General features: G+C 34.1%; 9 protein-coding genes, 1 non-coding gene and 1 pseudogene across 13 annotated transcripts; 3 read left to right on the top strand and 8 right to left on the bottom strand.

Annotated features, from left to right (window-relative positions):
* Nucleotides 1–1,827: 1,827 nt before the first annotated feature.
* Nucleotides 1,828–5,498, bottom strand: LOC142629668 (rhamnogalacturonan I rhamnosyltransferase 1-like). Its single transcript, XM_075803696.1, has 9 exons — nucleotides 5,319–5,498; nucleotides 4,796–5,201; nucleotides 4,275–4,342; nucleotides 4,029–4,117; nucleotides 3,555–3,720; nucleotides 3,155–3,444; nucleotides 2,818–3,022; nucleotides 2,333–2,490; nucleotides 1,828–2,209 (listed from the first exon to the last, which is right to left on the bottom strand). The coding sequence occupies exons 1-9, from the start codon at nucleotides 5,340–5,342 to the stop codon at nucleotides 1,963–1,965; spliced, it is 1,653 nt and encodes a 550-aa protein (XP_075659811.1). The 5' UTR covers nucleotides 5,343–5,498; the 3' UTR covers nucleotides 1,828–1,962.
* Nucleotides 5,499–10,488: 4,990 nt separating this feature from the next.
* On the bottom strand, nucleotides 10,489–14,620 carry LOC142627663 (rhamnogalacturonan I rhamnosyltransferase 1-like). Its single transcript, XM_075801537.1, has 8 exons — nucleotides 14,202–14,620; nucleotides 13,231–13,298; nucleotides 13,049–13,137; nucleotides 12,762–12,927; nucleotides 12,177–12,466; nucleotides 11,856–12,060; nucleotides 11,180–11,337; nucleotides 10,489–11,015 (listed from the first exon to the last, which is right to left on the bottom strand). The coding sequence occupies exons 1-8, from the start codon at nucleotides 14,563–14,565 to the stop codon at nucleotides 10,781–10,783; spliced, it is 1,575 nt and encodes a 524-aa protein (XP_075657652.1). The 5' UTR covers nucleotides 14,566–14,620; the 3' UTR covers nucleotides 10,489–10,780.
* A 2,818-nt stretch (nucleotides 14,621–17,438) lies between these two features.
* LOC142627168 (uncharacterized) lies at nucleotides 17,439–24,959 on the bottom strand. Its single transcript, XM_075800969.1, has 12 exons — nucleotides 24,483–24,959; nucleotides 23,885–24,048; nucleotides 23,157–23,379; nucleotides 22,935–23,077; nucleotides 22,629–22,837; nucleotides 22,041–22,175; nucleotides 21,247–21,375; nucleotides 19,950–20,350; nucleotides 19,209–19,425; nucleotides 18,693–18,886; nucleotides 18,187–18,563; nucleotides 17,439–17,942 (listed from the first exon to the last, which is right to left on the bottom strand). The coding sequence occupies exons 1-11, from the start codon at nucleotides 24,857–24,859 to the stop codon at nucleotides 18,365–18,367; spliced, it is 2,391 nt and encodes a 796-aa protein (XP_075657084.1). The 5' UTR covers nucleotides 24,860–24,959; the 3' UTR covers nucleotides 17,439–17,942; nucleotides 18,187–18,364.
* A 7,970-nt stretch (nucleotides 24,960–32,929) lies between these two features.
* On the bottom strand, nucleotides 32,930–34,569 carry LOC142630014 (uncharacterized; annotated as a pseudogene).
* Nucleotides 34,570–44,751: 10,182 nt separating this feature from the next.
* LOC142626872 (uncharacterized) lies at nucleotides 44,752–47,180 on the bottom strand. The gene is made up of 4 exons (XM_075800577.1): nucleotides 46,898–47,180; nucleotides 46,742–46,809; nucleotides 46,581–46,635; nucleotides 44,752–45,512 (listed from the first exon to the last, which is right to left on the bottom strand). Exons 1-4 carry the CDS (start codon nucleotides 46,995–46,997, stop codon nucleotides 45,334–45,336), a joined length of 402 nt encoding a protein of 133 aa, XP_075656692.1. The 5' UTR covers nucleotides 46,998–47,180; the 3' UTR covers nucleotides 44,752–45,333.
* Nucleotides 47,181–55,774: 8,594 nt separating this feature from the next.
* Nucleotides 55,775–61,243, bottom strand: LOC142629501 (uncharacterized). Of its 3 annotated transcripts, none has more exons than XM_075803500.1 (6): nucleotides 61,183–61,243; nucleotides 60,541–60,619; nucleotides 59,075–59,184; nucleotides 57,326–58,128; nucleotides 56,188–56,855; nucleotides 55,775–56,096 (listed from the first exon to the last, which is right to left on the bottom strand). In XM_075803500.1, exons 3-6 carry the CDS (start codon nucleotides 59,082–59,084, stop codon nucleotides 55,988–55,990), a joined length of 1,590 nt encoding a protein of 529 aa, XP_075659615.1. In that variant the 5' UTR covers nucleotides 59,085–59,184; nucleotides 60,541–60,619; nucleotides 61,183–61,243; the 3' UTR covers nucleotides 55,775–55,987. The 3 variants fall into 3 exon arrangements, with proteins under 3 accessions (XP_075659615.1, XP_075659616.1, XP_075659614.1); XM_075803501.1 differs by lacking the exon at nucleotides 61,183–61,243 and having other exon boundaries at nucleotides 56,188–56,473; nucleotides 56,561–56,855; nucleotides 60,541–61,004; XM_075803499.1 differs by lacking the exon at nucleotides 61,183–61,243 and having other exon boundaries at nucleotides 60,541–61,090.
* A 19,250-nt stretch (nucleotides 61,244–80,493) lies between these two features.
* Nucleotides 80,494–85,166, bottom strand: LOC142627678 (D-aminoacyl-tRNA deacylase). Its single transcript, XM_075801544.1, has 9 exons — nucleotides 84,800–85,166; nucleotides 84,532–84,721; nucleotides 84,270–84,412; nucleotides 84,099–84,162; nucleotides 82,961–83,013; nucleotides 82,578–82,633; nucleotides 82,072–82,146; nucleotides 81,611–81,799; nucleotides 80,494–80,923 (listed from the first exon to the last, which is right to left on the bottom strand). Exons 1-9 carry the CDS (start codon nucleotides 84,899–84,901, stop codon nucleotides 80,836–80,838), a joined length of 960 nt encoding a protein of 319 aa, XP_075657659.1. The 5' UTR covers nucleotides 84,902–85,166; the 3' UTR covers nucleotides 80,494–80,835.
* An 11-nt stretch (nucleotides 85,167–85,177) lies between these two features.
* TRNAV-UAC (transfer RNA valine (anticodon UAC)) lies at nucleotides 85,178–85,250 on the bottom strand. The gene has a single exon. It is a non-coding gene; the product is annotated as a tRNA-Val (tRNA).
* Nucleotides 85,251–85,335: 85 nt separating this feature from the next.
* On the top strand, nucleotides 85,336–94,270 carry LOC142627679 (uncharacterized). Of its 2 annotated transcripts, none has more exons than XM_075801546.1 (8): nucleotides 85,336–85,491; nucleotides 85,581–85,690; nucleotides 91,253–91,332; nucleotides 91,733–91,874; nucleotides 91,952–92,101; nucleotides 92,401–92,602; nucleotides 93,520–93,621; nucleotides 93,748–94,270. In XM_075801546.1, the coding sequence occupies exons 1-7, from the start codon at nucleotides 85,410–85,412 to the stop codon at nucleotides 93,618–93,620; spliced, it is 867 nt and encodes a 288-aa protein (XP_075657661.1). In that variant the 5' UTR covers nucleotides 85,336–85,409; the 3' UTR covers nucleotide 93,621; nucleotides 93,748–94,270. The 2 variants fall into 2 exon arrangements, with proteins under 2 accessions (XP_075657661.1, XP_075657660.1); XM_075801545.1 differs by having other exon boundaries at nucleotides 93,708–94,270.
* Nucleotides 94,271–105,448: 11,178 nt separating this feature from the next.
* LOC142627677 (cytosolic sulfotransferase 5-like) lies at nucleotides 105,449–106,655 on the top strand. The gene has a single exon (XM_075801543.1). It carries the CDS (start codon nucleotides 105,527–105,529, stop codon nucleotides 106,529–106,531), a length of 1,005 nt encoding a protein of 334 aa, XP_075657658.1. The 5' UTR covers nucleotides 105,449–105,526; the 3' UTR covers nucleotides 106,532–106,655.
* A 4,623-nt stretch (nucleotides 106,656–111,278) lies between these two features.
* LOC142629268 (L10-interacting MYB domain-containing protein-like) lies at nucleotides 111,279–111,743 on the top strand. The gene is made up of 2 exons (XM_075803219.1): nucleotides 111,279–111,533; nucleotides 111,624–111,743. The coding sequence occupies exons 1-2, from the start codon at nucleotides 111,279–111,281 to the stop codon at nucleotides 111,741–111,743; spliced, it is 375 nt and encodes a 124-aa protein (XP_075659334.1).
* Nucleotides 111,744–121,896: the final 10,153 nt, after the last annotated feature.

Below are 121,896 nucleotides of genomic sequence, written 5' to 3'. Positions count from 1 at the left end.
TTTTCTAAAAGAAAATTGAATCTGATCACATAAACAAGGAAAATATGCTCAGATGTAAATTTCTACTAAAGAAATTCAAATGCGATTGTTCGTAATTGAAGTTGAAAGATCGGAATTCTGATGATGATTACCAGAAGAAGCGAGTCTTGCTCAGTGATTTCAGCTTCTTTCACTTTCTGTGCTACAACCTGAGGAAAACGATTATGTTACAGTGAGATTCTAAAGCGAATGATCAAGAGCAACTATCTGAGAAATGTGAATTACAGTGAGATTCTATAGGGAAATCAATGATGAGCTCCGTTTTCTGAGAAATGTGAAACGAAATCATGGGGAAATCGATGAAAAAGTGTGGGTAAACCAAAAAAACAAAAAAATCAAAGACGAAATTAGGGTTTGTGATTCGTACCTAATCGGAGCTGAGAAACGGTGATCGTCTAAATCGGCAGAGAGATGAAGAGTCACAAAACCGAGATGAACTCGTACCTAATCGGAGCTATGCAATTACGTACCAAATCGATGATCGTTGAGCTCTATGAGATCTCCATGATCGACGAGCTATGAGATTTCCATGCTCTATGAGATTTCTATGCTCTGAGAGTGATAAGAGCTCTGTGTATTTGTTAGTTACGTTGGGCTATAGTTTTAAATTTCGTCGTGGGCTTTTTGCAAGGGATGAAAATTTTGTCGTGGGCTTTTTTCAAGGGCTGAAAAATTTGCAATATTTTACCAAGGGTTGTTGGCTGAAAAAACTGGCGGTTTTTTTTTTTCACATTTATTTCATGGGTGCTTTAACTTATTTTGAGGGACCAAATAACATTTGAAATAAAGTTTAGTAATAAAGCCCTCCGCATTTTTATTTATAGGTTGTATACAAATTTTAGTAAACCCTTGATAAAAAAGGGTTGAAATAACTACACTTTGTTGTAGTGAGATGACCAGCCAAAAGAGAGAAAAGAGATAGGAAGGAGAGAGTAGCCGTGAGAATGAAAAGAGAGGGGGGAGGGGGGTTTCACGTGTGGTGATAGATGGGGGAGATTATGGACCACACATAACCAATATCTTGTTGAAAATTTTACAAAAATGCCCTCACTAAAAATATAAACATATAGTTAAAGAAAAACTTGGGGTGTTACATCCATCCTCTCAAATGGAATGTGTGGTTTTTGTTGGACATCATGTTGAATTTTCCCATTATCAGTATTAAATATTTCAATTGCAAAACCTATATCAATCATGAAAATGAATAGGAAAATTGAATACATTAATGAGTGCATCACATTTATTCTCATTGGAGACACAACACTTTTGAGTTTGAGTCTAATTATATTATATTAAAATTTAAATTCCTTATTATTATTATCATCATTATTATTATTATTATTATTATTTGTGTATGTGGAACTTCCATGGCCCCAAGTGCGTCATTTGTGCTTGTGATGCACATTGTCCATAACTCAAAGAGCACGCATCTCATCCTTGCCTAAGTGAAAGGGATCACAATCACCCCCTTAAAGATCTTGCCATCATCATTATTCAAATTAAGGTTTTTTTTAGAAAAATAATAATTCGATAGTTGAAAAAAGGAAATTCAAACATTAAATGTCTCTTTTGATTGAAAATGCCAAAAGGTACTAATTGAGCTACTATAACTCGACACTTGAATTTAAATTTTATATAACATATAGAGATGTTATTTAACCTAAAATTTTAAATTTATAGATTTAAGCTCAATTATGTTATATTAAAAAAAATTTCCAGAAGGGGCCCGCCGTGAATGTATGTTCATCACATTTCCAAGGTATTGCACAATGATTAGAAATCAAAATCGCTTATGAAAAGAAAAAAAAATTAGTTCAATTTTGTTACAGGATGTACATTTTTGGAGTCCTGGAACGTGAGCTGCATGTGGGGGACAGTACTAGACCCTGCTAGTTTAATCCAAAAGAACATCGCTATTCCCTATCATGCACTCTTTGATTTTTTAACAAATGGTGGCAAACATTCCTGTGGATTAGTATAGAAATAATCTTCTTCCTTGGGCTTCCCAAGAATCTCCATTCTTCTTGTTGGGCCACCCATGCGATCAGCATGACCTGTCTTGACTGCTTGGGAGAATTCGTCCCAGCTCATTGTTTTATTCTTGTACTCATCTATCAAATTTACTATAAGTCCTCTGTCTAAAATAACTGTCGTCTTGAACCCCAAATATCTGCAAAAGAATTATTGAATCACACAAATTTTGAGTTAATTAGATGGATTAATGTCACTCTTTGCCATAATATATCTAACAAGTCAGCGGTAATGGCTAAATCATCTGTTCGTAAATAATTACCGTCGATGGCCTTCCACAACTCTTGCCATGTTTCCTCCAAATGTAGGCACAAAAATGTCACTTTCTATTGCTACTATATAATCCAACGCTGCCATCATGTTTGAATGTTTCCGAAAGGGTTCAAGGTCTGAGGGTGGCAGCAAAGTTTCCTTTTTGATCTGTTTCACACATCAAAACACATTAATAGATGTAACTATATATATATATAAAAGCAAAGCCTGCCATACTGCATGCATGCATGCAAACCCTACCCTAACAATTTACCACCAACCATAAATTTAGGTACAATTTTTTTTTTCTTTTTTGAAATTAATTGTTGATGTGAAATATATATTGTGATTAGTATTAATTAATAGAAATAATGTCAATACTGACTCATGCAAAAATGATGTACATTCTAATCACAATTTTTTAGGTTCATAGTTCTGAAAAAAAATATTATGAAATATCAACTCTACTCCTAAAACTAGGTTCAATCAACTTACCAAATTTGGAAAAATTGATCTCACAGCTGCCATTCTCTTCTCTCCCCCGTATATATCTCCAGCAGCAATATAAACCTGGATACTAGGATCAATATCCAATGCCCTCAATGTGAGTGCAGTTTCCTCGGGGGTTAAAGGACAACCACCAAATTTTCTTTTCTTCTCCGAGTCTATTTCCTTTTCTTTCCACCATGGGTAGGCATATCTGATAACATGCATGTACAAAATTTTATTTATTGGAAAATTAGGAAAACAATGTTGTTAAATGGATTCTTCAAAAAAAGAAAAGAAAAGAGTTATTTACTTTTGGGGCCATTAAGAAATGAAAATCACTCACCTCATTTTTGTCAATTCATTAATTTCTGTGTCATTGCAACCTTCATTACAGCCAGAGAACGCTAACATGTCCATTTCATACCTGAGATGAAGAGCTAAGAAAGGGCCTTTTTGCCTCAGAAGCTTGACAATCTTCTTGCCCATTTCTTCTATTGGTGTAGTGAATCTCAGAGCTTCATAGTTCACTCGGCAGCGCAGCTTTTGGACCTCCTCAGCAATCCCATTATTTGCAAGCCTAGAATCAGACTTGATGAAATGCATGATTCCACGCCTTTTTATCACTGGAAGAATCTGCTTGAAAATAATAGGAATTTAGACCTAAGAACTTGTAGGAAAAAGAAAAAAAGAAAAAAGAAGAAGTTACCCAGCTAGCAATGATATATTAGAAGTTGGGAACCAACCGTTTGATAGTAATAGGACATATTGGACCAACTAGCGGGTGCCATGGAAAAGAAGCAAGGTAAATGTTCCATTATCTTCAGCTCTTTAGGCAGATCTTTCAATATCCGAACTTCGTCTTTCAAAGATGTAATGAAGTAATCCACATCAAATAAATCTTGGAATTTACTGCCATATTGAATAAAGAGATTTATTTTTATTAGATTCTAATGATATAACATAAGGTTAAAAACTTAGGCATGTAGATATAATATGTAATTATTTTGATGTGTTAACATTTAAATCACTAGAATAAAATAGTAATTAAGAAGTTAATTTATTATGTTGTTGATGTAACATCAATCATATTCATTATTATGTTAATTTGTAGACATTTTGTAATAAAAGTTCCTACTTTTAACATTTTTTCAATTCAAAATTAACTAAGGGATTAATTAAATTAAATCAAAGAATCTAGTTAATATGTTTTGACCTACCTGCTATCATTCCAAAAGGAGGTTTTATCCAACTCAGGAACTATTAGTGTGACGTTCAGATATCTTGCAATGGCGACCATGTCACAAATCTGTATATGTACACCATAAAAAGAATCATGGTAATTCATCATCAGATACATTTGTGCGAATATTTAAGATACCTAGCTAGCTAGCTAGTTCATCCCCAAGGAAAGTGAACTTTGAATGCAATAAGAATAGGCTGCAAACGCAGAGCAAAGTACTTACACCAGCTCGCATTTGATTCAGTCCTCCATTAGTCGAAACCATCAGATATCCATTGCTCTCATAAACTCCTGAAGATAATGGCTGAAAGATTTCAGATTAATAAGAACAAAGATAAAATGTTTTAAAAAATAGTCATTCAATTCTAAAAAAGCAATAGCAGATTGTGCTTAATTGTGCCATATATTTAATTATTTATATATATTGTTACTACATGCACCATGCAGGCGTCCAGATATATATAATATCTTTTCTATGAATGAGAGGTAATACCATAAGCCATAAGATCTTCTTTTAAGTTAAAATTGTTGAAACATAGCTTTGATATCATGTTAAAGTACAGGAAGAAGAAAATAAAATGATGTTCTCTACAATATCATTCAATTACATATATATTAGTAATATATAACAGAATACCTTGTTTAATCTATCTAGCTATGTAACATGACTAACATATTACGCGTTTCTCTATTATCTGATTTTGAACAATTAATCATAATATGTGAAACAAGAATTGCACTCACTTTCCGGTGGAACATCAACTTGATGAGAAGAAAGGGACGTGAACAGCCTCGGCGTCATAGTCTTGCTAAGTGTTCTCAGCTGCACTACACAGGTGCCCAACAGCATCAATATTGTTGCAACTCCAATTATCCACAAGTTTAATCGAGCTATAGACAGAGCTGCAGTCCAGGTCTTAAGCTTTTCAGCTTTGATCCTTTCTATAATCAAGCTCTTCAGCTTCTCACCCGTAATCAAACCCTTCAAATTCTCAGCTTTGAGTTCTCCAATGCGCCGCACCTCCATGTTACGGGGTTTTTCCTTCACCTCTCCGACTTTGGATTCTTCAAAATCAACTTTGGTGTGATCCATCTCCTCAAGTCCTTTCTTTCTTGCTACTTCTAATCTTCTCTTTATTACAGATTGGTACTATATGCAACAAAACACATAATAAGAATGTCACGTAAAACATGCAGTAACAAGGTATGTATGCTATATTAGACAATGCATATAGAGAAGAATGACATATCAGAAGAGAAATCTTACAACAATAAAGAGAAGGAAAAACATGCAATCAATGGTAGGTGTGGAAATCCTTATAGGTTTGGCAAGCGAGCATGCAGTGCAAAGACTTCTATGCAGTTTTGGAAATCCTTATAGTCGTCCCATAAGGTCTTTGTATCTCTCAATTTAAAAAGTGTTATTCATCATACACACAAATGTAGCTAGTTTTTAGCCACGTTTCTGCTTTTCATCAGGTTGAGAGTGAATGCATACAATTGAGTTTATTTCATTACCCTACGTAAATGAAAATTTCAGAAAATTATAGTTATGAATTATTTGAATGGTATAAAGAGTTGGACAATAGTGAAGATGGTCGGTTTGGGATAAAGTTAATTACTACTTGATATGTCCAGTTTTTTAAAGCAGATGTAATATATTTATGATAGAATAGCAATATATATTTAATGAGATATTATGTATAAAAAAAATGTCTAATCATTAATTTAATATAATACGATTTTTAGGAGATAGAATAGCTACGTATGAAATGTGGACTTGTTGAATGATGTGTCTCAAGTCTCAATCCTCTTCACCCTAAAAAAAAAAAAAAGTCTCAATCCTCTTACTTAAAAGCTAACATTGCGCAATTAGAATAGAATTATATAGAAAAGAAAAAGAAAAAGAAAATAGAAATGGACTATAGTGAAGATGGTCGGTTTGGGATAAAGTTAATTACGTACTACTTGATATGTCCAGTTTTTTAAAGCAGATGTAATATATTTATGATAGAATAGCAATGTATATTTAATTAGATATTATGTATAAAAAAAATGTCAAATCATTAATTTAATACGATTTTTAGGAGATATAAAATTTCATCAGCTACGTATGAAATGTGGACTTGTTGAATGATATGTCTCAAGTCTCAATCCTCTTCACCCTAAAAAAAAAAAGTCTCAATCCTCTTACTTAAAAGCTAACATTAATTGAGCAATTAGAATAGAATTATATAGAAAAAAAAAAAAAAGAATTGAAAGATATCAGCCGAGAGAGATTGAAGTTAAGAAGCCAATTATGGGTTCCAACTAGGGGTGGCAATTCGTGTTCGCGTGTCGGGTTCGTGTCGTGTCAAGTCATGAGTATTCGACTAAATAGGCCAACACTAACCCGACCTGTTTATTAAACGGGTCAAGATTTCTCAACCCTAACACGACCCATTTATTAAACGGGTCAGTCGTGTCGACCTGTTTATCAGATTTTATCAAAATGAAAAATAAAAATTAATGAAAAAACAAACAAATAAATATTTTTAATATAAAATTCAAAACTAACGAGTAACTGCATCACAAATAATCATTCAAAATTAAAGCATATCTCAATATCACAAATAATCAATCACAATATGTCAAAGAAAATAAATCACAATAACTAATAAGTTTATATACCTAGAGTTTGAAGGGTATATTGGTAAAATATCATTTAATTAAACGGGTCAGACGGGTCAAACAGGTTCTATGTGTTCAACACTAACCCAACCCATTTATTAAACGGGTTAGTCGTGTCAACCTGAATATGACACGAACCCGTTAAGCCTCAACCCATAACCTGCTAATTTCGTGTCGTGTCGTGTCGGGTTCGCGGGTCGTGTCAAATTTTGCCACCCCTAGTTCCAACTAGCTCAACTGGTAAAATTTCTGATAATTGAATAAAAGATTTAGGATTTAATCTCCGTTTATACCAAAAACTGATTAGTGTCAGTTTGGTCTAATAATAAAGAGTTATCATTAAGAGCGGACATCATAAGTTAAAACCCTCTTTCAAAAAAAGTTAAGAAGCCAATTAATTACATTTAATAGTAATACAGTAAATGCACGGCCTGCCCTATATATCAATGGATACAGAGATATGGGACCACGTAACCATCAATATTTATTTGCTTCAATAATTTCAAAATTAATAACAAGAAAATAATAGTAATTAATAAAGGTTGCTTTATTGCATTTAAGAAAATTGTGAGTTTTTATCAAAATTTTAAACAAAATTGCGACTCTTATTATCACGTGATAATGTGACTGTCCTTATATTATTCGGATTCATGTTCTCATCAGTTCATTATTCTACATTTTAAAGTAACGAAGAACTTAATGGTGACTAGCTATAGTATTCTATGATAATCTCTTTTGGATCTCTACAAACATTCAGTTTATTAGCCTTAATTAGCAGTAGATGTCCTGCATTTATATGTTTATATTATTTGAACAGTTGAATCAGATAGATAAAATATGAATGCATACATCAAAAGATTAATTATTGCTCACTTCAAATTGGATTTATGAGTTTGTGAAAACCCAATTTATTCATAAATAAGAATTTGATATATTCATTGAATTGATAAAATCATGTTTTATGAAATAAAAGTCATTCATTTTTGTCAAATTACCGATTATCCTAAAAGCTTAAACTATTAGGAAATATTGAATTTATTCACTTAATCATAAGTCTAACACTCTCCCTCACTTGTGGGCCTAAACTTCCTCTTAATAAGTTAGGGCCTAACAAGTGAGAATTTAACATTTTAAATGAAATGGTAGAGTAAAGCCAGGAATCGAACTTAGGATTTCCTGTTCTTGTACCATGTCAAATTACAGATTGTCCTAAAAGTTTAAGCTATTAGGAAATTGTAAATTTATTCACTTAACCATAAGTCTAACAATTTCAATCTCCAAATTCTCTTTTTCCAAAGATTAAACATTTCTCAATCAAAAAACTAAATGTACGTTCAAGGCTCTTGTTTAGCTGATTAGTGATTACACATCAGACATTGAAACCTTAGTAAGTGGATAATTAGCAAGACCAAGCCATAGGTCTTATTTTTATTTCTTCTTTATGGGTGAAAGACTCTTCTCTTCTCTTCTCTGGCTGATTACACGTCAAACCTTAAAGTCTATGCTAGTGGATGAATAATACTAGACCCCTTGGGCCACAGGCCACTGGTCTCATTTTTCTTCTTTATAGTCGAAATAACTGTTCTCTGTCTCATTACACATCAGACCATGAAGCCCAAGTTAGCGGACGAGCAAGATCAAGCCCCTAATTAATTAGATCGAGAGAGCTCTGTTTTGGCTAATTATACATTGACCCTTGAGGCCAATTCAATGGATGAACAGGACCCAACCCCTTTATCCCATATCTTGTTGCTCTAACGCCCTATTTGGCCACTGGGGCACACAGGACAAAAATCATGCCGCGCGTTGAGACCCCCTATAACCATATGCAAATCAATCTAATTAACCATGACCCAAACCTATTATTATCTCAATGCATTAGATATATACACCCTCCATCTTATAACATGTGGATTCCATAATGGAATGAAACTCACACACTGAAATTTTGACGGCTCATTATTACCAATAATAATCTCTTGTACCATATGTATGCATCATCTCTCTTACAAATTACAATATGTGGATTCTTAAAAAAAAAAAAAAAATTACAATATGTGAATTTTATAGAATTCTATAGTTATGTAAAACTCATACACTATGAAAGAAAGATGATACATATATTTAATTTATATGATTCATTATATAATGAAAAAGAATAATCATATTACAATAATATTGATATGAAATAACTTTTCTATTATATCAATATTATTTTATTATATGATTTTTTTTTTCAAATATCTACTAAAAATTTACAAAACCGAGGTTAGAGCATTAGCATTGAATTGAAAATTTATAGCATCAAAGCATAAAAAGTGTGCATTATCCGGAGGGCTAATTCTAAAAAAAATTTACAATCTAGCTACAATAACATATTATAAGTAAGATTTAATATTCACATCTACTATTTTTAAATTATTCTATTTTACCATCTCAAAAGCTACTTTATCAATTATACCATACTGTTTTATAACACACCCAACATTTTAACTTTTATTTTCTTATACAACACATTAAAATAATATATTTACACAAATATACAACACAACTTTTATTTTCCCAGAGAGTGAAAGAGATGCAAAGAGTGAAAGAGATAGAAGTGGGAATAAAATATATTAAAAACTTATACCATTTTGCTACAGTACCATCACAAATTTATGATGGTACTGTAGCATTATTGTAATAATTTTTGCAATTAAAAGATCGGGTGATGTGTTTGTTTTGTGCTTTAATGCTAAAATTCATCAACATATACCATTTGCAAGATCCAATGCCAATGCTCCCTAGGATTGTATTTTTAAAAATTGTTTTTCTTATTGTCTCTCTCCCTTTTTTATTAATATTTGTGATGAAAAGAGATAAAGAGAGAGAAGTGAGATATATTTTTATATTATTTTAATGTATTCTATGTAAAAATAAAGATAAGGTTGTTGGTTTATTGTAAAATGGGATGGTATAATAAATAAAATAACTTTTTAGATAATAAAATAGAACTTTTTTGCAATCCCCAATACTAATGCTCTAATATATCTATGTAATGTTCCATAATATGATAATCGTTAGATTGTACCAAACCAACACCAAAAATTTACGCTCTTAGGTTTATAAGGACCGAAGAAGGGTTAATTATAAATAAATAAATAAATAAATAAAATATGGGCATAAGAATGCTTTCCTCCCCAATCATATCAAGTCACTCACGTAACATTCCAATAAGTTAATTCCATACAATATATCGGTGGGCCCAACTTTGATAGAAGAATAAAATGACTCGCATATATATGGCCCATTTGGTAATGTTGTTCTAGTACCGTTAGTTGTATTTTTTAGAAATACGTATGGGTAAAAAAGTATATAAAAATACATGTAATGTTGTTTAAATACTGAAAACTGTTATTTAAACTATAATAACCATAGCATTCATTCATTGGATTGTTATGAATGACTTGATACCCCTGTTAAAAAAGATTCATCTTCCTTCTCTCGTGCAGGGTATTGAATTTTGATTCCAAAGTTGAAAAGCAGGTATTCCATATGATGAGTAATTAAAGTCACAAGATAGCCATTAATTTTTACTAGGTTGTCTTGGGCTGATTGCAAAAATGTTTATTAAAAAGGATGATAGAATTGGATCTTGGACTGGCCAATGAACCCTTTCCGGTTTCTTGCAACATCCACATTCATGATCTTGTGCATAAAACCATTTTTAAATTTTTAAATACCGAAACAATATTTCACAACATTAGAAGGAATAAGGACCAATATTCAAAAATAACTTGTTCGATTAAATTGAATGTTCTTACATATATAATTTATGTATAAGCATTTGCAGGGTACTCTACACATTAGATTTGACAACCGTATTTTCAAATCTCACCAGCCAACACCATGAAAAACAAAAAAGAAACATTTTCTTTTCCAATCTTGTAAGAAAGAGCACTTTTTTGGGGCTAAATTTCAAAGAGAGCTCTTTATTAAACTAGAAAGAAGAACCGGAAGCAGACCATGATAATTGATAATGATCCACAAATCGCCACGAGTATCATCATGCACACTTCATGGTTCATCAATTGTTGACAAACATTCCTGTGGATTTGTATAGAAGTAATCCTCTTCCTTGGGTTTACCCGGAACCTCGGATCTTCTAATTGGATTCCCCATGCGATCGGCATGAGCTGCCTTCACTGATACAGAGAATTCATCCCAGCTCAGTGTTCCATTGTTGTACTGATCTATCAGTTCCACAAGAACCTTTCTATCTAGAAGGATCGTTTTCTTGAATCCTAAGTATCTGAAGAAAAGAAAAAAAGAAAAAGAATTAGCACATATAAATGTGTAGTATGAGATGAATTATGTCAAATATATGTAGTTGAAATAACGTAGATTTGATTGATTCAAATGGGAAACAAAGAAATGACGTATTGAGATGAGTAAATAATAGGTGGATATATATACCTTCTGTGGCCTTCAACAACTTTCGCCATGTTTCCTCCATATGTTGGGACAAATATGTCACTTTCTATTGCAACACGGTAATCTATTGCTGCCATCTGGTTTGAATGGTTTTGGAAGGGCCTAAGGTCCGATGGATCCAGTAATGTCTCCTTCCTCACCTGTTCCACATGAAGAAAAAAAAAAGAAAGAAAAAAAAAAAGAAAAAAAGACGTATGTAAACTTATCATGCCATATATGGAGAACAAATTATGCATTGGAATTAGTTTATTTGTTGAAAATGGATAACAAGTTTTAAAAGACCATATGTAATCTAATAGGTTAAATAAACCTAAAGATAAAGGAAAGGAAAAAAAAAACCTAAAATTTGCATTCGTTTTTCATTGCTGTAGAAAGTATAACTTTAATGATAATGCTTTTGCTATAAAATTAAAAAGCTTTTTTATAGTTTTTTTAAGCGTTCAATAAATTATAGTGAATAATATATTGAATTTCTGAACTTATAAAGTATGAATAGTGAATTCTAAGGCTTTTTTTTTTTAATCTCCAAATGACAACTTTAAAATGTTTTTTTTTAGTAGGTTGTTAAACACTAATTTTTGGCTTAAAGTTGTTCAAAACCCTAAACCATACGCACTATAACTATAAAGTTTTTTTTTTCAAGGTTCAAGATACTAACAATATTTGGAAAAGCTTCTCTGAGGGTTGCCAATCTCCTTTCTCCCTTGTATATTTGTCCAGCAGCAATGTACACTTGGATATTACGATCAATATCCAAAGCCCTCAATGCCAGTGTAGTTTCCTCAGGAGTCAGAGGGCATAGACCAGCTTGCCTTTTCTTTATAGAATCAATTTCTTTTTCTTTCCACCAAGGGTAAGCATATCTATTTCACACACAAAATTTATCCCTTTAGTAAATGAATGATACATAGATATCAAAAAGTGCTATCATATAGGCCAGCTAGAACTAGAAGATTGAAGATAGATTGGTGACTCTCACCTCATTTTGGTGGTCTCTTCAATCTCTTCTTCATTGCAACCTTCTATACAACCTGAGAAGGCTACCATATCCATTTCATATCTGAGATGAAGAACTAAGAAAGGCCCTCTTTCCCTCAGAATACTAACAATCTTCCTGGCCACTTCCTCAATTTTGGGAGCAAACTTTAAAGCCTCATAATTTACTCGACAGCGTAGTTTTTGAACCTCTTCAGGAACCCCATTGTTAGCAAGCCTAGCATCAGTTTTTTGGAAATGCACCACTTCGTACGTTTTTATGCGTTGAAGGATCTGTATACAAACAAACACACATATATAATAAATTAGTCTTTACAGCATATATGAATCCCAACCTTGGATATAAAAATGATGTTAAGAAACTACAAATTTTATTATATAAGATTTATAAAATAAGGTGTTAGCTTTTAAATACAACATAAAAAAAGGTATTTATTTATGATGATATTGATGTGTCGCAAATCGAATTTATTTCCAAGTTATTTAAAAAAATTGATAGTAATTTTGGCAATTTCCTTGATATGAAGGTGTTCAATCATAAGACGGAGATGACAAATAAGGAACCAACCGTAGTATAATAATATGTCATGTTAGACCAACTAATGGGTGGCATGGAAAAGAGGGAGTCTTCTTCCACTTTCTTCTTTTGAGCAGGAGGCAGCTCTCTCAATATCCGAACCTCATCTCTCAAAGATGTGATGAAATAATCCACATCAAATATATCTGGGAATTGACTGCATGCCATATCAAGTAATCAAATTTAGTTAAGAACCAAACTAATGGAAAGAATAACTCCATTATTTCATGGATCCAAAATTCAAAGCTTGATAAGAGACCAAAATTTGTTTCACGTACCTGTAGTCATTCCAAAAGGAGGTGTTATCCAATTCTGGAACTATAAGCGTGACATTCATGTATCTTGCAATGGCAACCATGTCACAAATCTGTGAAGAACAACAGTAAGCATGAGTAGCTTTATATGGGGCAACATGTAATAGATGGATCAGTGCCAAAAGAAATTAATAATAATTACTTACTCCAGCTCGCATCTGATTCAATCCTCCATTGCATGAAACCATCAGATACCCATTGTTATCATAAACTCCTGACAATAGATGAAACCGTTTAAGATGTATTGCCGCTACGTTTGAATAAAGACGTAACAATAAAATGAAAGGATGTAACTACAAATTAATAGGCCTAGCTAGAGGTGTGTAATATCTAAACATGAGCATGATTCACCTATAACACCATATATAAGAGGTCCAAAAAAAAGATGATGTATATATAATTCATTCTGAAAACCATGTAGCTAATTGTGCTTTCCATGCATGCAAAAACCGTATGACATCCTACCAATAACAATAGTCTTTTGTATGCAAGGGAAAAAAAAATTCATTAATTTCATAATTAAAATTAAAATATCACTTTAATTTCATGTCATTTAAATTAATCTAATATCACATAAATTATTAGATATACGAAATAAAATACTAATCGTGAAATTTCAAATGAAATTGAGAGGTAGGATTATTTTATGTTGGCATGGGTTCCACTTGAGTATTTGAAACACCACTCATGCTTAGACGGATTGAAATAGGTGAAATAAATCCATGTCAAAACTAAAAACTACGTAAAAGTACTATTGAAGTCTTCTATATGTAATTCTTGCATGGAAACTCCCATGGTAAAAAAAACCCTAGTATTTTTTTAAAAATTTATAGTATTCTTTTTTAGGACCTTTAAAATCTAGAAATTAATCACATTTAAAGAAAAATTAAAGCAATCACTCATATTTTTTGCAATGTTTTCTGAATATGTGTGTGTATATATACTAGATACTCAAACAAATTGAAAGTAAAATAATTTAAGGAAAAAAAAAATAAAGAGGCTTTAAAGTTGAAAAAAAGAACGTCCAAACAAAAACTACTTGATAATGATAGTTAGGTCCCTAATGTTGGTAATTGCAAATTAATCACAGGTCAAATGAAGCAGAGAAATTACGTACTTTCTGGTGGAAGAGAGTATGCAAGCCGAGTGTTGAACATCCTTGGGCTCAACGTTCCAGCTATAGCTCTCAACTGCATTGCAATAGCCCACAGCAACATCACGGTCATGGCTCGAACTGCCCACAGTTTCAACCATGCCAATCTAGACCTAGCGACCATCATAGTACCCTTCAACTTTTCAGCTTTCATACCCGCTTTGATCAAACTCTTCAACTTTTCAGCTTTGATCCCTCGAATGATCATACCCTTCAGTATTTCAGCTTTGACCACATCCATATACCTCAACTTTATTTTACCATAATATGGCTTCTCCTTCTCCTTCTCCTTCTCGGAATCCTCAAAACCATTCTTGTTGTAATCCATCTCTAATTAATACACTTGGTTCCTTCTTTTCTTCTCTATTATATATATATATATATATATATATATATAAGCTAATGGAAAATTCTATATGAAGTACTAAAGCCTTCTAAAAATTATTTAAAAGAGTGCAATAATATTGGTTTCAAGAATTTTGAGATATAAAATAAATAAAAAAATGTTTAAGTTGGACTGTTTGACCAGGTTTCCGGGATATAGGAGGAAAGCTGGTTTTTAGGGCTACAAGGGCATGCAAGAAGAATGCGAGAATGTTTGGGTTTTAAAGAAGGAAAGATGGGATTCTATTCATCCACTTTTTAGCCACGTTGTTTTGGTTTCTTTTTCTTGTGGAATTAATATTTAATATGCATGCTTCATTGTTTTTCTTATTTAATTGATTGAGACCTCCTCTCTTTTCTTTTTTACTTTCTTTTTTTTTTTTCCATATATGGTACCAGAGTCTCAAACTCTCTCAAGCTTTTAGCCCAGCTATTTCATTCCTTACTCGTGACATATCAAAAATCCTATAAACTGGGCGGAACTAGTAATTTTTGCTTGAGGGACCAACCCCTATTTTTTATAAGTTGTTTTTAAAAATGTTTAATAGTTACAATTAATATAAATGATTTTTAAAAAAAAATTTGGGGGTATGGCCCCCACCCTTGGCTATAGTACCGCCCTTGACCAATAATATGGTAAATAAAATTTGAAACTTCAAAGTTTATAGCACATCTTTTAAGTTCATTGAACCCACTACTTGGGTGTCTTTGAAATAATATATGCTTATGAATAACTACAAAATGAATTTATTCAAAAAATACTAGTATATAAAATTTGGCCATCAGCTTAGTTAAATTTGATTGAAATATTGTCTTCTAGATTACCTTTAAAAGAAAAATGAACCTTAACTGTTAATTGGAATCAAACCTACAATATACATATACTATTTTTTTCCTAGACAAATAGAGGAGGTTGGTGGTATTCGAACCTTAGTGCCCAAGCACCATCCCTGAAACCTTCATGACAATTAATTAAGTACTATAGGATTTGAACTTATAGCACTAATGAGTCATTATTTTTTAAGCCAAAATTCGATCTCAAGTCCCTTATATTATATGATAAGAAATTTTACAAATCAAAATAAGTTGAATATTTTGTTTGATCCATAAAATGGGGATTGTGTACACTATATTTGAATGTAACAGAGAAAAGGGAATTAAATATATGGTCCAATCACTTTTGGTTTTTACCCTTGGGTTTGGTCCAATTAGTCTATAATACTGAATGAAGCACGAAACTGCACCAAGAAAATATGTTCTTTGTTGTGACTTTTGCAATTGCTTACACCAATTAATAAATAAATAAATGATTGATTAAAAAAAAAAAGAAATGTATAAAATAATGGTCAAGATCATCAATTCAAATTTTCAATATGATTGTCAAAAATTATTATTGACTGGCTAGCAATTTCATCAACGATTTGTCTCAACCGACTAATAAAAACTGCTTTTTTAATTTATAGTAACAGCAAATAGATGGGTTGACTCAATTATTACTTGAATTCGTGTAACTATCCATATTTATGTACCACAATTTAAGATTGAAATCAATATGGTAGTAAACATTAATAAGGTTGTTATAGTGCATTGAACAAAACTTGCGACCGGTACCACAAGTTTGATGAACCATTGATTACGTGAAGTACACTGCATGTGATGGATGCTCTTTAAATCAAAGTCTCTCTCTCACATTGTTGCATGGTGAAAATCCAAACAAGAAGGTCCATGACTGAATGCATCTTTTTTATGGTGCATTGTTCATCACCAAAAAGTAAAATAAAGAGTCAAATAGTCTGATATAGTATTCAATATGTAAATGAACCGATTGTCTTACGAGAATCCATAACCAACCCCGTAAGTTTTGAGATTATGATCTTATTGTTGTGGTAACACTCGTTGTTTTTCAATAAATTCAAAATTCTTACCCTTAAAGAGCCGGGTTGAAGTTTTACGTATTATCGTCCTTGCATATATAGTTTTTGCTTGTTAACTTCATGCAATAGGCATGTAAAAGGAGCACTTGGCGAAGTCCAAAGATCATAATCAATTTCTTCCACGGCACCCTTCACGTGAGAGAACAAGAGAATTGGTCCCTTTCACATTTTTGTGTGGTTGCCGCTGGTTCCTTGGTGGCATAGTCTTCTTTGGCAACAATAATGTTTACACAAAGGACATTGAGTGATCGATTGAGACGTACTTATAAATCATCTAATTACTTATAGTATTTGCGAATCCCACATGAATTATTTACTCATTTTGTTTAACTTTTACTTATTTTTCTTATTATTTGCAGATTCTACGTGTATCACTTACATATTTTATTTAAATTTTACCTTTTATCCATAGTATTTTTTACAAAAAGCTAGATAATTGTTCTCAAACGAGTCCTCATCTATCTGTCATCTTTGTTGCAAGAGTGACTAGTTCCAATCAAATTATTCCATAATCTCAGTATTAGGTTTGATGAAAGCACAGTCTGGCATTGTATTTTAATTCGTTGCAGTCAAATCATGTCATGAATCCAATTATTATGTTTGATAGTAAGAGCGCTGTGATTGCATTTTAAACTATTTCATTCAAACTACTCTATGAATCCTTTCTTCTTATTTTCAAATCCTCCCATGGTTTATGCCATAAGGTTATGCATTGCAACTCTGATCATATTTCAAGGAGCAATTACAGCCCCAGTAATTTTGAAGGGAATGCGAGGTTACATGATGCATCTTTTATTTATAGGTACTAGGAAAATTCAGAAAACAAAGTATACATTACTGCCAAGAGAATAAGGAAAATTATGCCTATCATAACCACTGCAACGGCCACCAACAACTCCGACTTTATTGTAATAAATATGGAAAAATAACAGAACTCAAAATCCAAACAATGTTTATGGCAGGGAAAGGAGTGAAAATGGACTCAAACATGTATTAGTCAAGATGTCAAACCTAACATAACATTACATACATCTCAGGCCATAAATGCCACAATTGAATCACTTACAGGTTAGCAATATCCTAGTAACTAAATTAACTGAATATTAGCATGATGATTAGTATTTATCACCATTCTGTTTATGAGAAGAAACTGGACCGTAAGAAATCCACCACTTAGGAATCTCTCTGTTGTCCTTGAAATTGTGAGTTTGAAGCCATCTGGACCATAAAAGAAGAAATGATTGGCCACAGTTGGTTAAGAAGACTCTTACATCTTTATTAGGAGAAGCTTGTGAATCTCTCAAACCAGAAGTTCCAAAATTCATAGAACTCTGTTATTGCAAACAAAGAGTATGTGGATCTCTCGCCTACTTGGCTACTTCCCATTCTGTACAGAGAAAATTAGATCCATGCATAATACAAATAGAGACATTTCAGGAGACAGCCTTTAAATAAAAAATGCTGTTAACATGTATAGTGTTGTGGGCTTTAGGCCCAACTAGTTTACTTGTATAACACATTCTTGTACTATGCACTCATATTTACTTGTACTGCACTCATATGCCTCCTGTATAAAGATACTCATATTTCTAACCAATGCAAATTAAGAATTATGCCAAAAAAACATTTACCTTAGTCTTTCATTTTGCCTGCAGGCTCTGTGGTTCAGCATACTTATAGGAAGCCTTTGCAAAACATAAAAGAGTAGATCCTGGCGAATATTGAGCCAAGAAAAGTCTGTCTTTACTTGGACTCATAAAAATTCTTCCATTGATTTGAGATAGCTTTTCCAAAGCAAGCTTATTTTATTTATTTGTTGTTCCTCATCCCTAAAACTTTCATCAGAAAAGCATAATCATAAGCCATTTCCTCACATTGACCATAGCGGCCACCTTCACCAAAATGTCCTCCAGTCATATTTGCCTTCAGAATGACCGCACGAGAACATTCAAAACATGTACTATCTCGCACTTTCGCCACCCATTTTGCAGCTTCCCAAACTCCAACCCTGACAATGAAAATTAAGGCTACCCATATAAGTTTATGACTATAACCTATGTATGTATTTCTAAATACTAAAACAACAAAATTCAATGTATGTAAATATGACAATGAAAAGCAGAAGATATAAATTTGCCTTGAGTCGTTAAAAGATGCTGTAACAAGCATTGACGGATAACAGGCATCACAAGTAATGTTATCATAAGGAGAATAACTCAAGATAGACTCGAATTGGGAGTGTATCTGAGGATTCCCAAATTCTTCATAATCTAGTATGGTAAGAGGCAAACTAGGATCCAACAATGTGTTGCATACATCCAGAAATGGAACCTGATACAAAAATTACACAAACATCAGTGCCAAAAATTTAACAATAATAAAAACTAATAATTTACATTCACATTAAGTAATAAAAAAGCACAAAGTATATCATTATAAGCTTCAAAGTATGTATATATACTAGTTCAACTAAAACATGGTTTATCAAACACAAATTATTTCTAAACTTTGGAATTCTATCTTTGTTTCCATCTCCTTATCAATCCTAGAGCATGAGAATCTTGATAGTAAAATCTACATATAACAACAATCTACTTCACTGGATCAAAACATTGACAACTGGATGGTAAAACATTTTGCTTTAAGGGCGAACCTTCAAAATGGCAGCACGAAATAGATCTGGGTACATATTGATAGCTGCCCCCACAACTAGACATCCAGCACTAAATCCAATTGCACCAACTCGATCTCTATGAATGTAGCCCTCATTAACCAGGTAGTCTGCACATGCTACAAAGTCATATACAGAATTCTGTTTGTACAGCCCACTGCCAGACTTATGCCATGAAGAATCACCGCCGCCACCACCCCTGCCCACACATAACTTCATGTGTCATATAAAACATCTAAAGCATCAGCAGCAATGCAACAGACATCTTACTTCAGCCAAGACGGTAACTATCATGTGGCATCTTAAGTGTAATTTCAAGTTTACACTTGAGCTCAGTATTGGTAGTAAATATAAATATATGCTTATTCTCAAAAATATGAACAATAAAAAACAATGGCGAAGACAACTCAACATATCAGATCGACTAGAGCTTGTAATAACTTATATCATATAATGACATTTTTTTTGAACATATATGCATGACAAGTTTACATAATATCACGTGCAAGCAGGCAAAAACTTCTTCAATATGCAAGTTCAAAATTATCAACCAGCTCTCTTCTAGCCTTTGAGATTGAGAATTCATAACAAATTCCAAAAGTAGTTATGAGCAACTTTTGAAAAACAATGCATGCATAGAGTTAATGTTGGTTAATGCACACTTAAAAATCAGTGCCACAGTGATCAAAGAAAATAGAAATAAACGTAATGTGGTGAACCAACCTCACATCAGCAAACGCCACCACCCAACCACGATCAAGTAAACTCAAGCGGTTTGAACACCAGCTTTTTTCTAAAACTTCACCGTATGCCCCATAGCCATGTAAAACTCCAGGAGATTGACCTTTCTGCCAGGATTTTTGGGCATACAAAATGGTCAAGGGAATCCTGACACCATCATAGGATATGACTTCCTTCTTTTCACAACAATACGCACTCGAAAAGTCCTTCCATCTCTCTGATTCAAAATCCAGGACATTTTCTTTCTCATTTTGCAAGTGAACTGTATCTGCCTCATATGCTGGTAAGCTTGTTCTATTACCAGAAACACCCCTCACTTCCTCTTGCTGCACAATCGAGTATTTCTGTCTCGACATGTCGTAGTCAACAATCACATCAGGCATCTGTGCATTCAAATATAAAGGATAAGAATTTTAGATCAAAATCAAGGAGTGTACCTAATTCAAAAGTATCTGACTATAGTAGAATTAACATAACAAATTCAATTGGATTCCTATGAAGTCGACAAAATTCATTTCGAGTTAACATGAGAATATGTCAGGACTATCGAACTTTGATAGTTTCACTAATCAAAATCCACTTCTTTTCTTTTTTCAAAAATTTAAACTGCAATTTAAATGCAATTATAAATAGTAAAGGGGGATTTCTAACCATTCCAAAACAGCTGAAGATTATTTTTAGCTCTCTTTCAGTCAAATTTTTCAAAACATAACTTGAAAGAGTATTTTTACATATGAGAATGTTGATCAAGAATAAAACCTAGACTGGAATAAGTTTGGTTTAAGTCTCTTGAACACAGAAGTCCCAATGTAGCAGAGATATTTGCCTGATTGCCAAAACAAATACTCTAAACAGGCTAAGAACAGATAAGAAAGGAAAACTGAAGGAGACGACTATGTCGACTAGTGAGACCAGAATAGTGGTGATAACAAAAAGATCTTCAATTGCTAGTATTCAAATCTAGAAAATAGAAAAATGTGACTAGATAGACAATTAGACAGAAAGAAAATGATGTAGTACGGAGCTAGATGAATAACTATAACTAAATCCAGATAAAACACAAGTTTAGAGAAGTTGCGCAGGGGATTGTTAAATATGTCATCTTAATGGCAAGACACCACATCAAAGAGCCACAGAAATTCTTCTAAATTTCCATATGATAGATTACTAGAAAGAGGGAGAGCAAGAAAAAGCACGCATGTGCGCTCGCGCGCGCGCGAGAGAGAGAGAGAGAGAGAGAGAGAGAGACCTAATGTATTATGCTGATTAGAAGTCATACCACTGGTGATGAAAGCACCACACGGTATACTGAGCTCATGAAATCATGGTTTGAACCTGGAACAACAGTACATAGATTTGAAGGCAGAGGAAAATACCATGGATTAAGATCGTCAACCTCCACTTGATGCTGCAAAACAACTCAAGATGAATAGAACATTAATTAAAAATACATTTGCACACGTAAGGAGCATTTGATTTTTTTTTTTCTTCCATGAGTAGATCATATGTATAAATATAATCAACCATAACATAATCTGAAATGGACTTAAAAATATCTCAGAAAGATGAAAGTCAAGCATTTGTAAACCTGATGTTTAATGATCCAGAGTCCCTTATATGACTAAATAAATTGACTTATCCAAAGAAAAATGACTAAATAAATTATATCTGACCATATTTGCACATAAACACACTTTTTTTTATAAGTAGAAAGAGTAGTCAAAAGCACATATATACATCCATATGTTGCACTTGTTTTCATTCATTGCATATTCTTCGATGGTTTCCTTTTTATATATCTACATGAACATAAAATCCATCATTTGCATGTGCAGTTCTGCTCCACAAATCGGCTGTTTATAGAAGAATAGGCTAAACCATTCATTGTAACATAATAACCTTCAACATTGAAAAGTATAAAAGGCAAAACATAGACTATTATTACTCTGTTATTTTCATATTTTTATTAGTAAAGTGTAACTTTTTTTGATAAGTAAATTAAATAAATAAAACGTTATGCTTTACCAATGAAAATATGAGAAGAACAGAGTAATGAAGCAGAAATAGTAATACCTTATACTTAAAGTTAATAGGCAAATTGACAGAACACAACATAGGAAACCCCTTCTTATTGACAGAAAGCACCAGATGTCCATTATAAATGTCCATATCTTGTAAGCTCATATCTCCACCTGGAAGCATGACATTCTAAAAGGAAATGGATGTATGTGAAAGATGACAAAATGGATAGATGATAAATAAACATTCAAACTAAACCCCAAACTTTTAGAAGTTTCAAATAACCTTAAAACTTTCAAAATGCTTCAATTCAAACCATAAACTTATTTACAATGGTGTTAATGGAAATGCTTAAACAAAGGAATGTCATGTAGTTATTTCAAAACATGCACCTATTATATATGAATATTATTTTACTCTAAGACACATGGGGTCATTTTGTTTAAGCATTTTCCTTTGATGGCTTCACACGTAATGTGTTTGAATTGAAATGCTTTTAAAAGTGTATTTGGAAGTGTACGGTTTAATTTAAAATCACTTTGAAAACTATGTGGTTTCTTTTTTTCCCTACAAGTAACTAGGAGTTTTAAAATTTAATTTAGCCATTAGAAAATATACATAGGGTGGTCACCAAAACTTCACCTGCCAATTAGCTGACTGTATATCTTCAACTGGGCATTTAGCCAGGTAATAGTTTCCACCAGAACACTCCTTATTCTCACTCAAAGGAGCATTTGTAAGTATATAGAAGAAACCACAGTGATGTTCCAAAAAATACTGTATGCCACAAACACGCTCATGAACTTGGAGCAAGCCACCTAATGGATTGGCAGCATCAATTACATAAACCTGTCATAAACACAACAAAAGATAAGTCTCACTGTATGAGAATAGACTCAATATAAATGCTCGAAAGTGGAAAACATTTATATATGTAAGTTCCTTCCTCGGATGAAGTCCTTGAATTTGAATTCACAGTTATGAACTTGCCATCTTTTGTGCTTGTTATGTCCACACAAAAGCCGGAATCACTTTCGGTAAACACTGGGACATCATCCATTTTGGGACATCCTAATTTTGTACAGAGTACCCTGCCAAAAAAAAAAAAAAAACATGGGTGAGAAAGTATATTGACCCCCAGGAAAAAAAGATTCAGAATAGTCACCTTGCCTGTAAGGTCGTTGGTTATCATCTGCTATTGTATAAAACAGAGTATTGCCATCTTGAGCCCATGCCAAGCTAACAACCCCATCAACTTCTAAGTTTGAAACAACGCATCCACTTCTAAGGTCCTTAATTTGAAGCATGAATCGTTCACTGCCAGTAATATCAAGCGTGTATGCAAGAAAATTGTGGTCTGGTGAAATTCGACATGTACCCACGTGCACATAACCTGCAATGTTGAAAACCAATATAACAATGTTAGCTTAACAAAAGAAAAAGGAAAGGAAAAACCAAACACAATGTATACTTGAATCTTCTTTGCTTTTTTAGGTATATACTTGAATCAATATTGAAAAAACATGTGTGCCATAAAAGCAGAGCTAATGATCCAAGGTATGACTTTCACGATTCAATTCCATGAGGTATATTAACATGGAGTAATGGATGTATTAGAATTTAAAGATGCATTTTTCTTCATTCTTTGCTTTAAAATCTAAGAATTTGGAAACAAAAAGCAATTACATCTTCTTGCTCAGCATGAATACTAAATAGATAAAATGAACTAGGCTGTGTAGCACTAACCAATGGAAAGACATATCTAAGTTTTAAAATAGCTTTCTAGTTAGGTTACAAAAAAAAAGTATATGTGAAAAGGAAGCCACTTTGCCAAATATTTATGAGAAAAAAAATATTAATCTTATGCTCACATAAAGAACAAAGAAAAAAAAACTTGCCATATTGTTCTGCAATTTTATTCCAGTCTAGCAAAGGTTCCTCCCTTCCAAATCCTCCTCTTGCGTAATGAAGGAAAGTATTCAGCCAACCACTCTTCTCAGTATCTAACCTCCTACACAGAACTGGGTATTCCTTACCCTCTGGAATGTATTGGTAATACAACCTGCTCAAGAGGTTATAAAACAAAATTATAAATTTAAAAGAATTGGCACTCGATCAAAGCAGAACCAATAAATGAACAAGCACAATATCAAAGTTGGTATGAGTCTAAGACATTAACATCCTCGTCCCTCACTGCATTCCCCTTGTGGTACTTACATGGAATCCAAGTCCAAACATATTAGACAATGCTCTCATTTTTTACACCTAGAAGCACTAATACAAAATAATCAAGTTCACACCATAGCACAGAAAAACCAAATAGCATCCCTACCAATCACAAGAATACTTGTCTATAACCATCAATGGGAACTAAAAGCGATTATGGGCAAAAGTTTAAAGTTTAGGGAGCAAGAATGTATTTTGACCAATTAAAAATTCATAAAGGTAAAAACTTTGGTGAAAGGAGGAAATGGGGTTGGTGAGAAATGAACAAACCAGGGTCCCCAGCGCTCAGGAGGAGTGGAAATGGAAGTGGGCATTCGGCTTTTCATCTCCGAAAAGAGTGTGCGTTGGAGGTGGTGGGTGTCAGCCATGAAAGCTTCAGCGTATGAGTTCTCTTGGGTGAGGTAGTGAGAGAGATCAGGGTCGTTGGTGTTGGACATCCAATGGTAAGGATCTTGCCACTTCCTTCCATGGGCGGAGACAGTGAATGGGACTTTCTTTGGGATTGGAGGGATTTGTTGGGGTGGCGAGAAGTGTGGATGCTCTCTATCTCTGCAGAGGGAGGAGAATAGGGAGGAAGATATATGGGGTATTATGAAAACAGAGAGCTTGATTGAGCACTTGGGATTTAGGAGGGAGGCAAGAGCCATAGAGCTTGGAGGTTGGAGATTATGGAGTATGGAGTATCGACTGGAGGGACTAGGAACTGGGCAAGAGCCAGTGTGTTTCTTCTGACTTCACTTTGAGAAGGAAAAAGGGAGAAAATGGGCAATTAGCTATAATGGCTAAAGAATATAGTTAGTAGGTTTCGATGCGAAAGTAAACGGAATACTAACATCTCGACTCTTAAAAAGTCGATTTTAAGGCTATAAATCGACTCTTAGATAGTCGATTTTCATGGGCTGTTCAGATCTGATGTGGCGATTTTTTACGTGGAAATCGAGTTTCTAAGAGTCAATTTATATATCGACTCTTAAATACTCGGTTTATATGTGACGTGTACGACACGTGGAAGCTAGTTGATCCACCTGAAAACCGAGTCTTTGAGACTCGATTTCTAATAGGAGTTTTTCAAAATTAAGCCAAGTCTACCCTCTTGCCCAGACCTCTCGCGCCTCTCTCCACTCTCTGTCGCTCACCCCCTCACTCTCGCCCAGACCTCTCGCGCCTCTCTCCACTCTCTGTTGCTCACCCTCTCACGCTCTCGCCCTCTCCACCCTCTCACTCTTGCCCAGACCTATCTCCACTCCCTGTCAGTCACCCTCTCACGCTCGCTCCTCTCTCACTCGCCCCCTGAGCTGTCACTCACTCACTCACTCAGTCTCCACTCTCAAGCACCCTCTCCACTCTCCACTCTCACTCAGTTCTCAGGTATGTTTTTCTTAATTGTGTGATTTTTTTCATGTGGGTTTGTGGTTTTTGTTCAAAAATTATGATTGATTTGATTGTTTCGTGTGGTACTCTGTTTCGAAAATTATGATTGATTTTATTTAGTGTCACGTTTGATAGAGAAAGGTTTGATGGTAGGCATGTAAATAAGTTGTGTTTATTTATTGAAGAGAAAATAAAAGATGCTTCTTTGATTGGTTTAATAAAGAGGTTGTTTGAGTGATCCGGTGGTGGAATGGTACAACAGCTCCAGTTGCCGCCGTCAAAGTATCCTTGATACTATATGTCCCACGAATCACTAAGATAAAACATTTCATGTTGTGGTCCACTAGAATTGTAAACGCTGGCTTTAAAATCTGCAGAAGAAAAGAAAACAGAGAAAATTCAGGTCACAGTCTGTAAGCAACATAAATTGTGCTTCAAAATTAAGTATGCCCCAGCCAATAGCTGTTGATCTTCCATGTAAGAAATACTAATCAATCCCAAAAATCACCCTATGTATACCATTGTAAAGTGTTGATGACACAGGAAATAAATAGCTGTTAACTATGCCCCAGCCAATAGCTGTTGATCTACTAGTCACTGTGATCTCTCCACCCCACCCCCAACCAAAAAAATAAATCGTTTGCATATAGTTAAAAACACAGGAAACCAGTCTGCAGAATAACCAGTCTCCTTTAAAAACACAGGAAATGGCTTTTTTGAAAAATGCCAACATAGTGTCAACAACTTTAAGTGGCATCTGAGTTCAGCAGTTATATCTGGACCTCCTTCAAGCCGTAAACTGTCTTTACCACCATATACACTGCCAACATGTAATTGTCCCTGAAAAGTACGTTAAAGCAATCAAAAGCTAGGCCTGATAAACTGCGAGTGTCAGTGAAAACATTTTATTCACAGCCACTTTGCCATAAAAATAAAAATAAAAAAATAAAAAGGTTATTGTTCCTTAAACTGACATGAACTCAACAACAACAACAACAACAACAACAACAAAAACTGATAATGTAAAAGAGAAAATCTGTTACATTAAATATTCAGTGCATAATTTTGCTAAAGGGACCCATACTTTTGACTCAAAGCACAAATGAAACACTAAAAGCTTTTCCTCACCAAAACCTCCCTTAGCCTAATGACAACTATCAATGCTTACTAACCCAAAGAGTATTACAATGTTTCCCCACAATGAACACTCTGGTTTTTGCCTCAAACATAACCTTACATGTTGTCGACACCCCCAACAACATATGTTTATTATGTGCAGGAAATAACTGTCCCTTGACTTGCTACCAAATCACAGGAGCAGTCTTCGAGACAAACAACCCTGTTGTCTTGGAGCCTTTACCCTGCTATTAGCACATTAAAAAAGTTCACATAGCATGCCATTGCTTAATAACTGCCACAACATGCTACTGCCACCTGTTAAACACATGCACAACCTATGCACATGTTCAACCCAGTACAGACCTTGCTCTTCCATGGCAGCCCCAAAACTTTGCCAACATGCATCCTTAGTCTATGCACCACCATGTGCCAGTGCCATGTTCTAGTCTAACCACACATCACCACCCATATGCAAATTCAACCTTTCTTGGCCATGCAAACCACAACCCAATTTCATGTACACTAAACCATCATGCTACACTCAGGCAGCAGTCACACAGCCTACACGCTGCATGACAACCTACCTAATACTAAATCCACACAAGGCTACCATGGTGCATCCATTGTAGTGCATCCATCGTCTAAGGCTGTAAATTGCAACGATGTAGTTGTTTGTTGCAACGCCTCGACATCAACTTCTACGAGCGGCTCGGAACTTACGTACAACTCAGCAGCATTTACTTGGGACATTTTATGGATCCTATTAAACATGACCTTTACATGTTTATCTTCTTTGATCGTCATGTACTTGTAATTTATCCGTTCATGAAGGACTTCTTATGGGTAACGATAAATAATATTTATGTCATAACAAGTAGGGCTCAAACTCAATTCTTTCATTATTTTCATCTTCAAATCATTCAATGTCTTCAACTTACGACGTATCATCATGTAATAGTATTCGATACTCGGCCCTTGAAATGTGAATCCATCAATCTGTTCAGGATTGAAAAGGGGTCCACCGTAGTATACATTTATGTCAATATTCTTCAGAGATTGTGAACCTATTAGAGTCAAGGGTATGTTAGTGACATATTTTAACACAATTACAAAACATTTTTATGTACTCAAAGTACAAAAATTACAACTTCTTACATCAAACACACCCCACATTTGCATATACTCACTCCACATCACATACAAACACACTCAATCATTATCATTTCATACTCAAACAAATAAAAAAACTAAAGCCAACACTTACCCCCACTACAAAATTTCAAATCATTCTAACAAAAAAATAATGAAAAATATTAAACCAAACAACAACAAAAATAGCCATGATAAAAGCCTAACAATACAAATATATCTTAAATATTTTTTACTTCTTATAAAATAAAATTAAAAAAAAAAAAAAAACCTAGCATATATACACTAACTTGTTACATCATATGCATGTACAAACCCCACATTAGCATATATACTTAATCATTACCATTTGTTTCTAAAAAAAAAAAAATCATTAATCATACTCAAATAAAAAAAATAAAAAAACTAAACACACAAATCTTCAAATCATTCTATCAAAAATATAAAGAAAAATAACAAACCAAACAAAAAAACTCATGATACATACCCATAAAAAACCTAACATTACATATATGTAACTAACAACTACCCATAAAAAAACCCTAACATTACATATATGTAACTAACAACTATTCAAAAAAAAAAAAAAAAACTAACAACTAGAGAGAGTGTATAAAAACCTTACTTGACATGAGAATGTGTAAATGGAGGGTGAGTTTGATTTGAAGTTTTGTATGGGAGTGAGAGAGAGAGAGTGAGAGAGGAAGAGAGAGCTGCTGGATTTTTTGGTGTGGCAAACGGCAGACCCCAGAAAATAGGTATTGTGTGATAAAAAGCAGCTGCCCTAGCCACGTGGATTAAAGTGGACCAAACATTACAAATCGAGTCTCTGAGACTCGATTTCCTTTTTCAAAAACCGACTCTAAAAGACTTGATATCTACCTGGAGTCCCCCTTGGTCCAACTAGAGTATTTAATTTTTCACAAGTAAATCGAGTCTCTAAGACTCGATTTCCAGGTGGCCACCACGTGGAAAACGGCCACATCAGATTTGATCAGAACATGGAAATCGAGTCTTTAAGACTCGATTTATAGGTTGAAAATCGACTCTCTAAGAGTCGAGATGTTAGTATTTTATATACTTTCCTTCCGGGGCCTACTAACTATATTCTTCAGCATCTATGCCTAATGGCCCATTTTCCCCAGGAAAAAGTGTTTTATTGTGTTAAAAAAATAGGAGTGTTCTATTGAAAATGAAATAAATAATAACATTGGGAGTTTCTAAAAGAAAAGGAAATATCAAAAAATTATTATAAGGAACCTTGTAAACTATTTTAAATTTTTTACTTTTTTATCTTTTTAATTTTTTATTCAAGTACTAAGATTAAAAGTCAATTTTTTTTTGTAAGTCAATTTTTATATAGTATTGCAACCAAGTAAGAATGATGATAGGGCGGGTATGGGGCGGTTTCCTATTCCCCGCCCCTACCCCACTTCCCTTATAGGGCGGGTTTTGTGCCCGCCCCATTCTAGCGAATCCTATGAGTACTCGTCCTGTCACACTCAGATTTTTTATATATATAATTTATTAAAAGTTTATTTTGAATGCATTAAATCAAAACTCATAAAACATTAAAAAAAAACAAGTTCTAATATTACAAAACAATAATTCAAGTAATAAGAAGTACAAAAACAATTCAAACAGAGCAAGACAACAATTAAAAATATAAACAACGTAAATATTAAAACATAAAAGTATAAATTCAAAAATACAGTATAAAAAAATAACATTACTATAGGAGGTGTTTGTGGAGGATTTTCATACCCAAAAAAAATAATTAATATTATACTTTAGGTTTCTCAATTAAATTTAAATACATTATTGAATTAATTTTTTTTTATTGGATGACAATTGTTATTGAAAAAGATAACACTGTTTGTATTGCATTGGTCAATGTAACTATATGTTTAGATTTGATTAGAAAACTTGAAGAATCATACCTAAGTTTTGCCATTTTCTTAATAAGAGTTTGATTTGTTACATGTGTCATTAAGGTAACATGAGCCAATCTTGAATATCATTGCACATCTTCAGCATTATAGTAACTTATCCATAATTAATGGGCAACCAAAAGCATTTCTTATAAGCATTTCTTGGGGTTCATCTAATTGTTGCGTTGCCACAATGCCAATAACTTAGCTTATCAATCACCCAAATCACAACAATCCCTTGGCAACAACCCAATATGTGATTTAACATTTATGGTGATTGAGTATTATTTTATTATTATTATTATTATTATTACAAAAAGTGGTAGAGAAGAATTGAACCAATAATTGTGTATTCGATCGAACTTAGATCTTTGTGATCTACAATTTGGAGAGGTACGGTAGAGGCTAACTTGCTGTTTGCGTGATGTACGATGTTTTTGCGCTCGGATAAAATTACAAATGGCTAACCTAATGTAAATGCTTTCATCTAGATCAAGTTCCAGGTGACTTGTCAATCCACTCAGTGAATTTCGAGATTTTGTCTTGATCTTTCATTGGAGCTTTTCAAGTTTTTTAGTCCTATTTTACAAAATGATCAAGGGTTAAAACTTAAAAGTACGTATTAATAACAGCTAAAAAGCGTACCTGCCGCACAAATGGCCTATGTCACCTCTAGTGAGATATGATTGTGGATATTCAATCACTTATGTCATCTTCTTCGTGTGAGACTACGACGCTCTCTCTCTCTCCCACAGACACACAGCGCAAAACAGAAAGCTTCTGTCTACCCCAATGAATGAGACAGTGAAAGATAGAGAGGAGCTATAGAAACTCATTTTAGCTTCAAGCAGCACAAACGAACGCCACTTCAGGCTTGTATAAGTGGGCTTCGACTCCCCTAAAATATAATTAAACTCATACACTAACCTCTGGTCCTCTACCGCACATGAGTATACTCCTAAAGCTTCATTTTTGGTTATGCATATTGTCGCAAATTTTTATGCAATCCATATGTCAAGCTAGCATAAATCAGTATGCACTAGTACGTTTTCTAGCATTAAAAGAACCATGTAATATAAGAATAAACACAATAAAGTCATCTATACAAGGCATGTAAAAGTCCAGCTTCCCCAAATTCGTTCACTAACAACCTAACAGGCATCATAGCTTGCCACTATTTATAGCACTAAAACAAATAAATGAACACAGATGATATCTAATTCAGTTTTGCCAACCAAAGTCACTGCACCTCCTAAGAAATCACAATATTAAGTTTGAGATGTAGCATCTACTGATCCTGTTTTCCCTTCAGTGGTCATTAATATTAGTTACAGATGCAAGTCTTTGCCTTTACTTCACATTTCCCTCGAATTGGCAGTCTTCTAACCTCTTGCAGCTGCTGCTTTCTTCATTTGTGCTTCATCTTCAACATCCTGTAATTGCCAATAAGATTTCAAAGAATTTTCAAGGTAACAATCATTTTATGCAGACTTCTAGTTCCATGGTTATTAGTTAAAAGTCATTTATCTATTAAGATGGATGTTTTTTCCTCAATATGCAAAAGAAGTGAAATCAAGGTGAAGCATAAGTCAATGATTTTAAAAATGTGACGAAAGAAAAGTGAATCAAGAGATAAGTAAAGCTTACTGAATTGCCAATCTTGTCAAAATCATCATCAAAGCTTTCCTCACCATCATCTGAAAGACCATGTAAGATAATCAACCAACTGAACAGAAAAGTCATAAGATTCTTAACTCAATAATTCACCACATTTTTATTTCATCAGAGATGTTTTACTTAACCTGCACCAAATTATTCATAAGTTACATGACACTACATTGCAAATCTTGTACACAAATTGTCCATAACTTCACTGAGAAAATATTGACTATTGATCAAAAGAGCCGGCCATACTTTAACACCTTAGTACTTTTTTCCCTTATTAATTTGATAAATTACATAGAGGTAAGACATTGGTGCGATGGCAAGTGCCCTCCGTCCAAGCAATGTGTCACAGGTTTGAGTCCAGGAATTAGGCTCTCCTAGACCCCACAAAAGCAGGAGCCCTGTGCACTGGTACCCCCTTTTGTCTATTGATCAATTACACATACACCCAATGGGTCTTTAAGCATGACCCCACCCTCCACCCAATTCTTATAGGTGAAAGAAGTGTCAATTGAATCAGACCTCATTGGGAGGCCAAACACCTTAAAATTGTAAGCGATATGTAATATGTAAGTGCCTACTACCTGGAGTCCATAAAAATAGAATAATAAAATAAGCTTAATATTTTTTATTAAATTTTATATGTATCCATCTATTTTATTAAGCATTTGAAATTTTAAGGGTATTTATCCTGTTATTATACTGCCACATTGTTTCTCTATATGACATATGCAAAACAATGGACTGAAAGACATTCATATTCCACAATTATAATTCTGTATTGGACAATCAACACCACTTTCAAAAGATCACTTCCATAAAAAAAATAAGGGCAATTGATCAAATGGGAGACCATAAATATTTTGATATTAGTAAACTCTATGGGAATGCAGTGTGCTAAGCTGTGGAAAATTAGGAGACATGCAAAACCTGCTAGCGTGTACATCTAGATTTAATGCAAAATTATGCTGTAGTTTATACTAAGACTAGAATGTAAGTAATGCACCACTAAAACATGTCACAAACAGATGAAGGGAAATTCTAAATTGCCATTGAGGCTGTTGAACATGACCACATGTCAACAAGGAAGTTTACCTGCACCCCCATCACTGTCTTCAAGGTCTCCCAAAAGAAATTTATCCAAGTCCTGCTCAGCTGAAGCATTGGAAGTTTGACCCTTCAAGCTCTTCTCCATCCCTTCTGCTTTCTCATTTTCTCCAGAAGCTTGTTTCACTTTATCATCTTTTAATTCCTCTGCTTCTTTGAGCTTAAGCTCCTCCATGTATTGCTTCTCAAACCTAAGAGTCAGTTTATAACCATTGTAAGAAACAAGGTTAGTTCTAAATAGTCCAAGTTAAATCAAAATACAAAGAGAGAACAATCCATGCCTCCTTTGATTCCAATAATGCATCCAAAATAAATTTAAAATCTTGTGGGAATCCATCAATAAAGCAAAAATGCTTCTCTGAAATAAACTGCTACTTACGGAGCCACATGGCTGTTCACAAGTGTGAAATATATTTTCCAGAATCTTCTTTCTTTCATAACACGTGGGCATAATTCATATCTTAATCTTGAAATTTCCTGTGAAAAAAGAAAAAAGAAAAAAATTATTGAATTTTCTGCTTCTATAGTAAATAGCATCTCCTTATTAACACATAATCCAGTAAATTCCATGAAAATACAAAATTTATTAGTTAAAACTCATTCAAAATAACACAAGATTTGTCTCAATATCATTTTGCATTTACTCGGAGAAGTAAAAATTTATAGTGAATTTAAAACAAAAAGAACAGAATTAATGAAGTATCAACAAATCAACAATTTTAACTTCAACTTTGACCAACATTTTTGTGAACTCAAGTTTTTTCCCTAACCACTGATATAACACAAAACTTCCAGCCACAAAATCAGAACAATAGGTACCTCTCAGGTGTCAACCCCACCTATTCGATACAAGGACACAAAAAAGACAAGTTTGCGGATTTCTCTCCTTCCAATTCCAAACATAGGCATAAAGTTTTAACACAGAACAACAAAATTCATGATACCAACACCACTAAACATGAAATCACATAATCCCATAACATTAAAAGATATAAATATTTTAGATTTTGGTCCCTCAATTTGAAATCGAAAGCAATGGCGTTTAGTCCCTTAGATGATGTGGCCAAACTAAAAACCAATCTGCTATCACTTGATTAAACAAATTAAGACTAAAAGAAACCATTTTAAGTTTGCAAGAAACTAAAAGCAATCAATTTTAAGTTGTTAAGGACTAAAAAAACTGACTAATTTAAACTTCAGGAACTGAAATCGATCATGGCCTAGAGTTTAGAGACAAAAAAAAGAATATGAATTGAATTTTATGCAAAATTGAGAGATTGAAGAGCACGGAAAAAGAAAAAGCATAGAAATGAACCAAACTTTAACAGTAGTGAGAACAATTGTAGCGTGCTTCTCCTGCCACTCCGTCAGATCTTTACACACATTCGACACCGTCGTTGTCACGTCAGACGCCTCTGCTTCCTCTGCAAATTTCAAAACCGTTCCATCAAATTACAAAAAAAATTCAGAAAACAACGGCAATTAAGTTGAATTAGTATATACCTTGGATTGGAAAGCTCTGGAATGTAGTAGAAGTGAGGCCCTTGACGAAGTCTCTCAGATCGTCAGTGACACCAAAAGCGCGGAGCTCCGATTCGAAGTAGGAAGCGGAGGCGGAGGAGGAAGGAGGAGAATTGGCGAGCGATGAGAGATGAGCGGGGATAATGTCGGAGAGAGAGAGAGACTTGATCTACTGAATCTGAATCTGATCGAGCGCCGCGGATTTGATCTTATCGGCCTTCTTAGAAGCCTCGGCAGCGAGCTCCAACGATTTCTTGGTGGTCTCGGTGACCAAATCGGAAATGTTAACGGAACTCGTCAGAGTCTGAGATCTCCTCGCCGCTTCTTCTGCCAACCCTTTCGCTCTCTTCCAAATGTCCTCCATTGTTGATTTTTTCTGAATCTCAAAATCTCAAATCTCTCTGAAATTCTTTCTTTCTTTCTTTTTGTTAGAGATAATGAAGAAGATTGATTTTGATTGTTGAGTTGTTTGTTTGTTTGTTTCGCTTTTTTCTGTTTCTGTTTCACTTCATCACGCAAAAACGCGCCGTTTTAGCTCTGGAGTCTCACCTCTCACCCCCCAGTCTAAATTAAGTCAACTCTAACGGGACTAGCGGGCTCCAGCTTTGGGCCTTGTGGGGCTTTGGAGAGTTTTGCTTGTTTCTAACCCAGTTTAATTCAATCTGATACTCTTTTCAATTATTTATTCTTCAAAATTGAATGCCAATAAAACCTTTCTTTTCACTTTTCTATCATTGTAGTTAAACCTCTTTTCAATTTCATCCTTAATGATATGAAAATGAAGAGAGTATTCTTATGGTTGGAATTAATTGATTAGGAATATGATTAACAATTTAGGACAATTAGAAGTCATTTATTCCATGTTGGATACATTTGGCAAAAGATGACACTTGTAATGGTAGTTATTTTCTATAAATTACCACTCATACCTTGATTTACTACCACCTATTGCCTACAAGTGGAAGATTGGATTTTACAAGAACTCACTTCATCATTTGCTAACAATGTAGTCCTTTATCAAGAGAGATCAATCCATGCTTGTAGCAGTGGCAGAGTCAGGAATTTGTATTTAGGGGGCTAAATAAAAAAGAAAATGATCAACATTTTTTCTCAGTATATGTTATAGGGTTCAATTAATGATGCTTTAATGCATTGGTTAAGGTTAATGTTAAGTACTTTATAAGTTATAACTTATAACTCAATAGAGTTTACCTTGTCCATAAACCTTGATTTTAAGATTGAATTATAAACCATTAAATATAAAAATTAAGATTAAAAATTACTAATAAGTTAAAAATTTTCAAAAACTAAAATAGCAATCAATGAAAGCATAAAAAAATCAAATAACAAATAAGATATTACATTGATATATTACATATTTTTATGAAGGTAATAGCCATAAACAATTTTTATGTTAGATAATATATATATATAAAATTTAGGGTAAATTTCACTAACTACTCCTAAGATTTGGGACTTTGGGCTAATGTTAATCAAGTCCAAAACAATTCAAAACTAACCATTTTAGTCCTTAAACTTAAACCGTTTTAACATCGTTATTTATTTTACTCTCTCTCTCTCTCTCTCATACATTTCTTCTCTCTTGTTCCTCAATTTTCAGTCTTCACTCTTTGACTCTCTAATCCCTCTCACTCTCAAAACTCTCTTACTCTTTCATCCCACTCTCTTCTCTCTTACTCTCTCTCGTCCCTCTCTTCTCTTTCTAGTGGTCTTTGATGTGGCAAGGTAGTGTGGGTAAGCTGTGGTTTGTGGTTTTTGGTGTGGATCAGTGTTGGAGTCTCTCCCTTCTCTCTCTCATGGTCTTTGCAACAGCACCGTGGTGTGGGTAAGTGGTGATTTGTGGGTTTTGGTGTGGATTAGCATTAGAGGGTTTGGGTTTTCTCTCTTGTGGTGTTTGTGGCAATGTCGTGGTGTAGGTTAAAAATGATTAGGTTTTGATCGATGGTGGTGGGTTTTTTGGGGGGGTGGTTAGTGGTGGATGGTCACAAAACCATGTAGAGGAGCAAATTTGTTTTTCTTGTTGAGGCCTATGAATTTAGGGGTTTTCTTAAGAGGATGTTTTGATTGATTGGATTTTGGTTTTGGATTAGGATTTTGAGTTGAGAGGCTGATTTTTTGTCACGGTTCTTGATTCTTGATTGCATGTTCTGTGGTTTGGGTTTAAATTTTTGTTTTCCTCCTTATTCAATGAAAGTGTGTTTTGATTGTTGGTTTCATTCAAGCATTTCAAGCATTTTCCTCCTCATTTAAGCATTTTTTTTTCCTCCTCATTCAATGAAAGTGAGTTAATAGTGTTATAGTCCATTTGGACTTAAGGACTGAAATAGTTAGTTTTGAATTGTTTTGAACCTAGTTGGCATTAACCCAAATCTCAGGGGTAGTTAATGAAATTTATCCTATAATTTAATAAAAGAATAAGAATATATAATAAAAGAAGGGTTTGTTAACCACACGTGTTCCTCTTGAAATTGGAGAGTAAAAGCCTTTACCACTTAGCACTAAAAACCCAAACAAAACAAACTAAAGTAAAGAACTATGAGCATTTTCAGCAGATTAGCCAAATTTTTGTAATGTTTAGAGCATTTGCAGCAGTGGAGCTAAATAGCTATATAGCTATTTTAGCTCCACCAAAACACCAAAAAGAAGCATGCAGCAGTGGAGCTAAATCTATATTTTTTTAGCTTATTGTTACAGTGCACATCTATAAATAGATGTGCACTGTTCATGAGAGGTAAAACAAAATTAATTTTTTATTTTGTGTTCACATTACTTTTTTATTGTGGTGTTTTTATTGTAGTGAGATGTATTATTTTATTGTGGTAGATATATTATTTTATTGTGATGTTTATATTATTTTATTATGTTGAAAGCTAAAATAGATCCACTGCTGCAGCATGTGTGTAGGTAAAATAGATAAAGTAACTTTTGATGGAGCTAAATTGCTAAATTTTTAGCTCCATTGCTGTGGATGCTCTTAGACAATGAACAGTAAAATTTAGTTTTTACCTACTTATTTTTTTAAATACACTTTTCAACAAATTCTCTATCATTTTCTCCATCTCATTTAAATATTATTTTTTCATTCATTCTTTATTCATTATTTATTCTTTTTTTAACAACTACACATCTTCCAATATTTTTTTATTCAATACCTGATTATTATAATAGAAAAAAAAAACATTTAAAGTATGACTAGTAAAAGCTACCGTGTTCTCTATTTGTAGAGAAACACTGTAGCAAATCTAATCTAAAAAATAGAGATGAAGAATCTGTTGGAGTGTGAACAGTGGTGTTTTTGTTCCAAAAAATAGATATAGAGAATCTATTGGAGATGCTCTAAAGAAGAAATCAAAAACACAGCAATGGTGGTGCAGTTTTTTGAGGATCAAGAAGAAGTATGCACAGCAATACAATCTTCTTTCATGATTAAAGCAAAAGTAAGCCAGAGAAGTTATTTTTGATTGAGGAAGAGGGAAATTTGAAACCCCTTTTTGTCTCCTTTTTCTGTGAGATAATTGTTAAAATTCTATTATGTGTATGTTTTAGATTTTCTTATAAAATTACTACATTTTTTTGAAAAGATAATACTATTTAGGGATATATAACAAATTTAAGAGGCAGATTGGGGGCAGGGGGAAGAGCTTATTTACTTTGATTTTGTTTTTAAATTTTTTTGAACTCATATATAGGATCATATACTTTAAGTTTTTTCAAAAAATTTGGGGGGCAGTGGGGGGCCTTCGGCCCCAACATGGCTCCGCCATTGGCTCGTAGGGATGTCAATGCCCCTAGCATGACTATGTGCCCGTTTGGTTCAACGTTTTGAGCCCAAAACGCCACTTTTTCAAAAAGTCAGCCCTTTATGTGTGTTTGGTTCAGCACAAAACGCAACTTTTTTCAAAAGTTGCGTTTTAAACCAAGGCATAAAACGTGCAATCCCTTATGGAGCTCTGGAGGTCCATTTTGCCAAAACCCAGTGCGCGTTCTAATGTATCCGTTGAACAATCTTGGGCAATTACCAAATTCTCCTTTCTTCGTCTTCTTCAACACCTCTCATCAAGCTCACTCACGCCTCTATCTCTTCCTCTGTTTTTTTTTTTTTTAATTTATTTCTCTAATCTGATCAACACAAAATAACTTAAAATCAACTCAAATCCCATTAGAAAACCCATCCCAAACCCAACTCAAAATCAAACCCAAAATCCACAACAACAACAAAAAAAAAAAAAAATCAACTCAAAATCCAAAATCAAACCCAAAATCAACTAAAAAAAAAATCAACTCAAAATCAAACCCAAAATCCCAAAATCCTTAAGTTTCAATCATCTTCATCTTCTTCATCATCATCTTCTATGGAGTGTGAAAAAAAAAAGAATAAAGGAGGAAATACGAAATAAGGAAATAAAGATAAAAGATGAAAAAAGAGATGTAGTACCTCTGTGGACGGATGAGTTCTTGCAGAAGAAGAAGAAGAAAAAAAAAAGAAAAAAAAGAGGAAGTAGCACGAGTAGGAGAGCTCTGTGGAATGCTCTAGAGAATGGGAGAAGTGGCTGGGAAAAGTGAGGAAAGAAGGAAATAAAGGAAAGGAGCTATACGTGGGTGGAGGAGAAAAAAAGAGTGGGAAAAAAAAGGAAAAAAAAAAGGGGGGGGGGGAAAAGTAGGAAATGCAGTGACGTGTGGAGGAGATAAAAAGATGCAAAGAAAAAGGAAAGAAAAAGACAATACTATTACAATATTTTCACAATAAATTTTAAGTGATAAATTATTATTAGTAAATATTTGTGAGAAAAAAATAATTTTTATAGAAAGAGAAAAAAATAATTTTAGTAGTACGTTCAAATTTTAATCAGTATTACTTTTTATCACAATAAATCTTAAGTGGTAAGTTATTTTTAGATAATATTGGTGAGAAAAAAATAATTTTTATAGAAAGAGAAAAAAATAATTTTAATAGTTAATTCAAATTTTAATCGGTATTAATTTTTATCACAATATTTTCACAATAAATTTTAAGTGATAAGTTATTATTAGCTAATATTGGTGAGAAAAAAATAATTTTTATAGAAATTTTTTTTTTAATAGTATGTTCAAATTAAAATCAGTATCAATTTTTATCACAATATTTTCACAATAAATCTTAAGTGGTAGGTTATTATTAGCTAATATTGATGAGAAAAAAAATAATTTTTTTAGAAAGAGAAAAATTGATTTAAGTATATGAAGTAGTTGATTTAAGTATGAAATAAACTCCCTTATATATACATTGTCCTTTTTGGTAATTTACCTCTTAAACTGCAACTTTTATAAATGCTTGCCAAACACTCAGCTTTTTTAAAAAGCAATTTTTAACAGTTTTTACCAAACACTCAGCTTTTTAAAAAATCACTTTTTCATTATACACTTTTTAAAAACTCAACTTTTTCATTATGCACTTTTCCAAAAAGCCCAACCAAACTCACCCTATCTAAGAGTGGGCAAGTAATGATTAGGCTCTTGTAATTTATTTATTAGTCTTGGATATGCCAATTAAAACATGGTACCAAAAGTACCTTGTTATGGTGTTGGGGTAAACACAACCACAAATTATAAAGGGGATGATAATCTAGTGAATGTTTCATTTGGTGACAACCATCATAGACCAAGATACCATACTTAATAGATGGGATCAGAGTATAAAGAAAAAAGAGATGGAACAACTGGTACACTTAATAGATGATAATTTAGGATAGCACGCGTCAAGTTCTTATTGCGCCTTTTTCATTAACTTTGGCTAGAAATTTTCTTGCAACTGTCTTGAAGTAACTACTATCTTTCACATGCTTCTTACTGCTCTCACTTAAGTAAAACCGCTCGAAGTAACTGCTATACTTTAGTATCCAATAGATTAATGTCATCTCAATCTTCTTTGGGCTTTAGTCTAATGTTAATTTACTAATGACATGACAGTCTTGTTGGCATTTCTTTTCCACACGGCTAGCTCTTTCTTATCATGCCATATGTTCAATTTATAAATTAATTATTTGTCCAAACAGGTAAGGAACATATATAGGAAATTTGTTGAGAAGTGTTAGTTGGGTGAAAAGTGGAAGAAGATGAAGGAGAAGAAGAGTTGGAAGCCAGAAGAATGATAGGCTCTAATACCAAATTCAACTGCACTAGATTTGATAAATTTGTCACTCACATAATCTGCTGAGTGTTGTGTGTGTGTGTGTATATATATATAGTGTATAGGAATAGGAGATAGGGGTAGGTTAATAGGGAGAAGCTTCTCTTAAAGTTTTGAACTCCTCATGGGTGAGAAATTTATAATTGGAATCTATATTCTAACATCGTATATACAAAGAATAGTTTCTTTCCTCACAAATATTTGAACCCAATGCCTTATTCATGTTCAAGAAAAAGAGATATACCACTTGATTTTTTTTTTTTTTTGGTTGAAAAAAGGTAACATCGCAGGCTAATCAATCTAAATTCACATTGTGAGTCGTCGATACTTATGTCAAACATAAAAAATTATAACCTGAAATTTTCTTCGAGAACTCTTATAGCTTTGATTTGTAATCTTTATTGGGGTTGCACTAGCAAATTTAGTGAATCTTAAAGTTATGAATGGATTTAAGTTTATGAAATAAACAAGTCACCTAGCATGACCACATATATAGTTGCAGCATGAGTCATGATATAGCTGGGTGAAGGTTTCAGTCCCAATATTCTTCTTCAAGTAATTCTTATAGTATTAGAGTTAGTGAATAGTGAGTGAGGTGGACTCGTAAATTGGGTTAGAGCAATCTCACTAGTCAATGTAAAATACAAAAAGCAGTGAGTTTTACACATTTTTGTTAAAAAATTACCCACATTAGTGGATCTATAATACTGTTCATATGCAAAAATGCTACGGTAACGGTATTGTATATATTTACAAGGTTACTGTAACTTTGCATTTTAATATTTTATTAGTTTTTTCTCTCACCATCAAACCTCCACACTCTCTCTCTTCACTCTTCTGCTACATCTCTTATTTTCCATCTCACTCTCTCTCTACAACCAATTAATCTGTCCACTCCCTAACACAACCCAGCACCACCCAAAAACCACCACCACCATCACAACATTACAATACATAATAATCTGACCTCAAAATAAACAGAAAATCAAACACATCCACACACAGACAAACCAATATATATATATAGAGAGAGGGAGAGAGAGAGAGAGAGAGAGAGAGAGAGAGAGTATTGTTGCGAACTTGTGGTTGAGGGTCGGTGCTTGGGGGTCAATTGAAACATGTCTCGGTGCTTGTGAAGGAGGTCGGAGTTTGTGGGTCAATTGGAATGAGTTTTTGTGCTTGACACTGCTTGTGGATATGGATGCTTGTGGCAGCTTGGAGTTTGAACAGAGGGAGAGGCGTTTTGACCTTGAGGGAGAGAGGGAGAGGTGATTTGAGCAAAGAAGAAGAAGAAATAGTGACAGCAGCGGAGAGAGAAGAAACAAATTGTGGGCTTGGATGAGAAAGTGGTGAGAGGTGAGATCGTGAGAGAGATTAGATAAACTACGGCCATCAATTTATCTATTGTACACCAAACTTTTACTTTTAGATGTGAAAGGAGAGGGAGAGAGAAATATTAAATGAAAATACTAATAAAAAAGAATAATACCGATTATTTAAATAAGATAAAAGTGTATGATAGATAAACTGAAATAGATATTTTTTAGAAGTAATAGTGTAAAATAGAAAAAAGCAAGTTCTTAGTGTAAAATAGACACCACCACAACATTACAATACATAATAATCTGACCTCAAAATCAATAGAAAATTAAACACATCCACACACAGACAGACCAATATATATATATATATATATATATAGAGAGAGAGAGAGAGAGAGAGAGAGAGAGAGAGAGAGAGAGAGAGAGAGAGAGAGAGAGAGAGTATTGTTGCAAACTTGTGGTTGTGGGTCGGTGCTTGGGGGTCAACTGGAACATGTCTCGGTGCTTGTGAAGGAGGTTGGAGTTTGTGGGTCGACTGGAATGAGTTTTTGTGCTTGACACTACTTGTGGAGATGGATGCTTGTGGCGGCTTGGAGTTTGAATAGAGGGAGAGGCGGTTTGACCCTGAGGGGAGAGGGAGAGGTGATCTGAGCAAAGAAGAAGAAGAAATAGTGACGGCAGTGGAGAGAGAAGAAACAGATTATGGGCTTGGATGAGAAAGGGGTGAGAGGTGAGACCGTGAGAGAGATTAGATAAACTACGGCCATCAATTTATCTATTAGACACCAAATTTTTACTTTTAGATGTGAAAGGAGAGATATATATATATATATATATATATATATATAATGAAAATACTAATAAAAAAGAATAATACCAATTATTTAAATAAGATAAAGGTGTATGATAGATAAACTGATATAGATATTTTTGAGAAGTAATAGTGTAAAATAGAAAAAAGTGAGTTCTTAGTGTAAAATAGACACCACTACAACATTACAATACATAATTACCCGACCTTAAAATCATCAAAAAATCAAACACATCAACACACAGACACCCCAATATATATATATATAAAGAGAGAGAGAGAGAGAAAGAGAGAGAGAGTATTGTTGCGAACTTGTGGTTGTGGGTCGGTGCTTGGGGGTCAATTGGAACATGTCTCGGTCCTTATGAAGGAGGTCGGAGTTTATGGGTCAACTGGAATGAGTTTTTGTGCTTGACATTGCTTGTGGTGGCTTGGAGTTTGAACAAAGGGAAAGGCAGTTTGACCCTGAGGGAGAGAGGGAGAGGTGATCTAAGCAAAGAAGAAGAAGAAATAGTGACAGCAGCGGAGAGAGAAGAAACAGATTCTGGGCTTTGATGAGAAATGGGTGAGAGGTGAGACTGTGAGAGAGATTAGATAAACTAAGGTCATCAATTTATCTATTATACACCAAAATTTTACTTTTAGATGTGAGAGGACAGAGAGAGAGAGAGATATTATATGAAAATACTAATAAAAAAAAATAATACCGATTATTTAAATAAGATAAGGGTGTATGATAGATAAACTGATATAGATATTTTTGAGAAGTAATAATATAAAATATAAAAAAGTGAGTTCTTAGTATAAACTAGACAAACTTTTAAAAAGAGGGATGCTAATGTTCAAAAAATTGGCTAATCCTAAGAGCATCCACAGCAGTGGAGCTAAATAGCTATATTGCTATTTTAGCTCCACTCAAACCCCAAAATCCCTCCTGCAGCAGTGGAGGCAAAGCTAAAAATTTTTAGCTTTGCGCTACAGTGCTCATGTAGCAATACATGAGCACTGTAGCTGAGAGTTATAAAAAAAAAAAAAAGAATTTTTTATTCGGGGCCCGATTAAAATAATTCAAACAAAACGCCTCTCTCTCTCTCTCTCTCTCTCTCTCTCTCAGTCACTCTCATCTTTGTGTGCATTGAAGCTTTCAACTCTCTCAACTCTCATCTCTTCTCTTTCAACTCTCTCAACTCACTCAAGCTCACTGCCGCCGGCCCGTCACCGACCCACCAGCTGAGACCCATGCCGTCCGAAGCTCTCAACTCTCTCAAGCTCACCGTCGCCGAGACCCACCGTCACCGACCCACCAGCTGAGACCCACCGCCGATCAACCCTCTCAACCTCAGACCCACTCCATCCCAAGCTCTCAAACCCACACCGTCACCGACCCTCCAAGCCACCGATTAGCTCAGACCCAGGCCGCCGATCCTTATGAGTTTGATCTGGGTTTTTGGTTGAGTTTGACTGCCGATCCTTTTGAGCTCACCGCTGATCCTTCTGGGTTTTGCTCCATTGTTTTTTCCTTTCTTTTATCACCGTGCCTTTCTCTGTCTCTCATTCACTTTCAGAAAGAAAAGTTCAGAGGATTGAAGAAATGAAGCAAACAAAGAGGAAAAAAAAAATACGTGTATTTGGATGAAACCAACAAATAAGATAAATAAGAAAAATAAAATAAAGAATAATAAGAAATTAAAATTAAGTAATGTTTTATAATATTTTTGTAATAAATTTTAAGCGGTAGATTATTACTATTTGATATTGGTGAGAAAAAAATAATTTTTTTGATGGTGGCGGTTGCAGTGGTGGTGGCTGTTGCAATGGCGGTGGTGGTAGTGACAGTGGTGATGACAGTAGCTGTGATTGTTGTTTATTGTAGAGAATATATTATTCTATTACGTGGCGGCGGTGACGGTCGGCGGCGGTAGCGATTGCGGTGGCGGTGGAAGAGTCGGTGGCGGTGGCGGTAGTGGTAGTGATAGCGGTTGCGGTTGCGGTTGGTTGTGATTGTTATTTATTGTAATGAATATATTATTTTATTGTAGTAGATATATTATTTTATTGTGAGGTTTATATTATTTTATTGTGTTGAAAGTTAAAATAGATCTACTGCTGCAGCATATTTTGTAAAATATATAAGTAAAATAGATAAAATAACTTTTTGTAAAACTAAAAAATTAAATTTTTAGCTCCACTACTGTGGATGCTCTAAATCTCGTGCCCCATGTTCACACAATAAAATATGCAAAAAAAACTAGAGAACATGCAAACGTGATTGTCTGGTAATTAGAATGGGTGAGCAGGAGTCCAAGATTATATAATTGGAATGCTCAAATCTATCAAGAGGGTCAAACATTCGTACTACTATCACACCATAGAAAGGTGTTCCCTCTCGATCATAACAACAAAGTCCAAAAAGTACATCACATGTGCCAAAATGTATGGCGTGACAACGTAACATAGGGTTTAATACCGAGGTTGAAACTTGAACGTCTCCCACTTCCACTTCCACTTCCCATCAATCAAAATACAATACAAATTAAACTTGTTTACTATAATCAAGCACGTAGTGTTGGTTTCCAACTAATACAAACATGGTTTGTAACGCGTGAGAGACTGTGGGGTTTGTGTTTGTGACCCCAATATTTGACTACTATTTAGAAAAAAAGTTGATCGATAAGACAAATATAGGATTAACTTGCACGCACCGGTAGGGGTAGGGTCCTTTTGTGGGGTTTTAAAACAAAATCTTAGAATTTTGATCCGTAATGTCGGCCACCATACACAATAGAAGAAGACACATTCCTCAATTCCCTAACTACAATAACATTACTTTTGCCAAAACTGTGTCCAAAAACTGACTCAAAGTAGCTTGTTCTGTACTTGTACACTGGGAATGAAATCAGATACCCTTGCCTCAGCCTTGATCCATATATCCCATGTTTCATGGAGTAACCGGCATGGACTTGTTATGTATGGGACGTCTTCTTCTAACACTGGAATAATCCATTGTATAAAACTCTGACTCATCTGCACCTCTCTCCACCCATTCTCTCCATGTCCCTTTGTTTCCATGCACCACATTATTAACTTGCTCCTTATTATCATGCTTTGCCTGCTTACCTGGACATGTCCCATCAAATAATAAGTAATTAAAACATGTCACTCAAGCATGTTTAGCACGCAATTAATTAGATATTGTTACGTGAGAAATGACATTTTTCTACATTTTACTCATTTTAAACATATTATGGAAGTAGTATATATCAACGAGTGTGACAATTTAGTCACATATACATCAGATTTTTACTATATCAACTTTTCCACTACTGTATACCTGCTTAACATTTTGTTATTAGTGTATTAATTTCTTTTTACCTAACCCATAAAAAGGTGTTAAGTTTTTGGAAGATATTAGTTATTTTGAAAAGTATTATTTAGAAGCTGAAGCTGAGAGTACTGGCTTTTATTTTTATTTTCTTTCATCAAATAGCTTAATAAGATACCATAAAACTTATGATCCGTTTAGATTAAGGGGAGGGAGGGAGAGTAGAGTAGATTTAGTACAAAAATAGCTTATTTATAGTCAACACTACTTTACTCCTCTCCACTCCCCCTCCTTTCTCCCTCCATTCAAACAGGTCATTAATAGTACTACTGCTACTCCTCCAAATAGTGAAGAACTAATTTGCAAGCTAACTACAAAAACTGCATCTGCTTCTAAAATTACTAGCTACTAATATATGTCTTGGGGAACGAAGCATTTGGTCAATAGAGAAAAAAATAAGGGAGAAAATAAAAAGGGTTGCTCGAGTGGAAGGAAATATTCAACAATTTTATTTGTGAATTCTAGAGACCTGCACAAGGTGCACCATATCAATATAAGGCCCTATTATATACTCATCATAGAAAGGACAAGAAATGATATTTGCAAATCGAATATTGCAAGAATATTCATGTCAAGGCCAGCAAAGAATCCTACTGTAATTTTTTTGTGCACCTGAGAAAAGGCTACTAATTTGATGCTATTAAAAAGGAGCCTGAGGTCACTGTTTCTTACATTATATATCAATATATATCCCCTATTGCCATAGCTTCGATTTTCAACATTTTCCTTCTGTATGTGATGACAAAGCTATGTAACTTTCATATTTAGGGTATTTATTTTGTGATATAAATTTAGGTAATCACCTGCAACATATTCCACATTGTATGATGTGGAATCTTGACCTCCATATTCTTTAACCTGTTTCTCAGCAAAATAAGAAAGGAGTTAATTTAAGAAACATAGAGATGTCTAAGAATTTCAAGACAAAAACAAGATTTTTCGATTCTCTCAAATGGGTTCCTACCGTCACTTCCTCAAAGAGTCTGAGCTTTCTTGGCAGTGCAGGGAGAGAATAATGCTGGAGTTCATTGGCTGCCAGTAATGCAAAGTAATGAGATCATAAACATCAAAAAGAGAGGAAGAGTGTTAGTTGAGAGGGAGGGAGGGAGAGAGAATGTACCCTTTTCATGTGATGGTTGCACCTGAATTTGTAAAGATGCAGATGGTGTTAGCAAAGCCAAGAGGACAAAACACAGCGTAGTCATAACTATCAGCTCCATTACTTACTAGCTAGCAAGGAGGCTTGCATGAAAAACTTATATGGGATTGATTCTATATCAACCAGGGGAGGAAATGGGTTTGATTTATATCCACCAACTCATCAAGGGAGGACAGCATGCACGAGAGAGACAGAGAGGGGGGGCATACACAAAACACAAAATAGAGAGTTCCAAAACAACTAGTACATGGAAATCTCATCCCTTTTTAGAAGGCTTCACGCCTTTGGGGTTGGTTTTATCACCAAATCTTGTAGGGCCCTCAGTTTCTATCTTGCTAATTTATGTGAAGGACGAACAACAGCTCAATTTTTCTTTGCCCAAATGGTGAAAGAAAATATTTGATAATTCCATAGTGATGTGCTTCAAAATTATCTTCCCTCTCTACCTTTTCTTATCTAAAAGGGACTAGGCCACCTCATGTGTCCTTGAATCATTTTAATAGTCATTAATGTCCTTTATGCTTTGCTTTAGGGGGTACTGTAAGTAAGAAATTAAGAATTGTATATCACCTTTACACTTCCAACAACTGCCAATTAGAAACCCTACTTTCAGGGGTAATGACATAACACCATGTTTTGTGTTTGCCAGGTAAGTTGAACTTGAATACTCCAAGAAAGTTCATTAGATATAGGTTTAGTTTGGCTCCAAAATGAATTACGTGAATAGAAATGCTAATAAATTGAAGTAATTGTTTAATATTCGAGGAATATAGACATGATATTTCCTCTTTTCACATGATAGTAGAGATCATTAACTAAATTTATAATTTAATTCACAATTTATATAAGAATAAAGAGTACAATATTTCAACTTTATAAGTACCTAATAACTTTCAATAAATTGATGTTGTTTCTTTAGTAATTCAGGTAATCATTTTCCTTGTTTTACTCAATTTCCAATAATATATAACTAGAGCTAACATTTGGATATCTAGTCAGTTAGAATATGTTAGGATATTGCAAATAATACGTAGTTCATGGTTTACTATGAGTTATCGTAATTTTGTAATCATGATTTTAGGACTACCATTCTAAACCTAACATATTCCTCTATATACTTTACACGACTTTATTGTTATATATATATATATATATATATATATATATATATATATATATATTTTTTTTTTTTTTTTTTTAATATTGCAAAGATATTGTGGGGGGTAAAAAAATTCTTGAATAAACATTTGGGCTTTGGGCCTAATTGGCTGGTACCAGTTTGTTTTAATCAGGGCCTCTAGGCCTACAAGTCAATCCGTATTGTAGTAGTCCGAGGAGTTGTCCAAGAAGGAGTGTCTCCTCGGACAGGTCCAGCAATGACCCTGGGACTTGCTAAATGGGTTAGAGGCAGAACTCTAGAAGAACTGGTGGGTAAGAGGGTGATCCCAGCACCCTTTAGAAGCAGAGACATGTGAGGAATATCTAAGGAAAAAGCTGCTACCACCACATTAAAGGCCCTGCATCTACCTCTCTGGCCGCATTAATGGGGAAATAACCTTTGAACAGTAGGATTCACCCTCCCTGCTATTATTTGAAGACTTCAAGAAGGTAGTGGATGGGACAAGTATCCAAAGGGAAGGTTTGTATGACACGTGGATGAACTAGTGAAGAAGAAATATATAAGGAAACGAGAGAGGAAAAAGAGAGGGATCTGCATTTTCTGCTGAGAGAAAACAGGAACTAAGAATTGTAAACTTTGGCATAGAAAAAAATATATATATACACATATCGTCCTCGGCTTACGTCCGAGGAGGTCTCTTTATCATATTCATCTACCATTTGTTTAAATTGTTGCACTCTAGTCTGTTAATCAAACTTCCAACATCCCGAACCTAGATTTCAAATCCATTCTCTACAAATTTTATTGTATAAGGCTCATTGGGCCCGAGTCCAACAATTGTTTTTGGGTCCGGGTACAATTGTGTACTTACAATTGGCGCCGTCTGTGGGAAATCTAGCGTTGAAGGAATTGGAACATCATGGCAGGCTTGGGTTCACATCATGCAGAATCTCAGGGATCACAGCTCGAAGATCTTTTTAAGCGTCTTGAGCGCCGGAGGGATCGAGAGGGAAGTGTTCATACCGTATATCCTGGCGCGAGTCATACGCGCGGCGGAGGCAGTGCCACCAATGAGGATGATGCCAAGGCCATGCAGAGGGAGATTGACCACCTTAAGAAGAAGCTGCGCCGTGTCAGATGAAGGCGGGCTTCACCCCCATCCAATCCTTCTTCAGGGGAATCCCGGGGAAGTAGTTACAGTTCAAGGTCCAAGACTCCCCTTAGTGAAACCTTCTCTTGCGAAAAGGATGACCTACCAGGTCGTAAGCATAGGAAGCTTCCCTCTAGGGGCTTGGGGAACGACGCTATGAGCCGAGCGTTACACCAACTCTCCAAATCGCCCTTCTCACGCAGGATTGAGAATGAAAGGCTCCCTAGGCAGTTCACCCAACCCACCTTCACTATTTACAATGGCTGAACAGACCTAGTGGAACATGTGAGCCACTTTAATCAGAGGATGGCGGTTCATTCTCATAATGAAACCTTGATGTGTAAAGTCTTTCCTTCTAGCTTAGGACCTGTTGCTATGAGATGGTTCAATGGACTAAAGTCGGGGTTTGTTGGTTTGTTCAGGGAACTTATTAAGGTATTCGCGTCTTGGTTCATTACATGCAGCAGAGTTCCTCGACTGTTGGACTCGCTATTATCTATGGCTATGAGGGAGGGTGAGACGTTGAAAGCATACTCCGATAAGTATTGGGAGATGTTTAACGAGATAGATGGAGATTTTGACGAGGTGGCGATTAATACTTTTAAAGTGGGCCTTCCCACTGATCATGACTTGAGGAAATCCTTGACTAAAAAGCCCGTACAGAATGTACGTCGCCTCATGGACCATATTGACGAGTACAAAAGGGTTGAGGAAGATCAACAGCAGGGTTAGGGTAAGGCCAAGGTTATCCCGCAGGAGAGAAGGGATTTCAAGTCGGACAGGTACCACAACAATAAGCCGAGGAGAGATTACTCTAGGTAGTCTGGCTCAGCCGCTCCTCAAGCAATTAATACTGTATTCCGAGAACCAGTGCACCAACTACTGGAGAAAGTCCGTAAGGAACCCTACTTCAAATGGCCCAGTAAGATAGCGGGGGACCCTACGAAGCAGAATCAGAATCTTTTTTGCCAGTACCATCAGGATGTGGGTCATACTACTGAGAATTGTCGGACCCTCTAGAACCATCTGGAACAGCTTGTTAGCGAGGGAAAGTTGAAGCAGCACCTGTACCAACCTAACGGGCAAGGCAGTCAGTCAGGTTCAAATAATCAAAAGAACAACTCATCTCGACCGCCTTTGGGAACGATTAATGTCATCTTCGCTGCACCTGGCAGGACTGGTTCCTGTCCTACCAAGGTTATAGCGGTATCACACTCCCAAGCCGAGGAGTCAGGCTCGAAGCCGAAGAGAATTAGAGGGAATATGCTTGTCTTGGGATTCTCAGAGGAGGATAAGGTTGGTACCATCCAACCCCATGATGACGCCCTGGTGGTCATTTTGAGATAGGGAATTACGACGTTAAAAGGGTGATGATCGATCAAGGCAGCGGCGCGAATATTATGTATCCTGACTTATTCAAGGGGCTAAGGTTAAAACTGGAGGATCTCACTCCTTATGACTCCCTACTGATAAGCTTCGAAGGGAAGACTGTCATACCAAAGGGACAGATTCGATTGCCTGTACAGTCTGGCTCGGAAATGGTCGAGGTGGATTTTATTATGGTTGACGCATATTCCCCATACACGGCCATCCTTGCCAGGCCTTGGTTGCACGCTTTGGGTGCTGTCTCCTCAACTTTGCATGTTAAAGTAAAATTCCTTTCGAAGGGACTCATCGAAGAAATTCTTGGCAGCCAAGCAGTGGCAAGGCAATGCATATCGGCTGCAGTACTACATCAAGCCAAATTAGAGTCCTTGGCCTCGGTTATGAAGGACTTATAGCAATTAACAACTCTGGATGCGCCCGATGCGGTGACAGCAGAGGAAGCCATGTGTGAAGGTTTGGAGAGGTTTCTAATAGCCGATGATCCCGAGAGGTTCTTTCAAGTGGGAATACGGTTACCACACCAGGAGAAAATGGAATTAGTCAAGTTTTTGAAAGACAATATAGATGTCTTCGCTTGGGATTCTTATGAGGCCCCGGGGGTTGACCCAAGCTTCATTTGTCATCATTTGAACGTCAACCCTGCTTTTGTTCCTAGGAGGCAACCACCTCGGCGATCCTCCAAAGAGCATTCCAAGGCTATCAAAGAAGATGTGCTTAAGCTCAAAAGGGCTGGTGTTATTAAAGAAGTTTTCTACCCAGAATGGTTGGCGCACACAGTTGTGGTAAAAAAGAAGAATGGGACCTAGATTTCAAATCCATTCTCTTTAAATTTTATTGTATAAAGCTCATTGGATCCAAGCCCAACACTTGTTTTTGGGTCCGAGTACAATTGTGCACTTACAGATATGATCACTCATGGCTTTCCACTGTGAATCATGTAAGCCATCAAGCTATATCACGTTAGTTTCTCTTGCTTTCTCTTTCTCTATAACATTTTCATAGCCAAGTTCTCCATTCCTTTGATATAGTCACTCATAGGATGGTAATTTTGCCCCTTCTTACTTGACCCCGTCCCGCACAGGTTTTCCCCTCCCTGCAAAGGTGGTGGGGTGAGGATAGGGTAAGATTTTAGCCCCACACAACAGGGCGGTGCGAAAATGGATTTAGACTTTTTAAACTTACCCTATCCTATTCTTGCCTTGTACCCACCTTGCATTGATAAATGTTATAATTGTAAATTTTTCATACTCTAAAACTTTACTATTTAAACAAACATATCAATATTAGCTTATTTTATTTTATCCAACGTGACTCTCTGCTTCTATTTTGTTATTTATTATACTATACAATTTTTATTTTTGTTGTGATTTTATCTTGTTGAACACTCTTGGATAATATTAATTAATTTTTGCTAAAAAATAGTTTAATTTGATAAGATAAAAATTTAGTTGTAATTTTAAGTATATTTTTATTAATAAAATATATTTTATTAAAAAAATTATAATAGTTATAGAATAAATTAACAAAAAGGAGAGTTTTATTTTGTCCGATGAGACTTTGCAGGCCCCCAAAGAGCAAAAATGGTGTAAAAAAAAATTTCTTAAGTCATGCGGGATAAGGCAAAGATGGCGCAAGACAGAACCTGCGCCATTGTCATCCTTAGTCACTCATAATACTTTGATTTGCCGACGCATTCATTTTGCAATAATAATCAATGTTAGCCATCATCATCAACCATCGTAGTCCGTCATTGTCAACATTTGTCCCACACCACTCTTTACGTTCAAGATCTGAAATTTCAAACTAAAGTTTCTAGCTTTAATGATATAATACTAAGCCTTTTTCCAGTAAATACCTTATATTGAATTCATTGCAACAGATATTTTTAATATAATATACATGTAGTCTCATAGGACCTATTGTTAGGGACTTAGGCCTAAACCATATTAAATTTCCTTACTTTTACTCTCTGTTTAATATGTCATTTCCCTTTTTTTCTATTTTATCAAGTTAATTAGTTTTTTTATTAGGGAAAAAAAAATCATTCACACAATTCAGTTTATAAAAACACAGTGGGTAAAATACAGTGTGAAAGAAAGACTGCCATTTTTATTATTTTTCATCTACATATCTTTCATTTTATTTTACCAACCAAAGCTAGGCAACAGGTTAACTTCTGCTCGACTTAGTTACATGAATTTCGAATCACAAATTTAAAATGTTTTCTTGCATTTGCTCCTACTAGACTTCTCCTCGAATTCCTCCGGGAAAAACGACTGTACGTATGTGTATAACAGGTCCTTTTCATGAGCAAAGACTAGTAGATGAATTCAGTTACTAAACATTTAAAATAGTAGTCAATTATTAGCCTAACAAATGTCTTCAACTAATCAAGTTACACTGGCTTTTGAAAAACACTTAGAATTAACAGCAGCCTTCTACATATATCTCCTTATATTCATTCCTGTCCCTTTTTCACATGGCAAAGACTTGAAGATTATTACAAAGTGTTGGACTGTTGAACCTGCTTCCCTCTTTTAAGCAAATTTTGGTACGTTTGGCTGAGCTTCTTCTTTTTTTAAGAAAATAAATTGTCTCAAAGTACAACTTATATCTTTAAAAAATATATATATACTTAAGCAAATAAACGAAATTGCCATTTTTCTTAGACAAGTTTTAGCCCACTTTTATTTTATGAGCCCAACTCCCCCTTCTTTGTGAAGTTCCAGAATTTCCTCAATCTTTTGTGGCATTTGGTGATGATAGAACAATGCGAGGGGGACAAATTAAATTGCTATGGTTGTCACGGTTGCTTTCAATGCTGTTCTCACTTCTCACTACCTTGATGAAATGGGACTGCAAATTAGTCCAACAAGTTCATATTCAGGTTTGAGGCCAAATGGATTCCTCCCTTGGCTCCATTTTTCAAGATTAACGTTGAGTCTTAGGCTAAAGCTTTGGTTTTCAATTTGCCAGAGATGTGGGAATCCAAGAGTTTGTCATTGAAGGTCACTCTTTAATTATTTCTCAGGCATTAGGCGAGCAAACTCCTTCCCCTTCCTCTTTGGCCCCAATAATCTATGGCATGATGTCTTTCATCCATGGGTTACGTTGATTGTTGAGTTGAGTTTTTGCAGGCAAGGTAATAGATTGGCATACTTATTAGTAAAACATGTTTTAGGCATTGATGATTTATCTACCTAAATTGAAGAGCATCATTGTTTCTTAGAACAATTTCTTTACGTTGGAAAGACAAAAACCATGATTAATATAACATATAAAAATACATTTTAACCCAAAATGCCTAAGCTAAATGGATATGTACTTAATTATGTTACATTAATTACTCATTTTTCTAATCTTTATTTAATGTGAGACTTCACTTACACGTGTATACCCAATAATCTCCCCCTCACATGTGAGTCTTTGCCTCTCTGTGGGCTTTAAGACCTCTCTGTAGGCCATGAACAAGTCCTACTTGCTCCCTTTTGCCTAATGGGCTTTTTCTTTCACTAGTGCATCATTCATGGGCCTTCACATGTCAACCCTGCACTTCTTTTATCCTCGATAAGAACCTTGCACCTCATCGTTGTCTAGCACCATTGGCAATAATACTCATTTGTTGGGCATTTTCAAAGATCATTTGTGTGGGCTTTATGGGCTTGCTTGGTGTAATATACCATCCTCACTCCAATTGCGAAAGGGACCCCACCTTGCTCCATTTGTGAAAGGGCTTCAAGTATTCACACCCCGTTCTAGCTCCAACTGGGAAAGGAACCTTTGCCCTACACCACCTTGGGCTCTAATACCACTTGTTGGGTCCCAATAATATTATCACGAATATTAGCAATTCAAAATAACAATTACACATAAGAACACAAAATTTATGTGGAAAACCTTTTTCTCTTGAAGGGAAAAAATCACGGGACAAACTCCAAATAATTTCACTATTATCAAATCAATTACAACAATTCTTGTGTATATTTCACAGCTAAAAAAAAAATCTCTTTTTTTTTCTTTGCTCTCTCCTTTTTATTTTCTTCTCCACGCATAACTCTCTCTTGGCTTTACGGCAATCTTTGTTGCTGCTCTCTATTTTCCCTTTCCACATAAGGAGGACCCTTGGGCCAAAGTCATCAAATTCTTTGTAGCATTGTCTATTTATAAGACTTTTTTGCTATTCCCTATTGGACTATAAATGCATTACCTCTTTAACAAATAATCTATTTCCTCTTAAACTAGGAATACATTACCTCTTTAACAAGGAATAGACTTCCTTCCACACCAAAGAATAGTCTTTCCTTCTATAACAAGGAAATCCAAATTAATTTTTCCTTCTTCAACTAGAAAACATAATTGAATTTTCAAGTCACAATTGGAATTTGAGGCAATTTCCTAACAATCTCCACCTATCAATTGTCCTCAACTATCTTCTTTCCTCTTGGAATAGCTCCTACCTTAATCAAGTAGTCTTCTTGCATTAACTTTGGAGTAGCTACTTTCCATAGCCTAGAGCTTTCTATGACCCACAAGGCACAAAGTTCATAAATTCAAATTGATGAAATTTGAAATTTAAATTATACTCCAATTGCATATTAGGATTTGCATTAGTTCAAATTGTATTCATCTTTGCTTTAGTCTCAAACTGTATTTAGATAACCATTTGTTCCTATTTTTTAGGATTAGATTTTATAGGTTATTTCATTCTAGGCTATTTATATAGGTTGAAGGCATTAATAAGAATTAAACAAAAAATTAACCCTTAAATGTCTTTCTTATCATATAGAGCTTCTGTTTTTATTTACTAGGTAAGAGTGGATAATTGAATCCCAGTACAAATACCATCACACAGGATAAGGATGCCAATTGGGGTCTAGAGCTGCTGTTAAGTTCAAAAGAATGATAGGAAAAGAAAAATAAAATTAAAAGTTGCTTGATTCTAAACGCTTTAAGATTTAGGGAACTTTGCTTCATATTGAATTGTTAACAATGGATAGGAACTTTACTGCAGGGATGTCTAACAATAGTTACAATGTACCCTATTCACCTTAAATTGGTAAAAAATATGCGGATGAAAACTTTTCGTGGAGGACTAGGTCTATGGCTAACTGGTAAAGTTATATTGCACTCCATCAATTAACTATTTGAAACCTTAAAAGTTTAATTTGTTACACTAACTACGTCAGAGAAAAATTAGATTCAGATAATGAAAAAATATAGGACATTGCTTACATCTCAGCTGAATGGGGCCAAACTCAAAGCATGACACTAAGAACCTACTGCACAATACACACCACGCTAGAAAGAGGATGTATATATTTATAAAATTAGAAAAGGGTAAATTTTGAATGATGTATAAAATTAGATTCTAGACCTATGGATAGAGAAGAAGCATTTAGAATCTACAGCAAAGAAGGCCCTGCTTCCAACCTCTATGCTTTCGGAAGCACCTCTGGTCAGCTTTTGCCATTCTAACTGGACTACTATTCCATTCCGACTGTAATCTGTAGGCACGATAAGCAAATACAAGGTGTTATGGAGTTGGATATATAGAGACAATAAATAACCAGAGGTAAGGAGTATAAAGTTAATTACACAGGAAAGGCAAAGGAACGAGTGCTGGTTGTGCTGCTATCTGATCGAAGAGAGATGCTGCCAGAATTAGTGACTGGCCCAGAGAAGTTTATAAGACTTGATAAAGTACCTACTGCAGAGAAACTTTCCTCTCCCTGACCGGCCGCAGAAAAACTTACCTCTCCCTGACCATGTTGAAGTTGCCTTGAAACTGTCTGAGTATCAGAAATTCCATTTTCAAGCTCTGACATCTTTTTTGTTTCAAGACCATTGTCACCATTTTCAGGACTCAACTTTCTTCCACTAACTGCAGGTGCTAAAGAGTCAAAATCAAAAGTGATGCTCCCACTTTCAACCTTACTATTGTAATATAACTCATTGGAGAGACTGCTACCGTTTGTTTCTTCTGCTGCAGAAACCTTAGTAGGGCTTGATGACACTGCATCCCCATTGTCATTGTTTGATTCTTCTGCTGCCAACATTTGATCCCCACTGCTATTGTTTAATTCTTCCACTGCAGAAACCAAAGTTGTGCTTGCCAACATTGAATCCCCCCTGCTATTGTTTGATTCTTCACTAGCAGAAACCAAAGTTGAGTTTGCCAATATTGAATCCTCGCTACTATTGTTTGATTCTTCTGTGGCAGAAATCAAAACATGGTTCGCCAAGATTGCTTCTTCACCAGAAACCTACATTTAAACCATTACAATCAGCATTGGACTTTGAAATGCCAACCTCTCTCAAGCGTAAACAATATTTTACCCAACAACAAACTGTAAGTTCCAACTTCTAGTGCCTGTCTATCCCACAATATGACCACTAATATGAACAATTTATGTTGTCATTGTTGGAGACTGAAAGATTGCCACCTTCACATCATTAAACGATTTTATTATTATTTTAAGAGAAAAGGTTCATAGTATGGATTGAAATATTATGCAACAATGAGACCTATTTTATGCCCCGAATCTCATGCAAGTAGTTGTGTGCCAGAATCCCTGTCAATGAAATAATTTTCCACTGAAAGGAAGCTTTGTCCACTACCATGATAAGATGATAAAAACTTCCAAGATAGTGGATCTTAACAAAGGTGTAAATCAGCTATTATTACCAGTTGTTTTGGCATATTACACAAAAACTTTGGCTAAGAGATGAATACCTGGAAGGGCTGTTGTTCAACTTCATCATTGTTCGAAGACTTGTAGTGGGAAGTATATGTGCCCATATCTACAACTGGAAGCTTCTCTCCAGGCAAAAACATCTCTTTGGAGACATCATTCGCAATAGTAACAGGGGAGTCTTCCCCTGTCGTCATCAAATCCTTGGGATCACATTGATTAGCTGAATCCTTATTAGAATCATTTTCTGCTGAAAACTTCAAAGCATCTGGAATGGATGTATCAATATCTTCTTTTTCTTTCACCAGTTCTTTGTTTTGATCCTTCACAGCAGGCAGAAAGATGCAAAGAGTTTTCTCATCTGTACCACTCTCAAACAGGATCTTCTCCTGGGAAGGCACTCCTTCATCAATGCAGATGTCTTTCACAACATGGTAATTACTCTCTTTGTAGCAAACTGTCAACTCTGGCAGTCCACATTCCATAATGCTTTTGTCCATAACAACATCCGAGTCCTTGTCAAATGGTCCTGTTTCTCTGGAAGAATGAATAGGTGATGCAACAAAATCTCTGACCTCGTCTTGGTTTTCAATTTTTAAACCATCCATGCTCAGGGAGCAATCAAAGTTTGTTGCAGTCCAACCATGGCTGTCATCTAAGTCATATGGTAATCCCCCAGTACCCCTCTCAGTGCCCTTTAAGTCACATGAGATCCTCTTTTGATTTTCCTTCATTATCAGGTTTCCTGACTTCATAGCAGTGTGTATAGCATTGTCATTGTATTCGAAAGGCTTAGAATCAGGCTTATGACCAAGAGCCGAATGGCAAAACACTGGTTCACTATCTGCAAGTACATTAAAATGTGGAATGCCAGTGAATACTGAAACCAGGAACATAAATATAGTCATATACACATCATTCAGGTCCTGTATCATATTGAGGAATTTGAGTGCATAGAAAATAAATCCAGTGACAATTTAGAGCTTGAAAATTTAATTGATAGAACATTTAAAGACACAATTAACTTAGGATAGAACAGTAAGCCTGCAAGTTCTCAGCCAAACCATAAGTTATAATCACTCATCCTCTGACATATGAGGTATTAGTAATAGAAAAGGATGACCAAAAGCGACTATACACGACATAGTTGTTAACTTTACAGCCATGTCAAGAAATATTCACCGCTAAATTCAATAAAGAGAGCATGGAATACAAGTACCTCTGAGAAGTCAAATTCCCAAGTGAATACTCTATTCATCAAAGGAGATAAATTTAAGAATATAATTTATCAAGGTTCCTTGAATTCACAAAAGACTCCAGAATCCACCAGAAAAAAGAATAAGAAATAACTTATATGAAGGTATTACTAGTCTACTACTAACTTATAGTAAAGAAGTCTTAGGGTGGCTAGGAGGCCCTTAGAAAACCCAAATTCGTGTTAGGCACAAATTTAGGCTGAAAATATGAAAATTCACCAAAAATGTTATTCTTAAACAGATCCTAATTCATACTTTACCATATAAGTACCCAATCTTGATTAAAATACTCACAAAAATTCTAAAATAAGTAAATAAAGCCCTATTCTAGAAAATAGAAAGTTGTTATTATTATTATTATTCTATCCAACATCATATTGTCACATATTAAACTTGTCCAAGCCACCCATGAGGCGGAGACAAACTTATATAAGAGCTGCAAGCTGTAAGGATGAGGGGGGGAAAAAAGAAAATTCCAGATGCATGAGTTACACAAAAGAACAGAATTGAAGAAGAGGAAGATTGTGTTCTTACCAAGTTTCATGGTTTACATGAACTGGGAGAGGAGAGAAATTTCCAGAGTAACTGTGTTTGATATTAGAAGCTTACAACAATTCTGGTAGGTGCAAGAAACTTAAGTGAACCTGCTCATCAAACGCAAGACAATGTAGGAAAGTAATATTAAATAACCTTATTTTAAAAAATAAATAAATACATAAAAACTTAGCAATAGAGAAATCAAATGAGCAATAAGATGTTCAAGTTCAAAAAGAGAAACAATTAGACCTCAATTGCTGTCTGCAATGAAAAAAAAGCATTACCAAATATTATTTTCATACATTCTAAATAAACAAATTTAATGGTCTCACAAACTGAAAAAAAAAAAATAGTGCAAATCCAAATGATACAACTGGACAGAACCAAGAATGTAAAACAAGGGTCAAAAGGAGAACAGCAATGAAAACATCATGCTCCTACAACTTGTTACGATCACAATATTGAAGTGCAAAGTTCCATGATGCTGGACATAACCACCCACCAAAACTATACCTAATCTTTAACAAAAAAGAGAAAGCATAGGTCCCTATCATTGCTTTTGTGATAATTAAAGTATATGTCTATTAATAGCCAATACTCAGCTGAGCAGCCATGATAATAACTAAACACAAAAAAGACAGATGCAACTTGCTAAGTTTTCAACAAAAATAACATTGAAACACTATTAAATTAAATTAAGCGCAAAGCAATGCTAATTGATGATTCTGGATTGGCTAAAAAATGGGTAAAGTACAGTTCCTTAGGTGAGTACAATAGGCACGCAAGTAATATTGGTTTAATGTTATTTTTGTGTTTTATTGATGTATAAGGAACCTAATGTACTGCATCCAATGAACTGTAACAAACAAATTCTCCACAGAAACAAACACGTTTCCAATATATTAAGTGTTAACAGTAATAGAACAATTAAATGATTCCATGGCACAGGGAAAAAAGAAACTATTGGCTAACTTTGTTCCTATTCAAGAAATTTACCAAAAATAAAATAAAATAACTAAGTAACTTTCGGCTGATTGTGTGGAATCTAGAGCCCGTTTTCAATATACTAAAAGACAAGGAAAAGTTAAAGACTTTTAGAAAGCTTCTGTAAACTTTCAACAGCAAAATCATAACCCAATTCTTATTTTTTTAATACTAAAGGATTATCTATGAAAAGGAGTATGACACTAGCTCCACGAAATTCCCACCGTCTTTTTGTCTGATAGCTCTGACTAGATCTAATTCATTGCAATTAAAAAAAAAAAAAAAAACACCACCAAGAATAGAAATCCAAAACGCCAACTGAGAAAAATCCCAGATGGGTTTCACTGTAAAAAAACCAAAACTATAGAATTTCAGAGATCTGAATCGGATCCCAACAAACTCAAAGACCCAAAAGAGTAAAAAACGTAAAGATCAAACAAAAAGAAGAAAGAAGTTGTTTTATAAAGTAAATGTAATACCTTTATGATCAGCTCTATATGGAACATGTAAGCCCTTTCTGTTTCTCACTTCACAACAGACAATATCCACGAAGTCTCACTGCACCCAAAAATCTAACCGTTCAAAAAATCCTTAAAACACCAACAAAAGAGTACTCTTTTGTTGGTAGAGAGAGAAAAAGAGACAAGTTTGGTTGGTAGAAAGAACAGAAAAAAGAAAGAATAAGAGATAGAAATAAAAGAGAATCAATATCAAAGGCAAACCCGGCGAGTATTTGAAGAAGAAAGAGTAAAAGAAAGCAAAAAATAGAGAAGGGTGGTGGTGATGGTAGAGGTGGAGGTGGAAGTGGTGGTGGGGGTGTTATTGTTAAGTAGCAAAAAGAAAAGAATAAATATACTTGGGAGTAGTATTTTCTTTTGTTCTTTTATAATTTAGAAAAGGTCTAAAAACTAAAAAGGTCAACTGAGGTGGGGAGAGGTCTCTCTCTCTCTTTCTGCAATAAATACTATTTCATATATAGAGAGATGTAGAGAGAGAGAGAGAGAGAGAGAGAGAGCAACAAAATGAAAGGCTCTCTAATTAAAAGCCTCAGTTTTTGCATTTAATTTCTCACCAATATCAAATCGTATCAATATCTCTCACTTTCCAAAATTTGAACTCACCTCTTTTCTGTGCATTTACCCCTTGTCTTTTTTCTTTCTTTTTTTTAGTTTTTATTTTTTCCTATCATTCAATATCCGGGAAAGTCCTTTTCCTCCGCGCCAAACACCATAAGCCGAGAAACCCTTTTCGTTTTGAGGCCTTGTCCCTCTCCTTATCTAACAAAAGTCCAAACTTGTTGTTGGAGAACCTGAGTTACATACAGCTCTCTCTCTCTCTCTCTCTGTCTCTGTGAAAAAAGTCAAAACCCGAGTGAATAAGTGATGTGGGAACAGCTTAGAGTTTGTCTGTTTGTTTGTTTGATTGATAGTTTGGCCGGAGAAAAAGAAAGGACGGGGAAATACACACACAATCACAGAGACAGAGACAGAGACAGAGAGAATTATTGGTCTGTTGAAACTAACTCTGTATGAATTATGTTTCATATATCTGCAACGACTCTCTCCAGCTCTGTCAGTTTCGAATATATATATATATATATCCTAGAGTTGAAATAAGGTGAGGTGAACTAGAGTTTGGACTTTGGATCCTTGCTCATTCACCAATGTGTTGGGATTTAATATTACTTACTCAATTTTGAGCTGGCCTGCTCTGTCTTCCTGCCCCTCACCCTCTTTTTCTCTCTCTGTCTACTAGCTTTTTTTCTGTTTTATTATTATTATTCTTATATATTTGAAAATTCTTGGTTTACATGTAAGATACTAATATCTGTAAACAAATTTATACAATATTGAATGATGTAACCACCAAGCGTGGCCTAGTAGTTTGTTCATCACTAAGGAAGGCATTGGGGTTCGAGTTCGATTGGATTTGCTTTCCAGTTTGGGTCCTAGCAGCTACAACACCTTGTTACCAACAAGAAGCTCCTACCAGGCTACCACGAACGGAAATTAGTCAAGATGTGTGTAAATTAGACTATACACATGTGAAAACCCAAAAAAAAAAAATTTTGTATAATGTGAAACTTATAATTACAGCTAATCTTGTCACATATTTGCTATAATGTTATTGCAAACTTTGATTCGTGCCCTTTACCACACAGAGGTGTTGTAAGTGCATAATTGCACCTGGACCCAAAGACAATCACGGGCTCAGGCCCAATGAGACTTAAACAATAAAATTTGTAGAGTGTGGGCTTAAAACCTAGGTTAGAAGTACTGGGAGTTCGATAACAGGATTTTATAAACAAAAACAGGTAAATAACGAACAATAATTGCAATGAATCTCCTCGGACTCCAGCCGAGGACTACTTCTTTATTATTTCTCTTTCTTCCTTAAAGATTACAATTTTCTTTTTCTTTTTCCTTTCTTTTTTTCTTAGCTACCGCCCCCTTTTATACTTCCTTCCTTGATACTTTTTGAACAGTGACTAGAAGTTTCCACCTCACTATTCAGGGGTCACCTCCCCATTAATGCGGCCAGGGAAGTAGGTGCAGAGCCTTTAATGCGAAGGTGGCAGCATTTACCCTTGATATTTTCTTTAATACTAGTGCATCTAGAAGATTCAGGATGTCCCCTTTTAACCACTAGTCTTTCCAGAGTTGTACCTTGACCTTTATAATGAAATCTTGAGATCTCTAGGATCTGTCCGAGGTGAAACTCTCCCTCGGCTGCATCCTCGGACCATCGGCGTATGGGCCAATTCATAGAGTTTAATCCTGGAGCAGGTCGGCCCTCCATGTTACAGCCCAAAGGCCCATATGCCCACTTAGGTCCTTTTACTCCCCACAAGTGTGGCTTGATAGTAAGAGTCTTCGTTCTGCATCCATAGAAGAGCGGTTTGAGCGATAACCCTAACAAAGTTCGTATGATACACGTGATATTACTCATTACTGTTACGTGGCATAAAAATTCCCTTTTTAATTCAGAAAAATAAATAAATAAATACACGCCGTTTGAATGGTTTACTATTTAAGTTAAAATTATGAAATGGTGTCTTTAATACTGTGTACGTAGCCTGCAAATAGCAAGTGTACCATAATAACGAGGAAATTGTTATTCTATATATATTATTTTATATTATTATTATTAAAAATTATACCTCAGGGTCTCGGATCAACTTTTTTTTTTTTTTATATCAGTTTTTTGAATTGGGACCTACAACTAACGAGTTTCAGACGAATTTCATCCCTCCCGCTCTTCAATCTCTCCTCCAAATAGGTTGTGAATTGTGATATTCAAGTTTCAACCACCGTTTCTATTCATACTTCATAGGCGTTCTAAGCACGAATTGACCGTAATTCAATGCCCACCTCACCTATGCTTATAGTTCATCCCCGATCAATCAGTAATGACCAAACTTTTTTTTTTTTTGAAGTCCTTATGTACGGTTAGGAATGAGAGTAACCGTGACTAAATTTTATCTCTATTTCGAAAAGGAAAGCTCCCAAAAGTTTCACATCTTTAATAAGCATACTAGTCTCGTCACTCGGTCACTGTGCTTCATGCTTGTAACGAGGTTTTTTTTTTTTTTTATGTCATAATTTTTTTTTTTCAATTTGAGACATTTCTCTCTCCTATCTGATTAAACCACACACACACATGGTGATTTTTATTTTGGACAAAGAAAATACCTTCATTAAAATGAAAAAAAAAACAGTATAATCAGATATAAAGAGAAAACAATTCAAACACCAACATAAATAAATCATTAAAAAGAAGAATAAAGAGTACATTAAAAATCACATTTTTTTTTTTATGAATTCAAAAATAAAGAAGAAGAGATCTGAAAAAAAAAAAATGAGACTAAAATTTAGAAGGAAAAAAAAAAGAGAGAAATGTTTAAGTCTTGATAGAGGGGAAAAATGAGAAGAAAAAAAAAAGTCAAAACATTGGGCTTAGTGGTCCTATTTTATAGCCAAAAAAAAAACTGTCTTTATTTATTATATATAATTTTTATTTTGAAAATCTAATTTATAAGTGGATAAAGTAATTTAAAAGTTAATAGAAAAGTGACTCTATTTTTTAGACAATATTTTAGTAGGAATTAGAGTTTATTTTTACTATAGTATTAAATGCACCATAACTTGTGGGTTAGCCGATTAGGGCACTTGTTAAAAGTAAACAATTTGTTAATTGGTCTCATATAGGCTCATGTTCAGGTAAATTTAATACTCTACTAAATAAATAAATTCTTTTTTTTTTTCATTTAAGAGAATAAAGTCAAACTATACACAAAATCACAAATATTAGGAAAGAAAAAAAAAAAAAAACAATCACATTGATTTTGACAAGAGTAATTTTCAACACATTATAACTCATATAATTGAACTTATAATATTCCTTAACATGTGTTATTAAGGCAACTATTAACTTATGATTCAATGTACAATATTTTATTTTATTTTATTTTTTAAAGTTACAATAATACTTTTACCCAACTTATTTTTCAAAAAAATAAATAGTAATATTTATTTATTTTTAATAAAGTTATAGTCTCATGCTATAATCAATTTTGTAACTAATTTTGTTTATATATATATATATATATAAAGTCAAAAAATAAACAAATATCAAGAAAAGTATAACAAATCAAAATGAATTAATACATGCAAAGCAATGAATGATTGTTAAGTATGTCTTCAATTTTAAACAATATACATTATAACTCATAATTAATTATTTAAAAAAATAAAATGATACATAATTTAATGCTTATTATTATTATTACCTGCTTTTGCAGCATTGGCTAATAGGACCTTTACTTGAGAAATTACTAAAATATTTGTGATCATGTGAAAATACTGCAAACTTGTTATCAATTATCATGCACCGTGAAATTTTTGTGAAATTTTTTCTATCGTACGCAGGGAGGGTCAGCATTGCAATCCTTATTTTGTTTGAATTGGACAGTAAAGAAGGTTGATGTGTCATTTTTGTAACATATAAAAAGCCCATGAGGCCAAAACAAATCGTATTATATATAAAATATTTCTTTCTATCAATCAAAGGATATATATATATATATGAAATCAATCAATCAATCAGAGCATGTTTGGATTGCATAAAAACGGAGTGATATCACTCAGTTTTCATGATCCATCATCCAAAACAAGTGGGTCCCACAAAGGAGTTGTTGTTTAGATGAGTTTCCAATCATGGTTTTCATGACTCAATCACTCAAAAAACTGGATCACAGTTATGGAAAATGAAAACAGGTTTCACCTGTTTTCATAACTCAAAATCTGTTTTCAGTGGCATGTTCGTAAATAGGAGGAGATTGTGGGGCCAAAAGCTAGTCACATCCCATCGGTCACTCTTTTTCTTTTTTTTTTTCTTTTTTTCCCCCCTTTCTTCTCCACTTTTCTTTCTTTCTTTCTTTCTTCTTCTTTCTGTTCTTTCTTTTTTGTTCTTCTCCCTCCGGTCACTCACATGCCGACCCAAGCCGAGAGATAATCAACGTCGATCTTCGATCACACGCCGAAAAGCTCCACCATGCACTCGTTCTCCTCATCGCTGCTACCGTACTCATTCTTCGATCTGGCCGGAGCATCAAAATCGGCATCACAGCAACGATCTTCTCGACATCCACAACAACGATTTGGCCGGAGTGTCGAATTGGCATCCACAGCAACGATCTTCTCGGCATCCACAGCAACGATTTGGCCTGAGCGTCGAAACCCAGGCGAAGATCTCTCCCTCTCTCTCTTGTCCTCTCGCTGCACCTCTCTACCCTCCACCGAATTTGCAGAGTTCTCTCTATCTCCTTGGCAAGATCAAAATTTTTTTGATTTGGGTTTAGATTTTTTTGATTTGGTTATAGGGTTTTGATTTTTGAGAGAGGGGTGTGTATATGGTTCAAATTTGTGGTGTGGCTGTGGTGGGTTTAAATCTGAGATATGGGTAGCTGTTATGGGTTCAAATTTGTGGTGTGAGTTCGGATTTGATTTGGGCATAAGGTCTGTATTTGTGAATTTTGATTTGGGTATTTGTGGGTTTTGATTTGAACATCTGCGGGTACCTATGAGTTTATGTTTGTATTCATTTGTGTTTGTATGTTTATGATGGTTTGGCCGTAGGTTTGGGATAGGATTGTTCTTGTTGATGTGTGTGTACATGAGAAATGAAAGAGAAAGAGGACAACTTCAGTGAGAGTAACAGGGCAATGGTGACTGAAGGGGAAGAAAAGGAAATGAAGAGAGTGAGGTTGAGGCAGGTAAGCTAACAGAAATTATGATGTGGTGCTCAAGCATGGGTCCCACAAAAAGTAGAAAAAATTGAGTGATGGAAAATTGAAAATATGTGCCAAACAGGTGAAGTAAGATATTGGGGTATTTTAAGTGATGGGTAATGAGTTATGAATGATGAGTGATTGGTGATGAAAACTGAGTGATGAGTAATGAGTGATCATTTTTTTCAAACCAAACAAGCCTTCGAGGATCGTGAATGAAGCAAAGGACAGGTACAATTTGGTTTTTGAAGTTCGGATTGGAGTTGTCAATTACCAGATCCAAAAGTGTTAGACCTGTTTGGGCTCTAAGTTTAAACTCAATATTTTATATTTTAAATAATATTATATATATTTTTACACACTTTTTCTCCCACATGTATTTTAAAAAATTACAAAAATTTCATCTCAAATTATAAAAATTTCATCTCAAACTATTCTACCAGACAACCCTTATCATCCCTGTGCAATTTCACATGAGTATCATATTCACAAAACTTCATTCTCATCAAAGTTTCAAATGTTAAAATGCTATTTTTTAACATTAAATTCTAAAAAAGCACATTATATTAATGGTGTTATTTTTAAAAGTTTTAAAATCTTAGCTACAGTAAAATGTCATTTGAAATCTTTAAATTATTATCACTTCAATGAAAATAAGAATTTCTCTCTCATACTCTTTCTCTTTCCTTCGATTAAAATAATAATAAAAAAGAATTGTCCACACCCATATACGACTATTAGGCCTAAGAGGTATTTGGGCTCACAATCTATTTGTATGGTGGGCTTTTGGATTTCCTACTATGGGTGATGCTGTGCTCGATTGGCCCAATTCTGTTACTTTCCCTTACTTTTAGTACCTTCCTTTCTCTCCTCAGGTGATGATTCTTTCACTCTACAATTCCTCACCCCAGAATTGCCAACCCCCTCACCTAAATTTCCTTTGCCTATTTATAGAACGAGGTTGTGGGATTGGCACGATCACTTTCCTAGTCAGTGGAGGGAGGGGTCCAATGTTGTTATTCCTGAGTGGATGCTTTAAATGCGAATGAGATAAAATGAAAATGGCATTGGAACTAGTTCCACCGTTGGGTCTGTTGCTCGGCCGAGATGTTCCCTAGGTAGTGGAGGGGAGGTCCAATACCGTTGCTCTTGAGTGGGCATTTGGTGGTGGGTAGAGGGTGATAGTGGCATTGGAACCAGCTCCACCGTTGGGCTTGTTGCTCGGCCGAGATGTTCCCGAGGTGAATACGTGCTTTCCAAGTTATGGATGCTCGGGGGCCCATTCATTGGGGATGACGAGACTTTCCATTGCCAACCATGTCATAAACGTCTTCATCCCTAGATTTCGGGGCTTCAAGGAGCATCTTAGCTTGTCCAAAATGAGCCTGTGCATTTGACCGACACTAGATTCCGTACTGTGGTGTTAGCACAATGGGCTTCCATAACCATCTGGGCTTTCAAGAGGGGAGCGCTCGTACAAGAATATTTAAATAAAGTGGTAAAAAAAATAAAAATTTTGATGTTGGATGTATTGTAAAGTGATATGTTAAATGTTATAAAGTGACTTTTTTAGTTGCTAAATTCTAAAGTTTTTAAAACTCTTGGTGAGAATGCTCTTAGAGCATTCACCTTATCTAAAAGAAAAATGTGTAATATTTACATCGTTTTAATTAAAAATGATTTATGGAAGTTTGTATATAAGTTTTTAAATTTACAGTGTTTGGAGCATTCACGTCACTTTGCATATAATAAAAAAAAAGTGTAAAATTTACATAATTTTAATTAAAATAACTCACATTAGTCCATATACATGACTACAAGTTTACTATAGTAATCGTGTAAGTTTATACTAATACTATTTATATTGTATTTAATTGTTTATTATTTCTTTAGGTATCTCGAGAATGAAAAAGAAAAGTGGAAAGTAGTTGTTGTGAATGAACAAAGGAAAACAATTTAAAAATTAAGAAAAAAAATGATATTTTAATGAAATGTAAGGTCTGTTTGGGAACAGCTTTTTTAAACAAAAATAGAAAAAGTAGGTTCTTATGCTAATATAAACAAAAAATTTTGCATGAACTAATGCAAATGCTCTAACTCTTTCTTTTTAATTATTAGTACTCTCTTACAATTTCAGTAATAATTCCTAATAAATTAATTTTGAAGTCTCAATTGCTATATGTCAAATAATCGTAGATGCTCTTTTTATATATAATATGAGGATTTTAGTAATAATTCTTAATAAATTAATTTTAAAGTCTCAATTGCTATATGTAAAATAATTGTAGATGCTATTTTTATATATAATTTGATGGTTGGAGTAAAAGACTTGAATTTTGAACATTTTCATTGTAAATACTAAATACTAATGTGTTAATTGACTAACAAAACGTCTTGGCCAAAAATCTCATTGTTGAATTGACTAGACATTATAAATTTGAATTCAATTTCTCCTTTCTCATAAGTTTTGTGAAATTTTAGTTCAAATCAACTTTCACAAAATTATCATGTGCATTTAACTAAACTTATTTTCTTGAAGGCGATATGTCTTTAAGCAAATAATTAAGCCAATTAAGCTAACCACAATTACTAACAAATTAAATAGTGAGTTCCAATTAGTTAAACTGATAAAGTCTTAGATGATCTTAGATGGTTGAATAAGAGATTCAATATACATTATCTGCTTACACCAAAAATCAACTGGTGTCTTAGACTAATAATAAAGAGTACAATTATCAAAAGCGGATTTCATATATCGAAATTCTATTCAAAACAAAAGTAACCAACAAGTGACCATTTCGGTAAAGATAAAAAGCTTTTTGCTTATTGGCTTTTGTCTCAACTGTTTTGTAAATAATTTAACTTTTGGTTTTATCGAAAATAAAATAGTTTTTATCTTTTTGTCATACATCTAAAAAAAGTTAGATTATTACAGTTATCATAAACTATGTCTATTGAATGTTACCCAAACAAAAACACATCTAGAGAGCATGCAATACATGCTACATAATAAAACCATACCTAGAGTATGCCACCTGATAGATGATGCAAAAACAAGACTCCAACCTTTTAGAGGTGGGGAAGTAACTAGTTTATGTCTGTAGAGAAAACCATTGTAGCCATCTTTAGTATTTTGGAATAGATTCCAGTTAACTTAAATGATAAAATTTATTGTCGTTAAATAAAAGATTTAAAAATTCAAATTCTGCGTACACTAAAAAACAATTGATGACTTCAATAGATAAGAAACAACAAGCATCAATTGTTTTGAAATTTTATCTTGTCTATTTTAAAAAGAAAAAGAAAAAGAAAAAACTCTAGTATTATGGCAGCACTTTGCATTGCTATTTTGTTCACGCAATTGCAAATAAACAGTAATTAGCAAACACAACCCATGGCTATTCATTATTGGTCATCACTTTTCTTTTTGGTCCAGCTTCTTACCTAATTTCATGCACATTTCCAATGTCCTTTTCTTTTCTGCAAGGAGTTGATAGCAACAAGCTCTTGCTATATTGTTAGAGGAGTAATGCTTTCATGCCCAATTGCCCACTGGATTGTATTGTGCAAATGCTTTTGGTTTAGTCAAGAAAAATCAAGTTCACCAATATTATATTAAGTCAATACTGCTGGTACCGTGTAATTAAATTAAAAATTAATCAACTCTGCCTTCCTTTTTCTTTCCTAATAATCATTAGCTGTTCCTCTTTTTTGTTATTTGAAGGAAATTTGGTCCTAACTTGTGGAAAAAGAACCCTCTAATTGGATTTTGACTTATCCAAATTTAACAACGGATTTTTTTGAGTTAAACTAAACAAGGGATTTTTAAAAAAAAAAAAAATTATGATTTACTTCAACAAATAACAGAAACAAGCAATCATTTTCATTCTCAAAAAAAAAAAAAAAAAATCAAGAATTTGAAGCACAATAAAAATAATACACGGATTTGTTAACGAAGTGAAAAAACCTGATTCATCCCACCTACACGGTTTTAATATTAACATGCACATTTCCACATGATTTTACCATCGGCCTGCTCATTAATTATATATATATATATATATATATATATATATATATATATATATATATATATATATATATGAAGAAGATATCATGTTGTGTGATCCAAGAAACATTGTTTAATCATAATTCTATATTAAACTCACAAAAATTTGTTTGATCAGAACTAAGTCGTTACAACTAATATTTTCTCAAATGAAATGAAATGATAAAATCTACATGCACAATGAACATGATGTAGATTTGTCATGCAAGCTTGGTTTTCGATGATCACAGTGTGTGTGAATAGAAAGTTGAAACTGATCCGACGAGGCTCTGCAGTGAGCTCGATCCAGATCAGATTCTGTCTCTTTTAATGGATACACGGGCTACAGGATAGTAGTAGGTAGGAAAAAGATAAGCAAGTAGCTAGGCTTTGATCCATGTTTCAACTTTCATCTTTCAATGAGGTGGACTCGAGCAAACTTGCGTGTGTAAGATTGCACGGATGTTGTCTACAAAGTTCTGTTTGCTACTGTAATTTAAATAATAGTTTACAATATTTAAAAAAATAAAAATTTATTGTTTAAAAAATAAAAATATACATTTTTTTTATCTATATATATTTTTAAAAAATACAAATAATGTTATTAGAATAATATTACCAAATAAAAACACAATTTTACAGAAAGTGTATGTAAAAGTGTGCAATAAGTCTTATCTAATAAGGGTTAACCGTTACAAATATACAACAAAACAAACCTCCCTCAGCACAAACCACTTTAATTTTTTCACTTATCCACAACCACAGTTTTAAACAATCCCCATGTCAACGCCAATACTCACATGCCTCCACCATCAAAGCAACGGTATTAATTAGGTATAATGGTTTACTAAAGTTGGTGTTTTCAATACCATCCAAATGGAGTTCTCTGCATTCAGGAAGAAAAAAAAAATTTATAAAGAGTTCTCTGCTTTATGCGGTTTTCCAATCACTTTTTAGGTATCAAATAATAAAGTATTAAGACAAATAAGAGAAAGTTAGCTACTCTTTAGTGTTTTTTTTAACAAAAGATCGTGACATTTCACATAATACTATATAATAGTTAATAAGAAGAAAGTCATGGACCATATATTCCATATAGGAGTCTGGCTTGTGTCCAGTAATCACCAAACCTATTAGGATACAGACACGTGTTCAGTGGCATTAGCCACGGGACACAAGCTTCACCTTTCCATATACCATATCACATGCACTTCAAAAAAAAAAAAAAAATCTAACTAACAGATGTGCAATATTAATATTTGCTTATTTTACCACAACTATCGTATTAGTATAGAGCTAGTATAGATAGAAGTTTACTTGCTAATAACATATTGTTATTCTTACGCCTGTGGGTGGCATTAATTGCTTGACATGCTCGTCATGGCAAAGCTCATGAATTAATATATATATTGGTACCAACTTTGTTTTTTTATAATACATTAGTATAATAGAATTATTAAATATGTAAATGGCTAGCAAGAGTGTTTGACCTATACTTTTCTATGAGATTGATAACAAGACAAAAAGGGAGGCTCTCTTGCACGTGAATCTCAACTCACACTCACTCGTAAGGAAACACAGTTTCCCCTTCTTCTTCTTTTTTCTCTTTTTTTTTTTTTTTTTTTAATTTTAATTAAGGGCCATTCTAACGAATGCCTTTAAAACAATAGTTAACAATTTATTTTAAGAAAATTTTAGTATCATTTTTATGAAAAATGAAAAAAACTGTCAAAACATTAATTGTTTTTTTTTTCTCATAAAGTTTTTACTTCTATTTAAAGGAATTGTTAACCATTGCTCAAAGAATATTCATTAGTATTTTTCTTTAATTAATTCTCTTTCTTGGGAGTTTAGTTTAATTTAACGCGTACAAAATTAGATAGATAAGATTTAATTACTCTTCTTCTTGATTCTTATCAGCTTCCCTCATCATTCCATGTTCTCATTTCTCGTAAAGGACAACAGTATTAATAAACATACTGCTCATAGCTCCTATATATAATCCTCACCCACCAATCTCTTATTAAATACTAATAATTTGTTAAAATACTGTTCATAATAATTGGATAGTGCAATTATGCCCATAAATGAAAAGAGAAAAAAATACTTACTCAGAGATTTAATAATGACTACTCTTGTTCACCATTGGTATGTCATAAATGTGGAGAAAGCAACAATGGAGGAGGAAAATGCTAAAAGGATTTCGGAGTGGGGCCTAATAATAAAAGAGAACACCTACTTATAATATGCCTTCTTCATGTTTTCATGTGTTAATATTGATGGGGACGAATACCACTATCTACTTCGGATTAAAAATTAAATATGAAGACGATTGTCTTATTTTCATTTAATGAGATAACTCCATATATAGGATTATAGGACATTCACAGCTCAAACTGCCACCTTTAATTTACTCCACAGATTATTTTGGTTGTACAGTTCTTGTGACCTCGGAGTGACCTAAATGAATATCAATGAAATGCAGAGATTTTTTGGTCCCTTTAATATTCTCTCGCCTTAATTGCAGACCTTCTCTTTGTGTGTTTTGAAAGCCTCACTAAATTCACTCTAACGAACCTGTTGGTTCTAATGAACCTAACTGGTAAAGTTTATTGCCATCAAGTAAAAAATCTAGTAATTCACGTGGATGTAGTAAGTGTAGGGGTAAATATTGTGTGCTTTTACAGTACTATAAATGCGTATTTTTTCTTCTCATATAACTATAGGTTTCACTAATTAAATTTATGATGAGACTCACAATTCATGTAATAGGAAGAGTTCACATTTGTGGTACTCTCGAAGTATTTAGTTAATGACCTAAGGCCCCTTAAAATAGAATATATTACTGTATCTATTTGTCTTATAATATTGCACAAAAAAATAATAATAAAAAAGTAAAGTTTCTCACTTAGAAAAAAAAAAAAAAAAACAAGAAGACATGTTTTATTGGCTGATAGAATGTTTTGCCTATACGTCTTAAAATGTAAAATAATTTAATCAAGGCCCAAAAATGTAATAAATAAAAATAATTTTTAAATATTTATTTATACCTTTTACTATGTTTGTGGTAATTTAAGAACATAAAATTTTTTTAACTTTCCTAAAATTTTACATTTCATTTCTCTCTATCAAAAATAAAAATAAAATTAATAGTTCTTAAGACAAATTCATTACTAAAATCTATTGTTCAATAACTAAAATCTAACATTGCCAAGAGAAACATTGATTATCTAAAGTATAATAGTTATTATGATACTGAATATTGCAACATTTTTAAAATTAAAAGTTTTAAAATACCTTTTATAAATATATGAAAATAGTCAAATTAATCTATTAAATTATATAAAAATGTTGGATTATTTAATTCACGCATCTCTTATAAAATATTAAGTAACAATATATTTTACATTTGTGTCTAACCCCAAAATATATTGAATCGGCCCTAAGCTAGGCTATATTTTTGTGGATCATTAATTTGAGTGAGATTTGAAAAGAATATCTTCTAAGCTAAATTGAGGTATTCAATAGAAATGATACTGTTTAAAATTTACAAGTTTAAGAAAAAAATGTTTTTTATTTATAATATTGTATGCATATGAAAAATCTTCATAGAATTGTGACCATATTTGCATAAAAGGCATTTAACACGCCAATAACAAAGTTAATATTTCGTGATTTTGGCATGATCATAGTGGTATTAATACAAGAAATTAATTCAATTAAGGCTAAAGTTGTTAAAAAACAAACAAATATCAAATTGATGGCTTTACAAAGAAGTGTTCAACAAATAGTTGTGGAGAGCTGTTTTGGAGCTTATTGAGCGAGGCTGAGGCAAAGGCAGAGAATGCAGTTTTAGGAGCATATTTTCAAGTTGTGTCTTTGCGACAAAGGCGTTAAATATCGAAAGAAACGGTCACTTATTTGAAAAATCAACTTGATGGGGGACAAAATCAAATTGGGGGAAATCAAATTAGTGAAGCTTCTGCGAATCAAATCACAATGTAACTGTGCACTTTTAGTATGTTGTTTTTAATTGAGTGTATAGAGTATGTGCTCGTTTGTTTGCACTTTCCAAGTGCAAAAAGTGCCTTTTGAAACTAAATAAATAATATGTGCGGTAAGACTATTAAAACTTACTTTTTTCTTTTAACGTAACTTCTTAAAATGTGAAGCAACTTTACTTTAATACAACACAGCTTTTTTGTGTTTTTGCAAAAATCAATGTGCATTTATAAATATTACCGTTGAGAGGCTGTCTTCAATTATCAAATTGCCCAAACCCGCGTTCATATCTTTCTTCTATAAAATGTAATTTTCTTTTTCAATTCAGTTTCACAGCTTCCTTGTCAATCATTGTGAACTTATCGTTGGATCATGGACTAATAAATTGAGTGTACTAGTGATTTGGTATTATAGTTAGACTAGTGATTGTGAACTTGTTATTGGACCATGGACCTGAAGCTCTAATTTGATATTAGATGGGACATACCGAGAAGAATCTTTTTTTTCTTTAGAATACTGCTTGCAAGTTGTCTGACTCTATCTAAAAGCTGTAAAAAAGACAATTCCTTTTTTTTTTTTATAAATTATTTCCTAAACTAATGTCCATGCTCCATAAATCATCCGTTAAATTGATGAATATAACAATGCCCAGGCTGGTACATCAAAATAAATGAAGCTTATCCAATCTAAAACTGATGGGTAAAATTAGAGAAAGAACAACCGAAAATGATTGCACCACTGACTCCACGGTACATTTGCTAGCTACATGATATGAATGCTATTGAATAGTTTTTATCAAATTTTGATTCCTTTGCTGAAATAACTCCTACAAATTAATGAGATCTCCTTTCATTGATGGAGAGCAACAAGTTTCTTTTTCAAAGGACTATAGGAACTATTGTATGTAGGACAAAATATGCGGACTATTGTATGTAGGACAAAATATGCGGTTAATCTTTAATGCTATTCAAATTTTTTTAAGTAAATTGTAATATTTAGTAGAACACACACGAAAATAGTGATATTCATGTTTTAAATTGGGCTATTCAATTGTATTTCTTAATTTGTGATATTTTTATTAAAGTTTAAGAATTTTAGTGTTTAAGATTTTATTTCCTTCGTTTTGGTGTATTTAATATTGTCTTAATCAAAATTGAGTCCTTGGATATCAGATAGGATTTGTTTAAGAATTTTTTTTATTTGAAAAACAAGTTTTTTTTAGAGCCAAGTTAATTTTCTTGATTTCAGACTTCTTAGAACAATATCTACTGGTATTACACTTTTCGCTCTATGTCAATATTAAAAGCTTTTTCAAGAAATAAAAGGGGGCATTTTCTGTTGGAGAGTAGAATTTTGTGGCTTAGTCATTTTTCACTGTTTTTGTAGGAAGTAGGGCTAAGAAAATGTAACCTAGTGCTACTTCTTCACTCAAAAAGATAGAATTATTGATCCCCCCCCCCCCCCCCCCCAAAAAAAGAAAAAGAAAAGAATGATATTGTTTTGTTTTTAAATTTTAATATTTACCTTAATCGGGTGTTTTTTTTAATAGATCGGTGAAGAAAAAAGAGCAAGGTTAGGATATAAAAAATTTCATGACCTTTTTTACAACATGTCAAAGTGGTAAATTGAGATTGAAGTAACAACACTTTTACGTATATACTGACACCACTTTAATTAAGACAATTCAAAGCCATATGCATCAACAATTATGAAAAAAGTTTGTATAAAATTTTATGCCTCTATTCATTGGAAGACAAAAACTATTGTCAAGTGACCAAACCTATTTTTGATAAAGCCAACCATATCAATGTAGGTGAACATTGCAAATTACATGTAGGACCAAAACAAGAAAAGTATTTTGGGCAATAGGATTGGGACCTCAGGAGGGAAAAAAATTTAGGTGCACGGGAGCAATGTTCCCTTCTCTCACATGAGGAATGGGCCCCACGTGAAGCCCACCCTCATGTGAGGGGAGAAAGCATTGCTCTCAGAGCATTAGAGCATGTAAAAATTACTCATGAGGGAGTTATAGAAGTCATATTGTATGATGTTCAACTCAAGACTCCCACACAAAGGTGACAAAAGCAGCCAGGAATATATATTTGCAAATTACAAAACAAACCAGGTACAAGACAATCTCAGTTATAGAAGTCATATTGTATGATGTTCAACTCAAGACTCCCACGCAAAGGTGACAAAAGCAGCCAGGAATATATATTTGCAAATTACAAAACAAACCAGGTACAAGACAATCTCTGCCTGCCTACTCTAGTGCCGCCCCTGAAGAATTTTGCTCACAATGAGACAAAACCTGCTCCAGTTGTGCCCAATTTTATTTTGTTGGGTCTTAATCTTATAAATTAACTCAAATTCTTATACAGTTATACATCATAGTTTGGACAAACTGGACTCTGTACCTGTCCCTTTTGTGAAGGGGACCTGGTCGGCCAATGTGGGATACTGGTCAAGCATCACTTTAAATTCTTGTTTCCTTAAGCTCGTTGGTTTTGGTTTTGGATTTTAATGAGAGAAGAAGATAGTACCGCCTCCATGCCCAAAGGCAAATCCCAGAAATTGCTATCAAGATCAGACATATGTAGCACTTACATTACATACATATTATTTTAAACAAATCCAGACACCATGTTATTATTTTAGCCATATACATATATACTTAAAGTTCAATGTCAACGAATAGGATTAATTTCAGCCGTTGGATTTGGTTTTGACTTCTTAACATACTTGGAGTTTATGCAAGAAATGAGCTGGTGGTGAACAATAGAAGCTGCCAATTAGTATTGGAATGCATGCTTCTCTCAAAAGTTATTATTCATCCGACACAAAACAAAGAAGGGTCCGGTTAATAGGTATCTTGTATATTTGTTAAGGTTGAATTTTATAAGGCAGTTGATTGATTTTTCGTAGGGATTTGTTGAGCCACTTTTAGTTTAAGCTGTAAATTTTTTATTAGCTTTTGTTACATTCTAATATAATTAAGACCCTTTTTGAAATCTTTTTAATAAGTGCACACGAAAATCTGTTAATAAAAACCATAACGGACACATGGTGCCATCTTTTAAAATGATGTGGCAAATTCATTATGGCATAACAATTATTTTATCAACAAATATACAAAGTATTACTAGTTTGTTTTCCAATCAAAATTTTTACATTACTTGAAATTTCCATGATGCAAAACGTATGAATATGTCTTTATGTATATATATTTTTAATTAATTCATTTTATATGTGCAAGGACAAAACTTAAGTATAATTAATTCCTTAAGTATTGTACTTTAAGCTTCTCAATTAAATTCAATTATATGGTTGCATTGGTCAATGAACCACAAAGTTGAATTTAATCATCCTTAGGAAAAGATAATATCTTTTATGTTTTATTGGTCAGCATAATCATATGATTGTATTTAATTTAATTGGGAAATATAAGAATAATACATAATAAATTGTTCTAAATTTTGTGGTATTTATAATAGAGATATGTTTATTGCACATACTTACTTACACACTTAATTTTTTGAACTGGAATCGTGACTTCTACATAAAAATGTAAGTGTGTATATTATGTGTAAGTAAATATGTAAAATACACATTACTCTTTCTAAAGCAGTATAGGAATATAAAAGAAGAGAAAGAAAGAAAAACAAATTGCTCTTCTCTTACATAAGTGGACTTCACGTAATAATCTATCTGGAAAAAAAGACAAAAGGAGAAAAAAGATGGAGGACTGCATAATCCATGTCTAATTGTCAATGTCTATGGTCTAGATCTCTCGCTCTCAGCCAACTGGGACTAGAACACGTTTGCGGTTCAAATTTACAATTGGTCTAAAAATTAGAAAAAAAAGAAGAAGAAGCAAAAGAAAGTGGTATGGTTTTTTCGCACAATGACAATAGCAATAGGTAATTGATTGATGTCACTGCAATGCATGTCAACAAAAATCGTGATTATTCTTCCTTAATATAATCTGTGTTGGGGGTTATGTAAAGGAATTAATCATGTAGTATTACCCACGTAACGTTAATGACAATTAAAGGACAACATAATGTCATCTATTAACTATTGCTATTGGAAACATAATCACCACGACTGTAACAGTAACACCAAACATAGAATTTAAGGTCACCTTTTGTTGATGGAGACAACCATAGCTAAGGTACAATCACTTTGCCTTATAGGTAGGTGCTGACTTTCCTCTTTCTCTCTCTCTCTCAGCCGTACATTTGATTTGAGTGGAGCAATACAGAAAATACAACCATTTTCGGAACATATACTAGAATAACATGTTTTTTTTTACTTAGAAGTTTTGTTAATGAGTTGGGAATAATCTAAGTTTTGTTAATGAGTACAGCAAAGTGCTAATTAACAATAACTTTTTTGATTCTTTTTGACATTTTATTTTTGTCTTTTTGATAGTTTTATATTATTTTTCCAACTTTATATGTACTTTTATATATATTTTTTTATTTTTTATTATATAAGACTCAAGTTAAGAAACCTTAATAAGTATCTCACAATACTTATTAACATTTCGCATAATTTATTTAATTTTTTGTTGAAAATTTTTTGTTGAAAGTGTATTAAAGTATACTTATATCTTGAAAAATTAAATAAAAAAAACGAAAAAAGTGAGGTTTAAAAAAAACTGTGCTTAAAAACTAAAAACTAAGAGTTGAAACTAATGCCAAACAAGGTCTTAGTCTACATATAATTTTGATTATTGAAAATAAGAAAAAAAAAAAAAAACGCAAGCATTGTTATTATACGCTACAGCCTATTGAGAGGTCATGGCTTAGAGTCCGCGAAGGAAAGCATTGTTATTATACGCTACATCCTATTCCTAGCCTAATAAGGGCAGTCTATTTGTCTTTGTCTCTTTGGATGACTTTTTATTAAAGCTTCCAATACAGCTGCCTGTTGCTTTTTTGAAGAAAAGCTTCTACTTTTTGCGTCTTTGTCACTCAACTACTCAAAACATCCAACCCAAAGCTTCAAAAGAAAATTTTAACTGTAGGTGCATTTGCTCTCAACCCACATCAGTGGTGGAAATTTGGCTTACTAAAAGTAAAGAGTTAAAAAAAAAACCTACTTTTACCTCACCTTAAATAAAAACATGTGTTAAATAAATTATAACACCAATAGATTTATAAATATCCACATTCTTTTTTGGCAAATATGGTTTTTCATAATTTAAGACATCATTTTTTGTAGGCCATTAAGTTTTTTAGGAATTATCACAAAGCTCATATGAGGCCGACAATTCAGCACACACAGCAGAAGCCATGCCACATTTTCTAACGAGCCCAATTATTTAACAGTTCATATTTATTGTCTCTACTCTCTAGTGAGCCCATTAGTACAGCAGGGCTTGAATTTCCTCAAGTACCCCATAAGCTGGATTTCATGCAAAGCACATAATTTCCAGCCGGTCTTTGTTTCTATTTAGTAAAACACACATTTATAGGCCCCTTTTTTTGGTTTTATATTTAATTGTGATTACAACTGACTGGAAAAATAGTAAGGGAAAGTCATACAGAGTACCAACATTTGTTTCTCAGCCTGTGCTTTTCTCACAACAAACATCAACTGCAACCTTGCCAATGGTTTCGTAGTCCCATTGACACCATCCCATCCCTCAGTTCCCATATCTTAAAGTTAGTAAAGTGTCAACTTTTGAATCACAAGTAGACATGGTGAAATCAGACCTAACTACAAGTGAGTAATCTATAATTATCTCTATCAGGAATTTAGTATATGATATCATATGATATATGGCAAAAAATATTGGTGGTTTCTGTTAAAAAATGAAAAATGAAGGTGATTTCTTTTGCAATTCATAATCAACTTGGACGGTAAGTAATTGAATATAATTTGGTACTTTAAATTAGAACATTGAGCGGGTACTTCATTAAGCAACAAGCACTATTTGCAATTTCAACAGGCACTAACATTGTCATCAAGCTGCATGCATTGCAATTTAGTTCAGCAGCAACATAATAGGTCATAAGGGCACTGAATATATAGGTATCACATTAGAGTTATAAAAATAAAATAAAATAAATCTTGCAGAGTAAATTAAGCTAGGAAATCCTAGCATCAATTCCCCACTCATTCGATAAATGTAAATGGTTCACACCACTGTAAGTTTGTATTCCACCCTGACAATATTCAAGATCAAATCAATATGCAAAATGGCATAGCAAAATACATTAACTACCAAGCAATGCCAATTTACACGTTGATCTAATATTCCTTAGGCTAAAGTAATGCCAGCAAATTTTAACTAAATGCTTCTAGCTGTGGTTTCTGTAGACTGAAGATTATGTAAAACTATATATAAGAGTATAATAATTTGCCAAGTAATTGACACTACCCTTTTCTGAAAATTAAGCTGTTCACAGAGCCGCTATTGAACAATCAGTAGAAGTCATTTGGTTTGCCAATTTTAATGTTCAGCTCACCTAGGAACCCTGTTATAGCATTCTTCTGCCAGCTCTTGAAACTCCTGCAATAAAAAAGTAACATGAAGCAATCTAATGGGTGATGGAATAATTTCTACAAGAGACAGTGGAACCTAGCAGGTCATGTTTTATGTAATTATATATGTACTAAAGTATATCTCATTAAAAAAATAAACATAAGCATATAACATTTAGAGGATGAGAAATACACAAATATAAGCTTTATAAGTGACCACCAATAACCATCAACTTTAAATGTCCATCTAATAAACTTTCATGTAGAGGAACTGAGGGAGAAATACTCTGAAGTTCTGGGATTGGAATCCTCTCAACAATCAACAGTCCATAATATATACACTACAAGGTGGGTGTTCTCTTATTTTCTTCTTTTATGTACATTTTTTTGAGAGGTCCCGCATAAGTAGTGATACATCACCAGAAAAGTGGTGAAAATGATGCAAGCAATAGTAATTTAGCTGACACTGATTTCAATATGCAAAATAAGACATAAAAATTCATAAATTGTGATTTACATGTCTTCTAATGATGAGTTGATAACGTTAACTTTCAGTATGCAGCAACTACATTAAAGTTTCAAGCTTCTGATTATAGTTTTAGATCTCAGAAACCACCAAATACAATTTTAGCACTACCAATACATCCAAGCTCTATATGGATAAACAAACATATAATGCTTTCCATACACAAACAAAAATTCTCAGTAATCTTACTTGTGATCAAGATGAGCTATAATTTCTCCACCAGGGAAAGCCAATTTTGTGGCCTCCAATGAAGCTTTAATTGATTCTTTCCAAGTCCCACCAATTTCTTTTGAATTTGTTTCTACTTTTGACAGGTTTGGGTCTTCCATTGGCAAGGAATATCCAGATAGTAGGTGGCCCACCCACACACCATCTTTCCTATAATTACAAACAGTGAGACGGCTTATTGCTAGAATAGAAAAAACCTATTTCTTTATGTCAATTGTCAACACATTCATCCAAAAGGCATAATAACAGTTAGACTAAATGAGTTCTCAAAAAACTAAGCCAAAATAAAAAAAAAGGGAAGAGTTCTCAGTAATAAAAATCATATTATGGTGCAAAATGATCAAACAAATTGATGCAAGTATTACTGTCCCATCAAAACAAGAGCCAATGAAGATAAAAGTTGCTGGATGGCTATAACTTACAGAACTATGTCCATATGCCGAGGTGCATAATGTCCACCACCTATCCCGAGAAGAACTTTGTTCTTATCATTCTCCCTAGGACACCACAAAATTAAAAAAAAAAAAAATTGATGTTATCGAAGTATCATCAATGAAAGAAGAATTTTGTCAACTGAAAGCATAACATCATCCATAAATCCTGTCATATTATCAATCTCTAAATAAGGAATGGGCAATTATAAGAAAATATGAGCATGACAACAAGACAAAGTGAAGTTAGAGAAGCGTAATTCCCATTAAAGAGAACAAGGCTCACCACAAACATTAACCAAGTGAGCCATCACACTAATAAGAATGCATACAAAGTCACAAATGGAAAATCGTAAAACAGTACAGAAATAAAGGAAGGAATATGGGTATTAAACATGAAACTAGTCCACCATATAAAAGAGTGTAAACATTAAGCCCTTGTATCAAAAATTCCTTAAGAAATAGTGTAATGATTACTGCTACACTTATCACCATACCCGCTCCAGTTTCCCACAGCAGCCCCTCCTCCAAGTCCAAGTCCTTCCCAAATTAACTGCAAGCACCAGTTCATCAAAATTTTAGTAAAAAGAAAAAACCGAAACACTATTATATCACTTCTTATAGCCTATTACCCTAATGCAGAATGAACAGATTAACATTGAGAAATACATGGTTAGGAATAAGTAAGGCAGAAGTATAAGGAAATACATCTAGTCATAAAATTTTAGTGCCTCATATTTGCAAAATTGGGTGGTTAAATTAACTCATGAACTTTGATAATGACTAATAGTGATTAGAAATGCAAATCTCAGATAATAAAATAAGAGCCAAAACAAAGCAGGGAAATTATTGTTTATCAGTAGCCGATGCTTCACTCAACTAGAGCAATAACTTGAGCTGCATCCTGCCTTTTCCAGTACTCCTCTGTACTACCTATATCAATCACAAGAAATGAATAAGACATAAAATATGAGTTTCAAACATGAACTCAAAAAAACAAAACAAATTATATGTATTATAGGATTAGGCCAATTGGCAAAATCATAAATGTGCAGTACCATCTGACAACTAGCACTGATTAAAGATACAAATTTTCTCTTCTAGACCAATGAAACTATACCATCCCACTTCAAACATCCATACCATGTTATCAGATTTTTCTTAGATCATCACTATTCACTTTCAGAAAGGTCATTTGACAATAAAGTTTTAACAGAAGAAGCAAAAAAAAGGCCAAGTACTAGGAAGGTAGTTTCCTTAAAACCAGTGAAAGGAACAAGAGACACCAAGAAATATACACCCAGGAGTCACCAAGTCTAATCATCTAGTCATTCATGAGAGATGAAAATTGAAGAGGATGCTAAACTAGACCTATTATAGGTTGGTTGAGATAAAAGATGTGTGCTTTGGAAGTACAAGTACATGCTGCCGATGGATATCTATCAAGTACATGGATATTATAAATAGTGGGATATAAGGTCAGTGATACATTATGAACCAAAAGATTGCCCGATGAAGAAAAGGCAAAAAAGAAAAAGAAAAGGGAGATGATGTTTTGAAAGACACATGGCAGAAAAGATAAAGCACAAAAAAAAAAGAAAAAAGAAAAGAAAAGAAAAGAAAAGGGATGACGAATGTAATTGTGAAGAACTACTCAAACATTGATTGAGGGCAAGAATTGGCAAAGTTGGACTAAGAATAGCTTTGATCAAGTACAATGGAGACCTATGGACTATGCATGTAGGAGTTTTCAAATTCACCTAAGAAGAAGAAGAATGCCTTTTAAGCTTATTAAGTTTTCTTAGCTTATAACCATAACCAGGCTTTGCATTCAGAGCAAAACCCAGGAAAACAATTTTAACTGATCTATTACTTTGCAAAAAAATCGTAAACATGAAAATAACTTGAGAAAAGACACGATAGGAACAACAGTGAATTGAAATATACTGAGTTGTACAATAAAGCAAACATTTTTCTACTAGAAGTAGAAAAAACCGAGAGAGAGAGAGGAGACAAACCAATCTCTATGAACATAGTAGGCTTATTAGTGAATGGTCCATGATGAGTACCCTCCAAAGTAATCTACAGTTCAGTAACACACAAGTTTATTTTAGAAAGAGATCACTCTGAGTCACATAGAGAGAGAGCAGAACAACATAGCATAAATGGGAAAGAAGAGAAAGAGAAACCTCAAACTCAGGAACCAAATTATGAGAAAAAGCAATGTTCTTTAAGAGCCTGAGCCAAGGACCTATCCTGGGATTGGGTAGCGCCGCCCATCCAGGCTTCCCACCTTGTGGAGGAACATCACCTTCCTTCAAGTGAGGTACCCCTGCATGCACCATCCATTTAGGACCAAGTGGGTATTTCAGTTTCAGTATGATCAATGAATAGTAGAGTTAAAAAAGAAGCCCAGATGGGGGATTAGTAAGAATAGTAGAGAGAGAGTACCAATGGGGTGAACGGTGAGGGCAGGGCGGTTTGAAACGGCGGTGTGTTTGCTGAGGAAGATGATTTCATGGACAGACTCGCCGGTGAGCTGTTCCCAACGGAGGTCCAAGTTGTCCTCGTTCACTATGAAATTGTCATGTTGCAATAGCCTCACTCCTTCATTGGTGAAGCTCCTAATGTTCTCCTCCTCCTATCATATGCATATGCATATATATTATTATGAATATGATTTATATGACAAAGTAGGAAGCTTTAGCTAAGGGTGTACCTTAAAGGAGGGGCCAGGGTGCCAGCCAGGCATGGCTAGAAGCGCCTTCGCTGGGTTTATGGATGCTGGGTCCGTAGTCGTCGCCACCACCAGTGTCACCATCTCTCTCTCTCTCTCTCTCTCTCTGTTTCTCTCAAATTTGTGTAATTACAAGATGCGCACAGTACAGAGAACACTAATCATCAATTTTTGGGCGAATGTATATATTTAAGGGGGGGGGGGGCAAGAATGATACAGAGCAGTAATCATGCGCCGTCTGTTTCTCTCAAATCTGTGTGTAATTACAAGATGCGCGGTACAGAACAGTAATCATCAATTTTTGGGCAAATGTATATATTTAAGGAAAAGAAAAAAAAAAGAATGATAGGATGGTGATGATGATGCTGCCCAGGATCGAACTGGAGACCTTCAGTGTGTAAGACTGACGTGATAACCACTACACCACAGCATCAAGTTTGTGTCTCTACTCTACAAACAATGTGTCTTAAGCCTATGTAATAAAGTGGTATTATTATTCCTTCCAAAGCAAAAGCAAAAGCAAAAGCAGAAGCAGAGAGATGTGTTTTTATTATGGGTTGTTTTTGACTTTAGAAGAAGAAACAAAGAATTGATGTATTGCTCCTACTCGGCTGTACTCCACAGGCTTCGTTTTATGGCATCCAAACCCCACCACCTCCTCCCCCTACCAAACTGTATAATTTCTCAACTCTCTCCTCTCTCTCCCTAGTAGTAAAAGTAGTATTTCTTTCAATTAACCTTCTTTATTTCTCAACAACAACAGCAGCAACAACAGTTGCAGCGAAGAAGGCAAGGACAATGACAACTGACTCTTCCTCTTCCTCACCCATGAAAGACGCTTTCACCAAATACACCCAATACCTCAACACCCTCGTACGTTTCTCTCTCTCTCTCTCTCTCTTCTTTACTACTGCTTTATTTGTAAAACGCCTCATTGTCTAATGGACTGACATGCCCATTTCCAATGGGGGTTTTCAACTTCAATTTTTGTTAATATTTTAATGGATACTCACCTGCCCAACAACGGTTTCTCTGCTATTCTACTAATATTTCTTAACAATGCCTATTTAGTCTAAGATTAAGGACTGTTATCAGATAGGGGAATAAAAGTTCAGACTTTTCATGTCATAGCATTGGGTTTGTTGGTAAAGTCTAGTGGCACTCATCATTGTACTTTCTTAATCTTTTTTCCCATTATAAGAAGACGGGGCAGTGTCTTTGATTGAGGAAGGGAGAGGAATAATGAATAAGGTTAGGTCCAAAGTTTCATACTTTCATATATTGTTCTTGAAGGGAGTAATGCACTTTGAAGTTTTGAGAGAAAATTAAGAAACTTGATTAATAGAGGAACCACTATCTACAATTTACTAGTATTACTGGTTGGTATTGACTTTTGGGGAAATTTCTTCCTAGGGTTTTTGAGTTGGTTGCAGAAATTTTTCGCAGATTGTGGTTTTGGTGATTTGTCACTTACCTTCTACAAAAGTAGTAGGAGGAAACCTTTATGGAGGGGCTTGAACCTGGAATGGAATGCATTTGACAATAATTGTACTGAGTTGAATTCTGCTGGTTTATGGTCTGTAGACTGTAGAGTTAGTATTGAAAACTTTTATGGTGTAGGGGGTGAAGGTCAAACTGGAATGGAATGGAATGATTGAAGTAGTTTGACTTAAGGGTGGGAGTCAAAACTTAAAGGGATTTAACTTTTCCCTTCCGTCTTCTCTTATCTTACCAAAGCATTAGGAATAAACATTGTTCCAGAGGCTGCATGTATTGGAATTATGCCAAAGTGATGATTTTGGTAAGTTCATCATGCAGAATAGCGGCTGAACCCTGCTACTTCCACCTCTAATCTGGGGAAATCGGGGTTTGGGTTTGATATAGAAAGGGCTAGAGCGAATTACAGTTTGATAGTGGAAATTTTCCTGAATAAAATTAAGAGTTTAATTGACTTGTAATTTGTTCACATATCTAATTTAATATAATCTTTAGATTGAAAATAGAGAGAGATTAAAGGGGCAAGTCAGAGTAATATAGAGATGGTGAGGAAATCATATGATACCCTGAGCTGTCAATTCTCAATTCAATAATCTATCTACCTCATACAGCCAATTACCTTTGAGGCTTATTGAACCAAATAGTCTTATTGAATTGAGTAGGGGCCAAATGACTAGTTTTGGGGTACCATTGTACATAGTTCTTCTCTGACCAGCCCATTGCTACAGCATCAGTTGAGCTGAACTATTCATTTTTTATAAGTATAGAATTTATCTAGCAAACTCTAATTTCTTATTGTTATACCACTCAAATAAAAAATGTGGCTTGAATTATGATGATGCAAGGATCCAACGGTTAATGGTCATTTTGTGGTCATTGTTTTGATTGTATGATGCAACCTGGATGCTAGCCTGAAACTTACACATTTAGTTGCCTAAATCAATGAATGTGTGTGTGTGTGTGTGTGTGTATATATATATTGTATGGCCTAGAAATCATAAAATTAACCGTAATAAGGAGGCTTATGTGGCTGATATCATGAAGTTCTCCAACAGAGTTTTGTATTGGGATTTGAGTTTCATTAGAGCTTTCAAGATTGAGAATTGGAGTCTTTATCTATTTTCAAGGAAATTATTTATGGAGTTCCATTGAGGGGAGTTTGGGAGGATAAGATTTGCTGGATGGCCTGCCAAGAAAAGGAGGTTAGTTCATATAACCGGGTTTTGATTGGAAGTGGTGATCAATCCTTCCCTTGGAAGTCTATCTAGAAGCCTAAGGTTCTGTCTAAAGTTGCTTTTTTTTGTTTGGATTGCAGCTTTGGGGAAGATTTTGGCAATTGATAATTTACGGCTGCTGAAAATTTGGATTTTAGATTGGTGTTTTATGTGTAAAAGCAACAGAGAATTACTAGATCACCTCCTTATCCCTTGTTCTATTGCTATGGAATTGTGGGCTATGGTGTTCTCCTTATTTGTTATTCAATAGTTTATGCCAAAGATGGTGGTTGACCTTTTAGCTTGTTCGCAAGGGAATTTTGGGCGACATCAGAAAGGGGTTATATGGATGGCTCTTCCTTGTTGCTTGATGTGGTGCATTTGGCGGAAGAGAAGAACTGGAGTTTTGAGGATTTTGAAAGGATAATTCCTGATCTTAAACTTTTCTTCTTCAAAACCTTATTGGATTGGTTGTTTGTAGTGGGCATTTTTTTTTTGATGGATGCTTGTAATTTGTGTGCTTGATTGTTTCTTGTCCCTAGTGTATACTTCCTGTATGTACTATGTTTACTTGGGTGACTCTTTTTTTTATGTTCTAAATTTATATTCTAATAAAATTTTCTCATTACTTATATATATGTGTGTGTGTGTGTGTGTGTGGGTTCAGATTTGATCATCACAAAAGCAACTATTAAAGAGTTCAAAATTTTGACTGCATCTTCCCCATGTTTGGTGACAAAAGACAAATTGGATTTGTCCATGTGTGGTTTTGGTGGGTTTGATCATCACAAAAGCAACTATTAAAGAGTTCAAAATTTTGACTGCATCTTCCCCATGTTTGGTGACAAAAGACAAATTGGATTTGTCCATGTGTGGTTTTGGTGGGTTTGGGATTAGGAGAATTTGTACATCTTGGGTTTAAAACTTGGAAGAAGAGTTAAGGTTCAAAAGAGAAAATATTTGATTTACAGTTGAAACGAGAAGGTAAAAAAAATATAATAAAACATTTTTAAAGACCCATAAACTATATAAGACTTGCTTATGAAAAGAAAACCCATGGCCCATAACTATTGTTTATTCCCAACAATTATAGAATTAATAAAATACCCTTGATTCTATAATAACCAAATAAAATATTATATATATATATATATATATATATATATATATATATATATATAAACTACCATGGAAACTTATTCTTAGGCTTTGCCTTAACCTTAGGCTTCCAAAGAGGATATTCTTTCTCTAACCATGCCATGGTTGCATCATCATTTGGGATTGTCCAGAAGATTCACTTTTTCAGCTATTAGCTAAAGATGTTGGGGTTTCTATTTGTAATACTTTCGGTCATGCATCATCTACTTTACTTTTCTGTCAAGATTACTTGAAATCTTTATTTGTGGATCCAATTTATGCAGTCTTATCCTTGATGGTCCGCCACATTGTGTGCCAAATATGTGGGTTGTCAATTTATGTGTGTAAACAGCATGAGGAAGTGAACAATGCGGGAGTTGGGGGGTAAACGTCGTATGGTAGATCATTGTTGTCAAGCACTTATCCTAACTTTTAGCTGCTTGGTTAGGCACTGTGCTTAATGTTAATAACTATTTGAGTGGATGTGGATATTGCATGAAGTTGTATATATGCATCGGGTATTTTTTTTTTGATAAGTAAGAATGATATATATACGAAAGTTACTCTATGCCTGAAAAACACATAGCAACCCAGAAATACAAGAAAAAGAAAACAAAGAGAAACAAGAGAGAAAACCAAACAACAGAGAAATTACAAAAGGAGAAGGGAACAAAGAAAAGAAGGGAGGGAATCACTAGACTTGAGTCCCCACGCCCGAGACCAATCAAATAGAGTTCCACAAAAAGAAGCAAGCAACTGATCCCTAGAGCTATCCAAATCCTCAAAAGTCCTCCGGTTCCGCTCCTTCCAAATACACCAAAGGATGCACAACGGGACTAAATTCCAGATCTGAGACGAATGCTTCCCCAGCCAATTCCACCATCCAAAAAGCAAGTCTGGAACCGAACTAGGCATAACCCAAGCCAAGCCAAAAGTTATAAAAACAAAGCTCCATAATCGATAGGCCACCTCACAATGAAGAAGAAGGTGATCTACCGTCTCTCCACCATGACGGCACATAATGCACCAATCCACAAAAACCAATCTCCTCAATCTCAGATTGTCTCCCGTTAGGATCTTATTCCAAGCTACACACCAAACAAAAAAAGAAACTCGCCTAGGGTTAACTCTCCAAATAGCTTTCCAAGGAAAGATAGTTGAAGGAGAATTTCTTAATTTGTAATAGTACGACCGGATGTCAAAAGCCCCATTACGCTTCAATTTCCAGCTCATCCGGTCACCAACATCCATAGGAGGGATTAAAATACCCAACATACGAAGAAACCGCAGCCCTTCATCCATCTCCCAATCATTAAAAAATCTACTAAACCGAACATTCCAAGATCTTCTATCCTCCGCCCCCTGCCTATGCAAAGAAGCTTCAACAGAAGCCTCCTTATCAATGGCAATGCCATACAGCCTAGGAAAAGCCAACTGAAAAGGTTGATCCCCATACCACCCATCCTGCCAAAACCTCACCCTATTCCCCAACCCAACCACAAACTGACAATTTTTACTGAAATCCTCCCAACCCATACGGATGCTTCTCCACAAACCACACCCATGAGCTCCCCTACCCAGCTTTGAGGTCCATCCCCCCCAATCTTCCCCATATTTTGAAGCTACTACCCGCCTCCATAAACGACCCTCTTCCTTACCAAACCGCCACAACCATTTCCCCAATAAAGCCTTATTAAAGGTAGTGAGTTTCTTTATCCCTAATCCACCATTGGCTATAGGCGCACAAACTTTGTCCCACCCTACCAAATGAATCTTGCTATCTCCCCACAGGAAATCCCTTTGCATCTTTTCAATTTTATTAGCCACATGAGTAGGAATTGAGAACAACGATAGAAAGTAAGTCGGAAGACTAGAAAGCGTACTCTTGAGTAACATCAAACGACCCCCCTTAGACAAGTACAACTTCTTCCATCCAGATAATTTCCGGTTACTACTTTCCAAAATTGTGTTCCAAATTGAAAGGGAGTTGTGAGGAGCCCCCAGCGGCATGCCAAGATACAACATAGGTAAAGATCCAACTCTGCAGCCCAATATATCCGCCAGAGCATGCACATCACCAACCTCCCCTATAGGAACCATTTCGCTCTTATGCACATTGACCTTCAAACCTGTTACCGCCTGAAAACTAAGGAGCAACAGCCGAATATGAAGAATTTGCTCCACATTTGCATCACAAAAGAGGATAGTATCATCTGCAAATAATAGATGTGAAACACGTTCCCCACCATCCCCCATACCCTCAAAATTAAAACCACGGATCAAGCCAGCTCCCTCCATTCTTTTCAACATCCTACTAAGCACCTCCATCAAGATCAAAAATAGCATAGGAGATAGCGGATCTCTTTGTCTTAAACCCCCTGTGCCTCTTCTAGCACTTTTTAGTGACATTAAAAAATAAAAAATTGTGAGAAGCTGGATCACTCTACAAGATGTGGATACATTCTGCAACATAAACACATCTTCTAGATTCTTGGATAATAAAAATTACTGCCATTTGAGGTTTGCTACAATTTATTGGCACTGCTCATTACATTAACTATTAATTAAAATCATATTGTCTTTGTAGAATGAGAAACGTGAAAGAGTGGTGAAAGCAAGTCGTGACATCACCAGCAACAGCAAAAAGGTCATATTTCAGGTGCACAGGTAATGAGTTCATTTTTTCTTTCTTTCTTTTTTCTGTGGGTTTCTCTTTTTTTTTTTGGGTGGGGGGAGGGGGTTCAAATTCCTAGTGAGACATCTTGCCTCTTTAGTGTTGCATGCTTTAATTGTTTTTCAATATGCCTGCCTTCTGATTACTTGCATATATGTCTTTTCCTAATTACAACAAATGGTTGTATCGCTTAGCCCAGGAGAAAAAGGGGATCTGTTGTTTCACTTCTTAATATCTTTCTGGGTTTGGTTTGTTCTTACAGTTTGTTCCTTACAACTTTTAGTAGGTAATTTACCTGATCTAAGTGATGTGGCAATTTATCCTTACATTAGGTCTTCACTTATCTTGTTAGCATTCACAAACATGTTGGTGTTATAATTTCATATTAAACAGAATCAGTAAACGCAACAGAGAAGAAGTTTTGGGGAAGGCAGAAAAGGACTTGAAAGCTGTGACAGATCAGTATGTTTCTCAACTAGTGAAAGAACTGCATGGGACTGATTTCTGGAAGCTAAGACGAGCATACTCACCTGGGGTAGCCTCTTGTGTCCTAAACTATGAAGGCCTGAAATATATAATTAAGTTGAATCATTTATGCATGGCTGGTTGCAGGTACAAGAGTACATTGAAGCTGCAACATTCTGTAGCTTTTGCAAAAGTGGGAATCTTTTGACTCTTGATGAGATAAATGCAACTTTGTTATCTCTTAGTGATCCATCTCTTGAGCCTTTGCAAATTAATGTCCTCGACTATCTCTTGGGGGTAATGGCCTCAGTTTTATGCTCTTTTAACTATTTGGTTTTCTGGAAATGAGAAACTGATGATGGTTTTATGTCTGAACGGGACATCAATGGTGCAATGAGGCATATGTAAAGATCCACGATGATGTATTCTTTGAAGATGTAGTTAATTCCTTGTGATAATTAAAGTTGTCAAATTGATCTATTTGACTTCTAAATAATTAGAAATAAAATTGAAAAAGAGAGAGCTAACAGTCAAAAGATTGCCCACTTTTTCTTTTTTCCTTTTTTGAGAACGAAATGCTCATTGTTCTTGTACAGCTTGCGGACTTGACTGGAGAGCTGATGCGGTTGGCAATTGGCCGAATATCAGAAGGTGAACTTGAATTTGCTGAGAAGATATGCAGGTTTGTACGTGATATCTACAGGGAGCTGACTCTTCTTGTGCCACACATGGATGATAGTTATGATATGAAGACAAAGATGGATACAATGCTCCAAAGTGTGATGAAAATAGAGAATGGTAAATTTTTAACAAATTTATTGCCTAAGCTTGTAAGCATGACCAATTATATTTCATATGATGTTCATATTCACCCTCTAGAGTATTAATAATGGACATGACTTGGTAAATAAAAACAAATAGTTAAAGTTTTAAGACATGAATCTTCATAAAGATGATATGTTGATTTGGATTTAGAACAGGGTTCTTGACAGATTGGAAGTTATCAAAAAAAGTTATCAATTGGGAGTATACTTTTGAATTCTGTTTTTAAACATGATCACCATATATATATATATATATGCATCATTGCTCCTGGGCAGTGTGCTTCTGTGTGTGGATGCATCAGCACTTGTTAGGCTGATTAAGAAAGAGAAGGGGGAGGGGGGGGGGGGGGGGGGCAAAAACTATGCACAAGGCTGCTGCTTCTGTGGGGTTTGGGTGAGGTGCACTGCAAGGAGATTTGATTGTGTTAGTAGCTCCCAATGGTTGGGAGAGGTTTCTTAAGTATATGCCCATGGATGCCATCTACACATTGCATACTTTAAAGTTTCTTACAGTTAAGAATGGTGCGATGGTAATGTAGCATGTATGATAACTTACCATGATTTTGTCCCCAAAAAAAAAAAATCAGAATTCTATGGGATTGGACCTGTGACTTTAACATTGGCAAGAAATCAACAATGTTAGTTGTGCGGCTTTGTTTTGACATTTGAGCCCTTCTCTACTTTTTACTATTATTTGTAAACTTGACTTTTTTTAAATGGAAATGCTCTAAACGGTGAACAACTCAACTGTGAGATCTTTTTTGGTTATTAAAAAAATTATAATATTAGCTTTAATCTTGCTTGCACTTGATTAATTGTATAAGATTTTGTCTGAATCATACAAAATTCCACTTTACTGGTTTCCATGTTTAACTTGTGTTGTTTTTGTAGCATGCTTTAGTGTTCATGTGAGAGGATCGGAGTACATTCCACAACTTGGATCCAGTGATCCAAGTTCCTTCTTATTGGGAGTGCCTGATATTGAACTATGAAGTAATTTCGGCTTCTCCTTGTCTCTTTCTCTGTATTATTTTGTTGGGTGCATGATATTTTCACTTAATTTTTCCTTTCTATTGTAGTTTTCCCTGTCTTATGAGTAAAAGATTTTCTTCCAACCAGAAATTGATCACGGAACCTGACTACATGTCCATATGCCCGCTGATTTCATCAATTCTCCCTTTTCTAGTTACAATGCAAGAGGAGGAAAAAGGCTTTGCTTTATTGCTTGAATTAATGGAGTTCCTTGGCTTTGCTTAGTGAAGATAATTGTCTTACTTTTCTCTCATGAATAAATGGCAGATTTGGAGAAATTTAATTTGCCATTACCCTTTCATTTGCAGTACTAATGTGCCTTGTGTTGTGACACCATTTGTTTGGAGGGAATGGGAGAGGAGGAAAAGGGAAGGGATTGGATTTGACAAATTGTTGTCTAATGGGAATCCAATGAACCTTTAGTTCTAACGGTACTTTTTAGTTTTTACTCCTGTAATAAGGGGATTAAGGATAATGTTGTGGATTCATGACTTACAAGAGTCGTGTATAACTTAAACTTAGCATGGTTGTGTAAAATTCTAATTTTATTTTCATTATTTAAACTATTACTTAAGGTCTAAAGGTAAAATAACAAGGTTGTGTTTGGAAACTTGAATTTGCATGCATTTGGATTTGGATTTTAAATCAATAGATTTTTTTTTTCTTGATAAGAAATCAATAAATTTGAAATGCCGTAATTTCAAATCCATTAATTTTAAATATTATTTCAAAACCACGGATTTTAATGGTTTAAAATCTTTGGTAGATTTCGTCAAATCCAAATATTTGATCTTTTAAAATTATCTAAACAAGGTAAAATGATTTTAATCCCTCAAATCCAAACCACATACAACAAATCATTTTTTTGATCAATTATCTTTTCTTCTATTTTAATCAATTTGAAATTATGTTTGGTTGGGGTGAAAATAAGAAGGATGGAAAATAGAGAAAAAAATAAGGTAAAAAATAACATTTTTCACTGTTTTGTTGAGAGGGGGAGGAGGAGACAAAAGTAGTGGGACTCACAAGTTTTCTCTTCTCCTTCTTCAAAATACAATCTCTCCAAATTGGAGAGAAAATTAGAGTAAAAAGTGAGGTTTTTTTTTTTTTGGACAAAATTGCTCCTATTTTTTTTTTTTTTTTTACTTTCCATTGTAACCATTTTTTTTTTCTTTTGTTTGATTAGGTAGTAGGTTCTTCTTTTCTTTCTTTTTATCTCTTAATTTTTATTTTTATTATTTTTTAAGAAAACGCTTTTTGATGATTTCTTATGTTATTTTTTTGAAATGTCCACTTACATCTATACCCAAATTTTTTTTAAAAGTATAATGTATTACTTTCTCTTTTATTTAAGAGGGATATAATGATAAATTTATACAAACTATATTTTCAATCAAACCAAAAAATTTTCTATCTCTCTACTTTTTCACCCTCTCAACCAAACACACTGAGGAAAACAAAAAACTTTTTTATCTTCCCACTTTTCCATCCTCCCTTTATTTTCTACCCTCACTTTTCCAACTTCCCAACCGAACGGACCCTTACCTTTCTTCCTTATCCTCTCCTACCAAACATAATTTCAAATTGTTATTAAAGTAACTTTGGTATCAATATGAAATAACAAATAATTTCACCAAATGTTTTATATTTTTTAGGTTCCATCCCCCTCCCCTTTAATCAATTATTGGCTTATATGATGGCCCAAATCACCGACTGTGTTTGCAGGTACGAAAAAGGGCCTTGTGATATAGAATGGAACAGCTGGGATTTTAAGAAAATAGGAAATAAAATTGAATAATGCTATTCAAAATTTCAAATAGCCGTTGATCTTTTTTGTGGTGCTGGCATTTGCATCTCATTTGGCAGAAGGTGGATCCGTGTCTCACTCACCTCATTAACCATGTCCCAGCTAAAACCTGCAACGGTACACTGTACCATACACAAGGCTATTAGACTAAATCCTCAACCAAGAATAATTCATCTGTTTTCTTTGGATGCGACACCTAACCGTATTACATAGGTTAGGTGCTATATCCTACATGTATTAGGCTTCTCAATTTTCATGAACAGGGAAAATGGGTAATGCATCACTCTTTTGTTGTGCTGTTTCAGATTGTTAGAGTAGGAGGTCTGTAGTTGGTAAGTTTTGGAGTGTGCTGCTCGAAGATTGTTTGTTGTAACCTAAGAAGTATGGACATGGACATGAAATGAAATGGGACATTACAATGCAATTTTTGAAAAATAAGAACATACCACGATGAAGATACTGCAGCTGAATTAATTAATATGTACATATTTAGGATATGGATATGATATGAAACAAAACACTACAATGTAATCAAGGATGGACCCAAGTGGGGGCATAGGCCCCCCTGGTTCCAAATTTTTTTAAAGTTATTTTATATTTCATTTTTGTAGTTGGGCCCCTTTCTCCTCAATCAGTCTAGCTAACCTAACCCAAATAGCAACTATTCAAACCAAAAACTTAACAAAAACAATTAAAATATTTACAATGGTGATTGTATTTAAAAAAAGTAAAAAAAACTATTTTACCATCAAAGAACAAAAAAATCAGCATTATTGGATAAATTAAAATTTTATTTTATGCAACTAGCATAAACTGGTATAAATATCAGTTGACTATAGCAAGTTTTTAAAAATTAAATAAAATATTTTATTTAGATTATATCTATTTCTTCAATAAAAAAAACTCAAATTCTCTCTCTTCTTTATTATTTTAATGAGTTGTTTATAATATTTTAAATGAAATGATAAAAAATAGAACATTTGATATTAAGTGTATTATAAAGTGAAGTGGTAAAATAGATAAAGTAGTTTTTTGAGATACTAAGAGCATCCACTCAAAAATTTTGTAAATTTACACATCTAAAACCTACTTTTTCTATTTTACACATTCACTTATCTAAAACACCCATATCAGTTTATCTATTATACACACTATTTTCTTTAAATAATCATTTTATATTCTTTTTTTTATTATTTCAACAAACTTACTAGTCAAACCCACTTTCTTCACCTGTCAAGTTTTCTTCTTTCCCATTTCTTCACCGGAAAATTCCATTAACAAATCAGAAAACTTCATAAACAAACCAAAAATCTTCACTTCAACACAAACCCATGTCAATCTAAGTCCATTTGGGTTGGATCTGGTGACTGCAGCAAGGCAGATGCGGCGACGACAGCAACAAGGTAGATCCGGCGGCAGATCTAACTGATTTCCGTTGGGTTTTTCATGTGGGTTTCTGTTGGATTTTTCTTATAGGTTTTCTGTTGGATTTAGTTTTTATTGATTTTGGTTTGGATTTGGAATGGGTTTTTTGGCGGGTTTGGATTGCGGTGGTGATAGTTGGGTTGTGCTGAGTAGGTGGTTGGAAAATTGTATTCTTCTTCTTTGCTGAGTTGCTGTGATCGTTGGGAAAGAGAGGGAACCCAAATGAGGTGGAGAGTTAGACCAGAGAGAAAAAGAGAGAGGTGGAGAGAGAAAAAAAAAATACTAAATGCACGAGTTACAGTAACCGTGCATATATAGCAACTGTATATTTATACACAAGTTTATACCCACTGATGTAGGTGTTTTTTTTTTTTTTGGCTCAAAATGTGTAAAAATAGTTACTATTTCCATTTTGCACATTTACACACATGCTGATAGGGATGCTCTAAAAGCTAAAATTTTTAGCACCATCACTATGAATGCTCTAACTTCTACAAAAAAAAAAAAAAATCCTAGTCAGCCTAGTATTAAAAAAAAACTTTATTTTGTTTTTGTTTTTGCCTTTATTGGTAGACGATTGTATCTTAATGCATTTAGAAACAACGATTTTATATATTTATACTTTTTTAATACTATATGGATGTCTATTTGAATTTTTTTTTCTTTGTACTCTGACCCTCGCTAGCTTAAAATCCTAAGTCCGTCCTTGAATGTAATTTTTGAAAAATAAGGACACATCATGATGGAGATACAACAATTAAATTAATTAATATGTACATAGGTATATTTTACGTTTATTTTAAGTTTTCAAAATAAATAACAATTATCAAAATCTTTACAACCATATCTAAAACTTAAAAAATAAACATTTTAAATTAAAAAATTAATTTTTTTTCCTCCTAATATACTGAGACTCTGAGAGCACACATGCAGAAATATCTCACATATTTGTGTTTATGCAGAGGATTTGGGAGTCTCTGCATTTCCAAAGTTGTAAAGATAATACCTTGAATCGAACAAGGCCAGGGCATGCCCTTGTTCAATTCAAGGTATTATCATTTTTTAGCTATAAAAGAAAAAAAGGAAAAAAGGTTAGGTGCCGTATTCATTAGACATGTTCCATGCTGAAGAAAATAAGAGAGAAATTTAAAGCAAAAGGGACCATTTTTGTTCTGAAGATCTAAAGCATATGGGACCATTTTGCTCTGAAGATGAATATCTACTTCAATAGTTTTAGGTTTTGTTTAAGAATAAATGATAAAAAGCTTTGGATCGAGGAGAATATTTATGTCATATAATTTTTTTTTTTTTCATTCATATCTACTAGTTTTGGACAAAAGCAATGTTTGTCTGCATGACTGCAACAATGTACGACGTTGTAATATAGTTGGACATGTGCATATTGAAGTGGTCATAAATCAAAAAGATATAAAATCTCTTTGTGAATCACAGAGTCCAAATACAGTTGTCACTTTGTTTACCACATTATAAACCAAGCAACAATTGTCTATGCCCCCACAGCACAAACAAAGCCCCTTCTCCAATAATGGCATTAAGTACTGGGCTATTGCCACACCCATTCCATTGTTCATTAGGTTTTACTGCTCTACTTTAGCGCTGGAGTTTTTATGAATATATAGGGAAAACTATTTTCTATTTCGCATGGAATTGGAAATAATGTATCTACAATACTACAACTACATGGTTTGTAAAATGGGGTTATTGAATTAATAATATATATATGACATAAATACGAGTTAGATATTTCAGGATATTATATTGGACATCAGGGGTGGCTCAACAGTAGATGAGTAGAAGCAACTGATGTCATTGCCTAAGGCCCCCAAGTGATAGAAGGCCCCCAAAATCAAGCCCCAGGTCAACGAAATTTAAAAATATAATCTCAAATACTAGTCAATATATATCCAATACTAAATTTAAAAAACAAAGACAGGTAGAAGAAAATTTTGAATTATTAAGGGCCTTTTTGGTTTTAAAGTTCAAACTTACATTTTTACATTTTAAACAACATTATACACATTTCTACACACTTTTTCATCAACATGTATTTCAAAAAACCACAAAAATTCCATCTCAAACTACTCTATTAAACACCCCCTAATTATCTTGGAGAGTATTAATTAAGCCCCAAAATTTGACCAATGCATGAAAATTTCAATCTCAATATGCGTGTATTTTGTTTGACTCTCTCTTTCGGTTAGAATTCTTCAAAATTTTAGATTAATTTGAGTCTCCTAGACACACTAAAAAGTAAAAACATAGACCAAACCCCTTTTATCCCTTCAAAACTCCTAAACTAAAATTGATTACCTGAAGAGTCTAAAATATTCTCCCAGATAATCAAAAATTGCCGCTAGATCTTCCGTCTCTACCTAAAATGGTAGTCAGTTACAAGCAGCTCCCTCAGCAATCAACAATCCCTTGAAGAGGTAAAACAAAGCCTCTCCTTTTCCAAAAATTTTTATACCTTTTTGTGACGTAGCTTTCTTATTTTACTTTCTCCCCTTATCAATATAACTGGATTTATATTTTTTGGATATTATTTTAGTAAAAAGTGTTAACTTTTATTCATAAATTTTTCTTTTTGGTATTTAAATTATCAAGATTCAATGGTAAACTTATCTTTTATATTACAGTGTATGTGTATATATATATATATATATATTTTTTTTTTTTGAAACGGAAACCAAACTTTATTAATAAATATGCGCAAGATCAAAATACAAAGCTTCTAAAGCAGGGAAGGAGAATCCTCAATCCAAAAAATATTCTCCGAAATATGTCTCGCATAGCGAGCTAACAAGTGAGCCACATCATTATCTTCTCGTTTAACACTACTAATAGAAAACCATGATAACTCTACCAACAAGGCTTGAATATCATTAAAAATGTGCCCCAGCCGAGCCCCACAAATCTCCTTCTCAGCAATGGACCCCATGATCATTGCATTGTCCCCTTCTATGAAAACATCGGTAATGTCCACCTCAATAGCAAACTGTAAAGCCCTCCGACATGCAATTTGCTCTGCTTCACTGCTGTCAACAGCCATCGGACCACGGACAGAAAAAGAGGCCATCACTTCAGCATTCTCAATGCGGATAACAGCCCCATATGCAGTGGACGGCAGGTTATTTAGAAAAGAATGGGAGAAAGAAGGCAATATTTTTTTCTTTTTAAAGAACATGGTAGAGGTTCTCTGGGGGGGTTTTGAGGCAAATGTTTGGTAAAGAGTAAAGACTCCTCTAGAGGTTGTATTACAGACTTACAATGACCACTCTTCTAGATTTATCGTTTTTATCTTTTTTTTTTTTTTTTAATTCATAAATTCTTATTTTAAAATATAAAGAAAAGTCTAACACTAGCTACTTAATTCGTTGTTTCTTGGTCCAATTAGGTGTTATTTAATCTTTATTTTTTTAAAAGTATTTATTCTATTTGATTTTATTAAATAAATCGGTGAATTTGGATATAAAAAAATTTTAAAATTTTTTTAAACCAAATCTCAAAACAGATCTCTAGATTAATTTGTCACTACCAATAAAAAAATATAACTAAAAATTCAGTTGTAAATTTTACAAATGAACAATAAATTTATAAAACAGAGTTAGAAGATAACAAGGAAATAATTGCACTTATTATTGATTAAAAAGAATATTTTAAAAGAAGTTGAATAAAAAAAATTAATTAATAGTTTTGCTTCTCAACAAGCAAGAAAAATGAAATTTAAATAAAAATATTTTATATAAAGTTAATATTATAAAGTAGATATTTAAACAATAAAAAAAACCCATTTAAAGGTTTCACCTCAAAATACCTTAGGCTGGCCCTGTTGGACATTAATTTGGTTGATGACTAGTATGTTGTTGTTTTGATAAGGACTAGTATGTTGTTAGCCTTTGTGATGAGATGAGACAGTGTGCAATTAATATTCGGACCCCCCCATGAAAACGTAAAGTTAACGCCGGCCTTTAATTTCTCAGGATCGAACAGCTTGCTCTCATGTTCATGTGCCCTGCTTCTTCTTCTTCTTGGAGATCAATCTCTCTCTCTCTCTCTCTCTCTATATATATATATATATATATTGAAAAAACTATATATATGTCAATGAATTTACTTACATTGAATCTTCTTGGCCTCCAAATAAAATACTTGTTCTTTTGCTCTTTTTACTCTATATATAATGCTAATAAAAGGTGTTTTTGGTTTATCCATGTCAATATGATTTTGGGTATGTCATATATATAATACCTGAGTGTGATTGAATCATATAAATATAATAATCACTAGTACTAATTAAGCATCTCAGAAGCTCAAGTATTGATGAGTGGATTTTGAGTCATATATATAGATCAATGGTAGTCACAAAGCACGTTATCCTAGGGACTTCAATAGCGTATCAAATTCTGCTTAGCAAGACTTATATTATTATATGGAAAAAATTTAAATACAGTATTTTAAGTATTGTTTTTTAAGTTTCTTCTTAAGATTTAGTCATGTGACTATTTAACTAAAAAATACACTTTTATTCTATAAGAAAAAATTTACATACCAAAATTTTAAGGGTCGTGTTAATGAATGCCCTTAGGGCATTGGTTAACAATCCATTTTAGGAAAGTTTTAATACCACTTTTATGGGAAATGAAAAAATTGTCAAAATATTGATTGTTTTATTTCATTTTTTTATAAAAATTTTCTTTAAATGAATTATTAACCAATACCCTTAGAGTATTCATTAGCATTTCTCAAATTTTAAAAAGGAAAATCTATAAAATATCTAAATCTTGCTCTTATTATATACTGAATACGTACGAACGAGTGCATGCATGCACTCAGGTCCCGTATATACAACGTACTATACGAAGGTATCTAGGGTGTCGGATATATTTCCAATACCATCATTTATATCTCTGGTGCACATATCAGGGAGTGGACCTTTCACGTAGTTTAATGTCCTTTCTATTTCCGTGCACTAATTAATGTCCAATATTGCCCTTCAGCTAAAAAATAAATATATATATATATATACACACATCCCGAGACCGACTCAAAATTTTAAGCTGAGAAGTAGAGATAAGCGAAAAAAAAATTTTAAATATGCATCTATATAGTATTAATAAATTATCAACTAAGAAAAATATCCAAAAATCACTGTTTCTTAATATATTAAGATACAATCATCTACTAACAAAAATAAAAAACACGAAACACTATTGTTTCTTAAGAATTTAAAGAATTCTTTTGAAAAAAATCAAATATTGTAATTGAGTTTTTCATGATCTACAAATAAAATAAGAATCATATATATTATCTCACAAACGGTTGTTATTACTAACTAAAGACATACTAGAATCTAGGTAACATGCATTAGGCATTTAATTATAAATTTAGTATTTTTCACTTCTTTTCAATTTATAAATTTATCTAATTTAGCATTATGACTTAAAAATAGACGCAAGTGAATCACTTTTATTTTCTTAAATTTGTGTGACAATTTTCTATATTATATGATTTGTTTTTATCTTTTGTCTTTGGTCTTTGCCTTTATTTATCTCTTTGTCTTTGTCTTGTTTCCATATTTCCGACACTCCTCCAATCCCACTACCGACACTATGAATTTATTCTGCATTAGCAACAAATTTTTTTTCCTAACTTTACCATTTTTTTTCCTGTCACATGTCCCTATTATTGCCCAACTATTAACAAAGAACAAACGGTCAAACACTACACTAATATATTATCTAATCTCTACAAACTCTACTCTCTCTCTCTCTCTCTCTCTCTCTCTCTCTCTCTCTCTCTCTCTCTCTCTATATATATATATATATATATATAAAATATAAGAGAGAAAGTCACAAACACAGAGTAATAGAGAGTCACAAAGCCACAAAAAAAAAAAAAAAACACCTTAGGCACAGATTCAATTCATAACCACCAACTTAGTTCATCACTCATCAGTAAAAAGACAAACACCAAAAGTCCACAAGCAAAGATTGTTAGATTCTAAGATTCGCAAATATTATATTAGGTTTTGAAGAAAATGATAGATTAAATACTTGTGAATTGTGAAGGCCGGAGCAATGAAACTGGGCTGGGTAGATCGAGCAACCGGCAGCAAGATGGGTCTCGCATGGCGCCGGTGGCAACGTTGGTGTGGCCGTTTTCCGTTTGGGTATGTGACGTCAACAGTTGACAGCATAGGGTGAGTGGCAATGTGGGTAGCAAGATGGGTCTTTCTCGCATAGTGGCGACGTGAATACTCTCTAAGTCTCGCCTTTCACTGTCTTTGTCTCGCCTCTCTCTTTTCTTTTCTTTTTTCCTTCATTTTTTTTTTTTAAAGATTTACATGGGTTCTTGAGTCTTGACTGGGCTGGCTGGCTGGGATAGGGGGGGCCCAAGTCATTTTGATAAGGGGCCAAGTCTTTTTTTTTTGAAAATTTTAGCTACTAATTTTTTTTTTGGGCCCAGGGTGTGTATATATATATATTGCTCAAAGGAAAATTTAACTGTGGAAATCCATGCACGTCAATTTCACAAAACTTCGTCCACTAACATTTCACAAATTTTGATGATTTTCTTCTTTTTGGTTATATATATTATATTGCAATGAATAAATTAATATGTACTTGGTTTTCAAAACGAATAATAATGATCAAAGTTGACTAATTAAGATCGATGTCTGAATAGGAGGAATTCATGATAAGAACAGGAATATTGGTCACTTCTATCTTCTTCTCTATCTTTTTTTGGTTTGATGATGGTACTCAACCACAACAATCTGGGTCTATCCTTACTGTTTTTGAGAATCGAGGAGATTGGGGTCTCTCGACCAGAGCATACGTGATAAATAATGTCAAAATCCGTATGACTTGACCTGATTTTTGTACTAAGGCCCCATTTGTATGACTGTTTTTAAATATGTGCTTCCACTTCCAAGGTTTAATTCCCTAACTATTGAATTATAAAAAAAAGGTTTATATATATATATATATATTTTTTATAGATAGTTCATGAGAAAAATTTTAAATACAGCTGTATAAGTATTATACCTTAGTTTCCTCAATTAAATTTAATCATGTGGTTTATTAGCAAATGCAACACAAACATATCACTTATTGTAATATACTTTTTTGTGTATAGAATTTTTTATGAATGTTTTCTTGCGTATAGTTACATTTCTAAAATCACATAGTTGAATTTAATTGAATTACATAAGTATAATATCAAAAATAATAAATACTTAAATATTATCCATGGTCAATAAAATTCATTAATTCGTCACAAGTTCAACCTATGTAAAAAATCATTTAGCCAAAGAAAATTTGTCAACCTTTTATAGAAGATACGCATACTCAGTTGAATGGGATTCGATCTCTGGCGAAATACTTTAATATCTAATATTCAAATGAACAGATGATCATTTGTTTTGTAAATTCGTATTGTGTAAAGTATCAAAAAATTTTGTTTAAATATCAATAACGTGGTAATGGTATATTTTGTGTTAACCCAATGGTAATTTCCTTCTTTTTTTTTTGGTTATATTTTATGTTTGTGATTTGAATTTCATCTTTCTTTCTCTCATTATCTACTTATAAAAAAATGATGATAATATGAAATATTTAATTCACTCATTTTAAATATATAGATGAATAGGATTTAACTAAATTATTTTTTAAATTTTTTAGAGAATCTTAGATCAAAGCTTAAAAAGCACCTAATAATATATGCCTAACTCAAAAGGAATTCTTGGCTTCTTTTTGGTTGGTCTTCTATCTAAAGAAATTATTTTATGTTTTGGGTGAATTTTAAGAAGACTTTTAGATAAATTTTCTCTCTTTATCTAAAAGTCTTCTTTCTTTGTGTACAGCATAAACTCTCTCTGAAAGTCTTCACCGTAAATTTCACCTCTTTATTTTCTCTCTTTATTTCATTTAAACAGTCTTTTCTTAAATAAAAAAAAAATAATTAATTTATAACTTTTTTTTATACAAGATAGAATTTCTACTATAGCCTAATCTAAGTGTAATGTGTGTGAAACTTCCTCCTGGAGACTTGAACTCCGGCTCTTGCCCCATACCCAATACGAATCTTTTGTCTTTTTTGGGGGGGGGGTTGGGTTTTCCAAGAATATCCTCATTAGCTAGATAGTCATCAAGACTAAATTATAACTAAAACAAGTAGTTAAAATGTGGTAACTAAATAAATGACAAGTTTTCCAGATTTTGCACTTTATTTTCTTAAAATAACGTTATATCTAAGGTTTAGAGTTTTAACATTTTATGATTTTTATACTTTTATATAAAAGATTATCTCTGAAGTCTAGACATGTCAAGGTTTAGATTTTATGACTTAAAAAATGTTAAAATGTTGTTGCTGTTATCCTTATTGTAAATTTATAAATAATTAATTTATCAACATTTTGGGGAGCAACCTTTCCAACTAGATTTTCCTTTGGGGGAGTGAGAGGGTTGGTGTCGGTGGTTTGCTTTACTGCTTTTTTATATATATATATATATATATATATATATAGACACACACACATAGTAGAGTATACAATATATTTATCTACCACAAAACTCCCACCCTTAATTCTCATATCAGTTCTCTGTCACTACCATGCGTACACAACAACCATCTATTCCTCCTTCTCTTCCCAAATACTTGAAAGAAGATGAAGTGACCCAAGAATGCAGAAACTTCATATCCTCCTTACCCACAGAGAAAGGCTGGGTTACAAATAACCTCCATCAGTACCAAGGTTGTTGGATCATAACTAGGTACATGCAAGGTGTTCTATCATTCCAAAAACACTTCCAAGCTCATGACACTGATATCATCCTTGTTACCTCTCCCAAAGCCGGCACCACTTGGTTGAAAGCTCTCTTGTTCGCCTTGGTGAACCGTGTGCACTATCCCAATCCTCAAAAACACCACCCTCTTCTCACAAATAATCCTCATGTTCTTGTACCCTTCTTGGACATCAATCTCTACACTGAAAACCAAGTCCCAGAACTCACTTCATTTGCCTCTCCAAGGCTCTTTTCAACTCATTTACCCTATGTGTCACTACCAATGTCAACAAAGGACTCGGCTTGCAAGATTGTGTACTTGAGTAGGAACCCTAAGGACACTTTTGTGTCACTTTGGCACTTCACAAACGGCTTGAGATCACCAGCAAGCAAAGGCCCCAATTCACTTCAAGAGGCTTTTGATAAGTTCTGTAGGGGAGTGAGTTTGTATGGGCCTTATTGGGACCATGTTTTGGGCTATTGGAAGGAAAGTTTAGAAAACCCTCAAAGGGTACTTTTTTTGAAGTTTGAGGAAATGAAAGAGCAGCCCAATGCCCATTTGAGGAAACTAGCTGAGTTCTTGGGCTGTCCTTTTTCCTCAGAAGAAGAGGCAAAAGGTGTTGGGGATGAGATCCTAAGGCTGTGTAGTTTTGACAATTTGAGCAGCTTGGAGGTGAATAAAAGTGGAAAATTGTCATCTGGGGAGGACAATAGCAAATTTTTTCGGCGAGGTGAGGTTGGAGATTGGGTGAACCATTTGACAGATGAGATGATTGAAAAATTAGACCGTATCACCCAAGAGAAGTTTCATGGTACAGGATTGAAATTCTAGATCTTCAAGTTGTATATCATCTTTATCATTTCTACTTTATTAATTTATTATTGTCAACTTGTATGTTGACAGTTGGTTGCATTTTTTTCTTTTTCTTTTTTCCCTAAGTTTAACTTCTTGCACTTCCATATTTCTTTTGGTGGCTAAGTGAATAAAAATTAAAATGTTTGTTCTATTCTCTAATTTGTCGATCTTTCATTTGTTGATAGTATAAATTAAATAGTGTTCGAATACCTTTAAGAGAGTCCAATTTGCATAAATATCTCGCTTCTTAAAGATATTACAAAGTGTTTGGTAAACCTCAAAAGGATTAGCTTAATGGTTTCTAAAGTCTAATGATGAAACCTCCAATCAGCATCTTAAAGCCACCCAGGATTATTCCTAATAATAACCTAGTATGCGTTGGACAAGAGACTAAATAGTACATATGCTAAAGAGAATAGTTAGGTGCTCAAAAAAAATTTAATACTCTTGTTTTTCTAAATAAATAAATAAAGTAATTGTAGGCAACCATACCCCCAAATTATTTTTATTTGAGAAGTTGATTATGATGTCAAATCCGCCGCATATTATTTATTCGACACAAATTTTTGACAAACCAGTCTAAAGGAATCTTCTCTTACTTGTTATGTACTAGCTCATAAAACCATTTACGTGTATTATTTAAATAAGTCACATAACTTATTAAATAGATAATGTGACTAAAAGTATGTGTATAGTTGTATCGATTGCCACGTAGATTGGAGATTTTTTTTTTCTAATCTAGTTTTGAAGTTAACAATGTCCATAAAGTAATTCTACAGACAGACACAAACTATTTTATAACATTCTAACAAATAGTTGATATGAAAAATTCTTACTAGTTTGTATCTGGACCTACCACTAACGTCACTTTTTAATTTACCAATAATCATTCATCGAATCAATAGTTTTTTTGAAATGTAAAATAATTAATAAATTTAGCATTTTTCTTTTCATTATTCAAATTTCCTTCTTCCTTTTATTATTATTATTGTTGTTGTTGTTGTTGTTGTTGTGGTTGTTGTTGGGCTGAATGAATGAGATAATAAAAGCATTAAAAAAAACCAAAATGACTAGGAGGACCAGCCCATCTCTCTCAACAAAGAAACACCCACATAGGGATGGAGGAGATGAAGTGAGCCTCCAAACCTAAGGAGAAGCTAGCAGCCCATGCTTAATGCTAATGGGCCATCATATAGGCTCCTCTACGAATAAAACCTATATCCCATATATGAAACAAAATGACAGGAGTAGCTTTATCATGGATCATAATTTTCCAAATTTTTTTATAATTACTCTATAGGGTTATTAAATCCTTTACATCCGTTTTGAAAACAGTAAATTTATTTTACCATATTCTTATTATATTAAAAAAAAACGTTAATTATCTTCTTCTTTTTTTTGTGTGTTTATTTTAAATTATTGATGTCATGGTAAAATAAATAGATCATATGATTTTAGATATTACATGATGGATTTACCTTAAAAACCTTAGAGAATATTCTAAACCCTTGTTGAACCATGTTCCGATCAAACAAATTATTAGGTAGCTGCAAATTAAGCTAACCATGGTACATGAGTAGATCAGGCTCACTTTTTTTACACTTCTTTTTCAAAATATACTTTCAAATTGCATCTTCACATCTTTAGGCCCGTCCCAGCTGAATGCATACATCCACCTTTAATGATAAATGAGTCGTGTGGTTATGGACTAGAGCTATTAATATAAATTGATTTGGACTAGACATTAAAAAGTTAGTTAATGGGAAATTTGAGAATCAAGAGTGTCGGAAAGAAACATATTGAAAAAGAGAGATAGATGATGATCAAAGGATTTAATATCATTGGGAATACTAAAAAAAAAAAGTGAATTGTATTCTAATGACTGGATTCATGAATTCTACTGAGGCTGTGATTCTAAAATTTGCTAGTAATTAATCTTTGTCCACTCTTACAGAAATTTAGGGGTTTCGAACTTTTATCAGAGTTCATGGAGTGGTGAAAGGTTAGTAACTGTTTGGTGCATTGTCTAGAGAAAAAATGAAGAAAAAAATTTCCTGGCATAGGAAATAAACTTGATATATTTGAAAAAAAAAAAAAAAAGTATATCACGAGACTACAAATAATAGAGCGTTTTTCTCGTAAAATAGTGAAATGAAGCTTTTTTTTTCCATATATTGTGAGAGGGGCATTTCATAAAAAAGTCTTACAATTAAGATAATTTTGCCTGTGTATTGCATTGCAAATTGTGTTGGGAATCTCATAAAAGGGTTTTGGGAGCTTAAGCCATTTTTGAGCCCATTTGGCAAATTTGTAAAAGAGCTACAAGGGGCTTTTATTGCCCGCTTGTTTGCACTTTCCTCTGGCAAAAAGCGTTTTTTGAAGGTGCAAAGTGTTTTTTGAAACCAAAAAAATAATATATGGATTCTCGAATATATATATATGTGTGTGTGTGTGTGCGCGCGCGCGCGCGTTTGGTAAGGTTTTAAAAGCTATTTTTTCTAAAAAATTGCATCTTGAAATGTGAAGGAAGTTCACTTTAAAACAAGACAACTCTTTAGAGCCTTTTGCAAAAGCCAATGCACGTTTCCTAAATATTACCGTTAAAGGTTGTCTTCAATTACCAAATTGCCCAAATATTTTATTGAAAACCCAATTTTACCCTTTGATAAATCAAAGGATAACACCTCTCTAGAGCTCACCTCACGCCGGATTCCTCTCATCTCTCTACTCTGCTACAGAACAAGCCTCTTCGTGCTGCTACTATCCTCTCCGTGCTGTTGTAGGTAAAAGTCTCTCTTGCCTCATCCGTCGGCAATCTTCTTCCTCTTCTTCGTCTTTCTGCTTCTTCTTCTTCTCCTTTGTATATATTTTTTTAAAATTTTATTTATGTTTATATCTGATTTGAGAAAAACATTTTGAAGGTGGAGTTTTTGATCAACAAAATACCAAGCAACACTGATCTGCTACCAAAAACCACCAAGTACCACCAAAGATTCTGAAATATTTGTTGAAATTTTTTCAGATCTATGCATGCTTTATCTGCTCATGCTAATGACCTATTTGTTCTCTTTTGGGTACTGAAAAAATTTGTGGGCACATGCTTTGTATTTTTTTTTCTTTTGTGGATATACGCTTTGTCTTTACATGCTCTGTATATTTCCATGTTCAAGACACCTTTTAATTTATGACAAAAAATCGTCCAACCCCCCTTTCTCTGTTCAAGTCACTTTGGATTGAGATCTGATTTTTTAAGTTTAAGCATGATTTGGGTCTTCTTTGGAATTGGGTATTTTAGTTTTTGTTTCAGGTTTGACTTTTTAAAGCAATTTTGTTGTCTTGTATGTGTTTGATTCATTGTCATGGTTTGTAAAATGCTTGTCCTCTAGTTGTGTAGAAACACTAAAAAAAGACATAGCAATAGCAATAGCATGAAAAAAGAGAGAAAGAGAGAGTTTTGTGAAGAGAAATAGTTCCTATGTTTTCTAAATTCCAAGTTCATACTCATTATCATATATATATATTTCCATTCATAATTGTAAGGAAACCTGGTAAGATTATTTAGTTTGACATACTGCCTTAGAGTGGGAGAAGTTGGAGGTAAATTAGAATGTTGATGCACGATTGCTTATGATGAAGAGAAACGAATTATTAGAGCCGTGGTACCTCATAATGTTGTAATGTTTTCTCTGAGTTCTTGAAATTGTTTTTTTTTTTTTTTTTACAAGATAAAATTTTTACTTTAACCTAATCTAAGTGTATATGCGTGTGAAATTTCCTCTTAGAGACTTGAACCCCGGCTTTTTAGATTGGTCTAACTGGAACCAAGTTCAACTAGAACTAGCTTTATGTTTCTACTTGGCTTGTTTACATGCCTTAAATATTGCCTCTAGTTTGATTTGTTTGTGCATGTTAGTTACCATTTGTGGCCCCATTCCTTCCTACAAAAAAGAAATTGGGAACTATTTATGTGAATGATTGTAAGGGGCATACTATATTTTCTAGGAATGCTCATTTTTGTTGTGCCTTATACCTTTTTTCTTTATTATTTTTGTCTTGGGTGGCTAGGTTCCCCAATAAGAGCTCTTAGGGCATACTTTTGATCATTGTTGATTATTGTTTCCATTGGAGTGTACTTAAGTGAATGGTTGGATTCTGATCACTTGCGTTTACTAATGTCTGTAATATTATCACCTGCTTTTATGAGGACTCTTAGATAATCGGCTCTTTGCAAAGACTAAAATTGTGTTTTACATTCCCAATGCTATAGCAAAGCAAAAAAATTTCATCAAACTATAGTAAAGCAAAATTCTTTCATCAAAAATTGCAATTGACCTTTTTGGTCTAGTGGGTGTCATCATTGAAACTGACCTTTGTCTCTTCAAAAGAAATTGACCTTTCTATTTTAATGCTTTAGCCTTAAACCAATTGTTTCACACCAAATCATTAATTTTTTTTTTTTTGGGAATCAATCTCATGCTATGGTGGGTTGGTGCTTCTGGAGTAATTGTGTTAATTATTCAATGTTTGATTCGTTGTCATGATTTGTAAAATGTTTGTCCTCTGTGGCAAAAGAGTTTATAATTATGAATTCTATTTTTTTTGCATTTTTTATGGTTGCTTAACTCTATAGATGGGTAAAAACACCACTTCCAACTCCGAAGCAAAAAAAGCAAGAGCATTATGAGGAAATCCAAGTTGGACATTTACTTTTTGTAACCTTTGTATGGAAGAGATTGAAGCTGGGAATAGAACAATCTTTGCTGCCTTAAGTCCCAAAGGTTGGAGCAATTTGGTGATTAAATTAAGTGATGAGACTGGTCTAAACTATGATAAGGACCAATTAAAAAGTAGGTGGGATGTATTAAAAGCAGATTGGAGAGTGTGGGAAAAATTGAAGGGTCTTGATACAAGTTTAGGTTGGGATGCAGTGAAAGGAACGATTGATGCTAGTGATGTTTGGTGGGACATGAAGTTGAAGGTGAGCTGAGTATTTTATTAATATGTAGTTAGTTGGAGATAGTTATGTATATTATTGTAATATGAGTGAAATAACAATTACATTTTGTAGGAAGTACCCAAAGCTTCAAAATTTCGACATAAATGTCTACAGAAATTACAACAACTTGATAGAATGTTTAGGGATGCTGCAGCAACTAGAGCTGAACTCATGATCTTTAACAGACCCTAAGATGGTGGTTTTTCGTGATTCCACTGCTAATTCCATTTGGGGATAACAATTAGTAGTTGTCTTTTTCTTTTTTTATAATATCTTATACTACATTTTTTTACATTTTTATGTAGTACAATTTAAACTTGGATTATTGGTATGTATGTTATCATCTTTTTAAATTTTCATTTTGTGCTTCATGATGAAAATTATTTAGATTTAATTAATATTGATAAGAAGTCATTAATGGTAATCACAAATAATTGTGACACTAAAAAGAACTAAACACAAACATTATTAAAATAATACCAATATTATTATTATTATTATTATTATTATTATTATTATTATTATTATTATTATTATTATTATTATTGTTAGTTTTTTTTTTAATTAAGTATATGAAGTAGTTGATTTAAGTATGAAATAAACTCCCTTAAATATACATTGTCATTTACATTTTTATATAGTACAATTTAAACTTGGATTATTGATATGTATTTTATCATCTTTTTACATTTTTGTGTAATACAATTTAAACTTGGATTATTGGTATGTATGTTATCACAAACATTATTAAAATAATACCAATATTATTATTGTGAGGTGCCGAAGATTCGAAGACCCGAGGATCCAAAGAGCCGAAGACCCAGAGACATACTGAAAGGTCTAATGAGCAGAGGAGAATAAAGAAATATGCCCGAGGATGAAGTTGAATGGGCGGGTAAAGGAAGAAAAAGAGATTGATGATGTAGGGGACATATTGCAAATATCTGGGTGTGGCTGGATAACTATAAGCATCGCATTAAATGTCCTGTACCAACCATTCTGGCCGCATTAAATAGGGAATACCGACTTTATCCGTTACATTAATATAGACATGACCTGAACAGTACAGAACACAAAGTTAGATCGTTTCTCTATTACCGATGGACAGGTGTCAGGGGAGGGAATTGAGTAGATGGAAAGGTGTAGGGCTGAGATGATAAGGGCAAAGGATATAAATAAGAGAGGAAAAACACATAAAAAGGGATTTTGTTGTTGTTACCCTCTCTACAAAAATTCATTGTATTCGAATCTCTAATCAAAGAACGAATTGTGGTAGTCTGTTTGTTATATGATTTTTTGGTCCTTATAATTATTATTATTATTATTATTATTATTATTATTATTATTAATTAAGTATATGAAGTAGTTGATTTAAGTATGAAATAAACTCTCTTAAATATACATTGTCATTTTAGGTAATTTACCCCTCAAACTGACACTTTTATAAGTACTAGCTATACACTCAACTTTTTCAAAAAATACTTTTTAACAGTTTTTATCAAGCACTTGTCTTTTTCAAAAAAACCCTGTTTCAAACCGCACTTTTTGAAAACCCAACTTTTTCAAAAAGCTCAGTTTCAAAAAACTTAACCAACCTCACCCTTAATTACTACCTTAAGCGTTTTTATTCACCAATTTTTTTAAAGGTCCTCAAACTTTTTAAAACACACACACGTTTGCCTAACTGAGCCAAACAGGTAAAACGACTTTACTTCGTCTCTTTCCTTTATTAAAAAAAAAAAAAAACTTTACTTCATCCAAGGATCTAAAATTCTAGGTGCACGAACAAAGGGGGCATTAATTTCCTTCACTTGTGGGGAACGTGATGACTAGTTAGCTACTTAATCATTCTTTTTCCCTTTACCATTTAGTTTAGGTTAAAGTAAATTGAGCTAAACAACAATAATTATTCATAGCAACCATCATCCCAACTCCACTATTTCCATTCATCTCCACCTTTTGTATTTGTGCATGCAAATAATTAAGCTTCTCCAAACTTTCCCATGATCTTAGGATATTCAGATTCAAATTGTACGTATGTTACCAGCTTGTCATGCAAATATAAACGCATCAAATGCTATATATGTTGGTCGTTGTAGTTTTTAGAGATCTACTCCAATTTGGTGAAGGGCATACGAATGAGAGATTTAAGATTCAAACTCTGCGTATAAAAAAAAAAAATTGATATATTGAAAGAGTTTTAACTTATGACGTCCGCTCCTAATGATAGTCTTTTATCAGCTGACCAAGACACCAATAGGTTTTTTGTGTAAGCGAGGATTGAATCCTAAATTTCTTATTCAATTATCAGAGATTTTACCAGTTGAACTAACTAGAACTTACAAAAAACTTGGTATATTTGCTCTATAATAAAATACAATCATTATAAATTACCATTAATTTTGACAACTTTTGGCTAGCACCTTTGAATTATTTACGAATCAAGAAGATGTACTTGGTGATATACCAAAGGTTCTGGTTAACCCAGAAGAACTAACTCAGAATATTGATGAATAAGGTGTATTTAATCTATTAAAATATCATTCTCATATAATTCATAATGTGAAAGAAAAGAAAAATCTATTTAAACGTGTGCTCAAAGTATCTCTAATATATTTATAAACTTTTAATCTATTATTTTATTATTAATTTCATTAACATACAAATTAAAATCTTATCCCGGATTTTAACATAAATAAATAAACTTTCAATCTATTCTTTTTTATATAACAATCAAATACATTAATGAAATCAAATTTCAAAGAGTGTGCACTAATTACAGTTCAAATTAAAAGTATTAATTCCTTAATAGGCCCATAAAAAAAGTATTTCTTAGGAATTGATTATGCTTTTTCACACTACTAACATGCGTTAATTTATATTTGAGAAACCTCAGGAACTAACTAAGAAGAAGAAGAAGAAGAAGAAGAAGAAGAAGAAAAAAGGCAAAAAAGTTAGTTAATCTTGGAGAATTATGCAACTATATATGATAGTTGTTTCGTGTAGCAGCATGCATAATGCGTAGGGTAGGAGCACAAAATAATAGAATTTAGCACTCACTAGAGTAGGAGCACAAAATAAAGGGCGAAGAACATACCAAACTAAAAGACGAAGAAGGAGCTAAAAGACTAGGAAGAACTAAAAGACTAAGAAGGAAGCTACGGGAAAATGAAAGAGCATAAGGACAAAGACACACCAACTATTAGTAATAACTAAAAGACGAGGAATATGTCTGGACAATGGGAGTGTAAGAAGATCATGGAAGCTTATTAATGGCATATATTACTAAAATACTATAGAAAATAACAGTAAAATATGGAATAGAACATAGAACAAGATACAACAAACTAAGGGATATTATTAGATTGAACAAGTTTTTTACAAGACTAAAAGACATAAACTGGGAAATATTACACTAGTGGCTAACTCTCTATTCTTCTCTAATTTTCTAACTCTCAAATTTTTTCAAGTCTGTTGAACTAAGGAAACAAGAGTCCTATTTATAGGCAATAATTTACAAAAAGACAAAATATTTTACAGTCAGGAGATAAACTTGAAGATGTAAGTATATATATATATATATCCCATTTATTTGTAATCAAATTCTCTATTACTAAATTATTTTTAATTTTATTTTTAGTAATTTTTCAAGGTTCCAAATATGAAATATGTATAAATTGATGGGTATTGTTGATCTCTACAATGCCTCCTCTACATGCTTGGTCGAACTCAAATAATGTTGTTAAAATTGGGATCCTACGCAATATTGTTGGAAGATCTAATTGGATTAGATTGTAAGATTGGGTTGTTGATTATAATATTTTGCTTTAAAATTTTTTAATTATTTTGTACGCTAATTAATCACTAAAATTATGAATTTATCCATAAATAACAAAGTTTTACATTAATATTGTAGGGACAGGATTTTTAGACCAAGCCCAAAATATAAAAGATCTTGGCCCAGTGAACCCAGTACAATAAATTTGTAGAGAGTGAGTCAAAGAGCTAGGTTTTAGTGCATGGATAACAGTTAATATGGTTTTGGATGATGAGCCAACAAGAATTAAACCCGGTTTGTGTAAGAAGTTTGTCCTTGGCACAGTCCGAGGAGCTCTGTTCTAATATATATTGGATGACAATGGTTACACGAGTTGTTGAGATTGCTACAGTACTTTCTCTTCTCCTTTTTTCCTCCCCTTTTCATGAAGGGTCTCTTCCATTATATAGTTCCTTTTGGATGATCTTAATCCTACAATTGTTGATCCTTTGAGCCACCATTTGAGTGCTTGTCCCATCAGACACCCTTTCTGGCCTTCTGTGAGTTGTGGTTGCCGAGGTAGCACAGTTCAGGGGTCTTTTTCACATAAATGCGGTCAGAAAGTTAGTTGCAGGGCATTCAATGCTGTGTAGCAGCTTTCCCTTAGATATTTTTGAGTCCTTATCCCTCTTGTATGTTCATGATGCTCGTCCCTATCATTAGAATTTCTTGGAAGGTCACTTTGATCATTAGGATCTATATCTGATCTGCGTTTAGCTTATCCGAGGAGATATTCCTCCTCGGACTCGGACTACTCACGATCTCGGCCAAAGCTCCATGCTCTCGGCCGAAGCCCAAGACCCCAAAATAGCCCCTCAAAACTCCAATTTTTTCTTCTCATTCGAGGACAAAAGTTGGGTTTTGAAGTCTTAAGAGTTAATTATGCTTTGATCCTTTGATTTACACCCGAGGGAGTGCCGTTTCACGCGCCCCATATTTGTACTGTAAATTGCTCCTTTCAGAGCTACCAATCTAAGGATTTGGTTATAATCTTAGGTTTTGGTTATAATCTTAGGTTTGTCTTAACACTTAGTGAGAAACAAATAGATATCATGGAATGTTAATTCCCCAAAGTATGTGGTCCGAGGAGCTATGCATAGCTAAGGTTCCGTTTGAACACTTTGAAAGTTGTCATAGAGTGTTAACTTTCCCACATCATCTGGTCCGAGGATCGAGGCATAATTGAGTTATAGTTTAAACACTTGAAGAGAGATGTCATGGAGTGTTAACTTTTCCACATCATCCAGTCCGAGGACCGAGGCATGATTGAGTTATAGTTTAAACACTTGAAGAGAGATGTCATGGAGTGTTAACTTTCCCACATCATCTGGTCCGAGGACCAATACATGATTGAGTTATAGTTTAAACACTTGAAGAGAGATGTCATAGAATGTTAACTTTCCCTGATCCGAGGACTAAGGCATGATACTTTGAAAGTTGTTATGGAGTGTTAACTTCCCCAAAGCAGGAGGTCCGAGGACCCGCATAGCTAAGGTTCTATTTAACCATTTCTAAAGATGCTAGTGTGTGTTAATTTTCCCAAAGCAGGAGGTTTGAGGACCCGACATAGCTAAGGTTTTGTTTAACCACTTCCAAAGATGTGTTAATTTCCCCAAAGCAGGAGGTCTGAGGACCCGGCATAGCTAAGGTTCTGTTTAACCACTTCTAAAGATGCCAGTATGTGTTAATTTTCCAAAAGCAGGAGGTCTGAGGACCCGGCAAAGCTAAGGTTTTGTTTAACTACTTCCAAAAATGTGTTAATTTCTCCGAAGCAGGAGGTCTGAGGACCCGGCATAGCTAAGGTTCTATTTAACCACTTCTAAAGATGCCAGTGTGCGTTAATTTCCCCCAAAGTAAGAGGTCTGAGGACCTGGCATAACTAAGGTTCTATTTAACCACTTCTAAAGATGCCAGTGTGTGTTAATTTTCCCAAAGCAGGAGGTCTGAGGACCCGACATAGCTAAAGTTTTGTTTAACCACTTCCAAAGATGTGTTAATTTCTCCAAAGCAGGAGGTTTGAGGACCCGGCATAGCTAAGATTCTGTTTAACCACTTCTAAAGATGCCAGTGTGCGTTAATTTCCCCAAAGCAGGAGGTCCGAGGACCCGGCATAGTTAAGGTTCTGTTTAGCCACTTCTAAAGATGCCAGAGTGTGTTAATTTCCCCAAAGCAGGAGGTCCGAGGACCCGGCATAGCTAAGGTTTTGTTTAACTACTTCCAAAGATGTGTTAATTTCCCCAAAACAGGAGGTTCGAGGACCTGGCATAGCTAAGGTTTTGTTTAACCACTTCTAAAGATGCCAGTGTGTGTTAATTTTTTCAAAGCAAGAGGTCTAAGGACCCGACATAGCTAAGGTTTTGTTTAACCACTTCCAAAGATTTGTTAATTTTCCCAAAGCAGGAGGTCTGAGGACCCGACATAACTAAGGTTCTGTTTAACCACTTCTAAAGATGCCAGTGTGCGTTAATTTCCCCAAAGCAGGAGGTCCGAGGACCCGACATAGCTAAGGTTCTGTTTAACCACTTCTAAAGATGCCAGTGTGTGTTAATTTTTTCAAAGCAAGAGGTTTAAGGACCCGACATAGCTAAGGTTTTGTTTAACCACTTCCAAAGATGTGTTAATTTCTCCAAAGTAGGAGGTCTGAGACCCAGCATAGCTAAGGTTCTGTTTAACCACTTCTAAAGATGCCAGTGTGCGTTAATTTCCCCAAAGCAGAAGGTCGAGGACCCGGCATAGCTAAGGTTTTGTTTAACCACTTCTAAAGATGCCAGTGTATGTTAATTTTCCCAAAACAAGAGGTCCGAGGACCCGGTATAGCTAAGGTTTTGTTTAACCACTTCCAAAGATGTGTTAATTTCCCCAAAGCAGGAGGTCTGAGGACCCAGCATAGCTAAGGTTCTGTTTAACCACTTCTAAAGATGCCAGTATGTGTTAATTTTCCCAAAGCAGGGGGTTCGAGGACCTGACATAGCTAAGGTTCTGTTTAATCACTTCTAAAGATGCCAGTGTGTGTTATTTTCTCCAAAGCAGGAGGTCCGAGGACCCGACATAGCTAAGGTTTTGTTTAACCACTTCTAAAGATGCTAGTGTGTGTTAATTTTCCCAAAGCAGGAGGTCTGAGGACCCGACATAGCTAAGGTTTTATTTAACCACTTCCAAAGATGTGTTAATTTTTCCAAAGCAGGAGGTCTGAGGACCCGGCATAGTTAAGGTTCTATTTAACCACTTCAATAGATTAGAAGATATCAATATATACCTTCAAGAACTAGCCCCGTCACAGAGCCCCTTTGAATTGCTCATGTGTTGCTGCCACTTCCTTTAATGGAGGTTCAGCGAACTCGGCCACCGGATTCACAAGAACCTGGCCCTTGACAGAGGTACGAGGCATGTACTTGATGTCAGAAGCCCCTAGAACTGTGTCCCGTTCAGCAATCCTCCCCGTATAATTAGCACTTCGTAGTATAGACCTGAGCGGAAGCTAAGTTAGGACAACAACTGTGTGTGCCTCATGTAATGACTTGCACACATAGTAAACTGGCCACCATAATGGCTTTCCCCAGGGACTCTTGCTGATGGGGGCCTTATTCTACCATATTTAACCATTGCACTTACTATCACACAAGCTCTTCCCACAGACGGCGCCAATTGTAGGGACACGATTTTTATACCAAGCCCAAAATATAAAGGATCTTGGCCTAGTGAACCCAGTACAATAAATTTATAGAGAGTGAGTCAAAGAGCTAGGCTTTAGTGCATGGATAACAGTTAATATGGTTTTTGATGATGAGCCAACAAGAATTAAACCCGGTTTGTGCAAGAAGGTTTGTCCTCGGCACAGTCTGAGGAGCTCTGTTCTAATATATATTGGATGACAATGGTTACACGAGTTGTTGAGATTGCTACAGTGCTTTCTCTTCTCCTTTTTTCATCCCCTTTTCATGAAGGACCTCTTCCATTATATAGTTCCTTTTGGATGATCTTAATCCTACACTTGTTGATCCTTTGAGCCACCACTTGAGTGCTTGTCCCATCAGACACCTTTTTGGCCTTCTGTGAGTTGTGGTTGTTGAGGTAGCACTGTTCAGGGGTCTTTTCCACATAAATGCGGTCAAAAAGTTAGCTACAGGGCATTCAATGCGGTGTAGCAGCTTTCCCTTAGATATTTTTGAGTCCTTATCCCTCTTGTATGTTCATGATGCTCGCCCTTATCATTAGAACTTCTTGGAAGGTCACTTTGATCATTAGGATCTATATCTGATTTGCGTTTAGCTTATCCGAGGAGATATTCCTCCTCGGACCCGAACTACTCACGATCTCGGCCAAAACCCCATGCTCTCCGAAGAAACCCAAGACCCCACAAATATATATACACGTAATTTTCAACACATTTTACTCCAAAACTTTTAGTGAGCAAAATCATTAATATGGTGAAATTCATTAATAATGATAAATTTTGACCTAATATACATCTCTTAGAACTAAAAAGTTTTTTTTTTAATCTCTTTATCCTAGCAAATTTGTTTGATGAATGTTTAACCTAGATTTACGTAATTTACATAAGTAACAACTTGACTATTACTATGTTTCAGGGGTCTACTAACAAAACCCATTAAACTACCCACTCTACCCCCACTTCCTCATCTTGTTATTTTCGCCAATGAGTGGCTTCCTTCTTACTTCTTTCGAGTTTTAAATATTTTTTTTTTCTCCTTAAGCTTTTCTCTCAAACTTTTAGATCTGAATCTACTCCTCTTTTTTGTTAAAATCTTTTACTTTATGTAGCTAATTCAAGATGAAAGAAAAGCTGAAGACGTCGAATTCTTTACCCCTCTCTTCTCTGTACAAATATGTGACCGCCGATGTGTAATTAGACATCAGAGAATGTCATTCTTTGCTCTTATCTATCTCTCACTCTCTTGCATAAACATAGTTTTCATTATTTTGGGTTTGATTTTAGGTTTACAAACTCTATGAAATCTGTCAAAATCACAATTTTGGGTTACCTAACAAAAATTACAACAAATAGCAGTGTAGACACTGATTTGCAATTGGGTGGAGGGTCAGTGATGATCGTTTGAGAAAATTGCAAATGGATGTGTTCAAAATTGAGGCTTTGGTTGATTATGGTGAGAGTTAGAGATCTGAGGGTGGGGTTTACAATGAAAACGCAAATTGCAAATGGGTTTGTAGCCATGAGAGACAGAAAAACCCAATAGAGAGAGAGAGAGAGAGAGAGAGAGAGAGAGAGAGAGATTTGTGCATAAGCAAGGAGAGAGAGAGGTGGGAAGTTGTGATATTATAAAAAATTATAAAATTAAACTGTTGGGTTCTTTTTCTTTTTTAAAATTAAACTTAAATATATTAATGATGTGAAAATTTGTGGAGACTGCAAAGCTTATGTGTCATAATCTAAAGAAGTCAACTACTAGTCAAACGTCTTCGATTTTATAGTATATATATAGATAAGTCACATGACTCATTAATTATGTCATGTGACAACAAGTATATGTGCATAGTTCTATCAATCGCCATGTAGTGGATTCAAGAAATTTGTTTGTAAATTAGTTTGGAAATAAATTCTTTCTTATTCAAATTTCTTTCTTTCTTTTATTATTATTATTATTATTATTATTAGTGGGTGGTTGGGCTGAATGAATGAGATTATAAAAGCATAAAAAAAAATAATAAAAAACAAACCCAAAATGACTAGAAAGACTAGCCCATCTCTCTCAACAGGAAACACCCATGCACATAGGGATGGAGGAGATGGAGTGAGCCTCCAAGCCTAAGGAGAAGCTAGCAGCCCATGCTAAATGGTTATGGGCCAACATATTAGTTCCTCCAGGAATAAAACCTACATCCCATATATAAAACAAAAAATTACAAGAGTATCTTTACCAGGGATCAAAATTTTCGAATTAAAAATAAATAAAAAATTTCTAGATTTTTTATAATTACTGGGAGTACTTGGATACTATACATCCATTTTGGAAAGAGTCGATATATTTTACCATATCATTAATGTAAGTGCACAATTGCACCTGGACCCAAGAACAGTTATGGGCTCAGGCCCAATGAGCCTTAAACAATGAAAATTTGTAGAGAGTGGGCTTGAAACCCAGGTTAGAAGTGAGTGAAGATTAAATGACAAACTAAAGATTGCCAGTATTAGGAAACAGCAAAGAGTAATGTAAATAAGTCTCCTCGGACGTAAGCCGAGAGCTGTTCTTATATTATCTCTCTCTTTGTCTTTTTTCTTTTTAGGTTACAAAAAGTTCCGTCCCCATTTCTGTTCTAGGTCTTTCCTTAAATACTCTTCTTCTTAATACTTTATACACGTGTTGCCCCCAACTCCTCCCTTAGTATAGATATTTCTTTTCTTAGTGCCTTTGAACAGTAACTAGAAGTTTCCCTTCCACTGTTTAAGTGTCACCTCCCCATTAATGCGGCCAGGGTGGTAGGTGCAGGGTCTTTAATGTGGAGGTAGCAGCCTTTGTCTTTGACATTTCTTCAACACTGGTGCTTCTG

Source organism: Castanea sativa, chromosome 3 (genome assembly GCF_040712315.1).
Source record: "Castanea sativa cultivar Marrone di Chiusa Pesio chromosome 3, ASM4071231v1".
Taxonomy (NCBI): Eukaryota; Viridiplantae; Streptophyta; class Magnoliopsida; order Fagales; family Fagaceae; genus Castanea; species Castanea sativa.
The sequence above is the reverse complement of the archived record's forward strand: the minus strand, read 5'-3'. Positions and strand labels throughout refer to the sequence as shown.

Excerpts from the sequence above, each read along its gene's own strand:
- LOC142629668 (XM_075803696.1), bottom strand. The coding sequence starts at position 5,342 with ATGTTTTTCCTTCTCTTTATTGTT. Across the intron at positions 4,343-4,795 it reads AGTTGATGTTCCACCGGAAA|GAGTTTATGAGAGCAATGGA; the intron begins GTGAGTGCAATT and ends CATTATCTTCAG. Across the intron at positions 2,210-2,332 it reads GTTGTGGAAGGCCATCGACG|ATATTTGGGGTTCAAGACGA; the intron begins GTAATTATTTAC and ends ATTCTTTTGCAG.
- LOC142627663 (XM_075801537.1), bottom strand. The coding sequence starts at position 14,565 with ATGGATTACAACAAGAATGGTTTTGAGGATTCCGAGAAGGAGAAGGAG. Across the intron at positions 12,467-12,761 it reads TGACATATTATTATACTACG|ATCCTTCAACGCATAAAAAC; the intron begins GTTGGTTCCTTA and ends GTTTGTATACAG. Across the intron at positions 11,338-11,855 it reads GAGAAGCTTTTCCAAATATT|GTGAGGAAGGAGACATTACT; the intron begins GTTAGTATCTTG and ends CATGTGGAACAG.
- LOC142627168 (XM_075800969.1), bottom strand. The coding sequence starts at position 24,859 with ATGGCTCTTGCCTCCCTCCTAAATCCCAAGTGCTCAATCAAGCTCTCT. Across the intron at positions 19,426-19,949 it reads GTGGCGTTTGCTGATGTGAG|GGGTGGTGGCGGCGGTGATT; the intron begins GTTGGTTCACCA and ends ATGTGTGGGCAG. Across the intron at positions 18,887-19,208 it reads TTCGTGCTGCCATTTTGAAG|GTTCCATTTCTGGATGTATG; the intron begins GTTCGCCCTTAA and ends TTTTTGTATCAG.
- LOC142626872 (XM_075800577.1), bottom strand. The coding sequence starts at position 46,997 with ATGGAGCTGATAGTTATGACTACGCTGTGTTTTGTCCTCTTGGCTTTG. Across the intron at positions 46,810-46,897 it reads GCAACCATCACATGAAAAGG|CCAATGAACTCCAGCATTAT; the intron begins GTACATTCTCTC and ends CATTACTGGCAG. Across the intron at positions 45,513-46,580 it reads CAATGTGGAATATGTTGCAG|GTAAGCAGGCAAAGCATGAT; the intron begins GTGATTACCTAA and ends GGACATGTCCAG.
- LOC142629501 (XM_075803500.1), bottom strand. Across the intron at positions 56,856-57,325 it reads TTGAACAACAGCCCTTCCAG|GTTTCTGGTGAAGAAGCAAT; the intron begins GTATTCATCTCT and ends GTTTAAATGTAG. Across the intron at positions 56,097-56,187 it reads CGTTCCTTTGCCTTTCCTGT|ATTACAGTCGGAATGGAATA; the intron begins GTAATTAACTTT and ends TCGTGCCTACAG.
- LOC142627678 (XM_075801544.1), bottom strand. The coding sequence starts at position 84,901 with ATGGTGACACTGGTGGTGGCGACGACTACGGACCCAGCATCCATAAAC. Across the intron at positions 81,800-82,071 it reads CGGCATATGGACATAGTTCT|GAAAGATGGTGTGTGGGTGG; the intron begins GTAAGTTATAGC and ends TTGTAATTATAG. Across the intron at positions 80,924-81,610 it reads ATAGCTCATCTTGATCACAA|GAGTTTCAAGAGCTGGCAGA; the intron begins GTAAGATTACTG and ends TTTTTATTGCAG.
- LOC142627679 (XM_075801546.1), top strand. The coding sequence starts at position 85,410 with ATGTATTGCTCCTACTCGGCTGTACTCCACAGGCTTCGTTTTATGGCA. Across the intron at positions 92,102-92,400 it reads TCCTCGACTATCTCTTGGGG|CTTGCGGACTTGACTGGAGA; the intron begins GTAATGGCCTCA and ends GTTCTTGTACAG. Across the intron at positions 92,603-93,519 it reads TGTGATGAAAATAGAGAATG|CATGCTTTAGTGTTCATGTG; the intron begins GTAAATTTTTAA and ends TTGTTTTTGTAG.
- LOC142627677 (XM_075801543.1), top strand. The coding sequence starts at position 105,527 with ATGCGTACACAACAACCATCTATTCCTCCTTCTCTTCCCAAATACTTG.
- LOC142629268 (XM_075803219.1), top strand. The coding sequence starts at position 111,279 with ATGGAAGAGATTGAAGCTGGGAATAGAACAATCTTTGCTGCCTTAAGT. Across the intron at positions 111,534-111,623 it reads GGTGGGACATGAAGTTGAAG|GAAGTACCCAAAGCTTCAAA; the intron begins GTGAGCTGAGTA and ends TACATTTTGTAG.